The 127,230-nt window shown below is 34.4% G+C and overlaps 2 protein-coding genes across 2 annotated transcripts; both read right to left on the reverse strand.

Annotated features, from left to right (window-relative positions):
• Positions 1-1,001: 1,001 nt before the first annotated feature.
• LOC132313597 (ABC transporter C family member 12-like) lies at positions 1,002-43,035 on the reverse strand. Its single transcript, XM_059812437.1, has 28 exons — positions 42,871-43,035; positions 41,904-42,390; positions 39,572-39,747; positions 39,071-39,110; positions 38,193-38,349; positions 37,676-37,790; positions 37,514-37,594; positions 37,317-37,341; positions 36,174-36,230; positions 35,004-35,069; positions 32,661-32,735; positions 31,427-31,534; positions 30,175-30,309; positions 29,885-29,991; positions 29,695-29,788; positions 28,122-28,289; positions 22,615-22,755; positions 11,826-12,026; positions 11,574-11,672; positions 11,310-11,462; positions 10,223-10,608; positions 9,713-9,893; positions 9,013-9,336; positions 7,333-8,089; positions 4,055-4,176; positions 2,908-3,153; positions 2,015-2,441; positions 1,002-1,289 (listed from the first exon to the last, which is right to left on the reverse strand). The coding sequence occupies exons 2-28, from the start codon at positions 42,234-42,236 to the stop codon at positions 1,189-1,191; spliced, it is 4,875 nt and encodes a 1,624-aa protein (XP_059668420.1). The 5' UTR covers positions 42,237-42,390; positions 42,871-43,035; the 3' UTR covers positions 1,002-1,188.
• A 3,745-nt stretch (positions 43,036-46,780) lies between these two features.
• On the reverse strand, positions 46,781-89,921 carry LOC132313607 (ABC transporter C family member 2-like). The gene is made up of 28 exons (XM_059812447.1): positions 89,560-89,921; positions 87,991-88,455; positions 83,563-83,741; positions 81,942-81,981; positions 81,653-81,809; positions 81,063-81,177; positions 80,900-80,980; positions 80,731-80,755; positions 79,231-79,287; positions 76,618-76,683; positions 74,352-74,426; positions 72,137-72,244; positions 66,443-66,577; positions 63,154-63,260; positions 62,962-63,055; positions 62,200-62,367; positions 61,047-61,187; positions 59,306-59,506; positions 58,981-59,079; positions 58,714-58,866; positions 57,665-58,050; positions 54,386-54,566; positions 53,817-54,140; positions 51,902-52,658; positions 50,169-50,290; positions 48,480-48,725; positions 47,760-48,186; positions 46,781-47,103 (listed from the first exon to the last, which is right to left on the reverse strand). Exons 2-28 carry the CDS (start codon positions 88,321-88,323, stop codon positions 47,009-47,011), a joined length of 4,872 nt encoding a protein of 1,623 aa, XP_059668430.1. The 5' UTR covers positions 88,324-88,455; positions 89,560-89,921; the 3' UTR covers positions 46,781-47,008.
• Between the last annotated feature and the right edge of the window lie 37,309 nt (positions 89,922-127,230).

Genomic DNA, 127,230 nt, shown 5'->3' on the forward strand with positions numbered 1-127,230 from the left:
AACTTTGAGGCCAAGGGATGTGTCTTAGTGAGTTGAGCAAGTTAACGAAGTTAAACTAATATTTAAATTTTCAACCCAAGCTCCTTAACTTGGGCCTAATTCATATTTAATTTTTTAAATACATATTCAGCTTGGGTTGGATTAAATCATGTTGAAAATGAGTCTATAGTCGGGTTAAATTTAAAAATGGCAACACAATAGGTATTTAGAAAAAAGTCGGGGGTTGGTGGTGGTACAACTTGATTTTGGTCAATTCAAGTCCAACTCAATTTTTTTTTTTTATAATTAGGATTGGACTTGAATTGAAAATTTGTAATCCAAACTTAATTAGGGTTGAACTTAGATTGAGATGGCTAATAATCCAAACCCGAATTCTAATATTGTTTATATATATTTATTTTAAATACATTATATATAATATTCAAATTACTATCAAATTTTTTCTTCTCAACTTTCTTTGTTTAAATCTTAATTTATTGTATGTTAACACTTTAGAGAATTATTTTTTAAAAATTTGCAATATTTTTTTACAATTTTGTGTTTTGAAGTAATTTAATCTGAAAGATCACATTATTTTTTTTAGTGTGGGTGGAGATTGTTCATATGGGTCACCCAAATTAACCCGATTTTCTAACCCGAAAAAACAGTCCAAATTACATATCCGTGTTTAAAAAATAGTTAAATAGTTAAGAATGAAGGTCAGGTTAGGGTTAAATTAGAGTTGAACATTTCATATGTTGGACTCAAATTGTATCTTCAACCCGCCCAAGTTACAACCCTGAACCCCATCTTGACCTCGTATGGGTTTCTTTTTTTTATCCCCTCGGCTCCCCTCCCCAACTTAATTTAAGCTCTTCCAAGCCCAACATACTAGGGGCCCAAGACTCTGACTGAATCCTATATATAAAATTTATAAAAACAAAAACATACGGAGTATATGAAAATTCATAATGGAACTCTCAAGAAATTAATTCTTAAAATTAATATAAAAGAAATCAAGATTTAAAGAAAGATAAACCATATCTTCTCTTGTCTTCAGCTTAGTTGACAAGAGAAGATATGACCTTTAATTTCGTGGGACATTTTATTCATTATCAAGGTTGGTTTTTTAAAAAAATACTACATGAACTTTTGTTATCAGCAATTCCCACTGTTTAAATGCTTGTGAAATCGAAGTAATACTGCTTTCTACACTTCAACATTGTCATCCCAATCAACTAATCTATCTTCAAAATCGTTGTCTAGTTGTGGAGGCCCACTGTGAGTCAAAGTGCTCATCGCAGCAAGACCTGAAATGAAAAGGACAATTGTGGATCAGAAACAGCAGAAGATAGAAAAAAGAAAAACTACCCGTATGCCTTTTCTATACAGAAAACATATAGATATAAAATATTTATCATTCTCTCAAACCATTGTGCATTTGCGAAGATAATATGAACTAACATACCAAAGAACTAAAAGCTTAATTTGCTTATCCAAAACACACACACGCACACGACACACTAAAGCTTAAAAGACGATGCTTCTAATTTTGGGAACTTTATTTTTGATAAACAAGCAGATTGTCTTAGTTGAAAAGTGGGGAAGAAAATACCACCACATATTTGTATGAAAACTATATTGTTTTTGCACCTGCCTGGGGCCTCCATTTATTTAAAATTAGGAGTGCCTGAAGTAAGTGCAGAAACAGGTATTTGAATGACTGCAATTAATCAACTAAATTAGACAACGTTATCAAAGAAGATCATGTGAACATGAAGCAAGTTCCACAGGTTTTGTTTATTTTACATTTCAATTTATAAAAATGGGGATTATATTCTTCTACATCAGTGACTTGATTAACTTGCAATCCAGCAAATATTATGGTTCAAGAGTGCATCATCTGGGGAAGCACAATAGATTACTCTACTTAAATAAAGAAAGATATGTACCAAATCAGTCGCTACTAAAGAAAATGGATGTGTAGGATTAGGCAGATGAATGCGAGTGGATGCAAGAATATTATAGCCTGTACCTTCAATCACTTTGTGGAGAGCTGACCACCATCTCTCTGTAGAAACCTGGTACTGATCTAGTGTCTCTATTATGACTTCATCATGCTTGCCCTCCAAAACTCCCTGCAGTGTCACTACCGCATTCTTTGTTTTCTTGAGGATATTGTTCTCATCTTCAATTTCCGGAGGTTGAAGATCATTCCAAGAAGAAGTGAGGTTAACACCTAGGGCAAACTGGGCAGCAGCAGCCCAATGAGAAGTGGCCATCCATCTCCTCTGTCCATCCAGCAGTATGGTCCCTTCTCTGTTTGACTTGTTCTTTCCTTCCCCTCCTAGTGCTAAGCTGCGCAAGTACTGAGCATTTGCAGCCCCAGTGCTTTGAACCATCTTAGAGAAGTCACTTATTTCATTTAACAGTAGTTGCTCGGGGGTATCATGCTCTGTAACCTGGGAAAAAATTATGAGTTTTTTTCCAACACGTTAACAAAAACTAAATTGGAACTCATATACTGATTCATAATTAATTTTAAGTCAGCGCAAAACTGATGACAGTATATGAGTTATAGAACTTGTACATAATGTTATAGGCTTTTGGTTCACCATAATGACGACACAAAGACTCAAAGCTACATCCTCTGAGAATGCTTAAGCTTGGTGAAAATGCTAGCAAAGCAGGAAAGGTCCTAGGGTCTAATTATTGCTTACTTAACAGTTTCAATACATGCATGAGTTTGATGCACCTTGCCACACATGAAGGGTGTGTTGAAGAAATAAACACCAAGTCACACCCTCTCTTAACAGCTTAACATTTTGGGGCATGTGATTGTCTAATCCACCAAACCTAGATAACTTTCTTAAGCACCAGGTGGGAAATGAAAATGATCAGCAAGAATAACTAAAATTGAGGTCATACCCGACCAGCATCAAGCACGAGGATCCGGTCACTATCGATAATAGTATTTAGTCGGTGAGCAATGATGAGCATTGTGCATGATTTGAATTCTTCTCGAATAGTTTTCTGTATAAGAGCATCAGTTCTAATGTCAACAGATGCAGTTGCTTCATCAAGAACAAGAATTTTCGACCTCCGTAATAATGCCCGAGCAAGACTTAATAGTTGCCTCTGTCCAACACTGAAATTCTCCCCTCCCTCGCAAACCTTGACACAGCACAAACAAATTTTTAATTTCACTTAAGATAATGGAATTTCTTTCCTTTTATTGACAAACTGTATTTGATAACGAGTCAAGGACATATTATGTACATGAAGTTCCATTTAATTGATAAACATAATTAACTTTATCCTGAAAGAAGACATGTAATTCATAATATGATATGGATCAATAATTGACCTGATTTTAATTGTCAACAGTTTTGACAACTTCAATAGAAGTGATGCAAATATTACAGTAGTAGCTCTTTTAAAATCTATTGGAGTTAAGCTAATAGAATCAATGCTTGAGCAGTTGACGAAGAAGCTTCTTCAATAAAATTACAAAAGAAAAACAAATATCTAACTGGTTTTCGGTCAAAAGTAACAGTTTCTTTATGGTTATTGCAAAAAGCATATCAATAAATTATCGGGATGATCCCATGTTTCATTTACTATTCTATCTCACAATCGTATGGCCATGTATGTTTACCAAATCATGACCCAGAATGCATACTTTTCCTGTAATAATGTCACTCACATTCTTCCAAGTCTTAAGTTGACTTGATTGTAATTTAACCACATAGTGCAAATCAATCATGTCAACCAATCAAAGTTCTGTTGCGGCCACAGTTACTCAGGATGCAATCAGTGGGCCACAAACACAATTTGGATGTTCGTTACTTGAAAATAGCATCAATCAGTTCTATGAAAAAACAGTAAATTTCTTTTCCCAAGTCCTGAATGTTGAAAACATTTGCAACAATCTTGAAAGAGAAAGATAATATCATCAATTGGCAGGTGGAATCTTCACGGGATATGCAATTTATCCTGAAATTCATTTTCTTTCCAAAAATTAGCCGCAGCAACCTAGTTGCAGAAAAAATTGTGAAGAGAATTGAGTTTATACCTCAGCATCCAGACCAAGAGCACTCCTCCTGATGACTTCCTTTAGATGTGCCCGCTCTAAAGCCTCCCAAAGGTCAGCATCATTGTGTTCAGTGAAAGGATCAAGATTAAAACGGACAGTTCCTAGAGAAAACAAGAATGACCATTAGGTTAACGGGGTTTACTATTGGTAGGTTCTTTCATAACATTCTGTGCAAAAAAATAACAACCCTTTCATTTCTATTGAAAATACCGTTGCAAAGAGTTGCCAAGAACTTTTTGTATGCAGGTGCAGATGCATAGCTATATAGCTGTATCCAGGAAATAGAAACAAAAATTGAAACTCCTAGGTAGTCAATTTAATAAAGCAAACAAGCACCTCTCGTTGTCCAAAAATTTCAAGATTGGACTTCCACAAAATCTCCAGTCATTGAGGTAAACCATCTTAAACTTTGTTTGTTTCATTAGAAATATCAGACAGAGAAGAAAGCACAGTTTTCTCTGCATGTAGCATAATTTTTGTGTTATCGTTCATTAGAAAATTTGATACAGAAGGAAGAACAGTATACCCATTAACTGTTTCTTTTTGATATACCGGTGTTATATTTGAATAAAGAGGAAAATAAGCTATCACTTGTTTAAATAAAGTCTCAATTACAAGCTGAAAGACAAAGACACTGCCATTCAACAGACAGAGCAGTAGAAAAACTTGCACCTGATTTCATGAGGACTTCTACTCGTAAAATAATGATTTTAATCTAAGGGAAAATTTGGCGCACTTAATCAACATTCTGGCTCATAAAGCATATGATTAATCCAATATCCATTTAACAGAATCTGTTGGTTAATTTTAGAGGTATATATTTGAAAATACAGTTACAATGGCAGAGGAAAGGAAATATGATATCTTGTATTCTTTATTATAGTGTGTATATATAGATATACACACAATGAATATGCCCTAACTAAAAAGAAGGTAAAGACAAGACTACCCTTTACAAGTATGAAAAATACAAAGACATTAAACTCTCTAACAATATTTATCATACAGGATCCAAGAATCACTCCATCTATTCCATCTTGCTTTAATTCTGTAAGAAACATTACCTCCAATCTCTTTCTATAAGAAAATAAATAAATGAAAAAAAAAATCCTAGGTCCTTGAATTAATTCATTCATATGTTTCCAGAATTTGTTTTAATTTGTTTGCCTAATCTGAATTGGGTTGCATAAGCACTAATTATATTAGCTATACGTTCTTCTAAATCAATTTTAATTAATATTATCCTATCCCTTTGCAGTAACAGTTACAACTTTTTATTTTAAATTCTTATCAATTGGTATCCCAACTCTACTGTTATGTCTTTTTTTTCTGGTACAATATAGTTTATATCTTGTCTTGTCGATTTTCCCAACTCTTTGACCTACTACTTAGTTTCTTGTACGCATGCTTTATTAACTATATTTTGACTCGATATTCTAAGCCTACAATCTTCGACCGGATACTTTATTAGTGGTCAACGAAAATAGCACGGGACTGCCCCCCTTGTCCAATTTCCAAAGCACCAAGGAGTTGATCGAACGCGTTGTTTAAGGAGAACGCCCAAATATTTATTCGAATATTCTCAAGATTCATGTTCACAAGTCTAAAAAAGGTTTTATATGACTATTAGCTACCTAATCCAGTCCTTCTATGTTTTATAAAAATGAGATAATGGACATGCATAGGCTGAGTTTTACTGATCAAGTATATGTAAACTCATGATGCAAACAAAGTATTTGGAAACTGTAGCAAATAGATCCCAAAGGACAAAAGACGCACCCTTATCCCTTCCCCTTCCCCACACCACCACCACCACCACAAACAAACACACAAACAACGCCCGTCAAGTATGATTAGAGTGTCATAGTTGTACTGAGAAAATAAAAAATCAGATGATTTTTCAAATATCTCAATGCTCAAGCTTCTACAACTATATAATACGAACAGGCAATTGTAAAAGAAACAGAGATTTCAATATTTCTGAAACTTAAACAGGAGAGAGATTATTTTCATGGAGAAACGAAAAAGAAAAAGGGACCAAGCCATCAACTTGCCCTACCTTGAGGCCAAATACTAGATAGACAACTTTTATGTTGATATTTTTCTTTTAATAATAACAGAAAAAGGAAAGCAAATCATGTTTTAAAAAATAAAATAAAAAATAGAAGAAGAAAAAAAAAAAAGTTTACCAAGTTATGTAAAGTACACCACTAAGGCCTGTGGCCTGGTGGTATCTCCTCTCCTTTCAAAGTGAAAGATGGAAGGTTCAAGTCTCCCAAAGTGTATTATTATTATTATTATTATTATTCCTACTACTTAGTTTCTTGTACACATGCTTTATTAAATATATTTTGACTCGATATTCGAAGCCTACAATCTTCGACCAGATACTTTATTAGTGTCAACGAAAATAGCACGGAACTGCCCCCTTTGTCCAATTTCCAAAGCTCCAAGGAGTTGATCGAACGTGTTGTTTAAGGAGAACGCCCTAATATTTTATTCGAATATTCTCAAGATTCATGTTCATAAGTCTAACAAAGGTTTTATATGACTATTAGCTACCTAATCTAGTCCTTCTATGTTCTATAAAAATGAGATAATGGACATGCATAGGCTGAGTTTTATAGATCAAGTATATGTAAACTCATGATGCAAACAAAGTATTTGGAAACTGTAGCAAATAGATCCCAAAGGACAAAAGACGCACACTTATCCCTTCCCCCCAATCCTCCCCTCCCAAACAACACCCGTCAAGTATGATTAGAGTGTCATAGTTGTACTGAGAAAATAAAAAATCAGATGATTTTTCAAATATCTCAATGCTCAAGATTCTACAACTATATATTACGAACAGGCAATTGTAAAAGAAACAAAGATTTCAATATTTCTGAAACTTAAACAGGAGAGATATTATTTTCATGGAGAAACGAAAAAGAAAAAGGGACCAACTTGCCCAACCTTGAGGCCAAATACTAGATAGACAACTTTTATGTTGATGTTTTTCTTTTAATAATAACAGAAAAAGGAAAGCAAATCATGTTGTTAAATAAATAAAATAAAAAAAAAGAAGAAAAAAAAAAGTTTACCAAGTTATGTAAAGTGCACCACCAAGGCCTGTGGCCTGGTGGTATCTCCTCTCCTTTCAAAGTGAAAGATGGAGGGTTCAAGTCTCCCTAAGTGTATTATTATTATTATTATTATGTAAAGTACATTCAGCACTTCCGCTAACAAAAAAACTAGTTATGAAGGATGCATACCAGAGAAAAGAACTGGTGATTGTGGTATGATACTCAGAACTTTACGTAGATCCATCAGTCCAATCTTTGCAATGTCATAATCATCAATTAAGATTCTTCCTCTTTCAAGTTCAACAATCCTAAATAAAGCATTGAGCACGCTAGATTTCCCTGCACCGGTCCTTCCAACTATGCCTACCTTCTCACTTGGAGAGATAGTGAAAGACAATCCATGCAAGACAGGAGGAAGTCCAGGTCTGTAACGCAGGAAGACATCTTCAAATTTGATAGTTCCTGATGAAGGCCATCCAGGTGGGGGACGGTTACTTTCAATGATAGCTGGAGCCTCAGATGGCAAATTTATATATGTAGCAACACGCTCAACTGCATTTAGACTATTTTCGGCTCTACTTGCTTGTCTCAGAACATTACCCAGCAGATTTGTGATGTTCAAAGAGTAACTAAGAAGAAGACCCATTGTAGATGCAAATGCCACCTGGTTTTCTGCTGTTCCATTCTGCATGACAGCAAAGGTTGCAGTCAACCAAATCATGATGCCTCCTAATGTTTCCAGCCTTATGGTGAGCCAGCGGTTTGAACTTATGTTAACTAGTGTGAATCTGATGTTATTATCCATAGATTTCCCATTAATGCTGGCCATCCGATCATATGCTTTGTATGCACGAATGGTTGACAAACCATTTAATGCTTCGCTAAATTGCGCATAAACAGGGGATCTGGTAATGGAATCCAAGCGTTTTACTTCACGAGCTGTGGTCTGTGAAACAGATTATTTTGTCAGTAGTCAAGTGCTCAGTAATCCAGAGATGTGAAATGATTAATATGAGAATTAAGACGTGTTTGATGAATTTACCATTTGATAGTAAATGAAACAAGCTTTACTTGCTTGTGTGAAATGTTCAACATACACAAATGCACTTGAACAGCAGCTAGATGAAGACTACAGTTAAAAATATATTTTATGGTTCTTAAACCTTTTCTTTTCTCTTGCTTATTCAGTTATTCTAGATTCGCTGTGAGAATAGAACCTAAGACACAACACCATCCCCTCACAATGGTGATGGTGTTTGATCTCCTAGAAACTTGAACTCAGGTCTAGAGTTGGTTTCAATTATTAGAAGTACTAGACTTAGGAATGCATCTTCACATGCATTCCCAGGTTGCACAACTTACATCCCACAAAGGAAATTCTGAATATGGGTGAAAGGAGAAACTAAAAATAAAAGATATTTTTGGTACTGATTGTACCACTATAGTCCGAATCTAATCATCAAAGAACCAATTTTTAATCAATCACCCGAAGCAATGAATCTTAGCAGGGTATAAGACCAGGACCCTTTGGGAATTGGTTCTGTGATATGTGGGATCAGGATCATGTCATCCATACAAACACCAAAGTCAGGATTCCTTATCTTCTATATCTGCAATCCAAAATGTAATCTTGGGGGTCATCAGCAATTTCAGTTCAGTTACCTAGGGTTTTCTGCAATTGTGTGGCGCAAAGCAATTTTCTTTTTAAAGACAACAATTCAGTCTTATTATCACAGTATCACATTTGCAATTCAGGGGAAAATATGTGTAAATAAGTAATTGTGTGACAATTTATGAAATGTAAAAAAGCAACAGACACAAAAGAAAAAGAAAAAGAAGGGAAAAAAAAAAAAAAAGAAGGTAACCAACCTGATAATATAAATAGGCTGCATAAAACAAGATCAGAAGAGGCATTATGGCCCAGAGCGATATAGTGCTCACAATGCCTATCAGCACAAAAGTTGAAAGGAGCTGCCACATTTTTTCTAGAAACATATTAACAAAATTAGCAACATTGCGATCTATGTCACCCAGATCCCTTGAAAACCTGTTGATTATTCGTCCAATTGGATTGGTATGGAAGAAAGCCATTGGAGCTCTGAGAATAGAGTGTAGCGTGGCATCATGCAATCTTTTAGCAGCATAAAGACTTGATGTGATCAACCAAAAGGAGTTTGCCAATGTCACCAACACCTACATACAGCATATGTGAAGTAAGCCTCAAAACAATGTAACAACAGAAACATCCTCTTTTCGTCCTAAAGTCCTTGAACAACTGGAAAGTGTAAAAAAGGTTTTTAAACAAGTTTATTTCAACTAACATTTCTTCCAGTATAGGGGCTTAGTTGTACAATTCTTGTGGTACTTGTATAATCTCCTTTTCAACTGGATTTATCTTACCTATCAAAAATACCATATTCTCCTATATAATTTAAAAACTTCAAATTATGGAATTAAAAAAAATATCCCACTTATTTCAGTCAAAGAAAAGAAAATAAAGATTAGGGCAAGAAACTGTGTGAGGCTCAGGAATAACTCCATGAAAATTGAAAACGAAGTGGCAACATACCTGACCAGATGCCAGAAGTGCATAAATCAGGTTATAAAAACCAGGTCCATAACTCTTTGAACTGCTTTGTTTCGTCCAAATACTTAACCATGTGCTACTTAACACACGAAGAACTTCAGTTAAAGTATAGCACATAAATAATATCATGACAACCCATAGGCCTCCCAGAGCATCTTTATACCTAGAAAAGAAACAACATGAATACACCAATGAATAGTATGTCACACCAGATGTCACAGAGCACCACTAGCCATCCTATGTATGAATAGAATCATATATGATCACTGAGCTATACTTATTCTATGAACATGTTTTACAGTCAATATTCTGAAATAGAAAGCAAGACTATTTTCATGGTAACTTTGCAATAATGTCCTTCATTGCAAGGTGCCAAAAATTCATATTAATTTCTGTATAGATTTTTTTTTTTTTTTAGAATGTACCAGAGAATCAATCAATGACAGAAGAATTTAAAATAGAACCATAAAATTTTATTATATGCCATATTACCTTGAGAAGACATTCCAACTGATGACACCTGTTTCCCGTTCTTCCTGTTTGATAAGAACAGATTTACCTTCTTTTCTTTTTTTTGTGGAGATTTCATTTTTTGGCAACTCATTGAGAACTCCATTAGCAGCAGGTTTTGAGGACTTATGATCAATCTTTATGCCATCTTCTTTTTCATTTACATTTTCTTCCATTTTCCCCACATTCTCCACTAGCTTCTGGAATAGCATGCCACTTTTAGAAAGCTCCTCGAAGGTTCCCTCTTCTTTCACCATTCCTTCAGATACCAGGATAATTCTATCCACCTGATGAAGAAAATGTAGTTGGTTTGTAACAAGAACTCTGGTTTTCCCTCGCAACTCTTCCTTGATACAGTTGTTAAAGACCTGGAAAAAATTGATATTATAGATTAGATAAACACGAAAAGTGTAAAGATCAATACACCTTGGAAAATTTAACAGATCACGTCAGTGGTTATAACCTAAGAGTATGTTCAAGACATGGTAATACTCAAGAAAGAAATTAAAGAAAAGAAAGGATTATTAGAAGAGAAGCCTCTTCAGTTGTCTGAGAATGAGTTCATTCGCAATAAGGTGAGTAAATAAGAAAGAAGAAAGATACTAGGAAAAAAAATTCCCATCAAATATATGGTAGATTCTCGAAAGAAATGATAATAAGGACCATTGTACATTATAGTAAATCATATTTAGCTCAGAGCAGAAAACACCTAAAAGAAGTAATAAGAGTAATCCTGAGGTGATCTTGTAAGAGCTTTTGCATTTTCTTATTGTTGAAGGATTTATATATTTAAGTTACACCCTCTCTAACAACTTAAGCTTTTGGAGTAGATGGTTGTTAGCATGGTATTAGAGCCAAGGTCTCGAGTTCAAACCTCACTGTCACCCTAATTAAAAAATTGAAAAACACATGTTGGACCAAAAGAAGGCCACACATGAGGGGGGCATGTTGAAGGACTTATATATTTAAGTTACACCCTCTTTAGCAACTTAAGCTTTTGGATTAAATGGTTGTTAACACTTACTATTTTTGTTCAAGTGGTAGGATATTTCTCAGCATGAAATTTTACCTGTCGACCAACATGGGCATCAAGAGCACTCAGAGGGTCATCAAATATGTATACATCTGAATTAGAATATACAGCCCTAGCCATGGAAATTCTTTGCTTTTGCCCTCCGCTGATATTCACCCCTCTTTCACCAATCTCCGTAAGATCATGGCCCTACGATAGATTGAAATAAGCAATAAAAAATCAGTCCAAATGCCATTTTACAATGATGGTACATTACACGTTAAAAACCAAATTATATAACATGACATTAGGACACTTAACAGGAAGGAAGTCAAGATCATGCTGCAGTGCAGTAACATCTATGGCCTTCCAATATTTTGCTGTGTCAAACTTTGATCCAAATAATATATTTTCACGTACCTGTAAAGACAAAAATAAAAGATAAAAATGAAGGAAAGATGGTGCTTGAACGTAAGAAATGATTGAAACTCACTAAATGCCTTAAAAAAATTAATATGACATCGTCTAAGAGAACTGGTATTGATGAAGAATATATCAATCGTGAAAACTTACAGTAGCATTGAAAATCCACGAAATTTGAGGAACATAAGCAACAGTTCCTCTGATTATAACACTTGCACCTGAAACAGGAGGAAGTTCCCCAAGCATTGATGATATAAGTGATGTCTTTCCTTCTCCAGTACCCCCAACAATTGCGACCAGGCTGCCAACTGGTATGTCCAAATTGATATTTGATAATGTGGGCTTCTCTGCCTGTAAAAATCAAATAAAGCAGAATTTTAAGGACTGCTACTCAGCAATACAGAACATTTAGAGATGTACAATTTTAATGATTAACCCTAACTTTCAACTCAAACAGCCTTAATCCCAACTACTTAGGGCTCACTACATGGATCAGTCATCTCCTTTGCCTCTTCGTAAAACAATATCTTCATGAAATCCAAGTTATGTAGCATACATTATTTGAACTACATGCCAAATGTAGATTTTATAAATTATTGAAAAATTGATGATGGTTTTTACAGCTACAACATGCACTCCAACTAAATAGGGAGAGCATGGATGGTTTTGTGGCTGAACCATTATGCACTTGAAACATCAGACACAAATTGCCCAATGCCTTTGATTTGGCCAAAATAGCAATACTAAAAATCATCATCATCATTATTTCATTTTATCCAGTATAGATAGGATTAGCCACATGGATTCTCTTTTTCCACTCTTTTCCATCATAAGCCATTTCTCCTATTAGGTTCAATTTTTTAAAATCATTTTGATAATTGCTTAAAATTGCATTATTGTAATAGATTTAGTAGGCATTATTGCATCTATTTTGTATTTATTCCCGTATTTCACACATAACTATAAGAATTTCATTTTCTTCATTTTACGTATTTTCATGATTAAAATAGTGCAATAATGCGTGGAAATTTACTTTGTAGGAAGTTTAAAGTTTTGATCGAAGCATTACAGAACTTCGATCGATTGACCCGTGAACAACGTCAGTCGTTAAAAAGTCAAGTAGCCTTTTATCAATGCCTGTAACATCTTCGATCAATCAAAGGTGTGACGCGACACCCTTCAATTGACTGAAACAAAAGAAGTAAGAGATCAAGCAAGTGTTTGCATCCAAAGGTCGATATTATTTGTGGAGAATTCTAGAAGATTTTTAGAAGATCAAAGTCAATTTGGGAATTTAAATTGAAGTAAGAAAACTTCTGTACTCACGTTTGGAAACAAACTTGGAAGGAAAACTCTGCACCAGTTGCAGTGTTTTGGCCATATCTTTTGACTCGGATATCAGAATGACGTAAAATCCACGAGTTGTGGAAAGAAGACTTAAAGCCCGTCAAATTTGTATTCCACAAAGATTTTGTGAAAAACACTTTTACTAGAGCAAAACGGAGCTGCAAGTCAATGCATATTTGGAAAGTGGAATTTTGACAAATTTCCTTTTCTACAATTACATTTTTTCTTATTCCAGGGGAAACCCTACAACATCTCTATCTAAGAGAGAGGAAGCCAGAAGAGAATACTCATTCTATTCTCTCTTCTTTTTAAGTTTTAGAGTTTTTATTATTATGAGTTGCTAAACCTTTTACAAAGGCTAGGAGTGAAGCCACGACACTTTGGTGCTTGCTAAACGATTATTTATGGTTTGATATATTATTTTAGAGAAGTGTCAGTTCTGTATAATTGTTTGATTCATCATTAACTCCAGGTACGGTGAATGCTTAGCAATTCCTTACAAATTAAAATAGTAGTTTTGTCAAGTGAAGAATCAACCAATTTTATGAATAAATCTTTTGAGAAATATTTTTGATAAAATAACTTTCAATAGTATCCGGTTGGGATCATCCTTCACATGAATCTCAATCGAGTTAAAAAAATAAAATCGTTAGCAAATGCCATGGATTTGTTGTGTGTGGATCTTTGAAACCTTAGTATTTTTGAAATATTATTTTTACTCAAATCAATTCTCTATTATCAAACCACCAAATTTCAAAAACCTTTTACATAATTTTTCTTTGCTTTCACCATTAATTTTTGTTCACCCTTTTCCCTGTGGTTCGACCTCGGACTCACCGAGTATATATTACTACGCAACATCCTGCACTTGGGAGCATTTGAAGTCGCAACATATTTCTTATTACTTCATTCCACGTTAGTTTTGGTTGACCTCTTTGTCTCTTACAATCTACATTAACCAATCTTCCCTTTCTCACTGGTGCATCTTCCATTGAATATGCCCATACACTTTCTTATTTTCTCACTGACAAATGCAACTCCTAATTTATCTCGTACGTGTTGGTTATCAACCTTATATATTTTAGTTATTTCTAATATCCATCTTAGCATTCGTACTGAGAAAAAAAAAAAAAAAAAAGGAAAAACCTTAGCATTCATAACTCATGACTGCATTGTTGTTTTGTTTTTTTTCAACACACAACATTCTGCTCCATACAAGGTAACTGGTCTAATAATTGTCTCCTTGTAACTCTTTCATTATTTCATACAAGACTATAGTGAATAAATATGGTCTTAGCGTTGAGCCTTGGTGTAATCCTTCTTTTATAGTAGTAATAATTAGTCTCACCATATATAGTACGAATCCTAGTTGTTGTGTCCTTATACATATCCTAAATAACATCTGTATTTCTTATAGGAATATGTTTTCTATGTATAGCCCACCAAATTAAATCTCTTGTTACTCTATCATATGCCTTTTTTAAGTCCATGAAAACCTTGGGTAGATATTTTTGTTTACTTCTATAATCTTCCACAAACTGTCTTAATAAGTAAATGGCCTCTATAGTAGACCTCCCCAGCATAATCAAATTGATTATCGCACACTATATTCTTTCCTTAATCTTCGTTCTATAATCCGTCCCAACAGTTTCATAATATAATCCAGGGAGAGAGAGGACATGGCTGATGAGCCAACAGTGGGGCTTCCGGTCGTCTAGAGCTTTTATTGGCTAGGGCTTAGAATATCTAGGTTTGGAACAGATGGGGCTTTGATTTGGTTTAGAGTGGCTAGGTCAAATCAGTGAGGACTCCAGTCAGCGAGAGCTTTGATCAATCAGCAAGAATTTAGACCGGCGTGCAATAGAGGGAGAGAGAGGGAGGGAGGGAGGAGAGAGAGAGAAAAACGTTATGTTATGTTATTTTATTTTTTTAAAAAAATGAGTATATTTGTCAAAAAGGAGAGCAAATGCACTTCAAAATATTATAACAAAAATAAATAGAATGTAATATCAGAAGGTGCGGAACATACTGCAAATTTTTTTTTTGGGAGAGAGCAGTACTAAATATTACGGAGTATAACACAAGTAATTATAAGGGTAAAGTGCAAAAAAAACCCCTTGAACCATGTTTGAATTTGCAAACTACCCCCTGAACTATATTTTGTGCATAATACCCCCTGAACTGTCACATTTTGTTGCAAAATAGCCCAATGCATATACTATATTTCATTAATGATCATAATGCCCTTTCTTATTGAATTACACATAATCTATTTTTAATTTTTAAATAAATTATGAAAAAAGTTCATACTAATTTGATGACATATTCTCCATTAAATTTGCATAAATTTACCATAATTTTTTAAAAAATAATTGTTTAAATAAAAATCTTTAGTAGAAAGTATTTTTTTTTTAAAGTAATTTATTACTTTTTCATCAATATATATATTTTTTGATAAGTTTAAATTGTTAATACTTTACAACAATTTTAAATTGTTAATGCATAAAAATATAAAAGAATAAAAATATAAGTCTCTGTTTTATTTTTTTATTTTTACAAGAGAAAATAAAGGAAAGGAAAAAATAATAAAAAAATAAAAGTAAATATGTTTAGAAAAGGAAAAAAAGCAAACTACTATAATAATTTTTTCATCAATATATTGTATGAAAAAGAAGATATTTTTCTATGGTGAAAAAGTTTAAACTGGTTTTAATAAGTTTTATTATAAATAATAAAATTTTAATGATATTTTAATCATTTTAAAAAATGATAGTTACAAATCTATTTATCTTTTTTGTTTTTGTTTTTATGATAAATTGATACTAATAATAAAATTAAGGCAAATAGTATAATTTTTTTTTTTTTGATAAGTAAAATTTTATAAAGAAAGCGCTCAGAAGGGGAGCGAAACCCAAAGACAAACAAAAGGCCAAAAAGCGCCTCAAGCCTTCAAAGAGGCCAAAAAAACAACAATCTCCTCAATAGATCTATAATCTCTCCCTGAAACCCAACAAAAAAAAGGTAGAAATAATAGAAAACTAAAGCATAGAAGAAGGCTTCTCCTTTCTATCAAAATAGCACCGATTTCTCTCGAGCCAAAATACACCACCAAATACAAAGAGGAGCAGCCCTCCAAGCATCCTGAATGAGAGCCCCCACTGAGAAACCTCTCCAAGCCTCAATCAACCCTCTAGAGGAGCGAGACATGACCCAAGGGATCCCAAACAAACCAAGCAATAAATCCCAACAATCCCTAGCCATGCTGCATTGTAACAGAAGATGATCAACAGTCTCCTTATTGCTTCGACACAAATAACATCGATAAACCACCACCTGATTCCTTCTCCTCAAATTATCCTGAGTAAGAATCTTACCAAAGATAGAGGTCCAAGCAAAGGTCACCTTGAGAGGAGCCTTAGACCGCCAAATAGACTTCTAAGGGAAAGGACCTCCAAAGCCAAGCGAAAGACACCTGAAAAAGGACCGAACCTTGAAACGGCCCCGAGAGTTAAGATCCTAAAGCCAACAATCCGAGTCCCCAACTGTAATCACCTGGCGGTACAACAAATCCAAAAAATGAGTGACCTCCTCAATCTCCCAATCCTGAAAATGCCTCCTAAACTGAACATCTTAAGTCAGTCTCCCGCTATCAAGATGATAACAGTCAACCACCATGGCCCGTCTATGAGAAGCAACCCTAAAGAGCCGAGGGAAAGTAAGAGCAAAAGGATCCTCTCCACACCAAAGATCCTCCCAAAATTTGATCCTCCTCCCATCTCGAATCCGAAAAAGAACATGTTTGCTGAACTCATCCCACCCCTTTCGGATGAAAGACCACACCCCCACCTTTCTAGGACCATGCACCTCAAGAGAACTCCAACCTCCAATACCCTCTCCAAATTTGATCGCAATAACCCTCCTCCAAAGCCAACTCCTCTCAACCCCAAACCTCCAAAGCCATTTCCCAAGGAGAGCCTTGTTGAAAGGCTGCAATCTCCTAATACCCAAACCTCCACTCCGAATCGGACAACACACTTGATCCCAACGAACCAAATGATACTTGAACTCCTCACCTCCTCCCCCCCCCCCCCCCCCCCCCCCCAACCCCCACCCCACCCAAAAGAAAATTGCGCTGCAATCTTTCAATTCTCTCAGCCACGGAAGAAGGAATCTGAAAGAGAGATATGAAATACGTGGGGAGGCAAGATAAGGTACTCTTAATCAGAGTGACCCTGCCCCCCCCTTGGAGAGGTACTGCTTCTTCCATCCCGCCAATCTCTTCTCAAATCTTTCTACAATCGGATCCAAGCTTCCCACATACTTGAAAGGAGCTCCCAGGGGCAGCCCCAAGTAAGAAATGGGAAAAAAGCCAGTGCGACATCCAAGAATCTGAGCAAACATCTCGATATCAGGGACCTCCCCAACCGACACAAGAATGCTCTTTCCGACATTAATCTTTAGCCCAGAAACCACTTGGAACCAAATCAAAACGCATCGCAGATATCTCAACTGGGACGCATTCGCATCACAAAGCACTAAAGTATCATCGGCGAACATCAAGTGGGAGATCTCCAACTGACTAGCAGCATCCCTACCCACCCGAAAGCCTCTCAAAAAGTCCAACTCGACCGCCTTCTTAATCAATCTGCTAAGAGCCTCCATTATAAAAAGGAACAAGAAAAGATAAAGAGAATCCCCTTGTCTCAATCCCCTCGAACTAGAGAAGAAACCCGTCGAAGCCCCATTCACAAGGACAGAGAAGCAAGCACTAGAAATGCAAAAAAGGATCCATCTCCTCCACCGCGCACCGAAACCCATCCTCTCCATCAAGTAAAGAAGGAAACTCCAACTCATATGATCATACACCTTCTCAATGTCCAGCTTGCACAAAACACCCGGATCTCCACAACTCAACCTGGAATCCACACATTCACTAGCAATAAGAACTGAATCTAAAATTTGACGACCCCCCACAAAGGCATTTTGAGAATCAGAAATGATACCATCCAGAACCTTCCTCAACCTAGCAGCCAAGACTTTAGCAATCAACTTGTAAAAGCACCCCACCAAGTTGATAGGGCGAAAATCCCTAACATCCAGCGCCCCTCCTTTTTTCGGGATGAGAGCAATAAAAGTGGCATTTAGGCTCTTCTCAAAAGAACCCTGAGCATGGAAAGCATGAAAAGAACCCATCACCTCCTCACGAACCACCTCCCAACACTCCAAATTGAACCGCATGGAAAAACCATCTGGACCTGGGGCTTTGTCCCCGTTGTAGCTCTTCGACGCAGACAAAACTTCCTCTTCAGAAAAAAGATCCTCCAGAACAGAGCACTCCTCGCTCGAAATAGAGTCAAAATGAAGCCTTGCAAGCAAAGGTCTCCAACCAACAGATTCTGTAAACAACATCAAGTAAAAATCGACAATACCCTTGCAAATCTCCTCCTCCTTAGAAAACGTCACCCCATCCACCCGGATCCTCCCAATGTGATTGCCCCTTCTATGAGCATTGGCAAGTCGATGAAAAAACTTAGTGTTATTGTCGCCTTCCTTAAGCCACAAGGCTCGAGACTTTTGCATCCACGAAATCTCCTCCATGACAGCAATTTCAGCAAACTCCGCCTGACACTTCACCCTCCTAAGTTTCAGGGACTCCGCCAAACTGCCCTAGCCCTCTATCCGATCAATCTCAGCAATCTCAGGAAAAACACGATTTTTCCTCCACACCAAAATACCGAAATCCTCTTTGTTCCAGACTTTTAAATCATTCTTCAAAAAACAAAACTTACACGTAAAAGAATGACTTGGGGTGCCAACCACACCATACCCCACCCACTAGGATCGAACACACTCTAGAAAGCCTTCAGCTCGAAGCCACATATTCTCAAATCTGAAAGGGGATCTTCTGCTACACAAACCACCGCAATCCAAAACCAAAGGGAAATGATCAGAAATAAGACTAGCCAACGTGACCTGAACAACATCGGAAAACTTCTCCTCCCAATCACTTAACACAAGGAATCTGTCAAGACGAGAGAAGGTAGGAGGAGAACGCCCACTAGACCAAGTAAAGGGACCACTCACAAAAGGCAAATCAAACAACCCCGCCCCATCAATGAATTCCGAAAAAGACTCCATGACAACCATCCATCTACCCCCCGCAGACCTCTCAAAAGAAGAGCAAACAACATTGAAGTCCCCTCCAATACACCAAGGCAACGACCATCTCCTTTGAACATCTCCCAACTCCTCCCATAAAAGATGACACACACTATCCTTTGTAGGACCATAAACCCCAGAGAAAACCCAACGAAAGCCATCTTCCAATAAAGATAGGACGCATGAGGCAGAGAAAAGCCCCACCTGAGAGTACCCCAAAGAGACCCACCGATTGTCCCACATAATCAGAATACCACCCGAAGAACCAACTGCATCCAAAGCAAGCCACTCCACAAATACCACCCCCCAAAGCTACGCACCATCAAGTCCGTCATCGAAGCAATTTTGATTTCTTGAAGGCAAACCACATGACCTCCCTCTTTACGAATCACTGACTTCACAACTCTTCTCCTAGCCGAGTCATTAAGACCCCGGACATTCCATGAAAGAATTCGTAGCTTCATAAGGAAACAGATGCAGAAGAAATCCCACTCCTCCTTCCACTCTCCCTCTCCTTGGACCCCCTATTCCTCCTCTTATAAGTAACAAAATCAAAAGGGCTCCGCAACTCCCTCTCCCCCCTCCCAATCAGAGCACCGACCCTTCCTCCCGCCCTATCCAAAAGCTGAAAATCAAGAACATTATAGAACAACCTTATCGCCTCATCTAACCTACCTTCAAAAGAAACACCTAAAAGAGAACCCACCTCCCCACCCTTCTCTCTCAACCATTCCTTCTCCATACAATCCGTACCCTCACCTGCACTAGAAAACCTCCCACTCTCACCTTCCGGTCAAATAACAGCCACTAGAACAACCATATCAACCTCAGCCTCATTCCCCTCCCACTGGACCAGCCTCAGTTCCTCAACAAAGGAAGAGACTGCATCTCCCTCCCAAGCATCAGAGAAATGAGGAGAACAACAAGTCAACGGAGTCACAACCTCCTCATTAGGCCCAGACATTCTAAAATCACACTGCAAACCCTTCGAGGCCAAATGGTCCCGCAACTCCTTCAACAAAACAGAAGTTGTAGCCTCATCAAGCTTGATCCTCACATCTTTCCCCACACAAAAGAAACTCCTTCGCAACAACTATCACATTATCTAAAGGAACCCAGCACATTAGAACACTCTCCACCATGCCGCTCCACACAAGCAGGAGCAAGACCCTCCTCAAGAGCCGAAGACAGAAAATTAGAAACAGAGGACACCACACCCTTCATAACCCCCACACTCCCTTGATTCACCTCACAGGGGTGAGAAGAAAAAGAAGTAGAAGGTTGAAAAGCAGATTGTCCATGAGAAGAGATGGACTTACTCCAATCAAAAGTATTCTGCAGACACAACACCCATTTTTGCTTCTCCTTTCTTGACCATCTTCTACGGAATTGGGGAAGAGAAATTTTCTTCTTCAAACGGTGCCCATGAACCGGCCCCTTTGGAAGACGACCATCACAAGAAGCCGGCAAAGGACCGGACTGCTTTTCACCCTTGTCGATCACCACAGGAACAACCGTCGAACCCAATCCATTTTGAATCCCACGACACAAATCCAAAGACCCATTAGCAGCAACCGAATAGACCGTCACATCTTCAACTGGTCTACAAGAAGATGGGAGAGAACTGTCCACACCCATTTGCACTGGCCCAGAATCAAAAGAACCAAAAGAAGGCCCAACCAATTGTCCACGAGAAGAAACACCAGAACCCTTACTCACCTGCCCACCATTAGGCCCAGAGTCAGAATGCACCCCAGCCTTTGAAGCCCAAAAATTTGAAACCGGGTTGGTTCCAGTTGTAAACCACTTGGAACGGCGCCTCCTGAGCGCTAACCACGTGTCTGGTTGACAGCTCTCCCCCACCCATGGGCTTGATTCGCGTGAAACACACCACGATTGCGTCCTTGATCCCACCTCTGTAAAACCAGCTGACGGCCAAGCCCAGTGGAAACTCCCCCTCTTTAAGAACCCCGACCACCAGCATGACGGCGACGGTCAACCAAAGCCGGCGAACGTTCCTTTCGATTCAGAGAAGACATCCGACGAAAGCACTCCGTATTGCGAATCCAAAGCGCATCCCTCCATTCCTTCCATCTCTGAAACTCAGCTAGGCCCTTCCTCCCCATCGATTCCCACCTCAAACAATCAGATTCCTTAAGCAAGTGTGAACCATCCTCTCCTTCCAAACTATTCGTCGTCGGGACAAGATCGGGAGGCTTCTGCTCCCACAACACCACTTTAAAGCAAAGCCTATAATCGTGAATGAAAACAAAAGGAGGGCAAGCCTTACCGTCCGACACTGTGATACGGATCCTTTCAGTGTCAACAGCTTTATCCGCATCCACCCAAATAAACCCTCCGCATAAATCACCGACTGTAACAAACAAGGCATGACTCCATAAGTGAAGAGGAAGACTATACAACGTCACCACCTTCAACCCCATACCCTTTATCACTCCAGAACACCCCACCCCGAAACTCCACTTGTAAACTCGTAAAATTGCCGTCCCCCATTCACGGCGACGCACACGAGAAACCTCTGTTGGAGAGGGAAATCGAAAGAGCAACAGAGAATCCGGCAGAGGTGAAACAACCACTTCGGAGGAAACCTTCCAAACACGAGAAGCCCAAGCCGCGATCTGAGCCCTATCACCCACTTCCTTATCAAATTTCCCAACCAAAGAATCGTCATCCAAAAAGATCAAAGAAACTCTGTAAGTAAATGCAGATCTCGCAGTTCCTCCCTGAAACAAACGAGGCAACCGAGCAACATCCAAGAACGAACGCATACCAAAAGGCGAAAAGAACAACAAACACAAACAAAACAGACCCAACAGAGAAAGAAAAACACAAAAAGGAATAGTAGCAGAGGATTTCACCGGAGTTTATGACTCCGGTGACTGGTCGGAGTAGTAGACTCCGGTCGTATCTCTACCATGACAAGCTTTCTCCAAGGACGACAGTCATTTTTCCTTAATAACTAGATTGGAATTTAAATATTCTAATTCTGACCATATGTGGTAAGGATAGCCAAGCACCGCAGATAGTATAATTAATATTTAGATAAGAGAAAAATAATAAAAATAATTTAATAAGAAATAAAAATTTAAATGAGAAAGGGTATAATAGTCTTTTGTAATGAGTTTGTCCTTGATTGCAACAAATCAATAGTTCCCGGGGGAAGTGGGGGGGGGGGGGGGGCAGTTTTTAGTTTAGGGTTGCAAAAGGGCAATAGTTCAAGGGGGTTTATTGCACTTTACCTTAAATATAATGTAATAACAGAAGGTGCGGAACATATTGCAAGTTTACATTTTAAACAAGGAAACTCATTTTTTCCCCGGTGAATACTAAAAGAAACGGACTAAAAAAAATACTGCTAACATGTTGTTTTGTGTGGAGAGATGGAGAGAGAGAGAGAGAGCGAAATGCGCACCTTAGGATCCCATGAGAAGTATCCATCCTTGATTGAGATGGCAGGGAGCCCTGGTTCGAGAGGTGGATTGGGTAAAAGAATTCTTTCTTCAGCTAATAATAGTTCCTCCAGCCGTTGCAATGACACATTTACATTTACAACCTGCAAACTAGAGCATAATAAATCTCAAAGAACCAAAAAAAAAAAATTCAAGTATTGTAGCAATTTGCAAAGAAATGTATTTATTTTTTGATCGAAAATAAGAAAATTATCACTAAATTTGTTCAACTAAATTAAGGCAAAGAATTACAAATGAAATATGGTGCACGTACATTAGAAAAGAGAAAAATAATATAATCTGGTGAATTTGCAAAATAAATAGTTTCACTAAGAACTTTCAACCAGGAAGGTGGAAAATGACAAAAGAAACATGCATCATCAAACATTAGTTTTCTATTACACAAACTTCATTGTCTCTCTTTTCTTCTTCTTTTAATTCTTATTTTGTTTAGCATGTTGCAAAGATAGAATAGGCCATGACTTGTATAGGAAAAAATCCACAAAATGCTCAAGTATGATATCTCCCAAAGTAAATAAAAATGCGCATTTTACCAATTCCTAGGAATATGGAATAGCTAGGGACAAAAGAGGGGGACTTCCTTTTTTAGTATGCTATTTCCACCTTTTTATATACTGCTGCAGTTTAAGTTATATTAAAGCCTAAAAAATCCAAGGATATTGATCTCTCTTTTATCACCTGGAGACCATTTGAGGAACCAAATTCTAAGAAAATATACCTAAGGACCTCAACCATTACAACTACAAACTACAAAGATTGCCCTACATTATATTACATAGACTCGGACTGTGCGGGCATGTATCCAATCATTGGACATCTCGAATCCCCAAATTGAAGGGTACAAAGACACTGCTAAATATTCATATTATTTAAGTTTTATTTTATTTTCTAGAATAAAATAATGTCTTTATTTAACACAATGTTCAATATAAGCATTTCATTCATTTTAAAGCAATAAAATAATGATATTGAATAATTGATATACTTTTTAGGTGCATGTCCAGTCAAAAGTGTCGGACACATAACCCATATCCATGTCCAAATATTGTGACTAGTATGAGTATTTCAACTTCTTTTTTTTTTTTTTTTTTTTTTGATAAGTAAAATTGTATAAAAGCGATCAAAAGGGGAGCGGAACCCAAGAGAAATACACAAGACCACAAAGGGCCTTTAAGCCTTCAGAGAGGAAAAAATCTACAATCTCCTCTAAAGATCTATGATCTTTTCCTGAAACCTAACAAAAAAGAGTAGAAAGAATAGAGAATTTAAGCATAGAAATCGACATCTCCTTCCCATCAAAATATCTCCTATTCCTCTCAAGCCAAATACACCACCATACACAGAGAGGCGTAGCCCTCCAAGCATCCTGAATGTGGGCCCCCACAGGGCAACCTCTCCACGCCTCAATTAACCCTCTAACGGATCCAGGCATAACCCAGAGAAGCCCAAACAAACCAATCATCAAATCCCAACATTCTCTAGCCATGGTGCAATGAATGAGAAGGTGATTCACTGTTTCCTCATCACGAAGACACATATAGCAACGATTGACCACCACTTGGTTTCTCCTTCTCAAGTTATCCTCGATTAAGATCCTTCCCAGAACAGAGGTCCACGCAAAGAAAGCCACCTTAAGAGGAGCCTTTGAGCGCCAAACAGATTTCCAAGGAAAGCGAGCTCTAGGATCATCCGAGAGACACCTGAAAAAAGTCCTCACCTCAAAACGCCCTTGAGAGTTAGCAGCCCAAGTCCAACTGTCAGAATCCTCAACCACAATCCTCTGGCAATACAACAACTCCAAGAAACGAATGAACTCCTCAATATCCCAGTCCTGAAACAATCGCCTGAATCGAACATCCCAAACCAGTCTCCCACTATCAAGATGATAAGATTTAACCACCATGGCCTGCCTATCCGAAGCAATCCTGAAAAGCTGAGGAAAAGCGAGAGAGAAAGGAACATCCCCACACTAAACATCCTCCTAAAAACTAATCTTCCTCCCATCCCTGAGTCGAAACCGAACATGTTTGGAAAAGTCATCCCACCCCTTCCGAATAAAATTCCAAACCCCCACCCCCGAGGACCCCGCACTTCCAGAGAACTCCACCCTCTTCTCATCTCCCTAAATCGACTCACCACGACCCTCCTCCAAAGCCAGTGTCTCTCCACACCAAACCTCCACAACCATTTCCCAAGGAGGGCCTTATTAAAAGGCACCAGTCTTCGAAGACCCAAACCTCCATTCAACGAACTAGATGAAACTTGAACTCTTCTCCTCTACCCCCCCACAGAAAATTTCGCTGCAATCTCTCAATCCTTTTAGCAACTGAAGAGGAAATCTTAAAAAGAGAGATAAAATAAGTGGGAAGGCATGAAAAAGTGCTCTTAATCAGAGTGACCCGGCCTCCCTTGGAGAGATACTGCTTCCTCCAACCCGCCAACCTCTTCTCAAACCTATCCACCACTGGGTCCCAAACCTCCATACACCTCGAAGGAGCTCCCAGAGGCAAACCTAAGTAAGAGATGGGAAACGAGCCAGTACGACAACCAAGAATGTCAGCAAAAGTCTCAATCTCAAGGACCTCCCCCACCGGCACCAAAACACTCTTTCTAACATTCACCTTAAGGCCGGAGACAACTTGGAACTAAATCAGAACGCATCTCAGCTTTCTAAACTGGGACACATTTGCATCACAAAGAACTAAAGTGTCATCTGCAAACATCAAATGTGAGATCTCTAACTGGGAATCAGCATCCCTGCCTACCCGAAAGCCTCTCAAAAAACCCAACTCAACAACCCTTCTCATCAATCTACTAAGGGCCTCCATCACAAACAGAAACAAAAAGGGGGAGAGTGGATCCCCCTATCTCAAGTCCCTCGAGCTAGTGAAAAAACCGGTATGAGGTCCATTCACAAGAATCGAAAGGCGAGAACTGGATATACAAAAGTGAATCCATCTCCTCCACCTATCACCAAACCCCATCCTCTCCATCAGGTAAAGAAGGAAGCTCCAACTCACATGGTTATACGCCTTCTCAATGTCTAACTTACATAAAACTCCCGGGACCCCACTACGAAACCTGGAATCCACACACTCACTGGCAAAAAGGACTGAATCCAAAATTTGACGGCCTCCCATAAAAGCATTCTGAGAGTCCGAAATGATGCCATCCAAAACTTTCCTCAACCTTGAAGCAAGGACCTTGGCAATCAAGTTGTAGATACACCCCACCAAACTAATAGGGCGAAAATCCCTATCATCCAATGCCCCCCCTTTTTTGGAATGAGAGCAATGAATGTGGCATTCAAGCTCTTCTTTTGAAGAGTCCATGTAACATAACCCCTACATAACCAATGACACTGATGCCTGAAGGAGATATATACTTACTACCCTAATAATGTGTAAAATGTTGGTGGATGCATAGAAGGCTAAATATTAAGAGGAGGGGGGGGTGGGGGACATAGTGGATGCTTTATTTATTTATTTATTTTTCAGACACCTGTTGAGATGATATTCAACTTCTCCTCTAAGACAGTATATGGTTCTCCAAGTTCAATGAAAATGCCCAGAATTTTCCTTGAAATTCAATATGACCTTTTAATTTGTTCACACTCCAAAAATGTGAGAGAGATCTATTATTCTTGGGAAGTAATTAGAATTTCCTAATTGGATTTATAATTAGTTCAAAGAACAAAAATGGACATTCAAATTATAATCGACTCAACAAAACATTTTCCCAATTGCTTGGTGAAATCTATTTTTTTTTCATTCTGCTCTATTTAAGGTTATAGCTTATGTCAAACCACGTATTATTTTTACCTTTTTTTAGTAACCCTAACCATGCTAATTTTTGTTTTTTCCTTCCCCTAAAATACCTTTAATGTGGAACAGGCCACTCTTTCAAATTATGAAGGCCTATTTTTGCTTCACATGTCATTACAAATCCTTTTTTTTTTTTTTTTTTTTTTTTCCAAGTTGGTACTCACACACACTTGTCTCTTCTGAAACTTGAACCCCTGACTTCCTTTCGGGAAGTAAGAGGCTGATACCGCTAGGCCACTGGCCCGTTGGTTCATTACAAATCCTATTATTTGCTTCAACTTAATATTCCTTCTAAAATGATTCAAGATATCCGCCACACTCAATCTTAAAGTTATTTCCCCCTCACATAATTCACCGTACATCAAAATTCCCTATTAACTTAACCCTATATCAGTTTCCAAGTTCACGCAACCATCTCCCCAGCCGGATTACATTAAAGGAAAATAAGGACGTCTACCTTTGGGATTGAGCATTCCAGCATATAGTTGATCAAGAGTTTCTTCTGATTATGATTTGAACTTGCTGGAAGAAAATCCCCCAGTAGTTTTTCAAGCATTCTAGCGATGAATTGTGGAAATGCAAAAGGAAAGACATAACTGAGCCACTAGCTTTGGAAATTTATTTCTATCAAGGAGATTATACTGCCTTCACAATATATAATCCCTTTCAAGATGGCAATATCTTCTCAAGCCACATCTACACACAAACGACAGAAACTTGATTTTGAGTTTTCTGACATCTTTTTAGGCATGTTCCTTTCCTCTATGGTTAGCCACACATATATATATATTATAAGTGTTAGGTTATAGCATTGGGCATCGGTAATGCATCACACCGAAAAAATAGAGAGAAAACAAAAAAAAAAAAAAAAAAAAAAAAAGGAAGCGTGAAAAAAGAAAAGAAAAAGAAAGTAGGTGACTAACTAATTGCTAAGCATTAGCATCTTTTCTACTTTGTAAACTTTAAAAAATATTTTGGTATTTAATATTAAGCCCGTCGAGTATCTTTCTTCAAAAACGTCAGATGGGTCAGTTTCTACAAAACCTGAAAACTTATAAATATACTAAATAGATCTGTTTCTTTGTCAATGGGTAAGCAGAACCCACTGGAGCATATACTATTTTAAGCTTTTAGAGTAATCGGACGTTAGTACTGAAGCTGGAAGGTTCTATGTTAAATACAACCAACTCTCCATAATATATAATGTTCACATGGATAACCCATTCATTAGAGGCCACGTGTTAGAGGAAGTGTTGAAATATATTGTTGCACCCCACTCTAGCTCGTAACGACTTGAACTTTTAGAGTTGTTGGATCTTGATGGTATAACTTGATTCAAGTATACAAAAGGAGAAAAGCGGAATACTATTTTGCTAATCGCATTAACATATTCGCCTTTAAATTCCAAAATTAACAATTTAATATTCTATGTTTTAAAGGATCAGTTTCCAAATTTCAAAGGGGTATGCATTAAATGCATGTCCACTTAAAAAGTTCGAATACCTACAAGGGACATTTATTTTGGAATGGAGAGAGTAGTAACCTATAGCATACCAATTCTAGATTCAAAATAAAAATCATTCATGCAAGTGAAGACACTATAGCCAAGGTGACGAAGACAGAACCTGAGTAATTAAATTCGGTAACATGTTTAAAGGAAACCGTAGCACTGCGAACACAGAAAGTGATGTAAAAGCTTTTGAAGGTGTCAGTTCCCCACCAAGCAAAGTGAACATCCCAAATGATATCACCGCCACGAGAACTGGGATGCTATTTAGTATAAAACTGTTACACTGTAAAGCAAGACAACAAAACAAGAAACAATAAAGCAAAAATAGTTTAGTCCATTATCAGCATACATGTTTCACTTTCAACATTAATCACATCATAGAGTTGTAAATAACTCATGGTCAACAAATAGCATATAGCAAGCCAACTCATTGACAGATGATGAAAATGATAGACACAATCTTGTATTACATTCACTCAATTCAAATTGACTCATTAAAATTAGTTACATGTTACAAAAGGATTCCCCATCTCATTTGAGCAAGGACCACTTTAATGTCACTGCAAACCATGCGTATCAGGAAACCCCAGAGAGACTCGAAATAATTGCTTAGAAAAAAGAAGTATTGGGTCATGATTTTTATTTCTTTACATCTATAGTGGAAAAAGTCAATGTTACTTGGTCAACCAGTTAGAACAACAATGTGCACAACAGACAAACCAGATTATGTAGCATGTGTATTGTTAAAGCTTTTAGAGTAGATGGTTGTTAACATGGTAATAGAGCAGGCAGGTCCTGTGTTCAAAGTTCAAACCTCACAGTCACCCTAATAATTAAAATTGAAACACATGTTGGACCAAAAGAAGGCCACACTTGAGGGCCGTGTCAAAGGATTTAAATATTAAAGTTACACCCTCTCTAATAGCTGAAGCTTTTATAGTAGATGGTTGTTAACACATAGCACGTATTTTGCTTAAAGTTAAATCAGTTTTAGCAATATAAGATAGCATGGAACTGGATATGCAAGCGGGTTTTGTGCCAGTATAGCTGCATATGCAATCTGGAGATGCTTCATAGCACAAAAGCTTCAGAAATAACAATAGGCATACCAAAGAATTTATATGTTCATGTCAAAAATCATTTTCACTCAAACACACCATGGTTAAAAAATGAAATAAAAAAATAAAAAAAAAATTTGACCACTGCCACTTCAGAAGAGGTGACCCTAACTGTTCATTTAAAGTGAATAAAGGTTGAGACCTCATTATATTTCTAAAACAGAATTCATAACAGAAAACATGGTGGCATATCTGACAAATGTATTTGTTGAAGGATATAAATATTAAAGTTGCACCCTCTCCAACAGCTTAAGCTTTTGGAGTAGATGGTAGTTAACATGGTATCAGAGCCAAAGATCTTGAGTTCAAACCTCATCATCACCCTAATTGAAAATTGAAAAACACGTGCAGGACCAAAAACGAAGGCCACGCGTGAGAGGGCGTGCTTAAGCTTTTGGAGTAGATAGTAGTTAACAGTATTGTTCTAGTATGTGGCAGAAAATACAACAATAGAGCAATTATACTATCATATTTTATATTTTTCACAAATACCTCACATTTTCCTTTCTGGTTTTTGTGAAATCAATAGGTCTAAGAAAATGTTTTTCAGAATTATGATGTGTGTCATACCGCTGCCAGTAACTGTGCTTTTCGAAACCATGACAGTTCATCACTTCGCATGCTTTGAACTTTAGATTGAAAACTCTTCTCCCAAGCATAACATCTGACATTTATTTAGCACAAAGTCAAAACTACCACCATCAGCTGCCCTAAAATGTATCAGATCTCAACAACAGAACTTGTAAGATTGAACAAATACTTCACAGTGTCCATGGCAGCTAAAATTTCATTCACTAGACCAACTCTTTTATCAGTATGTTGTAATCCTTCCTTGGACAGTTTCCGCATTTTGCTTATGATAAATGTCTGCCACCCCAAGATAATATGAAACAAAAGATATGAAATCACTAATAAGATCAAAGGGCAAAGAAAAATATCACTGAATGCAATTATTATTATTATTTTTTGGGTAAGGTAACTGCATGCATTATATTACTAATGCAAGACCAAACATTAAAAAAAAAAAAAACCAGGAAAACCTTCATTTACCTGTAAGGGGAACATAAGAAATAGCATTAGGGAACCAAGAAGAGAAGCAATGCCTAATTGCTGGTAAAGGAGAGCCATTCCAATGATGATACGAAACGGAGCCGACCATAAATTATGAAGTTGTTGGCATATTTGCTGAAAAAAGTAGGGACAAATTTAGTTTATAATTAAAATTCAAGCAATTATGAAAAACTAGGGTATGGAGATTGGGTTGGTATTGATATCAGTTTCAAACAAAATATAGATATGTGGAAAAGAATCACTTGCCCCTGATTATCACTAATCTCTATAATTGAAGAATTATATCAGCTCATCTTCATTATACTTAGGTTTTCGTGGTGTAGCAATGTTTTGGGGAAAAAAGGTTTTCGTGGTGTAGCATTGTTTTGGGGAAAAAATATTTAGAATATTGACACAAGTTTTGATTAGATTCTCTTGCCAATTGAACTTGAATCCAAATGGAGACTGGCTAGATAAATTGATTGTTGAAACATATATGATGCCTGGATATCAAAAATATCACTGTAAGGCAACAATTTTTAAAATTTTCTAATTTGATGCTAAGGTAAGTGAATATGCGCACACACCCAAAAAAAAAAAAAAAAAAGGTGAATGTTATATCAGAGTCAGGATAGTGCTTTGGGTGTTCTAATTAACAATTTTAGTTCGGGATGCTGTGTAATTTGTGTCATTTTGTATATTGGAGCCATATCTTGGCAAACAAACCCATTCCTGGGCGTTTTTGGTATTTTGGCTCTTTTAGCATTGAATCTTATCTTTTGGGGTGGCGTTAGGGCATTAACGTGTCCTTTGCCAGTTCCCATACAAGACTTTCTATAAACTTTTCATGAAGCTTCTAAATCATAAAAGGGAGCAGCACTTTGTCTGGGAACACATTTTTAGAAGAGAATTTCATATTTCATACATGAATTTCCTAAACCATGTCGTCACTCGAGAATCTTGTTCTCTTATTCTGTTCGAACAGATACTGAAGTTTAATGGACAGTTTTGACAAAGTAAATCTTGCTTATTTATACTCTTCAACAATAATCAGATGAAATTGATGACATCATAAAATTTTGCAGCAAATAAAAGAGTTGAAATCATCCACTGACTTTCCCATCTTTCCAAAATTTCCTCATTATACTGTACTTCTATTGATCTCAAGATGTTTATAATGTAAATGCATACTAAATTTGGCATTGATTAACATCATGTTTACACATGTATGCATTGCAATAAAAAAGCATGCCTGAAGCGCATTAGCATCTGTCGAAATCATATTTGTTATCTTTCCAGATGGAAACTTCTTGCGACCCTTGTGGGTTAGTCTTAAAGATTTACGAAATATAGCAGCCACCTACACATAAAAGTAAATAGATTAACTTGGTTAATGATTTATAAGTAGCCAACACATTTAGGATACGAGAGAGGAATATAATTTTAACTATAGCAATGTCGCCACCGTCAAAACTAATTAAATTTTATATCAAAATAAAAAAGGAAAATAAGCATTGCAGTTCACAGCTGTACGTAACAAATGATATGGAAGAGTCTGAATCTCTCATAACCAAAGTTTTGAGAAAGGCTGATTTGATGTTGAAGTATAACAAGAAAGGCATGATCAATATCAATTAAACCAAGCCGAGCCGTTAGGAGAGTAAGCCCTTCCCACATTTCAACTTGAATAAATGAATGCAGCCTCAACCAGAGAGATAACCCGCACCTTTGATTTTTGGCCGCCATAACAAGATGGCCATGATCAATATCAATTCTGAATATTGAAAGGAAAAGTATGAAAGCACGTTATGTATTTATTTTACTTTGAAAAGAAGTGTTTAATCAATTTCACAAGAACATTAAAAGAGCATTAGAAAGTTATATCCCATCTACATACAATGGCAGGAGGGAAAGACTAGAGAGAGACCTAACCCTTTGGGAATTTCACAAGAACACCACTCAAATGAATAAACAGCTCTTATTCCTCAATCAGAAAAGAATATATTGCTGTTCTTTTATTCTTCTGTTCTATTCTTCTTCTTTTTTTCTTTCCTTTCTTCCACTATGGATAGTTTCAGAGTATATATTGAGCCGCCATTTTCATTCAAAATTAAAAGTTTTAACCCCAGGTGTAACACATTCTTAACAAATCTGGTCTAGTTATTTCAGAACCTGAAGAAAAACTGTCATATGGGCCTAGCAATGCAGATTATAGGGACATCGAAGAAACTGCTGCAATGAACCAGGTTCATCCAAGTTCACCACCCCTAACTGGTTATGTTAGGAAAAAGTGCATTCATGTGAATTTTATTTAGAACCTAACTTGGACAACTCCAAAAGAAGAGGAAAAATTTAGTGTGCGATGTCAATGCAACAGAAGTGATATATCAGGTAACTCCAAAATGCAACCAAAACTGACGTGTATGATATACAGGAACAATCACCAAACATATCTATAACCAATTATTGAAGAAAAATTGGTTTACCAAAGTTGATCGAAGCCTGAAACCAACACGCGTAACGTTCTGAAAGTACTGAGCTTCACACAGCACTCCAAATGACTGGACCAAGTAAAATCATCTAGTCAATTTAATGGTTAAAAACAACAAATACAGCTTGCATTATCAGTCATAATCTGAATATAAATACACTAGAAGAGAATGCTTAAAAAAAACAACAGCATATTCAATGCCTAAAGTACCAAGGGCATTTTTTATTACTTTTTCTTCTCTCTCTCTCCCCCCTCTCTCTCTTTCTGGTAATAAGCAATAGCCGTAGCACTTTGTGCTGGAAGAGGCAATGCCTGGTACAATGGTTAAATAAATTAAAATTAATAGAAATTAGGATATAATACTAATTTAAATAAGATTAATAAAGATTGAAGGCTATAGCATTCTTGTAGACAAAAAAATGTATAAGTTAATGGAGCTACCCTTTCGCATTTCATGGCATGTGTGCTGCTTCATGAATATGTCCAACTCACTTTAAGGGCGTATCTCCCAGAAATCAATACAGCTTTTGGCAACTTAACTAGTACGAGTAAACTATTGCCCTAGATTTATGGAATAAAGGCAAGGATGATGATGATAATGATCATAGGATAGTTGAATCAGCATAAGGACTCTGCATGACCAGAGGTCTTATTGTTCAACTCCTAGGACCATCAATACTCGTTGTTCTGGGGGTGATTGTGGGTATCCAAGGGATACATCTTACCCCCAAAGGAGGTGGGGACACCCTTTGTTACCCCCCAAACCACACCCCCCACCACCCCCCACCCCCCCCCCCCCCCCCCCCCCTCCCTTCTCAATTTTTATATATGATGATGATGATGATGATTTCAGAACCATTGTGAATGCTTAAAGACATGTTTCCTAAAATGATAATGATAATTACCATGGTAATATCCTCACCTGGAAAATGTCATGTTCTTCCAAGATAAAACCCAAACCTATAACAGAGCGGGGTAGGTGACAACACAAAAGGCAAGGGGAGGGGCTCCACGAAAGGGTGCAACATTAAAGATTTATTTAGTTGAGGCCACATGTGATAGAGCAAGATATAAACCTTTGAAAAGGTGAGAAAGTCGGAACCTAGTTATAGAGAGCTTCAGAATCACACTTATATTCAACTAAAGATGTGGGACTTACTTTTTAAGCTGGATTTATTTCCACAAGCTTAACTGATGTCATTATGGCAAGCGTCACTGACACATCAGAAAAGCTATAGGTTGACATTTAATAAACTTTACAAGTTTAAATTAGCAATGGACGGAAGTTCACTTATCTATTTGTGGATCATCTATTTGTGAAAAAGTTTCACTAATAGGATGGAAATTTTTGAGTCGCTTCTATCTCAGATACATGTAGCATACTGATGACTCTTGAACAATCCTGAAGACGTGCTAGCCTGCTAGGCATATCTTAAATATGTCCAGCTAAGCCTAAAGTTGCATATTTTGAGATCTCTTAAATTCTTTGGGTGCCAAAAAAAATCATTTCTTTTGGGGTTTCACGCGTAAATGGCTTCTCCAAAAAGCTTTGGGCTATAAAAGGATGGGTGGTCGTATCTAGAGCATACTTTTAAGGACAAGATGCAAAAAACTCTGCAAGCTATTAGATTTTGCCAACTATCACCCTGATTTGACAAAAACTACCCAATATTTCTTTTTTAAATTTCGAATTAGGCCATGACATCAAGTATCTATTACTTCCACTGACAAATAACTGATTTGTCCTTTTTTGGCTTATATAAAAATTAGTACAATTAAAACTCTAGATACCAATCCCCACCTCCTTTTCCCCTCCCCATGGATGGGAGGGATTTAGGGTCCACTTACATTATATATGATATGTATCTTGATAATGGTAACCCTCCCCAGAAAATAAAAATAAAAGATCAACTCCTACTTCCATACTCAAGTCGACAGAAATATTCTCATACACAAGCGCACATACAGATGTGCATATAAACATACACAGCAGACATCTATTATAAACAATTGCTGGTGATATTAAATGGAATGCACCCAAAATGAAAATGACAATTTTGTTTGGCTACTATTCAAATATTATTTCCATGTGATTTAGAACCTCAAATAAGGTTCAATGTTCCCTGATCATTCGGCACCCATAGAGAAATATGTTTCTTGTCTGTTGGTGATCACAGAGAACCTTATATCAACCAAAGGAGAAAAACAAAATAGAAAAGAAAAGAATACTGAGAGAAGGAAACTTATTGTATAACAAAAAGAAATAAAAGAAAATAATATGCTATGTAGTTTCTTTAACAGAAATAAACATTTAAAATATAAAGGACTGGAATCATACCACTCCAACAAAAATTGAGAAGGCATAAATGTAACCAATCCATACTGGATCACCTCTTTCCATGGACTGTAAGCAGTACAATGTGGCAAGAAAGACAGAAAAAAAATAATAGTTACTATATCACAAATTTTCTAATCCAAGGACATCAGCTGTGCAACTACGCTATCCAACAATTGAAGAGGGAAAAAAAATAAGAAGATATATTTGTTAACAAAAGAGTTCCTTGATGAGAGGTCTTGTAATATCTATAATCTGTACCTTTGATAAAACATCTACTAAAACAGTTAGATAACCAAGTTAATCAAGCATATCAAATGTTGCTGTCACTTTTAGTTGTTTTATTTGTTAATGAGGTGGTTTGAGCAATTTTTTTGGTGGCAAATAAATAACAGTTTTTTTTTTTTATACAGAGAGAGAGAAGCTAAATAACCGGTCCTAAAATAAAGCATTTTTTAGTTACTGCAAATTAAAACCAAAAAAAAAAAAGAAAATAATAATAATAATAAGCCCCTTTTGATTCTTCTATATTTTCTGAATTTTTATTCCATTTACACTTGATATGAGAGAACAAAACTAAGAAGAACGTCTTTTGTTGTTCTTGTTAGTAGTGTAAAAAACTATGCATTGATCTGTTGATATATGGCTATACACTGCCGACAAGGTTAGGCTGAAAATTTGCAGACTAAAAGTTATACATTTGATGCATAAATATAAGGCTATGGAATTTACTTATCAAAAAAAATGAGGCTATGGAAAAACATTTGCTAAAAAATTCTGACGAGAAGTTCTGTAAATTGGTACATTGACGTGTGGCAGCTAAATAGGTCCATCAAGAACAAGTGTCATGAGTCTTATCTGAATAATACATATTATAATTGCTTATGTCTAAATTTCTAAACTCAAGCTTTTTTTCCCTATACGTAACTGTTTATAATTGTGGACTTAGATGATAGAATAATAATAACAAAGTATGAATATTTCTGGTGTTTTTGCATAATGTTTATGAATGCCAAGTCAAGAAGAGAGATGTAACTATTTCCATTTAGCAGGAAAATGTCGGTTAGCTAAATGCAGATACAAGTCAGAGGCCCTTTACAGCATTGGATAAAAATGGAACAAAAATGGGATGCATCATCTAACAAACAAAGCAAGTGAAAGATAGGAATTAACCTGTAAGAGATGGTTTAACAAAACTGGCCCCACGAACTGGGAAAGATCGTTGAAAATCTAGAAGATAATCAAGAAGGCATTGGTAAATTCAATAGCAGTTATCAAGCATAAAAGTGATCACAATTTTAGCCATCACAACTTCAAAATCGTATTTTGTAACCAGGAATAATTTCCCATTGCATTCTAAAAATATCCTCAGAACCTATCAAATAATAATAAATAAACTATTGTACTATCTACACAATATGAAGCTGCATATCCTTGGAAAATTAGATTCTCCTTTCCAACAAGAATTCAAACGATTTGATATAAAGTATGGGGTGTTTTATTATATTTGTAAACTATGAAGATAACAAACAGCAAATTGCCTGAATTTAATTCCATGTTTGACAAAATTTTGAAGGGCATCTGCACTGAAGAAAAATAAATTGCAATCAAGCCATAATGGTTAACAAAAGAAATCAGTCCCTCTAATGCAATGCATGTGAGGCTAGTATCTCAGGAAATTCAAAGAGCAAATTGTAGTAAAAAGTTTTGAACATTAAAATACACATGAATAACCAGAAAAATGTAAATAATACACTTAGAACAAAAGATATTTACGTAAGATTAACTAAATAATGAATTCTTTGATGTTAGAAAGGATAGCACAGTGACAATTGATAATCAAACATTGAGAATAACATATAAATGCTACATGGATACAACATATGTTATCTATGATAGAAATGTCCACGAGTAGCATTCATAAAAGCATTAACAGAACAAAGAAATTGTTCACTTGGTATATATATGTGTGTGTGTGTGGATATCCATTTGCACTAAAACCTTTTGTACAAAGTAAGAACACCAACTAATTCATAATGCAGCGCTTCCACGCGTGGAAAAGTGACTCCAATTTATTTAAACAATAAAAAAGCATGTAATATGAAGGGCAAACGAAATTTTCACATGGAAATCAGCTAACACAGCTTGCATATCACAATAATGCCTGTTGTAAGGATCACAGTTTATTAAAACATAAACAACAAAACCCCAAAAGAGATCAAACAGTTCTGCATGTGGATCCTGTTTTTCTTTTTTTCTAAAGTGTTCTAAACAAACTAACATCCAAAGACGGAGTTAAGGACATGAGCTCATTACTTTGAAAATGCCTCCATACCAAAACCTGCAGAAAACATTTAGAAGAAAGGGGTGAGTTGTAACGCGCATATATAGTGGCATAACACATAATCATCATCAGAAAGTTTAATTATTTTGTTAAAATAGAAAAGACAAAGGAAATTATTGTGACCCTTTTTTTTTTTTCTTTTTTTTTTTTTTTTTTAATCAATCTATACCTTCCTCCAAGGCTACAATTTAAAGCACGTAAAATCCATGGTTTGGACCTTTGAGATTCTTCAGCCCAACATTTCTGGAACCTACACAAATCAAAACTAATTACATGATATACGGCCAAATTATCATTATTCAAAAATAAACATAGAGAAAATAAGGCGGACTTTGTATTCAATGTCTCAGTCTGATCCCACGTGTCTAACTTCCAGACATCCTTTTCAGTGATGGGTCTTTTAAAGCCTTGCTGCATGAGAGGAGTGATCCACCCAAAATAGATCCCTACCATAGGACAATCCACCAAATTATCAGCATGAAGCTCAGCACTTCAACAGTACTTTAACGGATTCATTTAAATTACCGAAAAGAAGGTAAAAATGGTGTTGGTATCATGGTAAAAAGCAGTGTATTCATGAGTGGAAACCAATCCTATACCATCTAGAACATCCATCTTCCCATTTGAAGAAAGGGCATGCTCGAATTCACTACCACCTCATCTACTGCTTTTCTCTATGTGATCAATAAAATTACAAGTGGACTAAATATGCGTAAAAGTAGGAACAAATTGATCACCCAAGGTACATGTTCTCGGTAAACAAACATGCAGAAGAGATTTTCTTTATCCTAGAACAACTCTCAAGTCGTTTAAAGATTCTGGTATTATTGAATACAATAACAACTTACTGGAAAACATATTGGCATGCCTCTCTGGACATATATTCTCTCCTCCAAGAAGTGATTCGTATTGAGTGTCGTCAAGCAAATCAGTCGTCACTGGGATGTACCCGGGATAAGGATTCAAATGAGGAAAGTAAACAAGAAGAAGTACTCCAAACAGAACCTACACCAGAAGATTCAGAAGAATAATTACATACTTGTGCCTGATGTCCTCTAAACGGACTAAAGTATAAAACCACTGGTTTAAAACCTTAGCCAACTCTTTAAGTTTGTATCATTATAATTCATCAAATGGCAGGGCATCAGCCTATTGAAGTTGGATCTTACAGTTTCTAACAGATATTGGACCATGTTGCTCATGGACCAATATCAGGAATATCATCTAAACCCATCTCTTATATCTTTTTAGCAGAGAACAGACAAATCAATTTCCGGACACTAACATCATGAAACCAAAATTCCATGTAATTATGATCATGTTTAGTCATGCTTGGGACTCGCATGTCAGTATTAACAAAGCAAGTAAAGCTATTAATTATGCCCAAATTACGAAGAGCTCTTGTACTTGTAAATTTTCCTTTGCAAATTTAACTATAGAACCAGTAGTTGTTCAATTTAATCCCGATTAAGCTGGTCTCAACCTCATGAATTCGTAGAACTGAGCCTGGCTTAGACCCATAGATTCATGCATCCGACACAGTGCGGCCAATATCTGGGCCATTCCGAAAAAAGTAAGTTTAAACCATGGAACATAGTCCACTGGAATTTATCAAAGAAAGAAAAACAAAAAACATAGTCCGCTGGAGAACATGTATAGCAACTAGCAAGTTATAATGAATCCCATGAGCCTAACCAGATTGAAAGAGATAATACAAACAACAAACCTGGCAGAAAAGCTTGCTGATGTACAAAAACAGTACAAATCTGCACAAGTAAATTCAACTATGAGTATGTCTTACCCATCACTATATATAAAAAAAGGCTCCACTCAAGTTACATGTATTTTTGTCAGTCAACATGTTCATCAGGGCAGCTCCCAAGCATATAATGAACAATTCAAAAGGAATAATCACTTCTTTATGTGGTTGATAGTCTTGAGACAAACTAAATGCAAAATCAGTTTTTTTTTTTTTTTAAATAAAAATAAGAAGAAAATTAAATGGTAAAGTGTGATATAGAGATCCAATTATGCTTCTTGCTATTGTCCTCAATTTAGCCCTACTCATTGTTCAACCCAAGCACAAGATCAATTTTAGAATAAAAAATCATCATCTTTCAAGAGAGACATGGTACACCAACACATACAAACATCAAAAAGTTGAAAGGGGTAAGAGTGCTGTATTTCAAGATAAGTACTTGACACAGTCAATATTAGAAAAACTGACCTAGTGGAGAAGTCCACTGAAAGAATAAGATTAAGAATCACACTGTTCCCCACCAGAACATATATTACTCCAAACCGGACATACCACCGGGACTCTCTGATGTAGGCTTTAGTTTCCGTACCAATCATAACCAACATGGAGCACCAAGAAAAAGACTCAACGATTAAAGAGAACATCTGCAAGCAAAAATTTTATTTACAAATAAAGTTACGTAACATTACCACATCATCTATACAGTAGTCAGACAACAATGTTTGGCTTTCAAAATTACCACTTGGATGTTACATCCAGGTTTTAGAAATCTGGTAACATTAGAACAATGAACTTACTGTTATCCTATAAGAAAATAACAACAATCAAAAAAAAAAAGGGAGGAGGCCTCAACGGCACAGCTCTCATTAAGAGAGAAAGAGAGAGGGAGAGAGAGAATTTTAAGCTTATGGCAACGAATCCAACAATTGAAATTTTTAAGTTATTGTTTGAACTTTAAGATCTTTTCTGTGGACAGTTCCCTTATTAAATTAGTGAAAACAATGATGATAAAAAGAGCTTAGTCATGATTCCCAGACATTATAGATCAATCTGTCCCTTTTCTTAATACTAGGAGATCGGAACTTAAAGCACGTCAGTGATGAAGGGAAAATGCCAATCACTACCAGCCTATTCCATGATAGGCAAAGAACGCATGAAAAAGAAATTCATGGAAAAGATCAGAAATCAGAAACCAAAGAAGGAATCAGTAAGATTCAAGGTAATCTTAGATGATTCTAAGAGTTGTAGGTCATAATGTGCATTTACTCCTCTTTCCAAGGATTTGAATTTGGCACCCTGTTCTGAAGTTGCTCTGATCACAACCATGAGGCATTCCATTTCTTTATTTGTAGTTATTAGACTACTTTACATCAGCAATTTTTCTTGCTTCTCAATTTTTACCTTGCTTAAACGGTAAAGTATTGTTATTTGGACGCCATTAGTGCCTGAAGGTTTCATATTTGCTGCATAGTTGTAATCACAATGACTGTTATTGTTACCTGCGATTGTGCATTAGCTGTTCATCAAAATTTATTGCGACTTTTATTACTATAATGCCTACAGGTTGTGCTACATGGACTCTTCTAAAAGTGTGAAAAACCCCATATCAAACACATATGACATCTGGGTATAGGTATGAGATGTGTGTCCAATATGTCTGGTTAGGCATGCACCTAAACAAGGAGTGAAATGCTTCATTATATTGCATTATTACTTCAAAACCATTGAAGTGCATGCTGAAAACTATATGTTATATCATTTAACCATAGAAAACAAACGAAAAATATTAAAAATATGAATATGTAGTTGTATCCCTATGTCCTTGGATTTCAAGATTTGTTAAATCTGACATTTAGACACATACAAGAGTGGTTAATTATGACACTTCAAAGATACGTACCCATTCATGTAAAATAACCTAGGGGCTAACTATTTGATAAATCATTTTTAACTATTAAGCCTATTTATTAGTGGTTCCACAATTGAAGATAAATCTTTAACAAATTCTACTAGCTTTCCTTGATTAATACACTTCATGGCTCTTCTATAACAGATGTTAAACTGAAGAGGAAAAACTATATTTAACGGTCCACAGCCATGAAGAATTTCCTCAGTGCTAAAGATCAATTGAATTTTAGGTTGGAGGATGTCAACTTCAACTAATTCTATTTCTGCACAAAAGTAGCACCAATGTTTACAGGGTTTCTCTCTCTTTTGCATAAAGATGAGAATATATAACATCATACTCTCTTAAATTACTGAATAAGCTACCACCAACAATCTTTGAATCAACAACTAGCACAAATTTCTATATTTTAGTAAATCTGACAAAAATAAATGAAAAACTAAAACCCTTTAAAACATTATAACAGGTCAAAATGTGTCATATGAGCAGCTCTGCTCACTTCTAAAAGTGTCATGATTTGCGCATCAAGAGAGATAGAAGTGAAACAGATAGACAATTTGATTATTCTCCAAAATCAAAATGCATGAAACAACCACAACCTAGTGGTACTTCCTCACCTTCAAAAGTGGAAGGTTGAGGGTTCAAATCTCCTTAGGATGGGTGTGTGAGTCCCAACTAGGAAAAAAGAAATGCATGAAACATTTTTGATGAAGTATGCATAAAAGTTTATACTACTACCACAGATAAGTTAAATGAATATAGTAGTAAAAAAAAAAAAAAAAAATAAATGGGTTGCCTACTCATTATGCAAGTGCATGGAAAATCAAAAGATGAGTGCAAAATTAACAAAGCAGATAAAAACTGCATAATAGAGAAAAATAATAGAAAGCGCACCTCAAAGGGAGGGAGACCAGTCTGTTGATTGAGATAAAAATTTGAAATACCCATCACTAATCTGAGCAATGGCTCCGCAGTACAATAACCAGCAAATAAGCCCAGCATATAATTATAGTAATTTGATCTCAAACAAAACCTTTTGACTTTTGAATCCTTCTTAATTAGCCAAATTCGATAAAAGCACAAGCCCATGAGAACTAAATGAGATATGCAAACCACAAGAGAGTCAATGGCACATGGTGTATAAGCACCAAAAGCACTATCTGTTGCTTTTGCCCATGCTGCATTTGCCATTGGTCGACAATACCAAACCAAAGGCTCAAAACCCATCTTTACTTTCCACCCAGTTCACCACCAAAACCAAATTATTCACTCAGTCTCTTGAAATTATTAGGTGAATGATAAACGCTCTGCCCGTCCAACCCTTCCCTCAAATTAACACTCCACTGCTGCTTAGTGTTTATATTCTCCCTCGCAACACTTCCTGCAACAACAACAAACCATATTCATCCTTATATTAATTCAGCGTGAAGAATAGATACATAACTATTTCATAAGATCTGAACATTGTCACAATCCGACCATCAGATATTGTCCGTTTTGTACAGTCTCCTTGCTCACAGTTTTCAAAAACGCATCTACACAGATAGGATTCTGGTTCATGAGAATCCTAAAGTTTGTTGGAAAACCGAGTAACGACGGAAGAGGGGAACGCTATTCATTTAACACACAGGTTTAATTTTCAACAAACAGATGAATACAACCAATAAATATTCTAAATAAATTTCATGTTGGTTTTTATTCCAAAAAAAAAAGCGCCAAATCCAACTGAACTAACACAATGGTGGTATTATGCCCATTTGGGCAATCAAAATTTAGGAAACCCATAATTTTCTCTGTAATATATTAACAAAAACAACGTGTACAAGAACAAGAATGGGAGTAATGGACTGATAGCAAGTACCTCCGAGACTGTCGAACTCACTACTAGTTTGTTTACCACAGTGACATGTATGAAAACCTGTCTCAAATGTCAAAGTACTAACATTTCGTCTTCAAATATATAGAGAAGTCAATAAAAGGATAGAAAAGTAGAACACTCGCGACACGAAGCGTCATGGCTTACGAAGAACGTGTATATATATGCAGAAAGAGTGAATTATTGGGGATGTATATACAACAGCTCTACCGACCTATATATTTGGCTGCTTCTTCATAAAGATCTGCACCTAATTGGTGGGGTGTTGACACCATGATAGCGACAGAAGCTTGTATTTAGTATTTAGTCCCTTTTCGACAGCTCGAATTATTGGGAGAGTTAGTACCCTTTACGAAAGAGTGAATTATTGGGAGAGTTTCAACTTTTCGGGCGAATATCACTGATACCCCTAAGTTTGGATTATAAAATAATTGATACTCTTTTGAGTTTGGACAAATCTCACCGGAAATTATGACCACTCACACGTTATAAATATTTGATCTGTTTTTTTCACTCGCACTAGAAAAATGGTATTAAAATGCTCTTGCAGGTAAAATGACATTACTATCCCTTTGAATCTATACTGATTTACCAAAAGAGTTGAAAAGACAAAAGTGCCATTAACAATTGATCTCTGGCAAAACACTCTCGAATGAAACTCATATAACATATACATTTTCCTTTTCTTTCTTTCTCTCACCGTTAATATAGTCTGTATACAACTTCTGAGACACACCACCACCAATACCACAAAACAGAATTTCTCTCACCATTAATGCAGTCTTGTTATTGCATTAGGATGTTGGTTGTAGTGTTGTAAATATAACAGGCTGATGATGGGCTAAAGCTTGATGTGAAGCCCGTTGTGGATTGTTCACTAGTAACTCAAGCTTTCGTAGTAGGCTTGTTTTTAATCAATGATTCATGAATGGTGGTGGAACACATATTTTATTGACTTTTGCTTTGAATATGAATCTCTGGAATTTTTTTATTCAACCGTACCAAAAGTGGTGGGTGACCCATATATAAACAGTAGTGGTCATCAAGTTGGTTTGATTTTTAAAAAATTTATGATATGAAATTATAGAAGAAAAGAAGTGTCTGTAAGTGCGTGTTTTGAATGTTACTCTCAATACATATGTATTTGTTTGTCATTTATATGAAGGAGAATGATGGTGATTTTAGTTTCTGGTGCGTGAAATTAAAAGGAAGGAGATGGTTTCTGGAAAATGTTTGGAGTATTTTGGTAACTTAAAATGGGCTATATGGGGTAATCAAGTAATTTTATACATCCAACAATACACAAAAGCATTACAAAATTGAGGGGTAAAATGGTCATTTGGCACATTTTTAATGGTGTCATTGGTGAAAAAGTGATTTGAAGTGTGAGTAATAGTAATTTTTAAAAAATGTTTTTGTATGAGATTTATTCAAACTTCAAAAAATTTCAATGAAATTAACCTTCACTTCATTGATATCACTGTGTTTCACTAACAAGTCAATGACCTGATATTAGACTCTTACTTTTTTAAAAAATGTCAGTAATTCGAACTTCAATAGAATTACGTGTAAATACTAACTAAAGGAAAAATAATAATAATAATAATAAAATAATACCACATGTATCATGAAATTAACTTTTAAGGTTAATAATTCCTGAGAATTGGACACCACATGTGTGCTTTTCTCTCTCTGTAATGAATGATATGCTTTTCTCTCTTTGTAACGAACGAATGAATTAACTTTTAAGGTTATTTCGTACGTTTTTTATGATGTTATTGATGAAAAAGTAATTTTGAAGTATAAGAGCATTTTGAGTGATATGTTAAAATATTTTTTTTTGTGTAAAATATATATTGTTATTTATAATGTGTAAAATTTTTTTATCTTCAACAGTCTATTAACCTATATTGTCACATCATAAATGTGTAAAAAGATTGTGTAAAATACACAACCTTTTTACATTGCCAAATCAATATATTTCTTTTTTCATCCCTCTTTCTCATTCTATTAAAAAATCAATCATATATTAAGTAAGTTTGTAAAAATTATGTAGACTCTGACATGACACATAATTGATTATTATTGAGAGATATATTTTTACACAAAATGTATAAAATAATCGTTGGAGCTAAAATTAAATAATTCAGAAATTTTGTGTAAATCTATCATAATACATTAGATTTATATAAAAAAAAATATATACGACCGTTGCAGATACTCTAAGTGATTGTAATTTTTAAAAGTTATTTTCGTGTAAAATTTGGAGATTTTAAAGGTTAAAATCTAGTAAAAAATTGTTCAACACGACACGTGTTTTTCTCTCTCTATCATGAATGATACGCTTTCAAAATCAGTATTTGGATAGATACTCTCACGGGAAAAAGATAGACCCACACAACTTGAGTGGATATGAATGAAATTAATTTCTAGTAGGAATTGTTGGACACCACATGTGCGCTTTTCTCTCTCTGTAATGAATGATATGCTTCCAATGTTGGTCTTTGGAACCTCTCACATGATTAACTGGAATTATAGTGAGGGAAAAAGAAAGACCCACACAACTTGTGGTCGATATTTCGAGGGAACAAATCTACTTTTTCAAATTTTAGTTATTATTTTTATTATTATTATTTTGTGTTATTTTTTGACAAAAATGGTCATTTGTCTGATACTCCGTACATCTGTCTTCTGTTGGTTCGATGTGGACATTTGACATTTCCATTGCTTCTTTGACAAAGATGGGGACCTATATTGATTGTTAGTGATATAGGCCGTAACTCGTGTTGCACCTTATGGGGAGGGTTTGTTGCTTCAGAAAAAAATTTGTTCTTCTTTTATTTTCTTTTTTTTATTATTATTAAACTAAATGTCCTAAATATTCCTTAAACTTGATTGGAAGGTTACTTTTCAAAAAAAATAAAAATAGCTTGGATTAATTTCAATAAAGCTCTTTAGAAGACTTATCGAATTTATAAATTAATTTTTGAGTTTAGTACCACCCGACAATATTTGACACGATACAAAATAAGAGGGTTTGAGTTTGGACTAATCATATTCATATCGCAATCGTGTCGACACGGATTGACCCGCTAACTAAACGTGTCGTATTCATATTTAACCCTATAAATACGATTAACCTGATTAACTAAATATGTCGTGTTTGTATAAAAAATAACTAATTTAACTAAACGTATAAAATAAACATCTCGTGTTCGTGTCAAAAATATCTTAAACGTGTCTTTTCGTGTTATGTCAAGTCTTGACCCATTTATCAAACAAGTTAAGCGTGTCGCATCTTATTACATGAGTAATAATCGTATTGTAATCGCGTTAAGGGTCTTAAACATGATTAATTTTCTTGTCGACACGAACATGACACGCCAACACGAATCATCAACCCTAAAAATTTCTCCTAATTACAAAAGCGATATAAACTTGTCAAACCATTTTTTTATCTTTATCAATCTTGATATCAAACTCAAATTTGGTCTAAAAAAAGGCTTGGATTTAGCTTTCCAGTAAGTTAATAACTAAACGAATCAAGCTTGGCCACAATGAAAAGTGTTTGACTCGAGCTCAAGCACATAAATCTATAGCAACTATGTATGAGATTCAATTCAAGTTTGCTTGATCAAGTTAACCACGAACAATCATCACTGGTCTCCATTAAAATAATATCAAAATATGATATTTGTTTCCAATCCTTCTCTCTCTCTCTCACACACACACAATCACGTTCAGATGTTTCCTCTCCATTCGACGAAGCTCTGGTTCACAAAACGTCTTTTCCGTTCACCGTCTCTCCACTCAACTTGATCTACTCGTATGCCAAAATTTACTGTGAATCGTCACATTTTTACTATATTATGTGTCTGAATAACACTTTGAAAGCTCACAAGAAAGTCTAATGATACCAATATCAAGTTACTATGCGAGGCAAAACAAGAGTCATGCAGAGCTGCTTTGAGTTAAGCAACTTGTAATTCAGAAAGCACTTCCCAAACTTATTACAGTACAAAATCCGACATTATTTACAAAATCGGCGAAGAACAGCCTATGTAAATCCATTAGAAGAGTAATTCAAGTAATTTGCATTACAATGTCTAAATTACTGTTCTCTCTACTCAATGTGATCCCAATCAATCGTTGTGCCTTCCAATCCATATTCTGATTGATGAAGCCTGTTTCGACCCAATCTGCTCATCATTGCAAGACCTGGAGAAAAAGTATAAATGGATTTGAATCAAGAAAAATTGTAAAAAAGAATCTCCGGTCATCATTTTCTTAATAAATTGCAAAACAAATATGAGAAAAAAAATCTTTTTGTACGAGTCACTAATTTTTGCCAATATTATTGGTAAACAAGCAGTTACTGGGAGCTATTTCCTATTTACCAGAAGTAGCATGACTGGCTAAAAAAAAAAAAGAATAATATTCTATAGAAAGAATAACTAAGAATAGGAATATTATTATTGAAAAGTCAGACATGTTCGGTTAGGGCCTTCTTTATTTATTTATTTTGCTTTTGTTAACCTATGTAAGAAAATGTATGTACAAATAAGTAATTACTATTTATTTTTTCAGGGGTGCACTAATTAGAAAAACTAATAACTACTGCTACAGAAGTCCAGAAAAGGCCCTCTTTGAATTCTTGGCCTCTTTTCTATAAGGAGCTAATGCAGCTCATCACAAGCACTCTTTTGACACGTTTTATGTAAGCAAGAAACTCTGCATCAAATAAATAGCAATGGCCAAAACTGCAGAATATAAAATTTGAGAAATAAAAAGATGAGAGAGAACTGAATGTCACCATCACATGCACACACGAATTAATGTACTGAAATGAAACGGGGGAGATATGCAATTTATACCTTCAACCATTCTGTAAAGGGCTGACCACCATCCATCTCCGGAGACCTGGTTCTGATCAAGAGCCTCTTCAATAACTTTGTCATGCTTCCCTTCCAAAACTCCTTGCAGAGTTATAATAGCATCCTTCGTTTTCTTGAGAATATTGTACTCATCTTCAATTTCCAACCGCACAAGGTCATTCTGTGATGAAGTGAGGCTAACAGCAAGGGCAAACTGCGCAGCAGCAGCCCAGCGGGAAGAGGCAAGCCATCTCCTCTGCCCATCTAGCCGTTTGGTCTCATCTCTCTCTGATTTGTTCTCCCCTTCCCCTCCAAATGCTAAGCTGCGCAAGTACTCAGCATTTGCAGCCCCTGTACTCTGAACCATCTTAGAGAAAGCACTCCCTTCATTTCGCAGTAGTTCCTCTGGTGTATCATATTCTAAAACCTGAAACAGAGCACAGTAACTTTAAGGACACACCAAATATATATATATATATATATATATATATATATATATATATATATATATATATATATATATATTCCCGTAAGTACAAAAATAAAATTTATACTAAACCAAAAATCAAACATCAATCATTAAGCTTGGAAGTTTTTCAGTGGAAAGTTTAAGACATTCAGACTTGTGGCATCCTTCTCTTTTGGGTGAAGGTTTCTTGTTTTCTCTTCCAATTGGATACACCTCTAAAGAACATAATTACACAAAAAACTACTCCATACCCGACCAGCATCAAGCAGAAGAATTCGGTCACAGTCAATGATGGTATTTAGTCGGTGAGCGATAATGAGCATTGTGCATGATTTGAATTCTTCCCGAATGGTCCGCTGAATAAGAGCATCGGTTCTAACATCAACAGCAGCAGTAGCTTCATCAAGAACAAGAATTTTTGATCTGCGAAGCAATGCTCGTGCAAGACTTAATAGCTGCCTCTGTCCAACACTGAAATTCTCCCCTGCCTCAGAGACCTTTACATTCCAGAAAGAAAAACACATTAGTTAATATTGAAATTTATTAAAAGAAGTTCAAAACAAAAGAAATGGATGGCATATCATTGGCCAACACTCCATTAAATTTGTGGAGATTAAATTGACATCATTACAACAAAACTGACCTTGAAATTCAGTTTAAAAGATTTGTATACAAGAATGTCATGTACATCCATCTAAATTTTATTTGAAAAGGAAAAAAAAAAAATTAAAATAAAATAAAAGAAAGGATGTTCCTTTCAAAACGAATGAGAAACTTCATTACGGAGTGAACAACCTTTTAAAAATTCTGTGTCATTGTTGATCCATGAATTGGTAGTATTGGTCTCTTAGTCAGACACATAAAAAATAATACAGCTTCACATATACCTAAATACATAATGTCAGGCATTACCAAAATTAAGATGCTCCTTGAAAATAGACTTTTGATAGAACTCTATTAGTTCATCCAGAAATGCATCTAAATCTGGGCTGTGCCTTCCTAGATGGAATAAAAGATTTAAGACCACAAATGTTTACAATGCCCAGTGTGAAGTAAGTATGAAATGTTATTTATTATAAATGACCAGCCCAAACAAAACCAGAACTAGGCAGAGGGGATTAACAAAGTTGTATATAGAACTTAGCAACACCAAAAGATGGGAAAACAGCAAAAATGGTTGCACATGATGCGATAGACATGAATCCAATAAGGTTCTTAACTACAATCATTAAGGTCTAATCAGCAAGACTTGCAAGGTTCTTAACTACAATCCTTACGACATCATTTAGGAATCTAGACATTATATATGAGAAGCTAATATAGATATTACTATCAATCATATGCTCATTCTATCTGGAAAACCAATATATACAGTAGTGAAATTGTTACATTTTATCAGAAAAACATAAAAAAGTCTCCTCACCAAAGTGTTGTATTTTATCTTTTAAAAATCCAAATGTCTTTTTATGCTTATTTGATCATTCTAGAAGTACGTAAACTCTAAAATTACTCTTCTTACATAAGATGCGGTACAGATTCAACTGCTAGAGTACGAAGTTTGATCCAAAAAAATTCTCTGTATATCATCTCTCTCTCTCTCTCTCTCTCTCTCTCTCTCTCTGCAGCTGATTGATTAAAAGACTTATCATGTCAATCATCTCTCTCTCTCTATGTCCTCACCAGCTGATTGATTAAAAGATTACTTACAATCACCACCCTGCACCCTCACTACTAAGAATATGGCTTACAAGCTCATTGCTCTAGGGGCAAACTATAGGCTACAAGTCAGTACTTGCATAAAGAAAATGTTAGCAATTCTCAACCATAACTTTCAATTAAAGAAATTATTTCTGACTTATTTGTATAATTCACAATAAGAAAACGAGATAATAAAATCTGAAAACCAGAAATTGCAAGATAAAGAAGACATGAAAATGTACCTCAGCATCCAGCCCCAAAAAATTTCTCCTGATCACTTCCTTCAAATGTGCCCTCTCTAAAGCCTCCCAGAGATCAGCATCATTGTGTTCGTTGAAAGGGTCAAGATTAAATCTCACAGATCCTAGACAAGAAAAAGAAGGAATCATTAATATAATGAGAACTTCATAATGGGAATGTTCTTCTTAAATCAAATCAACAAAGAACCAGAAACTTTCTTATCAGTCATTACATGTAGAAAGAAAAAAAAAAATGACTTCATGTTATAAAGAGAACTTATTATCCCTGGGTTGGATTTTTTGTAGCTGTATTTGTGGTTTATGTTCTCAGGAATAACCAAACACAAAGGCAAGCAACTATACTGCCATATTGTCCATTGAATGACACAAAAACAGACTGACCATTCTGTAATGAACTTCATTCCACTCCGAACCATTTTCAAATCATCAAATATATCAGCTCAGAAACCAGTCAGACTGGAATAGTCATTATCTTTTACACTAAATAACTAATCTTATACGAAATAACAAATGTTACTAATAACAAAAAGGGAAGCCAAGACTATACAGATGAAGAATGAGAAATCCTTGACAGAACAAAGCTACCAGCAGTTCTAATGTAAAGAGAGCTAAACCCCTACATATCCGTACAGACACAACCCAAATCCCTCCCATGCACAACAGTGTCATCTAAGAATGGAAATAATGAGTTTATGCTAAATTATTGAAGCTCTACTGCAATTTTTAGAGGAATTGTATTGGAGAGAAAAGCAAAGATGATTAATCTCTATATACATCCAATTAGAAGTGCTTATAGGAATTCTTCACCAATCTCTTACAACGATACTGAGAGAGGATTTTTTTAACCTCATTATTCATTCTTCCACAATCAACCAAAAACAAACCAAGGTTAAAATTTTGCATTATGATCCAAGTATGCGCCAGCAGATTAAATATTAGTCAGACCCAAAGTAGTTGATATTAAAGGCTTTTCATCTTTCATTTTAAGTAACAAAAAGTACATTTTGGTGCTTATCAGACCCAAATGTAAAGTCTTGTATGTCTGTAATATAATGGTTCAGAACATTTAAAACAAACTCCTTCAAATGGAGGTGCCCCCTCTCGGCTCTCACTAATTCCTTAAGTTGACGGAGTGAGAGCTTATTATATTTTTATCCTCACTCCCCCAAGTTGAAAGCATGATACAAGAAAACCCCTCCATACTCTTAAATGTTGACCTTACTATTTCACAAAAAGTCCGACAAAGCACTAAACTTGGATTACAACACGGCATTTTGGGTCGCCAATCACTATATCACAACTATTAATCCCATTGCGTATTGAGCATTCATCATTTAAATACAATTTTTAAGTGAGTTATACATTTAAACACACAACATAAATACAGTAACTTGTATGTGTGCATTTATAGACCCCGGAAGCTGGCAGCACTCTAGACATCAAGGTAGTTTCTAATTGTTTGCCACCTTCTATCACACCGTTAATATTACTATCAATTAGCTTACCTTGCTTAATAATAGGTAAATTAACAAGAAGCCAAGTTTATTTGGTGAGAGCCATCCCATTCCCCCATATTTGATTGACAGATATTGGTTGAGTAAATCAAATAATAAAAATCATGTAAAAATGGAAATCATTGAAAGAAACAACTGAAGGTTAAATTGAGTAAACGTAGTATCAAGTTATTCAAACCCACAACTTTAGATGGTGCGTACCTGAGAAAAGAACTGGTGCTTGTGGTATAATTCCAAGACACTTACGAAGATCTATCAATCCAAACTTTGCAATATCGCAACCATCAATCAAGATTCTTCCCCTTTCTAGTTCTACAATCCGAAATAAAGCATTAAGCATGCTAGATTTCCCTGCTCCTGTCCTTCCAACTATTCCCACCTTGTCACTTGGAGGAATTGTGAAGGATAAACCATGCAAGACAGGAGGAAGTTCAGGCCTATAACGCAGGACAACATCCTCAAACTTGATGGATCCTGCTGAAGGCCATCCAGGAGGGGGACGGTTGCTCTCAATAATAGATGGACCCTCAGAAGGCAACTCTATATATGAACCAACCCGCTCAACGGCATTTAAACTATTCTCAGCAAGACTTGCAAGTCTCAGTACACCAGTCAATAAACCAGTAATATTTAAAGCATAACTGAGAAGCAGACCCATTGTTGAGGCAAACGCCTCCTGGTTTTCTGCTCTTCCATTCTGCATAACAGCAAAGGTTGCTGTAAGCCAAATCATGAGGCCTCCCAATGTTTCCAAACGGATTGCAAGCCAGCGGTTTGCACTCATGTTTACAAGAGTGAATCTGATATTGTTGTCCATGGATTTCCCATTAATGTTGGACATCCGATCGTACGCTTTGTATGCACGAATAGTTGACAAACCATTCAATGCTTCTCCAAATTGTGCATACACAGGCGATCTGGAAATGGAATCTAATCGCTTAACTTCACGGGCTGTGCTCTGTAAAAACAAGATAACACTTAAGTAATCAATTATTCAAATATAGATAGAGTCCTAGTAATCTGACCTATTCACTGCTAGCCGACTGTGACATGAGCATATATGAAAAACTTCAAGAATATAAAACAAATTATAAAGTGTTAAAGGATATAAACATTAAAATCACATCCTCTCTAAAAGCTTAAACGTTTGGAGTAGATGGTGGTTAATATGGTCCTAGAGCCAAATGGTCTCAAGTTAAAACCTCGCTGACACCCTAATAATTAAAATTTAATCACTTGTTGGACCAAAACGGATGTCTCACATGAAGGGGCATGTTAAAAGAGTTCAATATTAAGCTACACTCTCTCTAACAGCTTAAAAGTTTAGAACATATGCTGGTCAACAGCAAGCATTTATGAAGGCTGTGCAGCTAATGAAGCAGAGTTGTAAAACGTTTTGATCCACACTTATCTACACTGTAATACATGAGTGAGGATGACCAGTGCAATTTAAAGTAAAGCATAAATGCATTCACCATTTTGATTCTCAATTCCCCACTAATTTTGAAATTGTGCTCACGTCTACTTAGCTTTTGAATAAAAAGCACTTTGCAATAAATCTATACCAAATCATGAAGGAGTTATCTACAAACTTGCACAAACTCAAATATGAGTGCACTGTAATAGGGATGATCAAATGGATAACTGATAAGACACTAAATAGTTTATAGAAATGAATGCATTCACGAGAAACTGAATGTAGCACTAACTGAGGATCAGACGATAGAAAGATGAGTTAGATGGTTTTAAGTAGCAGCAATGAAGAAGAATAATTGCACAAGGAAGAAGAGTTACTGTTTCAAACTGAAGGTGCTATAAAGGCAGGGAAAAAATGTAGAACGATGCAGGGGAAAAAACTGTTTGTTTCATGGCTACACAGTTTTAACAGCTCTACATGAATCTGAATTTCAATACTAGTTCATTCAACCAACCCCAAATTGTTAAAGGATTTTTCGAGTAGATTTGGTAGCTTTTTTCTGTTCCAAATAGAAAATTGTAGGGTCTCATCAACTTTAGTTGTGATCAAGTAAAGTTTTACCTAGTGTATATTATACATGGTTAAAACATGTTAAGATCTCAAAGAGTGAAAGACACAAATAAATAAGAACTTGTGTACCTGATAATATAGATAGGCTGCATAAAACAATAGTAGTAGTGGCATTATAGCCCACAGCGATGTAGTGCTGACTATTCCTATCAACACAAAAGTTGAAAAGAGCTGTGACACTTGACCGAGAAACATATTCACAAATGGGGCAACACTCCGGTCTATGTCACCTAAATCCTTAGCAAATCTATTGATAATCCGTCCAAGTGGATTGGTGTGGAAGAAGACCATCGGAGCTTTTAGAATGGAGTTGAGCATAGCATCATGCAACACTCTGGCTGCATAAAGACTTGATAGGATCAACCAAAACGAATTTGCCAATGTCACCAAAACCTGAATCCCAAAAGATATAACAAACTATGAGATTTTCCCCCCTTTTTTGCACTAAATTTCCAAATACAAGAATCTAAAAAAACCAAACCCAACTTTTTAGAACAGCAGAAACAAGGCATCTAAGTGATACAACAAATAGTGGAACTAGAAAAAAACTTCTGTAGAGGGATGAGATAATTGGAAATTGCAAAGATAGTTTTATTGCATTTGTAATGGAAACCAACTATATCCAGCTGAATACATACTTGACCAAAAGATAGAAGTGCATAGATCAGATTGTAGAAACCATTCCCGTATCTCTTCGAACTGCTTTGATCTGTCCAAAGACTTAACCAGGTGCTACCACTAACCCGTAGAACTTCTGTTAGGACATAGCACGTAAAGAGTATCATAACTACCCATACGCCTCCCAATGCATCTTTATACCTGCAAAAATAACATAATTATAAACCTAATCAACAGAACTTTTATCATATAGCATGAAAATTTTGGTAAAACAGGTCACCAATCAGATATTGGTTGATAAAGATATTTCCGTCAATATATTTAATTGCAAGGAGTACCTAATAGATAATTCAATATTGTCTTCTATGATACCCATCAACATATCACAAAACTAAAAGATAAAAGATAGTGATGCTACATTGCTACCAGCGTTTTGATGAATATTATACTGTGCATATCATTGATATCAACATACTGAGATGTTATTTTCAAGAACATATATATATATATATATATATATATATATATTCATATATATGATGTTAGTTGAAAGTCTTTTTAAGTGGCTTCTCACATTCAAAAAGAGTCGAAAGACCTTACACCATTAAAAGAACTCACAGAATTCCCAAGAGAAAGACTTCTTACCAATACAAGAACATCTAATAGAACAGATTTTCAATTTTTTAGTTTATAAAATTAAAAGGCCAAAAACTAACATCTGTAAAAAAAAAACCTTTATTTGTAACAAACCCTTTATTTGTCATCTGACCTAGTCCATTCCATTTTCCTTTTCCTTTTTTTTCTTTATTTCTTATTTTTACCGGTCAATAAGAAAAAATAATTTCATTGACCAAGGGAAGATTATTACGTACAAATTAGGACCAGATATCCTACATCTAAAGGACAAAGACAACAATACAACACATAAGCAAACAAAACATATACCCCTCGACACCTCAAGAAAGATAATAGCTTATTATCTTCTTTTCTTTTCTCGTGATTTCTTTTAGCTAAAAGGTCTGCCTCCCCATTTTCCGATCTATCCAAAGAGAAGTTTTCAGCAGCTCCTTCAGCAGATGCACATGAATCATCCAAATGAACCCATACCTGCTTCCAAGATAATTGTCTGTCCAAGTCAAAATCCATTCTAAGAGGCTTTCTTTCCAAACAAATCTAGCAGTCGGAGGTAAGGAGAAGTTGCAGTAGAGGTATTTGAGGCAGCTTGCTGAGATGCTCTACCACATTTTACTCACATTTTAAAAATCTTAAGAAACTCAGCAGTCTCTTGTTCAGTTGGCTGTTTGACTTGATTGTCCACTTTATCTTTTCCCTTTCCAATGACGTTACCTGCAAAGAGGAAGCCAGAACCTAGATTGTCTCACAAAATGAGAATATCCCCAAGAATCTATTTCACTATTTTTAGCAGATTCATTGACAACCTATGAAACACACTCTACTAGCTCTTTTCTCAAGCGGATGCAGGCGGCTGGCTTCCTGATGACGTTTGCAGATGCCAACTATGGTCTAACCACATCACTTTGACCCATGGACTAGGGATATGAAGGTAAGACCTTACTTTTATCGTCCTAGATGATATCACCTACACAAAGATAGCATGGATTCCCAAGGGAATATACATTAAAAAAATTCCATGTAGCTGACCAGCTGAAGTCTTCAATATGATTTCATGTAGATGATACGCCCATCCAGTCATAAAGAAGAAGTGATACAGGCATTCCTTCAAATTCCTTCTTTCTTTTTTTTCCACCTAAGAATTCCTTCAAATTCTTACGAGGCAGATTCCAACTAGTGGCAAAGAAACTAATCCCACCCACATTTCATCAATTCTACAGCTCTCCTCAGAAATCTAACATTACTCTCTTCCAGAGATCATTGCTACCCTAGCCCCAAATCGTCACCGCGACTACTGACTGCTCTCCACTGGCGACAGCTGTAGCATCCTCCACCAGCGACTCTCCATTGTGCACCACCAGGTTTTTTCCTTTCTCTCACTTCACAGCCACCCATAAGCCTCTAAATCCACCACCACCCGCCACAATGTCACCTTCTCCACTTCCTCTTACTTCACAACCACCACCCACCCAATCGCCACCCATTTTTACCAGCACTGAACTCTCACCACCACCATGGCACCATCCTTCAAGTTCAGGCATTAGACCTTCACCCCTTAAGTCATCATTGTTCACAGCCCCCACCACCTCCACTGCTCATAGCAGCTGCCACCACTACCGCTGTTCACCTCAACCACAGCACTCCCCACCTGCCACTGTTCACAGAACACCTCACCAGTCACCACTATTTATTATATCAACACAGAGACTGTTTATATATAAACATCCTGAGAACTGACAGTTTAATGTTTTTATATATTCACAGTACACACATCAAAAAATTGAATGAAGAGGATTATGGAGTTCCTTTGTTTGCTATCTTTTTGTGTGTTTTCTTATTGAACTTATTGTTTGTATGTTATGAATGATGAGCAAACAAATGTTGGAGATTTCAATTAAACAATTTATGTATCTTTCTTTATAAGATTGCTGAAATGATGAATTAAATAACTGGTGTCATGTAGTCATTTTTTTATTTTGTATTACATTTATGGTATTAAGGATAAAATGCTCAAAGATGAATTTCTAGAATATATATTAATATGTTATACATAGTTCTCCGTATTGGCCGGGTCGCTAAGACTCGGCGACTCACCCGCATCGAAGTCCAAGCCCCATCGATAAATCAGTGGGAGTTCAAAATCACATAAGACTTGGCCGAGTCCCAAGGGAATCGGCCAAGTCCCAACCAAGAACCTATGGAATCGACCGAGTCCTTAGTGACTAAATTTCACGACCGCGTAAACCGATTCCATTACGTTATCTCCAATATGGCTCCACATCCACCACGTTCTGTGTCTGCATCTTCAAACCATGATTTTGTATTATTATTTTATTGTTGTGTCTGCATTTGTCGTATCGATGTGTCCATATCGTATCGCACCCATATATGTTCTTCGTACCAGGCAACCTTACCCGTATTCTTCAAAAGCATATTAAAGGGATTTCGCATGATCAAGATTAGAACATAGAGAACTTTAATCATCATGAATATTCTTTCTGCTTGGTTGTGTGGGTCAAGCAAAAGTAACTACACTGTTCAAATGATGAGTTATGTACTATGTGCGGCAAATGCCGGTCCAAATAAAAATGAAGAAATAATAGACAAACAAGATGATATATATTAAAGGACGTGAAGTGTGAACAAGTTGCTGCATTGACTTTTACCTCTTTAAAACTTTCCAACTGATAACACCTGTTTCCCGTTCTTCCTGCTTAATAAGAACAGATTTGCCTTCTTTTCTTTTATCTGTGTGGCTTGCATCTTTTGGCAAATCACTAGTAATGCCATTAGCAACTGGTTTTGAGGTTTGCTGATCAATTTTCTCACCTTCTTCCTTTTCTTCCACATATTCTTCCATCTTTCCTGCATTTTCCATCAGTTTCTGGAACAACATGCCATTATTTGAGAGGTCCTCAAAGGTCCCTTCCTCTTTCACCATACCTTCATGGACCAGAATAATTCTATCAACTTGTGAAAGAAAATGTAGCTGGTTTGTGACTAGAACTCGGGTTTTTCCTCTTAATTCTTCCTTAATGCATTTCTCGAAAACCTGGAGGAGCAAACAAAAGCGATAACATAACATTCAAGAAAAGTTTAAAAGTTCAAAGTGCAACAACCAAAGATGATTACAATGATACAAAAAAGGTGATAATAATAGAAAATAACAGAGGTAGGATACAAATCATATTCCAAGATTAAAATGAATGATATATTTATATAATAGGTCCTTCGATGAAAAAAAAAAAAAAAAAAAAGGAAGTTCCGGGTAGCATATACTGAACATGGACAGAAACAACTTTCCGGGTAAAAAAAAAAAAGGCATGAACAGAAACAGGTAAAGTTAGCATATAGTGCTTAAAAATAAGTTTTGTTTTGTTTAGAACTACGTGTTTCTATGTATGTAATTAGCTTTCCCGCATCATAGTATCTTGTGACTCTTACACTGAGAATTTGACCTTGAAGACATCGTAAAGTGTCAAATTTAGAAACCCAAGATTACTTATCAAAAAAAAAAAAAAAAAAATTTAGAAACCCAAGAAACTGATGATATGAAGTGGTTGCCGAAGGACACAGGATAGTGTGTCCATAGACATGACCATATATTACAACAACTCATATGCAGCTCCAAACAGAACCCAGTAGCTACAATGATAAGTGGTCTTGAGGTGATTAATATTATTATCATCATCATCATCTAAAATGCAGTCGTTACCTGTCGACCAACATGGGCATCTAAAGCACTTAGAGGGTCATCAAATATGTAAACATCTGAATTGGAATATACAGCCCTTGCCATGGAAATTCTCTGCTTTTGCCCACCACTTATATTAACCCCTCTTTCACCAATCTCAGTCAGATCACCGCCCTAAAAATAAGCATGTAAGGCAGACAAGATATTCAGGTTCAGTAAAAACTAACAAAAAAATTCTGCACGTTGATGATGACTACCAACATGATAACCCATCGTACATGTACTTACAGGCAGCAAATCGAGGTCATGCTGCAATGCAGTCACACCTATTGCCTTCTCATATCTTGCGGGTTCAAATACAGATCCAAATCGTATGTTATCACGTACCTGAAATGAAAAAAATATGAATGTCATGTGACAAGAAGCAAAAAGCATATCATTTACATAGAGTGTGGCCTAATTAAATTCAACTCCATGGACTGACTTTCCACCTGAACCATGTTGGTGTAAGCAATTAACATATATAATATTTCAGTAAGGTATGCCAACAATTGTGAGACCAACTTAACCACCAGCAAGTTTTAAATAGCTAAAAGAGCAAGCTTTTACATACTGTAGCATTGAAAATCCATGAAACTTGCGGAACATAAGCAACCGTTCCTCTCATAATAAGATTTGCATCTGCAACTGGAGGAAGCTCTCCAAGCATTGCTGAAATAAGTGATGTCTTTCCTTCTCCAGTACCACCAACAATTGCTACTAAGCTACCAACCGGTACATCCAAATTAATATTTGACAAAGTGGGCTTCTCTGCCTGAATAAGAAACAAAAAGAAAAATTAAAATAAAATGAAAACAGTTTGTAGAAAATTCCGAAACAAGCACAAGAAGTACACAGAAGCCAACAGTCATCAGGTACAGAAAAGAAAAAAAATAAACTTTCCCATGGCAAACTGTTGTACAAGGCATTGACCTTGAGACTTGTCTTCAAATGTGACTAAAGGAAAAAATTTAAACCAGGGCATCAAAAAAGTTCACCAAGGCATTAATTTTGCAATCCAGTTTTGACCCACAAAATGATTTTTGACCGGTTCCTCTTGCACGTCGTGGACCTTGTTTAGGACTCTATTGTAGCCCATCACATAAGGCCATTCAGGGTTTAGAGTGGGATTCGACAGAAGACTAACAACCGCAAGAAAGATAGTGAGAGAAAAGAGCTAGGGTTTGGGAGCTGATTTTTGCATAGTAAAATCTTTTGTCAGATCTTCATCGTGGATGTAATCTTTACGCAGAATCGCATAAATCTTTGTGTTTCTGTGTGTCGTGTTTACTTTTCTACTTGATTCTTGATCTGTTCTTGGTTCACAATGCATAACGTAACAAGACCCCTAGATGAGTATGACATAAATTAGTTGTGACATCCACTAAAGGGAGGTTGCTAGCACTTGTATGTGCTGATGCCTCCTAACTGTGTAGACGCGTTTTGAAAAACTTGAGCACGGAGAGTGTGCAAATCAGATAATATCTACAAAGCGGGGTGGGTCATGACAAATGGTATCAAAGCCAATCCCCAGCCAAAAATGGGGGGACCGTGCACAAGCTCATGAATAGCCATATTTAGCTCCTTTATTTTAGGGATTTAATTATTATGATTGTTGAAAGTTAGGGATTTAATTATTATGATTGTTGTAAGTTAGGAGTAGATTGTAGGGATTTGTTTTAGACTTTCCTTGTATAGTTTTCTCTCTTTCCTATATATACTTTTACAAGATGTAAACATATTAAGAAGATGAAATATACAAAAAAAATTCTCAAAAAATCAGCATGGTATCTGGCAAGATCCTGTGTCCAACCCTCATTGTAACCTTGATAATAAAAAATTAAAAATAAATAAAAAATTGAAACACGTGTTGCACCAAAACGAAGGCCACATGTGACAGGGCATGTTGAAGGATTTAAATATTAAAATTATACCCAGTCTAACAGCTTAAGCTTTTGGAGTAGATGGTTGTTAACAAGTTGCTAGCACTTATGTGTGTGGATGCCTCTTAATTGGGTAAGATTGCATCTAATACAAAAATGTCTCAGATATGTTCTATTTTTTAGTACATATAAGTAGTAATATAGTTGGGTTAAGCATTATGAACTTAATATTACACGCATTTTTTAGTGAATTTTTTTTTAACCAACTTGAAGAGGGCAATGCCTAAATGTGATAGCAAACTTATAAAAAAACAACAAGTATTCTAAAATAAATAAATAGTTTTTGATTGATAAGCAAGATCACTCATACGTAGAGAAAATAATAATAATAATAATACGTAAGCATTAATGCAATTAGGTTCAAAAGCTGACCTTTGAATCCCAAGAAAAGTACCCATCCTTAATTGAGATGGCCGGAAGTCCTGGATCAAGAGGTGGGTTAGGCAAAAGAATTCTCTCTTCAGCTAAGAGAAGTTCCTCCAGGCGTTTCAAAGATACATTTGCATTCACAACCTGTCAAACTACAATCATTTATTAGAAGCTCAATCACATATAGAAAGCAATAAAAATTTAAGCGTTACAATTTCTAAAATACAATGAAAAAATATAAAACAGTGAGAAACTACTTTTTTTTTTCTTCTTTTAGCAATGAGAAACTATGCAAAACAAGACATTGTAAACCATCCTTTTCATGCAAACAATAGACCAGGAAAATTCTGAAAATGTTATGAGGGACGATGAAAACCAATTTCCCAATGAAAGTATGTGTGTGTGTGTGCGTGTGTAAAGAAGCTATATAGAAGAAGCTTTTTGAATTATAGTTTAAATTCAACATAATACTAATCAGAGTAAAAAAATATATATATGAAAATGGGAAGGAAAAAAAAAAAGGACAAAGAAAGTGCAGTGAATAATATTTGCTGAAGCCAAATATTGCTTATCAAGAAAATTATATTTTTCTAGTTTACAGTTTCTTTAAATATATATACAAATTCAAAAGAATAAGAAACAACTCCAGCATTATTTGCACCATAAAATAATCCGCCAAACATGATAAAATTGTCAGAAATTGATTAGCAGAATCGGTATTACATGCTTTTGCAAAGATAAATGACCTAACAATGCTGGCTCCTCATCAAAAATGAAAGATTTTGTTGTTACAACAATCGATGAACAGAACAGTTTGTGCAATTGTTATACAAAAGAAAATTAAGTACTGAAGTAGGGAAGAAAACTAGGTAAAATATTACTTTGTCCAGATTTTGTTGTTGCAACAATCGATGAACAGAACAGTAAATTAAAAATTCCTGAAGTGGGAAAGAAAACTAGATTTGTGTCGGGCATCAAAAATATTACTTTGTCCGAAGGATCGCTCATTTAATGAAACTGATCATTATGCAGTATCAGATATGAAGAAGGAGCAACATAAAAAACATAAACTAAAGAAGCCGTCCCAATGCAATAAAAAATATTACCAGTAAGTCAGATAATATCAGAAACATAATAGCCGTGAAAAGAACAGAACCTGAGTTATGATATTTGGAAGCATGAATAGTGGAAACCGTAGCACAGCAAACAAAGAAAGTGATGTAAATGCCCTTGCAGGCGTTAGATCCCCTCCGAGCAAAGAGAACAACCCAAATGAAACCACAATCACCACAACTGGAACACTGTTTAATATGAAACTGTTACACTGCAAAAGCAAGATAAAGGATGAGATTTTTCTTTTTTACAGAAAAGAGTGAATACAAACAAGGAAAACATAGGGGGAAGAGTAACCGGAAAGAAAGAGAGAGAAAGGAAACAGTTTTATGGGTTGCTGAAGTCAATATGAGTGTTGCGTAAATGTAAACATTTTTATGTGAGGAAAGTTGAACATTATTATGGTAACCAATAATCCATGATCAATGTATATTAGATGAAGCACATGCTGATCATTATGAGTATCAAATGTAAAGACTGGCACTGTGTGAGCCTAAGTACTTGCTTTGTCAATCAACCCCAAATTAATTGCCATGCACTTAATTCAATGACAATGCTGCATTTGATTCTGTCTCCAAAATGCCAATTCCGACACAAGAAAATTGTGTATGACACCAAACACTCAATGTCAGATTCCTTGACCTAGTTAAAAAAGGAAAGGAATCTGGATCCATGAGCATGCATGTTATGCATCTATGCAATAAAAACTAGATAACAAAAACAATTTAATGGCGTAACCTAAAATATCATTTTGATCCTATAAGAAACAAGAATTTTTTTTTCCCAAGAGTGTTTTATTCCATACCGCTCCCAGTAGTTGTGCTTTTCGGAACCATGCCAACTCATCAGTCCGCACACTTTGAACTTTGGATTGAAAACTACTCTCCCATGCAAAGCATCTGAACCAATTTGTCATAAAGAGTCAAAATGATAATTTCAACAACCTAAAGTCATAGCACAAAAGTCTAACAGAAAGCATTCTCAAAATGAACCATACTTTACAGTCTCCATTGCAGCCAAAATTTCATTCATGAGGCCAATTCTTTTGTCCGTCCGCTGCAGTCCTTCCTTGGACAATTTCTGCATTTTGCTTATCACGAATGTCTGTTCCACAAGAAGCATTTAAAAAATTATTCACATGTCTATTCATTATAATATAAGATACTACAAGAAGTAACAAAGAAAGAATTATAACATCCTGAAAACTCCAAATTTGTTTTCTTTTTTTAATTCTTTTTTCAGGAAATTAACTCAGGAAAATTCAAAAGAACAATAAACTGTATTAGGCACTACTTGAAAGAACACTCTGATAAAGCGGACACTTCTGCCTCTATATTCTCCATAATAGACACCCACCCAATTTATATAGGGTTGGATGACCTGCGAACAGGATTTCCAGAAATAAAAAACAGTTTATAGGTCAAGGTTGGATAAGTGTAACAAGTCTCATTTACTTTGGTTTTTAAGGACGTGTAGGCCACATGAAGTATTTTGTTTACAAAAGATACCCTAGTTTTTAAAGCACTTTGTAAAAGGGGAAAAAAATTATCTCATAAAATATGCATACTTTGAAAAGAAAAACAAGATTATGTTTACAGGCATATGTAACTGCCTAATGGAAACCAGAAGCAATCATCCTTCAAACGAACAATGCCGAGCAAGGCCTAGTACCAGGCTGCTTGAGCTCACTCAGGTAATTTGGAGATACTCAAGCTTAGCTCAATATCTGGATTAAGCCAGAAAGTTCAGGCTCAGACCAACAAATCTTGCAGGGATTGTGAGGTAGAGTTATTGTTGGAAGTTGGTCAGTATCAGCGGCTTGTTGGGAACCTCATCTACCTATCCATAACCCGATCTCACATTGTTTATGCCGCGAGCGTAGAATCAATTGATGCACTCTCCTCAGTTCTCACACCCCTCACCTTGATGCAGCTATTCGGATCCTTCGCTACCTGTAGGGGTGTCCGGGCCATGGTATTTTGATTGCCAATCACGGTCACTTACGGGTTGAGGCTGGACAGGTATTGATTATGCAGGATGAATTTCAGATAAGAGATCCATTTGTTGGCTAGCTACTGTACTACTATTGGTGGCAACTTGGTTACTTGGCGCAGTAAGAAGTAGGACGTTGCCTCTTAATCGAGTGCAAAGGCAAAGCATAAGGTTATGGGCTATGGCTCTTGGAATGTGTGAGTTGCTATGGCTGAAAACACTGACAGCAGACTTGTACCTTCCAGTGTCACTTTCATTCTCACTTTACGATTACAACAAGTCTGCCATTAGCATTGCAGCAAATCCCGTTCAACATGGCAGGACTAAGCATACAGAGGTTGACCGTCACTTCATTCGAGAGAAGATCATCTCCGGTCAAATATTCATTTCGTTTGTCACTACCTCTCAGCAGCTTACAAACATTTTTAAGATTGGTGCCAGCAAGACCGTGTTTGAGGATGCCATGTCCAAGTAGGGAATCTCAAATATCCATGCACTAACTAGAGGGAGTGTTAGCTAAGATATGTTAGTCTAGAATCATGGGATTTGACTTATATATTAGCCAAGATATGTTATCTACACATCTATTTAGGCATAGAATCTGCAATGATTTTATTTGGTTTTCTTTCTTGCAATATTTAACATGTGCTCGTTTAGTATATAAATAACAGAGCTGCAAATGGGTGATTATTCTCATCCAAGCTTTACATATTTCACTTCTATTTCTTCCATAACGCTTAAACATCAGCTTAAGATCTTGTTTTGCCTTGCTATTCTGCTCACAACTCATAGTAATATTTCTATTAAGTATACATGATATATTTCCTTGCCACTATAAGCCATTATTTTCTGCCCTTTCTCCTTGGAACACCTTAAAAAGCATCACTCTTTGTTATCACTTATTCATCTTCACATGTTCACCTCAGACATGCTTATTCAGCAGAAATTCTTTCTGACATTAAAACAGTAACTTCAGTGACAAGTCTACAAAGTAAATATGTATGTGGCAGAATGAAAAAAAAAAAGTGCCAAAAAAGGCTTGCAAAACTATTAATAAGAATAAAGAAGAAACCTGTAACCCCATGATGATTGAAAAAAAAAAAAAAAAGTCTACACTAAAACTAAAGAACATCAAGGTAGGGAAGGCGAGGGTTTGAGCCCCCATACGATTCCTTGTGTGGGGGTGTTACGTGTGTATTGTTTACCTAACCAAAAAAGGGGGAAAAAATTAAAAAAAGTGTACCCCTCATAATTAAAAGCAAGAGGTGCACCAAGAAGGCAATCAAAAATTATTTTTTTTCCCTAGTTGGTATAGGCAATCAAAATTTTCATTTGAATATAATTTCTGTCTTCTTGGAATCAAAGCAGACTGCACATTTTAATATAATATAATAAAGAACCACCTTCAGTAGAGAAGCTACCACCTTAAGTATAATATTCTTTAAACATCCAAGTAAATAAATGATTTAAAATCACTAACATCTATAGCCCCATGTTTCTTTGAAGTGAGAGCAATCGAGGTAGCCTTTGTTCTGCATTGAAATTTTCCCTCCGCGCAGAAAAACCCAATCATTACTACAATTAGGTTTCCTTTAATCGTATCCCAACCTTTTCAAAGAGAAACCAACCAACAAGGCGCTTTTGGAATCATGACTATCAGACCAGAGAAAAAAACTAAAATATATATATATATATACCAGGCACTTCATCCCCTTCAGTTACCTTTTAGTTCAATGCATCTCTTTACTAAAATTGGTCTTTTTGACCATGCCTACAATTTATAATTACCAGACACTCAGTACTACAAAACAAGGCTATATACAATTTCATGATTTAATGATTACATGCCAATCATACAACATTCCTGAAATAATCCACTTCATCCATCACTCTATCTGAAGCTCATAGATTGTCCAGACAAAATAAAAATAAAAAATTCAGTAAAACATACGTACCCCAGGACATACACATTCACTATATCTTATTGACAATCAAATTTTATCCAAAAGGTAAATCCATATATTTTCCTTAGCTTTCCTAATTTTGAGTTTTGACATATTTGAACTAAAGGATCTCTATAAAGCTCCCAGTGTCTAGCATAAATTGAACTCATGAAATACAAACAGGTCAGCTACCACAAACAAATAGATTAGCATAACAAGGATATATCAAGATCCGGACACTAAATGGGTCCAATAATTAAAAACAAAAAACAAAACAAAACATCATTACATGACACCAAAACTTTTCAAAGGAAAACATGAAAAAATAAGTGAAGTAAAAAACTCATGTACCTGTACAGGAAACAAAAGAACAAGCAGTATTGCACCAAGAAGTGAAGCAACACCCAACTGCTGGTACAGAAGAACCATTGCGACAATAATGCGGAAAGGAGCAGACCACAAAGTGTGAAGTGATTGGCATATTTGCTGTGTAAAGAGATGAAATATTTAGCAATTAAATCAACCAAGGAACTTGTGCAAAAAAGCAGACAGATTAACGCTCTACAGTTACATCACATAAGGATAAACGTTAAAATCTTAAGGACTTAAATCCTATAATCAATAGTCCAATCCCATCAATTTAGGATGCTGGGAAGGTTCACCAGGTATAAAACTAACCTTCAACTGTTTTCCAAAAACTGACTTGCAGCACTTTGAAATGAAGAGTGTACTACAAATGCTAATATTTTTTAACCATAGTTTATCAAGAAAATGGAAAATAACTTAAAGTTCATATGTTTGATGCAAACACTGCAAATCAAGAAACTGAGGCATTACTGTTTTCTGAATAGTGAACCAAAAAGAAAATATGACTCAAATTTGGAAAATTTTCAACATCTTATACTCCTATCATTATAAAGCTGTGTAATTACTATAACTAAATATTCAATTGATTTATAAGTTTAAACAAATAGAGAAGAGTGTACCTAATTGCTTATCTCATCAAGATACCCTCTCATGTGTAGATTAACTATCTCATCGAGATGCCCTCTCATGTGTAACTAGACTCTCCTCCGTCAAGAGGGCAAGTATGTGCATCTAAGCAGCACGGAAACGGATACAACGAGGACACGGCGAATAATAAATATACTTTTTATATGTATATGACGTTGTACTTTAAGAAAGTAAGAGTAATATTATCTTTTGTCAACCTAATAATGAAAAAATAAACAAAAATTTGTGTTTAGCCGAGAAAAAGAAAGAATGATAGAAAGAGGGTTAAGAAAGAGAAGAAAACAAAGAGGATTAGGGTTTTGTTAGAAAAAAGTTCATGAAAATAAGAGGAAAAGGGAAAAAGAGAAAAAGAATTTTGTTGTGAAAGGTAAAGAAAGAAGCATCTAAGGTTTGTGGAGAAGAAAGACCATCCACCGGGAGCGAAGCTTGGTTAGTGGGGAATATGAGATAGTCAAAGATCATTGTGCAAGAGTTTGAACCTTTGAACTAAAATATAAGCATAAATATAAGATTGTTTAATACAAAATTGTTTTATAAAACAACTTTTAAGTAATTATGTAATGACCATCATATTTTATTAAACTCCTCATATTTACACTTCAACCTAACTTTCTTTCTAAGAATTTCTTTAAATCCCCAAGTGCCTTAATCATTAAAAAAAAAAAAAAAAAAAAAAAAACACACACACACACACACATATGGGACACACATGTCAGACATGTATCCATGGCACGTCTCGTGCCGTGTCCGAATATTCAAAAAATAATAATAATAATAATAATCCAGACACGTTTTTTTGGTTTGTCTGACACGTGTTAGTGAGTACCGGTGTCCGACATGGATTCTTCGCCGTTTTCGGAGTGTCCATGCTTCCTAGAGGTGCATCCATACAATTACCAGGAATGTATTAGATTTGAACACGGGATCTACCTACTGCAATAACATGTAAGAATAGGATGTGACTTCAATATTTCATCAACAAAACTCAGTCAAATCCTTTAAACCTAAACATTTCATTTTTCCACCCAATACCCCAAATTACAAGTTCATATCTCCAAAGTGGCTTCACTTTAACATTAACTCAATAATTACCAACCACTTTCAACAATCTATCCCCACTCAAAATTTACTCAAATTTCCAACATGAATAGTTCCTACTCGCAAGTCACACCTACCAAGTTCCCACTCGTGTCCTCAACAATGGGAGCGAGGCTCTTTGTACTTATTAAATCATTGACAAAGCCACCCCTCCACTCCATGATCACAGTTATATATAATATCATATATATATATAATATACCCCTGTTATATGCTGCTAAATTATATATATAATCAAATAATAATTAATACATCATCATCATCCTTGCCTTTTTTCCAAATGAATGGGGTAGGCCACATGGATTCTATTTCTCCATTCTATTCTATTATACACCATGTCTCCTTTAATATTTAATGTTTTTAAAACATTTTTAATTACTTCATTCCATGTTAATTTTGGCCAGCCTCGCTTTTTTCCTTTTACCTTGCAAACTACTCTTCCCTTTCCAACGGTCTCATCAACAGGTTTACGTTCTATGTGTCCGTACCACCTAAGTCCATTTCTCTTATACTTTCACTAATAGGCCCTATTCCTAGAATCTCACTCACACTTTCACTTTGATTAGTTACTCTACCTTTCCAAGTCCTATAATCCACCTCAACATCCTCATTTCAATTACGTGAATGCGTTGTTTTCGTTTCTTTTTTAATGCCCAACACTATACCTCATATAATACAAATGGCCTAAGGACCGCCCTATAAAATTTTCCTTTTAACCTCCTTGGTATTTTTTACCACATAGGATGCCACTAGTTTGCCTCCGTTTAATCCAACCTATTCCAGTCCTACTAGTAATATGTCATCTTTTTCTCTTCAATATCTGAAGTCCTGTCCTGGACTTGGATTATTTTATTCTTCTAGCAAACAGGTTGGGCTATCCTGTTTCAGCAATGCTGGCTATGCTGTGTCCAAGCTTGACAGACGTTCTACATCTGGCTTCTGTACTTTCTATGGAGACCATCTTATATCCTGAAAAAGTAAGAAACAACCTGTAGTTTTGAGATCTTCAGCAGAGGCTGAGTATCGTGCCACGGCTCAGGGTACTTGTGAGATTACTTGTGAGATTCTCTGGCTTTGATCTTTCTTGGAGGAGCTAGGGCTAGGTAAAAAGTAAACCTCAGACTTGTTTTGTGATAATAAGTCAGCCATCATGCTTGCTTCAAATTCTATTCTTCACAAGAGGACTAAACATATAGAGGTGGACATTCATTTTATCAGAGAAAAGGTTCGTTCGGGAATTATCAAGCCATGCTTTGTTCGTTCCTCTAATCAGTCGGCCGATGTGTTCACCAAATCTGTTGGTCCATCTTTACTTTATTCCTCGATTACCAAGCTGGGCTTGATTAATATCTTCACTCCGGCTTCAGGGGGAGTGTTGAAATATCCTTATTATTATTATTATTATTATTTATTAGTTGTTTTTAGCTTTTTATTAAGTGTTTTATGTAAGATCCCTATAATCATGAGATCACATAGATAAGATCCCCGTAATCATGGGATCACATAGATTTTGGCATATTGTGTTGAAATATCTTTATTATTATTATTTTTATTTTTATTAGCTGTTTTTAGCCATTTATTAGGTGTTTTATGTAAGATCCTATAATCATGGGATCACGCAGATAAGATCCCTGGAATCATGGGATCATGTAGATTTTGGCATATTTTCTGTCTTTCTTTGATTTGGTTTCCTTTCTTTGTACCCCATTCTTGTAAATAAATATAGATCTTGGCTCTCGTTTGAGTAAGCCAAAACCCAAAACAACTTCTTTTCTTCCTTAGAATTATCCACAACACTATGTCATCCGTAAACAACATACACCGTGGGAAGTCATCTTATATGTCTTTTGTTATTTCATCAAAGACTAGTGTAAATAGGTATGGACTAAGTACTCATCCTTGATGTAAACCAACCTTTATAGAGAAATCATTAGTTTCTCCACGTACAGTACGAACCCTAGTCTTGGAATCCTCATATCTAACACCGCCTCTCTCTCTTCTCTCTCTCTCCCTCACACACCCCTTCTTGCAATCAAATCTCACTCTTTCCCTTGCCAAAAGAAGAAAGAGGTAGGAAATAAAAATTCACTCCATCCGACTGATATTTTTACAAGAATTGAGAAATCGGACATTTTTTAAAGATAGAAAAGAAAGAGAACAAAGGGTAAGAATGAGATATCCTTTATCAAAAAGAGAATTAAACATGAGGCACCTGCAGGATATGAAGAAAGAACAGGCAGACAAACTCTTCAAAGGTAAACTCTATCACAACCCCAATCCCTCTTGAGGATTGTAGAACTGCACTCTGATAGGGTTCGTCAAAGAAAGGAGATGGTAATATCAATTATAAGTAAAAATAAAGGAAAGGAGAGGATAGTGTTAACTGTTAACCTCTCCTCGTGTTTGGATGACTAAAAGAAAAGATGGAAATGATACTGATAATCGTTCATCATGCTCGGAAAAGATAGTGAAGAGAAAAGAAGGAAAAGGATTATTTCGCATTGTTTGCAATATGGGCAAAACAGGAATTCACTTAATTCAGATAAAAAGGGGCAAAATGGGTAATCACAAAATCTCCTATCCTTTCTTTCTGAATCCTACAACTTCACAAAGGATAGCCGAAACATAATTTAAAGGATTAGGCTATCCCTCCTCACCCCTAACCCTCACTTCCACCTTTTTTTTCCTTCTCTCTCCAATTACCCCAATCCAACGCAGCAGAAAGCTGATATAAGATTAACAATCTCTCTCCTTAAATGGTTATGTGACCATGAGATCACCGAACAACCTCTCACTCATTGAACATTGTCATCTCCCCCGTATCAATAAATGGTGAAATCCCATATTTGAGCTATTGTTAGGTCATGCAAAAGAGATAAATCTCCACCATAGAAATCTGTTGCCAGCTGACTTAGAAAATTAAAGAACTGAATTATCTAAGGCCTCTCCAAATGCCTCCATTCTCAATTGGACAGAACCCAAAAGAAGCTCCCATCAAAAACTAAAATTAATTCTTCCCGTAGGGGGAAGTGTCCAACTACTAAAATCGGTAACATTACTTCTTTAGCAATATGAAGAAACAACAATCCAATCACTTTCCTGATTACACTCAAGTGCCTTTTGAAGTAAAAACCCACGAGCTAGAAAATAAACCTTTTGAAAGGCCCTCCTTGAAAAAATACAATACTTCAAAAATCATGCCATTCCTCAATTCCAGGCAATCCAGATAATAGCCACCATGGTAAAACCCCAAAGAGTTTTTTTTCCTCACCAACCCCAAAGACTGCAAAGGTAGTAGGACACAATAATTCCAGCAAGAGTGGACAATCTATGCCAAAGATTCAAGGTTATGGGGCAATGAATAAAAAGATATCTAGAAGTCTCGCTACAATTCATCATAGAAATGTCTAGAACCAAGGTTCTATAAGGCTTCCAAGTTTGAGGCACTTCATCAGTATTGATCCTGTCGTGAACTACAAGCCAAACCAAAGCTTTTAACTTAAGGTAGCCTTTACATTTCAGATCAAATTTGCTTTCTTGAGATGGGTTTGTGAGTAAGAATCTTATGCTATCATTTTTGCAATACAAAGAAAGTAAGAAAAACGCGGAATGATCTAAAAAAGGCCATTTCTCCGTGTGGACCCCATTAACCAAGGGTGCTGGCAATGGCTGATCGGGTGACCTCACTTTGGCTACCCCAAAATAATTTTCATGTATTCACCACTAGATAAGCAAACTCTGATATGCTTATCCACGTAAAAAGCATGTTTATATTGAACTCACACACATATATATAAGTCAAAATCTGAATATACTGTGTTATAAAATTCATGACTTCTGAACAGCATCATTCATCACTCTAACAAAAAATAATAATTGCCTTGTTATAAAGTACATGTACAGAGACGCAAAAAAGTTATAATGCGAACATGCCTGGAGGGATTCAGAATCAGTTGTCATCAAATTGGTTATTTTTCCAGTTGCGAATTTTCTGCGACTCTCATGCGTTAACCTTAAAGACTTGCGGAATACAGCAGCGACCTAAAAAACATGAACAAAATATAGAAACTATCAATGACTTTATAGAGCTTAATTAGAATAAAGAATTAACAAATAGCTCTATCACTAGCCATAGCAAAAAAATGACTACTAGTAAATCCACCTGAAAAAAATAAGCTAGCCAAACTACTTGAACACCTTGAGGAAAAAAAATTAAAGATGAAAACATTATACATATATGTACTTGGGCACACACAAACACACATGCACAATGGAAAACCAAACTCAGTTTTTATTGGGCTTAAGTTGGCTATCATACGCTTGTCATACTCAACCAGTTAAGACCCACCACAATGCCAATCAATATCATTGCCAGTTCTGGAAATCAACAACCACACAAACTGATTGAGCTCTCATAGCCATTTCAACCCAAATAAGAACCTACTATTAAGAAAAGCATTTTGACATGAGAATTCCAGAAAAATGAGAGAATCAATTTTATTTTGTTTTTCATTTGATTAGCATGAAGTAAAAAAATATTTCCAATATTAGGTTTTGCATATCTGAACCCAGATAAATAATACAGCCTCAGTGAACTACGTAACTGTGATAGTACACGAGAACAATTAAAAGAATATTGACTTATAGTTACACACTTAATAACTATTACCACAAGCATCAGTTGTGACAAGAATCATAGAATAAGATGCAAATATGAGAATTGATAATCATATACAATAGCAGAATAATTAAATATGATATAATAAACATTGCATTTGAATTGAGCTTTTAATACTCAGAAAACTGCGTGCAACAGAGAGTTAATTGAGTCATTCACCAATATTCAAGTAAAAAAAAATTGGCATGTATAAACATCGTGATACTTAGTTGTCAATTCAAACTAACAGAAAGTATAATCACCAGACGGTCTCTATGGCTTACTGCTGGAACTGTGGAACACCATAATCTAAGCAATTTCTCCTGTGCTTGAGATTAATCGGAACAGAAAGAACTTATTCGATAATATATTGCAATACTCCTATAAAAAAAAAGTATTATTTTGTTCCAAATTAATTGGTAGCAAAATGTCTGGCGGTATCAACCTGGATCAAGATGTAACTATTAACTACCATCTACTCCAAAAGCTTAATCTGTTGGAGTGGGTGTAAATTTAATATTTAAACCCTTCAACAAGCCCCCTCACATGTGGCCTTCTTTTGGTCCAACACGTGTTTTGCAATTTTTAAATTAGGATGACGATGAGGTTTGAACTTGAGAACTTTGGCTCGATACCGTGTTAACTACCATCTACTCCAAAAGCTTAAGCTGCTGGAGAGGGTATAAATTTAATATTTAAATCCTTCCACAGTAACAATCAATGGTGGGTCAATAATCACTTGTTGCCTTTACATAAGGCCAGGTGACGCAGTTCAGGAATCAGCACAGATGCCAGAACATGCTCATGACATGATGACATCAAATAGTGTGGCCTGAGCTTTAATCGTGGTTAGATACAATAACAACCAAGCCTTCTTCCCAACTACTTGGGGTCAACTACATGAATCCTATGTTTCCGTTCTGCTCTATTACGGCCACAGCCTCAGTCAATCCACATGCTATCAAATCTTTCCTTACTAAAGTAATTATGGCTAGATATAGAATAAATTAATACTACAGACTAAAAGGAAGAAATTTTTTTTTTTTTTTTTTGGGATAAGGAAAGGAAGAATATTACTTTACAACCTGATAATTTAGCTTAATTAGGCCCACACAAAAAACTTAATGCCCAGGTCCCATCTGAAACTTAATTTGCTAGGCCAAGCCCAAAGAAAGGCAAAAATATGACCCCACAAGCTCGCATCATATTAGGACAACCAAAGGCAAGCGGCAATATCAACACCCCCACCCCCCTGGGGGCCAAAAATATTAGATACTAAATGTATACATAAAGACCCCTTTTCTTCCAAGTGACCCCAAAGACCCATCTACCTAGGAGAAAAACAGAAGGAGTCTAATAGCGGTAATGGCAATAGTGAAATAAGAAAAAGATTAATGATACTTCAAAGGAAAATAAGGCATACTAAAAGTGCCAGAAAAGAAGAGCCAAAATCATTTAACAAAAGGTTATCAAAGGGGAAAAAAATGTTACCAAAGTTGATCTTAGCCGGTAACCAACACGCATGACATTCTGAAAATATTGAGCTTCACACAGCACACCAAATACCTGAACCGGAAATTTTGAGTCTTTAATGACTGAAAAAATATTCATAAGGTTTCAATTTACATACGTATTCAGAGGAAGGAAAATAGGCACACTTAGTAAACAGTTTGTAGCTTTACTTCAAAAAGAAGCACAGAGAAATTGGTCGAAACCATATAGACTGCAAAAATATAATTAACAAATAACTGGTACTTCTTCCACTAAACGGGAGTAAAGAGATAGTACTAAAAGAATAGCATCCATGTCGCTGAAATAATAATGCTTAGAAGGGTGTTAGGAGTAACTAGAAAGCATATTACGGAAAATTTACAAGTGGCAGCTATAAGCAATACACTAAGAGAAAATAAACTTTGCTTAGGTGATTCGGAGATAAACAATGTAGACCACTAGATGCAACAATTAAAAACAAAAAAAATAAAGAAGACTAGTTCAAATGCAATATATACAAATGTAGAATTGTACATATACCAATAAGAAAGATGAATAAGAAGAATAAGACTAGTTAAACTGCAATTGAAGAGACAGAGAGACAAACCAAAATTGATATGGGGTGAAGTAATAATAAAAGGCCTCAACGAACAATTATATAACGAAATAAATACTATCCAACTTGGCTTTATAGTGGATAATAAATAATTCTACTACTAGACAATTTAAAAATTAGAAAATCATATTCAATTATTAAATATTTGAAAGAAAATATAAAAATATAGAAACAAAAACACATGCACAAAAGGAAATATTAGAACATTCTAATATATGTTGCGATTCGGTCAAATAAATTCTAAGCTAATTGAATACAAAAGGCGACTTTCATAATCCATCAACAATTTAGCGAATAATTAATTGGTTTACTACCAAGGGCTATAGCCTGGTGGTACTTCCTCGTGAGTTGTTAAAAGCTCAAGGCGCACTAAGACGCCAAAGGCGTTCTGGAGCCTAAGGGTAAGGCGCAGTATAAGGTGTGAGCCTGATCGAAGCAAGGAGCGTGTATATAATATTGCATATTTAAACATATATTATTATTATATATTCATAATCAAGCAGTAATTGCAGTTAATGTAAGTAGTGAACCATAAATTTATGAATTTTGTCAAATATTTCATATGGTTAAACAATACGATATATGATATAGAACCTTTTAATTTAGTAATCATTAAATAAAAAATTAAATGATATGACTAAATGATTAAAAAATACAAGGCGCATCTTTTTTTGAGCCTAGAGCCTACTAAAAAGCGTGAGCCCAAGAGCTTTATGTGAGCCTGATTAAAGAGGCCTGGCCTATAATAGGTTGAGGAGCTCTGCCTGAGCCTTGAAGAGCCTGGGGCTTTTTTGGAGCCTAAGCGCACCTTTAACAACTATATGACCTCGTCAAGGGTTCAAGTCCCCACATGGACAATGTGGGTGTGTGAGATTCAAATAGTGGGGGGAGGAAACTTGATTAAATTAAATATAATAGTACATTTTGTTAATCTTTTGTGCTTAAGAGCATATAAGAAGACAATACATCTTTTCTATGAAAAATTAAGAAATATTTGAAAATACATGTAAGGCCTTTTCTTGCTTTGTCTTTTGTGTAAGAAGTTAAAAGGAAATTTTGGATCATTGATAATTAGCAATTCTATTAATTAATAAATTTGGCTTTTCCCACAATAATTAATTATAACCAAGTTGACTGTAATCTGTTGCAATTTTGAAACATCCTGCACTAAGAATTTGCGAAAAAAAAAATTATTTGCATTCAAAGAAAAAACAGTATACTTTCTTCCACAAAGATGGTACAAAATAAAACACACACCAACTTCAATTTGGTCCACCAAACAAACCCTAGAGTTATGCATGTGACCAAACTCAATCATGGAAAAATTAATGCATCTAAATTTAAAATAATGATGGTGGAAAATGATGCTTCAAATCAGAAAGTGTTTAAACGACATTGATCCATCATTTAAATGCATCAATTAACTTCTATTTTGGCTACAAGTCACTCATGAACAATGCCCTACAACTGCAGGAAGCAGAAAGATAGGAAGAATTAAGCTTTCCTTGTCAACAACAAGATATGGCATCTGCAGCATGCATCAATACTATCTAGAGGAACAAAACCACAAAGCATGCATCAAAGAAAATTAAAGCAAGCTTAATTCTTGTTGTTGTTAGACAATTCAAAAAAGAAAACAAAAATTCATACCACTCCAACAAAAATTGAGAAGGCGTACAAGTAACCAGTCCAAGCTGGATCTCCTTGTTGCATAGACTGCAGGTAGTGCACAAAACGATATAAAGTTAGATGGTTATTTTTTTAATTTTAAAAAAGAACAGCGAGTATCACATTTCTTCCAGAAGGGCTCATTATTCATTTTATCACACATCATCTTTTATTTTTTTAATATTTGCAATCCATATTCTAAGATAAGCAGATATGCATTTCATTATTACTACAATATCATAGTGTTAATACTGCATTATCAAACAACTCCAATGTGACCACTTAAGAAATCGGGCCATTACTAACAACTTACTAAGGTACTTCAATTAATTAACAAATATCATTATCCGCAATATTTGAGAATATTAATAGGATTGTTCAGTGTTCACTTATGGAAACAACACAATAATTTATAAGTGGATTGGTGTAACAACCACAAAATATACATCTATATATAAAAAATACTTACAAAAATTAAATTTTAAATAGCCAAAACACTCACGTGACAGTCAGCACATTCTCAACTTCTTTGTCAACATTATACATAATTGGCCACATTATTCACTTTTCTCAGTAGAAAGAGTAATAGGGACACATTACACTCAATTGTTCTATGAAACGGAAGAGAGAGAGAGAGAGCTATAGAAAAAGTGATGAGAAGAATTTGCCCACATTATATTATATTGTTCTCTAAAAAGAGCAATAGGATGGTCCCTATGAAATCCTGTACTTGAAAGGTTTGACAGAAGGCTAATGCGTCGGAAGAAGCAGTATCACCCAGCCATTGGGCACCTCACTATTATCAAGAGTACTCTCTCAAATCTCCAAACATATTACCTATCCCTCTTTCAAATTCCTACCTTGGTAGTGACTTCAAAGGAAATTCTCGTGGGGTGTCATGGGTGACGAAGTTAAATAGCACTTGGTGAATTGGGAGAAGGTATGTAGTCCCATTCAGAGGGGAGGTCTGGGAGTTAGAACAGTTCAATTTCTTTAATCAAACTTTGATGGGGAAGTGACTTTGTAGATTTGAGGTGGAGCTTAACCGTTTGTGGTGGAGGATTACAGAAAGAAAAGTTGGGGACGGAAGAGCTGGGTGGTGCTCCAAGGAAGTTATTTCTTCGGCGGGTGTGAGCTTGGAGAAACATTCATAAGGGTTGGAATGAGTTCTCCAAACATGTCCGATTCAAGGTCAGAAGTGGAAGTTTCATTCGCTTTTGGGTGGACGCGCAGTGTGGAGATTAATCTCTTGCGTGTATGTTTTCGAGATTGTTCAGGATTGCAGCAAACAAGCAAAGCATGGTAGCCAACTGTTATCTCCTTGATAATGGAAGGGTGTCATGGGATGTGCAGTTTGGGAGATATCTCAATAATGGAAATTGGAGGACAACATAGATCTGTTCGGATTGCTTTACGATCAAAATGTGAATAGAGAGGGTATTGATTAGTGGAGTTGGTAGGTTCCAAGCATGGTAGGTTTGCGGTAAGGTCTTATTATCAGATTCTCCAGGGTGATCAGGAGGCAACATTCCCGTGAAAAGTGATTTGGAGGACTAGATCCCCCTCCATGTAGCTTTCTTTGGATGAACAACAATTTTGGGGAGGATTTTCACACTTGACGAATACACGGCAGCATGTGATTAACTAGTTATGCATGTGCAAGTGGAGTGAGGTAACAGTGAGTCATCCTCTTTTTGCTGCCTAGTGGCTAGGGATGTTTGACTATGATTTTTTCAGTCTATGGGATTCATTGGGTGTTGTCCGGTTCCGAAACGAGCATGCTCGAGTCTTTAAGGAGATGTACAGTGGAAAGACGAGCTCAAGATGCTTGGAGGGCAGCCCTTCTTTGTATTTGATGGTGTATGCGGTGCCAAAGGAATAGGTGATCCTTTGATAGTGTGAAAGTGTCGATATGGGTGCTTAAGTATTATATTTTGAGTTCTCTAAATTTTTGGGTTTCACGGAGGAACTGTAAATCTATTGAGGACTTTGTAAATTTTGTGGATAGTTTGAGGATGTAAAGATGAACTATTTTGTGTAATTGTTCTTTGGTTGCATCCCCTTTGAGTGACTTTAATGAAATTTTACTTTTCAAAAAAAAAAAAAAAAAAGGGTATATTAGGAATTCTACTTGTATTCTATCTTCTCCATGTATGTTGGATGTTCATTGATGAACCATATTTTCAATTGACATGGGAAAACCATGCTAAAGGGAAATACAAAAGAACCAAAAAATAATAATAAATAACAAGTAAACATTAACAATGATGCATCTATCATTTTACTTAATGTAAATACATATATACATATCATTTATGAAAGACGGAATAAAAGCCCAATCTCCAGAGTAGGTCTTATTTGAGAAATTATATTTTTAAAGAATATAACACCAATTCTTGAGTTAATATTAGCAAGATAGGCACAACATATTACTCATAAAAAATTAAAAAAAATAAAGATATAACTGCAACCTATGAGTAAAATTAACCAATTTCATTCATAAAGTGGATTATATAGCCAAAATACAAGAAATAAGGGAAAAAAAAAAAAAAAAAAAATCATATATCCAGTGAGGCATTGGCAAAAGCAACTGACCTGTAAGAGGCGATTCAATATAAGTGGCCCCACAAACTGGGAAAGATCATTTCCAATCTAGAAGTTGGTCAAAAAAAGAAGAAACACGTTAAGAATTTGATATATCAAACAGATGTGTGTGTGTGTGTGTGTGTGTGGGGGGGGGGGGGGGGGGGGGGGGGAGGAGGGGGTAAGGGGTTAGGTTAATGTAGTATGCAAATTCTTCCATTTAAAATCTTGAATTTGCCGAAAGGTTTCAGATAACTTAGAAGAAATAAGGAACACTTCAAAATTTCTGGAGGCCGAAACGCCTAAAATTAACTAAACAAAATTCCTCTCAAGGTAGAAATATATTTAAAGGGGCAACTAGTATCCAAATACCAAACCAAAATATCAAAAAGAATAAAATAACCAAACCAAAATATCAAAAAGAATAAAATAATGAGCAGTAAGATATTGATGCTCTTCAAAATGTAGATTTTTTTTTCATCGGAGAAAAGTGGGGAAAGATTTAAGCAACAAAATACAAAATATCAACTTAAGCTCATGAAAATCTATCCACCATGTTAACTTCCAAACAGGTAACAGCTTCAGAAAACAAAAATACATATCTCCATCACTATAATAAATAAATAAAATAAAGGGGGTAGTCACCCAGATTCAGAGCCTGAAAACCACCAAAGGGACCTGCCAGTGTGCCATTAATAAGGATGGAATAGTTCAGCATGTAGATGCAAAATTCAATCCACTTATGCCACCTCGGCATAAAACCATCCTCTCTTTTAGGTATATAAGATAGAAGAAAACTCCCATTTATGTGATCATATGCCTTCACAATATCAGCCTGCAAATAGTCCCCAGCTCATTGTTTTTCATCCTCGAATCTATGCACTTATTCACAAATTACAGAATCAACCATCCTACTAAGCCTCATGACCAACAATTAATTTAGCTACTAATACATATACCCCTCCCACCTAATATATATTAGCTTGAGAATTTGTATGAAATGACAGTATATAGTCCATCTACAAACCTTGCATACACCAAACACTCACCAACAGTGCATTGAATGCATGGCACAGACATTAAGGCTATTAGCCAACACAAAAACTTTATCAGATAATCCTCGCATCTCATTTGCCAATTCAATCTGCAATTCATATTCAATCTCTACAAACAACAACAACAACCAAGCCTTTTCCCAATTACTTGGAGTCGGCTACATGAATCCCTTGTTTTCATTCTGCTCGCAATTCACTGAAATCTGGGGTCCACAGCCACAAGTACGACACCAGAAAGCCAAGTATAAACTACTCTCAAGAGTTTACTAAACAAACGCCATTCTGATAAAGGAACTAAAGGTCTGAGCAATTTTCCATTCTGCTTAAGGAACTAAAGGTCTAAGCAATTTTCCATGAAGTACATGCAGGTGAATGCTGTGCCTCCTAACTCAATGAGATGAATGATATCTAACTAAAATTGAGTAGTAAGGTAACAAAAACTGAATTGGCTCACTACCTTCCAGAAGCCTCCCCACCAAAACCTACAAAAAAACAACAAAAAGGTGATTGTTGAGATTTTTAATGTTTTATAATATCGAAGCCCATGTCTAAATAGACAAGAATGCATATATTCAACAGAAAACAGGCTACGGAAATGATTGGTAGAAATGTATCATAATTCATACCTTGGTCCAAGACTACGATTCAATGCTCTTAAAAGCCATGGTTTAGGCCTACAAGATTCTTCAGCCCAACATCTTTGGAACCTACAATCAATAAAATAATAACAATAATTATAATTATGAAGAATTCATGTAGAAACAAATTTAAGAAGAAATATCCACATACGTGCTGTTCAATGTTTCAGTCCGATCCCAGGTATCTAGTTTCCATACATCCTTCTCCGTAAGAGGTCTTTTATAGCCTAGTTGCATGAGGGGATTCATCCATCCAAAAGCAATTTCTACAGAAGCAACAACAAAGCAAAATTTCAGTAGAATAATACAACAATACATTCCGTAGATTCTGAAGAACATTATTGATGGTCTCACACTCTGCTGCATGTCGTGTCCAACAAATAGAGACAAAGGCAGGAAAAAAATATATATGACTGACAATAAGTTCATAACCACTTAACCATATCTCAATTCAAGAATCAATGGAAGTGTGATAACAAATTAATAAGGTTCACAATAGGTAGTTACAACATTCCAACAGGGATAAGCTTATTGGTAAAGAGATTCAATCTAATCGCAGTAGTGATGAGACACCACAGCATATGATGTTTAATAATTGACAGAGAATCCACAGCATAGCTAACATGTAATTCAGACTTTTCTCTTCTTAACAGCATCCATTAATATCTCATTCAAATGGTAAAGCCATATATGATTACCAGAATAGTTGCATTGGGGAAATATAAATCAATAATTACGTACGAGAAAATATGTTGACATGCCTCTCGGGGCAAATTTGCTCTCCTCCAGGAAGTTCTTCATATTCAGTATTGTCAAAATATTCAGTCCGCATTGGCAAGTAACCCTGATAAGGATCCAAACTGGGAACATACACAAACAAGAGTACTCCAAACAAAACCTACATCAAAACAAAGGGCATAAATTTAGATTGGATGCATGTTGTGCACTGAAATTGATATTAAATCCCAAGGTTCAAAATCCCATCCAATACAAATATTAAGAGACTGGAAGAAAAAGAAGAACACCAAACCTGGGCGAAGACCTCACTGATGTACAAATACAGTACAGATCTGCATCATGAAATAACATAATGAATTTGTATTTCCCAACCATATCTATAAACAGCTATCCAACAAACTCAAGAACTCCACTTATACAAATTTGCACACAACAGTATATATGATTTAAATATATATATATATATATATTGATACTCTTAAACACTGGTTTCCCTGATGAATATATCTCGAATATCTGCTTTAAAAAACAAGAAAAAATAAAGAGAACAGAGAAAACTATAGTTATTGACGACATCAAGTAACTTCCAAAATGACAGCATTTAGGATTTTAAATCCAAAATTAGCGCATAGATTGCAAACGCCTCAATGCTGGACCTATTCTAATAAGCTTTCGTCTGGCTGCCCATCTATTTGCTCAAAAAAAAAAAAACGTCAATCTGCCCTTCACTGCTTTCAATGCAAAAATGACAACATCAAACTAATAAAAACAAGGTTGTTGAATGCCAAGAAACAATAAATAAATAACCACAGATACACACTTAACGTTACAATCTTTATTAATTACCATGGTGAATATTTATTTATTTATTTTTTCCTATGACAGCTAAAATTTCCAATGCAACAGTGTCCACAAATTAAATAGAGACATAGAAGCAACCAAAATCTTATTCAAGGACAAAGCAACAAGACAACCACCGTGGTCGTAAATTGGCTTAGGTCAGGAACATGCAAGTTATGCACCAGTTAACCCCAAAACTGAACCAAATTGGAACCCGCTCTCATATTAGAAAACGAGCACCTTTTGGTGCGCATGGAAGCATAGATATATATACATATAAACATATATTCAGGTCATATTAATAGACAACAGAAATACATGAGAGTATCGAAAAACAGAAACATAAGACAATAATTTAGCGCGGTTCACCCACCACTGGGGTTATGTCCATGGATAAAGACGATCGACAACCCGTCAGACAAACAATACTCAGGCATGGTTTGGGATATTTGTTTAACACTTTTGGTTGGACATGCACCTAAAAAACACATCCAACAATTCAATTTTCCTCAATAAATCTTACGAATTATTTGCTTGAGGGGTGATGCCGATGCACTTATTGGTATGGTAGGTAGCTGTCTTTGGTTCATGGCATTATGGTTACTTCATGAGGGAACCCTACATATCTTTATAGCTTTACAAGGATGGTTTTGCTTCAACCCATTAGCAGGTTTATTTTTTGGCAAAGAAGGGAGCTTTTTTCATAATGACCACTAGGGCCACTTTTATTCCCTTCAACTGGCTATTCTATCTTGTTCTCTTTTGTTGAGGTGCTCACTTTTCTTCTTTTTATGCTTTAAGTCTTTCTCATCCTCCTTTCTTTGTATTCTTCCTCTCTCCTAATAAACTGACCTTTTTCAAATCTAAAAATGAAAAAATAAAATAAAAAATAAAATGTAGAAGATTCAGTGAGAAAGAATCGAAGAAAACATGGTAATTGCATATTATTTGTTGTATAGAATTCTTTTCTTGTGCAACAAGAAGGATTATAAGAATAAAATTTAGCTATAAAGAGGAAAAATATATATATTGTTTCACCTCAGGAAGAATAAAGAAACTAGAGAAAAACTAACCGACTATAAAACTCCTTCACTAAAAGAATGAGATTCAGCATCACAGCATCCCCTACCAAAGCATAAATGACTCCAAATCTGACAAACCAACGAACCTCGCGGATATAAACCTTTGTTTCTACTCCAATCATGATTAAAAGAGAACACCAAGCAAGAGCCTCGATGACCAGGGAAACCATCTGCAATGAATAAATAAAATATAATGTATGAATTTGCTAGTGCAAGTTGCAATTTTTATGACTTTATCAAAAAAAAAAAAAAAAAGTTGCAATTTTTATGATAGAATATGACGGGTCACATGCAATGGATAGTGCTCATGAAAACTAATTATGGCTTCAAGCTACAAGAAACTAAATAAACAAACTCTAGATTAGTCGTTTCGAGTGTCTGTGTAAGGAGTACATAGTCCATCATTCAAGCTTTTATTAAGAAGTTCTCGCATGTGTGACAAAGGAAAAGGAAGGAAATAGAGTTATCCAGAACCCATATATATTATCTCCAGATTGCTAGAGCATAGCATTGTTTGTTCAAGGTTCGAAATTGCTTCAATGTTAAAAAAAAGAAAATGTACAAATAAAATAATTCAATTATGAATTATGATAAAAATATATAAGGTATGGAACGCCATCACAGCTCCCATAGAACTATTCATCATTCCTTGCCATAATCAATTTAAGAGAGAGGAGGGCCAAGGACCAAATGAATGGACCAACAATCGACATGTTTAGATAACACTATGCACCATTCACATTTGATGACTTGGTTCTGGAAACCTTAAATTTTGAACATTATGCATTATGCTTCTGATAATTATCTCTGCTACAGAAAAGCTTCTGAATGTGATTGTAGAAAATTTATCATTCTATTGAAAGCTTCTGCATCTGGTGAACATTGCTATGAATGTGATTCTTTAAGTTCGATTTCAAGCCAAGCATTCAAATGCTATAGTGTCAACAGACTCAACATCCATTTTCAAAAATTGATTTTCATGAAAATAGAATATTGTAAACCAATGCAACAGTGAAGCTGAAAATCAAGAATAACCAAGGCCAATTTTAACATAGTAATGACATGAGCACTATTTTTTACATTCAAAATCCAAAGTTTTCAGTACGGGTGTGGTTTTAATTTTTTAACTTAAAATATATTTTTTCCCCTTTCAACAATGGTGATGTCATTACATGCTTGTGATAAGATGCCAGGGGTAATTTCTTTTCCTTTTCTTATCGAGGAGAAACTTTTCCATGTGACATTCACATCCGTGTGAACCAGAATGAATTCTTTGCAACAGTGAAGCTGAAAATCAAGAATAACAAGTCCATATTTAACATAGAAATGACATGAGCACAAACAGTAAGTTAAGTTTCAATATCCAAAGTTTGTAAGTACGGATGTGGTTCTAAGATTTTAACTTAAAATATAATTTTTCCCCTCTCAACAATCGAGATGTCGTTACATGCTTGTGATAAGATGCCAGGGGTGATTTCTTTTCCTTCTTATCAAGGAGAAACATCTCCATTTGACACTCGCATCCGCGTAAGCCACAATGAATTCGTCTTTTGTGGGTTATGCATGAAACCCACTAATCCAACATGAACGGCGACATCATAGTGGGTGCCGTATGGTGCAATGGCCACATAAAATTTCTCCTCCTTAATAAGATGATAAGTAGCAACAAGACAAACTTGGTTACACAGTTATGGAGTTTACTCAGGAAAATTATATTTTTCCATAATCAGAATAGCATTCGACAGTATTATGCAGGAAGGAAAGTCTTCATCCGGTGACTCCACCCAAAAAAAATTCAATTAAGTCGTTCCAATGACAAGCCAACTGCTGGCAGAGTCGTGTATGTATACAAGTAAAATGCAACAGTTCCCATTCTCCAACTTGTGTTAAACCCAGTTGACTGTCTTTGGTAGATCCATCTCCATAAAACAATTGGAAAAAAAAATAATAAAATCTCCATACAACAATATATACAACTACTCCTGGACAAAATGATAACATATAAAAGTCATTTCCCAGTATTGGCCCTATAGTGAAGGTTCTTAGAGTGGTGGACTGGGTAGATATCTAACCTCCAAAGTCCAACAAAAAGCATGAATGCAATAAAAAAACATCAATAACTACTTTCAATATTCAATACACACTCCCTAAGAGGTACACGCAGGGACAAGTAAGAGAAACTTTGGGTCAATGAAAGGAACCGTGTTAAATGATTACCATAGGAACCTAAGAAAGTAAATTAGTTTTAAAGTTACCAGAAGGCACAGATTTGACTAGGAAAGTATGTCTTGAAATAGCTGGTTCGGGGGAAATTAAATTCGGAACATTTCTTGATACGGTCCACAGTTGATTAAGATAAGAGATATTTTATGCCTAACAAGAAAAGGTTTTGCATCACAGAGACAGAAGATCGTTGTGCATAACGTTGAGCACCATCTCTTTCCATATGACAAAACATCTTTACGTGGTAGAAGATGAAGGCGAAGATGATGTAGCATCTTATGATTAATAACTAACAGAACCCATACATTAAAATGTTTTAAAATTCATCAATGTTCTGCATCATTATAAGTTAATTATCCTCAACCCAGTGCGAGAAAATATGTTGCCTTTTACGAAGCAGGCTTCAAAGGAGAAAAAACTGAGTATATGGCTATGTAGCCATTTAATAATGCATACCATACGATTCTCATAAAATGAATAAACTTTTCAGTTCCAACCTCCTCAATGTCCAAAAAAAAATTCTAACAACCAAACAGCATCAACATTCTAAAGCTGAGTTCCAACGCTTCTAGGCTACATACCTAAGGCAACACAAGTAGATTTCAAATGCAGGTACCAATTATGTCAATAGGGGATCTGGGAATTCATGTGAGACGGTGGAAATCAGAACAATACATCTTTGGTGTGCTTTAACCATGATAGATGTGCTCACTGTACCACCTATGTTCCCAAACTAATATTGCAAATTTTTCATAGGAGGTCAGCTACCTATATCTCATCCAAGGGACATTATGTAACCAATGAAGAACTCACTATGATGACAAATAAAGACTATAGGTTGTACTACAGCATCGTGATTGGCTACACCAGAGTGTAAAAAGAAGGGATAACAATCCAACCAACCAAAATTGAGTTTGTTGCAAAGAGAGATTATCACAATTATCATTGAAGGGGGATCTAGTAAGAGTTTGTCGAGAGTCTTGGACTAAAGAGAGAGAACAATCAAAATACAAGTTGAATGGCATGGCTAACTGATGAATGAATTATTGAATTACAATAAATTAATTCTAGTTTTAATTAGGAAGTCCACAGTGGTAAAGGGCACAATTTACTCTATAGGTTTGACAAGATTTCAGGTGGCATGAGACTCGCCATGTGTAAGTATAGGCAGTGTCCATTGCCAAACATCATCCAATAACCAATTTTGATAAGAAAGCTTTTGGTGCAAAGTAGACATGACAGAAAAGTGTGCAATTCCTTATGCAAAATTGCATGTATTCTAGCACAGTGGTTCTTACAAAGTCGGAATGGAAGTTTTCAAATGAAAGATATTTCTCTATCGAATTCAAAGATTTAGCTATGAATGTCCCCCACTCAGGGAAACGATCACATATATAGACCTTTGCTATGAAATTCAGAGATATACCTTGTAAAGAAATTAGTCACCAGAACTCCCCCCTACTTCTTTACAAGCAGCTTGCTGGAGACCACTGTTTGAAAAGAGCATATTTTTTTATATAAAATTAAGCTTCCTCTCATCACAATTGAATTCTGACATCAACTAAAAACCGTTATGTGGACTAATTATATATCTTCATAATATTTTTAGAAAATGAAATTAAGGAATGTTCTTGCAAGAGGAATCTGTGCTTTGTGCGTGACAATCTTTAAACCATTTCTCTCTTCTATTTGTACCAAAGCAACCAAAAGAAAAAAGTTATAGCGGTGCATTCTTCTAAATTCAAAATATCTTTTAACATCCATAGTAGTTCCTTAAAGAAAAGAAAGAAAGGAATTATCCCAAATATCATTTATTGAAAATTTCAGTAAAAAGATGAAGGTAACAAATGAAAAGTGAGATTCCAAGCAAGCACAAAGACATGATTCAAAATTTATTAGCTCGTTTAATGAAGTAGTCACAACCTAATCAATTTGCAAACAACAATTAAAGCTTGGGAAGAAAAAGAAACAAATATCATAGGTTCCTCGGAAATAAATGAAGTTCATGTCCATGTCATCCACATATGTAAGCAACCCAATTTTCAAACCAGGTTAAAGTAACATATTCAAATGGCATAATTATATAATTTTTGGTTTCAAATAAATTCGTAATTGTAAACGTAAGTGAAACAGAAAATGGATGATACATATGCAGATGTGAGCCCGTCATTGAATTATAGGAATAGAGAAACCCACCTCAAATGGAGCAAGACCAGTCTGTCCATCTAGATTTAAGACTGAAATACCCATAACCAATCTGAACAAAGGTTCAGCAGTACAATAGCCGGCCAACAACCCCAGCATATAATTATAGTAATTGGACCTCAAAATGAACCTCTGAACTTTAAGATCTTTCTTAGTCCGCCATATTCTATATAAGCACAGAGCCAGTAGAGCCAAATGGGAAACTGAAACCACCAGAGAGTCAATTGCACAAGGTGTGTAAACTCCAAATGCATTGTCCACTGCTTTTGCCCACACCCCATTTGTCACCGGCCGACAATACCAAGACACTGGCTTGAAAGCCATCTTTAAGAACTCCTCTACCAGTATTATACACTAAAAGCACATCACCACTGTACTCTCACCTTTTCTTTCACTAGTAGAGTTGTACATCACTCTTAAGATAAGTACTTATCACAAGAAGTGAGGACGCAGTTCCTGCAAATACATTAGCCCAGTATCAAGAACAGAATATGCATAATACAAGACAAAAAAAAAAAAAAAAAATCTCCCAGTGTAAACTACCACTGCAAATGTGTAAACAACATTGAACCTTGCTAATTGTTTCAATGCAAGTATATCCAGCAAAAAGTTGTATCCAGGAGTAAAAATATTTAATTTTAGGTGAACAAATATATTCAATATTCAAGCAAACAGGAGATAAATGATATATCATCCAAACCAATAGTTGACTTTTGTTTGAGATAATTGGACATAAGGCTCTATTTGTTTATACAGAAAAACATTTCTACATAAAGGTTTTCTTGCAAATAAAAATGAAAGTCATGAATGATAAAAAATAAATACTAATTGTAACCCAAAGGACATTATGAATTATCTCTGCGTATCACCGAAATATGAACCCTGATAAACATGGAGCCTTCAAGAAAGTACTTTTTTTCCCTTGAAAAGTCACCCCTATAACAAAATTCCAGTAAGTTTTTTTTTTTTTTTTTTTTTTTTTTTTGAGGAACTTTTTTTCTTTGAAACAAACAGAGCGTGGAGATACGCTTCAGCAAATTGAAAACCAAAGTTAGAACACGCAGAGTAAACTGTTGCAATTATAGGAAGACACTAAAAACCAGTTAAATTTTCTGTTAAATTGATTGGAGAACCCACGAAGATTAAAGAAAATAAATATTTGAATTTCATGATTCACATTCTTTCGATCCTTTCAAAAAAAAAAAAAGGGAAAAAGAAAAAACTCACTCGAACTAAAGCCATAGCGTTGTATAACGCTCAATTGACTGAAGACGACTTCTTATCTCAGTTCTCAAACAATGATAAAAATAATTAATACATAAATAAAATCTAAAAAATTTTGCTGCCATTTCTTAGCAACCAAACAGAGAAAACTAAAGAAAATCCAATCCAAAGCCCAATAAACGCAACGTAGCTAAATTTATATGAATATAACTTATAATCACTAAATTGTCCTTAATCAACGCTAAAGAAGACTGTCGAGAAACATAACAGAAGTACAGAAAAGAGCGATATGAAAAGACCAACTTTGTTAGCACATAAAACGAAAAGGCACGGTACCCATTTTTGGGATCAAGAGGCCGAGACGGTGATGGAAAAGAGAGCAGACGTTTGGTAATGCAGAGTGAGCCAAATTTTCCGTGAAAAAGTGAGCACAGAGAACAAAAAAGTTTGAGAGACAGAAAATGGAGAGAGGAGAGAGAATTTCACAGCAAAGCTCGGGAAAAAAAGTGAATATAGAGGACGAAAAAGTTTGAGAGAGAGAGAAAGTGGGAGAGCGGAGAGAGAGAGAGAGAGAGAGAGAGCGCACGAATCAAAATCTGCTATTTTGATACTACTGTAATAACAATGTTTGGATCGAGTCTCGTAGTTGGACGAAAAATCGGTGAATATTAAAATTCCTGGGCATTATGTAATCGCAACGCCAGGTCGTCACCGCTTACGATCAAACCAAAAGGCAATACGGAGTAAGGAAATACCTACCAGAATATATTTGAAAACAAAAATACAAAAAGAAAATAAAAAATAATATTCAGACACCGGATATTATTAGATGGTCTGATCATCACAAGTTGTGGCACAAGTAAAAAGCTAAATCGCACGCACTGCAAATGTCCACGTCTTCTCTGTGATTCTGTACCATATTTGTATGCTATGCATTATATGTAGATATAATTATATATGAATTATTATAATTGAATAATAAATATATAGGTAATTATTTACACTTCAAAATTTTTTATTATGAACTTGAACCCTTGCAACACTTCGAAAAAGGAGAGGTTGTTCCAGCGGTACATTTAGTAAAAAAAATTATTATTATAACTACGTAGAATCGATTTTCTAAATGAATTAAATTTATAATTTATATAAATGGATCCAATAATTATAGCTATATTAATTTGAACACTAATTAAATAACACACGGTTCATAGAAATTAATACTTCTATCTTATTTTTTTTAATATGTTAACATTTTAATATACTATCGAGGAGGAAAAAAACAAGATTTTGAAAGCAGTCTTTTATTTAATTAAAAAAAATTCTATTTTGTTTGTAAAAGCATTGGTTAAATAATTCCATTATAATGTCATGCTCATCGGCAATTTCACATTAGTTACATAAAAGGAATACATATTTCTTTTTTCTAAAAAAAAGAAGAAAAACATGTAGGCATAAATAATAAAAAAAAGAAAAAAAAATTAGGCATTCTTTCTCATAGTGGTAGAAAATGAATCCCTTTAACAGTATAAAATGAATATTAATAAAAATTAATATTATGACGCACAATATAATTCTCAGGAAAAAATAAATAAAGTAGATAAATTTTAAGAAAAAACCAAGATTTGTATAGGTCTAATGACTGTATAGAAATACAAATATAGTATAAATATATAATATTTAATGGTACATATTATATATACCATTATATTAAAATATATATTATATATAATATTATAATGGTATATATATATATATATATATAAAAGGTGAGTAAATAAAAGAAGTTGAACAAGAAGAAGAGCACGTGATGTTACAATGGTGAATGATATGCGGTTAAGAGTCACGGTGAAGTAGATATATATGTGGGGTATATTAAAATAAGTACAGTTATTTTTGTCTCAAAAATATATGAGAAAACTCAATGTTCAAATAGTTTTCTTTTAGTTAATTTCGGTCAGTCAATCACCCCAGAATAATTGAGAGGAATTTTTTTTGAGAAAAAAATTTTTAAAAAAAATTTAATGCAAAATACAAATAAAAAAAAAAGAGGTTTGATATAGTTGACCCTATAACACATGTTCTTATGTTCTTATTAATTCAAATGACGAATTCTGACAATTGACTCTGCCCAATGTTTACAGTTCTAAGTGGGAGTAGGTGGAAGAGGAGGATGTCACGTTGATATAAAATTTGAGGTATCTTCTACTACTCCTAATATGGACTCACCATTAACCTTCATTTTAAATATTAGGTAATAGTTTGAATATTTATTACTATACTATGAACCTACGAGGGTACAAAATTAATTAATTATTTGAAACAGAGACAGAGACATCTCCAATTTAGGGTTCACATTCAATAAAAATATTTTATTTTAAGAAAGAAACTAAATCCTAAATTTGTGTTACCTAATCCATTATATATATTTTATTTTTTTGCCAGCCGACTTATATGTTTGTTGCTCAATGTGAATAATCCAATGACCAATCCCAATATTATAAATTTATAAATTACTTTTAACTCAAAAAAAAATTAATTACGTTTTGGAACACTGAGTTGGCACTTTGAATTTGAATTAGAAAAAATTTAAAACAAAATTCCGCACTCCCAAAGATAGTATAATTGTTTAACTAAAAAAAAGAATATTTTAATTCAAAATTTCAATTAAAGTGCAGTATAGTCTAAAGAATTTTATGTTCCAAAAGTTTGAACGATTTTCATTTCGAAATTAAAAATTAAATAAAAACCATTTAAAAGCATTTCATCAATCGGCAAAAAGATTAAAAAAATGCACTAATTTTATATATGAAAGGGAAGAAAATTCAACCCGGGGTTGAATAGGAATTTAATTATATTAATTGTGTTTCGTGGTCTGCAAGAACCCAAAGTATTATTGTATTACAATCACGCATTATGTCACTGATTCACTTATAGTAGTAGCAATTTGAAATTGTCATTACCAAATCATAAGTAGTTTATGTCGCGTGCACACAAATACGACACAATACGAATATATCGATTAGTTAAATTTTAAAAAAAGTAAGATGTGGGTACGATTTGGACACAATTATATATAAATATGAATTTATTTATATACATGCATTGAGTAATATTATTATAAAACTTTAATTCATTTTTAATTTTATATTAGGAGTTGTAATGATTTTTATATCATACATACAGTTATTCCATTAGTTTGTCATAATAATATTTTTATTTTAAATGAACAAATAATATTTAACGCTTCGCTTTTGATATATAATATCAAATTTTCTTAAAGAAATAAGTTTAAAGTTTTAAAATGCGTTCATATTATTTTTAAGATTATCATGTAGACTTATATTAAAAATGTTTGAAATTATCAGTCTAAGTACTATTCAAAGAAGTGTTGGCGAAGTATCCAAAAATATTTAAAATAATAATTTTTATTTTTATTTTTTATGAATGTATATGACCACGACATAGATAAGATTTCTTCTGTGTCCATGTTGTATATAAATTCATACAGTTTTTTCTACCATAAATCAAAGTCATGCCCCCGTACCTGGAACTTATTTATTTTATTTTCTACGGAGTATGAATCATGCATGAACCCAATTACCGAGAAATAAGGTGTAATTGATAATTTGATATAGAAATAATAAGGTGTAATTGATATTTTAATTGGGAGTGGATTGTTAGTTATGACTTTGCTTACGCTGACCAGTAGGATATAGTCTTTTTCAGTTGCTAGTCAAATACGGTCGGCAGTAGTAGTTTTCTTGCTTTTATGAATGAAAATCAGTGACCAAAAATATTTATACATATATTAAAAAACATGTACCAAAATCTGGAAAGGCAGAGTTCATTTAATTTTTTGTTTTTTATCTAACGGATCATTGAAATTGAACCAAGATATTTATGAATAAAAATTTTGATATAGCTACCTAGTATTTGTATGTGCGTGGGCAAATTTGGCTTCGAAGTTAAGTTTAATTTAGAATGTGCAAACAAAATGTAAGGTGAGTCTTGTTGGTTATAAGTTATTGTCCATCGACTTGCCGATTAAACTAAAGATTGGAGTGAGAACTGAAAAATTCAGATAGAAGTTACTTCGTAATATTTTGAGTCCAAGTGTCAAAAAAAACATCTTTAATGCATACTTGCGGTAGAGATGTTTTTTTTATTATAATATTACTTTTGGTGTGCGAATAAGATGGAATGTAAGTGAGAATTGAATGGTTATTCTCATTTTATTGTTTAGTTGTAAATATGTATTTTGTAGGAATGGACTAATGTAAAATTTTAAAAAGTATTAAATTCTCCAAAATATCCCTATTAGTTACAAAAAAATTTAAATTGACAAAATGACACTCTTATATAATTTTTTAAACGGAAATGGTTGCGGTGGTTGATGGTGGTAGAGATGAAAAGTGATAGTGGTATTAGAAGGTGACAGCGATGATGGCAGAAGGCAACAGGGTATTGGTAAAAGGCAGCGTTACTAGGCGTCAGTCGTGTAGGTGATAATGGTGGAAGGTAGTGGCGGTGGCAGTGGTGTGGTGGTGGTGGAAGATGGCAGTGGTGCAGGTGGTGGTGGTGAAAAGCGGCAATAGAGGTGGTAGTGGTGAGAGGCAATGACGGTGGAAGTCGGTGGCGGTAGTTTTGAAGTTGGTGGCGGTAGTTTTGAAGTTGGCGATGGAAGTCGGTAGCGGGGAGGTGGAGGTGGCGGTGGCAATGGTGGAAAATGGGGGTGGTGGTGATGGAGGTGGCATCGGTGGAAGGTGGTGGCGGCAACAGTGGTGGAAGGTGGCGGCGGCGACAATGGTGGAAGGTGGTGATGGTGATGGATCAAATCGGTGGCAATGGTGGTGGCGGCGGTGGTGGTGGAAGTCGGTTGCTGTAGCGGTGGCGGTGACAATGACTATAATACCCTATATTTCCATGTATAGGTTGACCAGGCCCACAATCGAAAGCACGGGGATATCAAAAACAAAGTGGCAATAAACGAGCACAGAATACAAAATGATAAATAAGAATTAAAAAAAAAAAAACACTAAAATAAAAATCCAATATTTAAATCCTCAGAATAAATTTTCATTAATTAATTCTTTTGATACAATTAATACTCCAGTAATACAACTAGGGAATCCATATTGTGTGGACCCCTAGAAAACCAAAACTAAAAAGTAATAGTAAGAACTGTCTACATCTGAAAACTAAAACTCCTATATAAAATCGGAAGAGTGAAATAGACTGGCCTCTGCTCAGCATGAACCATCTCGACACCTGATAAATACCTGAAAAATAATTGTGGGTCAGGCCCACGAATAAGTTTTACCCTACTACAATCCAAGCAGAGATCCGATACACGTATACATTCTAATCAACTCAACAATAACTAAGTAGTCCATATATATATAAATACACATTAAGGATGCTCACAAGGCTATAGGTCTGCCTCAACCTGAATAGTAGGCAACATGCAAATCGCACATAAAGTGGGCATGAGTACCTAGACCTAACAGGGTACACAGATGTCTACTATATCCAGTTATCCATCTTAGGCAATATACGCACCATACCATGATCATGAGACTCAAGCTCATATCATGACATATAACTGTATATATAAAATCCATCTATCCAAACATAAAAATAATCAATGACATGTCATTCAATTATTCGTTGACCTGACACGAACAGGTAAGACTTAACATTTTAGTTAATCCGTCCCTAGAAAATATGAATAGGTAGGATTTAACGTTTTTAGTTAATCCGTCCCTAATATGCCGCCATCCTGTACTGGTGCATATAATGCATACAATCCATAAATGATGCAACAGATATAATATCACATCAAATAAATTCCGAAATAAGCATAATAGAAACCAGATATATCCATTATTACATTATGCAGCTAATACATGATTAAAATCATTTAACCTCTACTTAAATTGCTAGAATAATTTTAAGCAATTAAATCATCAACTATCAACATGCAAATTCAATTAGAATTTCATATTGATTAATCCATAGCATAATAAAATCAGAAACAATGCATGATTATATTATACTGCCAATGCATGATTAAAATCATATACAACTATATAAATTGCTAAAATAATCAGTAATTAAATCCTCCTTAACTATTAACAACATGCAAATTTAATTAAAATTTCATATTGTTCCAATCATTAGCATATTAATGCGAATTATGCATTCTGGTATTTAACATGTCCATTTAAATTATTTAAATCAATTAAACAGAAAAATACCTATTACGGGTAAAATAACCCAAAAACCAGAACACAGCCAAAACTAATTTACTGGCTTCTAATACAAGCGTATTAGTCTACTGGGTTCCCAACATAGTCAACTAGCAACCAGGGGTAGTTTACTGGGCTCTCAACATAGCCAACTACTAACTAATAGTCTACTATTCTCTCAATATAGCCGACTACTAACAAATAGTCTACTATAGCCTCAACATAGTCGACTATTAATTTCCTGGGTGCGTAGTCTACTAGGTTCTCAACCTAGTCGACTACTTCTTCCTTGCGACTCCTCTGTTAATGGTCCTAAGGGTCTGGACTATTGCCCAAATCATCGCAGATAAATATATGAAGGTAATATGCATCTCAAACACGAATCAAAACAAGATTTCATACAATAAATATCAAGATCAAGTAAGAACATGTAATAACACATAAAATCTGTTTTAATTCAACCTAAGCATGTATACATAGTCGAATTAATATCTTATTTAAACCTGAAATTAACCTAAGCATGCATAGAACACGAATCTAAGGGAGAGAGTAGGAGAAGAACTTGCCTTAAGGGTTTCAGAATATAAACCCATCTCCTTCTTCTCCGGCCCAAACCTCAATGCCAGCAGTCTGGATTCTCTGTAAGTCTGGTCCTAACTCACCCGTATCCTCCTTCCTCCTTGGTTCGGCCCTAACCCTTAACCGAACTCCCTCTTCTTCTCTCTCGGTTTCTCTCTTTTCTTCTCTCTGTACAATTCTCTTTCTTTATATGTATACAATATACCACGTAATATACATATTTTAGCCTCCAGGCTTATACATACATATATATATAGGTTAATATAAAACCCTAAACCTAGTTTAACCATAAATCTGACTAAAAGGAAAAATAACAGAAAAGGGTTACTAATGATATACGTATATATAATCTTATATATATAACTTTTACTAAATAAATATATATCAGATTATTGTATAATATTATTAATACTAATATTAATAAAATAATATCCTTATATATACACACACACACACACACACATATTACTATACACGAGTAAATATTCGTACCCATTTATCTCCTATCCAAGTAGTCTATGCGACCCAATTGGTTGGTTCATTACTACTATCCATATCTATCATTTGAAACTAAAAATAAAATAAAATAAACATTTAATCTACCAAATAAAATTACAATTAATTCACATCATTAAAGCACACAATTTAGTTAAACAAATAATACAAATAACACGTGAACAAATAGACAATTAATCAAGTAACACTTAAATCAATTTAAACACATAAGCAATTAGCCAATTAATCAATTAAACAATTAAAAATGTAATTAAAGTAAATAAATATATATCGAGACTATCATTTTAAAATTAGGAGTATTACAATGACGGTGGTGGAAGGCAGTGGAGGTGGCAATGGTTGAAAGTGGTAGTGGTGGTGGTCACAGTGGAGGTGGTGATGGCTAAAGGTAGTGGAGGTGGCGGCGGTGTGGTGGTTGACGGTGGCAACAATGGTGGCGGTGGCAATGCCAGTAGTGGAAGGTAATGGAGTTGGTGGTGCAAGGTCGGCCCTGGGCCTAGGGCTTCCAATTCGGGCTCAAAATTTTGTACTATTAGGGCCTAAAAATTTTGTATTACTATGGCCTTTCAAAATTTTGAGCCTTATATTCGCCTAGGGCCTCAAAAAATTTTGGGCCTCTCATGGTCGGCCTGTGGTAGTGATGGTGAAAGTCGGCGATGGTTATAGTGGAAGGTGGTGGTGGTGGTTTTTTGATCGACTTGGAGCATGAGGGTTTTTTGGGAACTTGATTTGTTTATTAAAAAAAATTACTTAGAAATACAATAGCCATTCTATAGGCTTAGGTGTGGAATGAATTTTCATTTCAATAGAATAGTTATTTCCAATTTTAATTGCATATAAAACAAAATAGTGGTTGGAATGGGCATTTAATTCATGCACACCAAATGTAGTATTAACATTGTGGGGGTAACACCCCTCAAATATAAATTTGACATACAGTAATGTTACAAAGATGTTTTTCCTTTTTACTCTTTCAAAAACACCCAAAGGAGTGTGTATGCTAATAATCTTATAATATAGACATGTTATGTACACATTTAACCCACTTTTAAGAATTTTTTTCTAACCTTTCCAAAAATAATGAAAAAATTCATCTCTATATATTATCTCACTCTGAGTTGAGAGTTATACATTTTATATGATTTAATATCACTCATAAGTTTAAAAGTTATAATATATGTATCTAAATTAAACTTTACAATTTGCAATAAATTTTCACAAATATGTGTGTGTGTGTGTATATATATATATATAATTATTTACATAGCAAAAATGGGTGTTCGAATTAAAAAAAACATTAGTTTTTATGATAAAGTGCAAAAAATACCCCTATAGAATGTTTATAGTGCTTGTCACACCCCTCATGTGCTAAACAATGTTATTTCATTTTTTGCCCATTTTTGTCATTTTCACAAAATATGTATTTTTAAATAGGGTTAATTTCACTAACACCCCCAATAATTTGGCCAAATATCAGTCTAAAATATCTTTCGAAAATAACTATCACTTAGGTCCATTTTCGTTTTTCCGTTACTGCCTCCGTTAAAAACATGAGAAAAGACATGTTTACCCCTAATTTTTTAATCACATTTATTCCAAAAAATCAGATAACCTAATTACTATTTAATGATTGAAATGACATATTTACCCTCATTCAGATGACATATTTACCCTTCTTTGCCATTGATATCAACTAACCACCTCCCCTTCTATCTCTCTCCTTCCAACACAAAGACCACTCGATGACATCGGACGACTGGGTGACGGCGGCTCTAGCAGACGATGCGGTGGTGGCAGAGCTGTTGTTATCGATGAAGCATTCATCGGAATCTTACGCACCGCCGCCACTACAGCTTCCGCCGCTTGGGTGGGGACACCGCCGGCAGCGTTCGAAGCCGTCGGCGAAGAAAGACCGCAACTCCACGAGATGCAGCCCCACAACGCCGCTCTCTTGGAGCGGCGCCACCGCATCTCCTAGCGACGGCTGTGACGAGTCTAGCCGGCCCTCCAATCCCTCCTCCGCCGCCAGATCCAAGGTCTGTATTGGTATCTCTCCACAATCTCACCTTCCTCTAATTGTTCTCCTTATCTCCGGCGTTGGGTCAGTTTCCGGGCACCTGTTATCGTGTGTTAGACTTCCGGTTAACTGAAACACTCTCGCAAGTGAGGCTAATTATTAGATGGACAAGGGAATGAGGAAAATTAGAATTCTGCAATAGTGGGTTTGCTTGTGTATATAATATATATATATATATATATATATATATATATATATATATATATGAGGAAAATCGGAATCCTCACCGGTGTTGGTGGTGGTGTTGTGCTTGTGTGTAATATATGTGTGTGTGTGTGTGTGTGTGTGTTGTGGGGGGGTAAAAATGTCATTTGAATACTTAAAAAAATAATTTAGCTAGTCAAATTAAAGTTAAATGAGGGTAAACATGTCATTAAGTAGGTCAAACCAAAGTCAAAGGGTAAGAATGTCTTTTTACATGTAAAAAGTGGTCTGACACACCTGTCAACTAACTTTTGGGGTGTGAGTGAAAAACGGAGCAAACGTTTGTAATGTGAGTGATAGTTATTTTCGAAAGATATTTTAGACTAATATTTGGCCAAACTACTGGGGGTGTCAGTGAAATTATCCCTTTTAAATAATATGCAAAATCTGTATATAAGGTTAATTTAGGTCAACTATACCTTAAATGTGTCAGGATGGGCCTTTTTGCACAAATCGAAACTTTAGGGGTGTTTTCTGCACAGGAAAGGTGTGATACGTACTGTAAGCATACTATAACAGTGTTTTTTGCACTTGACCTTAATATTACAAAGACGCTTTCTATGAAGTTTAATCATTTTAGGAAAGAAAAAAAAAATCATAAAAAACTTTAGGTTAGTGAAGATTTAGATAATTTGAACCACCTTTAGCCTGAATTCAAGTTGCCTCCAATTGCGGATTTAGGGGTGGGCTTGAGCCCACAAAAAAAAAAATATTAGCCCACCCCATTGACAATTCGTGGATCCGCTCTTGGTTGCCTCCCACCAAAACAAAACAAAACAAAAAAGATTTAAGTCGTATGAGCATATACAAAGAAATATATAGATGCACATGTAAAGAAGAAAAAATTAATTTGTAATAAGGTGACAAAGGGACTACAGGAAAAAAAAAAAAAATAGAAAGTTAAATATTATGAGATAAATATCTTGTAACAATAAAAAAATAAAAAAAATAAAAAAGAAGGAAATATAACATGAAATATGTTTGTTTATTTTTGTTAGAGTGTTTCTCAATTTTATCATAATGTTTTATATGAGGTAAAGAAATCTTCAGTCGAGGTGGAACTATGAAGAGATCATTGTGTCCACTTTTGGCTACTGCCAAAGTGGAACCTATTCCACGTGTAAAGATGGCAATGAGGCGGGGTAGGGCGAGGATCTCATCCCCCATCCCCAAACCCTGTCAAATTTTTTACCCCCATCCCCGCCCCCATACTCGTTTAAATTTCAACCCCTTCCCCCGTCCCCGCCCCGCCCCGCCACATTAGCCCCCATCCCCGCCCCACATAACTTTTTTAAAATTCCAATTCATCTTCAACAAAATCAATACAATTATAATATTTTTCAACCTAATAATTTACTAAAGCTTCAGCACAATTATAACAATTTAAAACATATCATTTTAACCCAATCAAACTTATAGCAAAACCATATATAACATTTTTTGGAATAGTCTGAAAATTTTCAACATGATCAATCAAAACAAATAACATTCTTCCAACAACAACTATGCTGCATGGGAATAGATCTAGGATTTCAAAAGTGAATATATTATATATATAGTTATGTAATTTAGTAATATTTTATAACATGTAAGTGCAATTTTGTAAAAATGCACTATAAACGGGGTGGGGTGGGGAGGGGTGGGGTTACCCTCCCCTGACCCCGCCCCGTCCCCGCCGGGGTTTTAAATACAATCCCCATCCCCTCCCCGTCCCCGCCGGGGTTTTAAATACAATCCCCATCCCCTCCCCATTTACATAAATGGATCCCCAAACCCGCCATAATAGGGGCGGGGTGGGGCAGGGATCCGCCAGGTATGGGGATTTTGCCATCCCTATCCACGTGTGGTGTGCAATTTTTTGGCTTTGTCGGTGTTAAAAGCCAAAAGACTTGGGGAAAAAGTTGAAGATTTATGAAAGAAGTTGTAGCTACTATTTTAGAGTTGAAGACGAATATGGCAACTCCTTGTAGGCAAGTTAAGGAATACTTGTCCAACAAGGAATTAGGTGTCGAAGACTCTATAAATAGAGATGCGTATGAGAGTGAGAGATAGAAGGTGTGAGGAGTTTAAGTGTGAGTGTTGTGAAGAGATGGGAAAGTTTATTAATTCTCAAGTGTATACATGTAGCCTCAAAAGAGATGACAAGTGAGTAAGTAATTGAGGTTTTGACATGTGATTTTATATTTTTTTCATTTATTTATAGTAGTGAAATCTCTCTTCATAGACATAGCCCTGTAGTTGGGTGAACCACGTAAAATATTGTGTTATGCATGAATGTGTAGAATTGTTATCTCTATATATGCTTGTGTTAATGTGATGTGGTGGTGTTTTCATAAAATGTTCTCAATGTGGGATTTAACTCTCAACAACAGCCAGTCGTTGAGTGGATTTGAGGAAGTTAATCAATCCCCAACAATTTTTTGCCATAATGTGTGTGCATGCAGTACACATTTTTTTCCATAACAACTCTGGACTATAAATCAGTTACAGTTGTTTTATTTATTTATTTAAAAAAAAAAAAAAAAAGAAAGGAAGAAGAGAAAAAATATCTTAAACTAAAAAGATATGTTTGTTGTAGATTAGTTAATATGATTTTTTTTGGTTCTCTGCATGATGTAGTTTACTTAGTCCCCGTTTGGTATGCGTTTTGTTTCTGTTATTTTCTGTTTTTTGCTGCTACAGTGTCAATTTTGGCAATAAAAGTATTTTTTGTGCGGCCTTGTTTTATTTTACACAGTGCTAAAGGACTCCGAGAACAATGGCCCAAAACTAAAACACAAAAAGTTATTTTTTCTTGTGTTTGAAAACAGTTCATGACTCAAAAAAAAAAACTATTCATGGCCCAAAACCATAACAGTAGCGCAACACGAGCCAAAACATTTCATAATAAAACATCGTTCCCAAACGTGTTTTTAATTTTTTTTAAAAAACACTCCTACAGCAAAAACATTGTTTCTGTTTTAGCCTAAAACAAAACACATGTTAAATGGGCTCTTAGGGACCGTTTTGCAACTACAATTGCTTTGTGTTTTTGCTTTGACTCAAAGTAGAAGCAATGTCTCTGCTTTAGAGTGTGTGTAATACTTTTGAAACTTGTTTGGTAGCGTAAATTTGTTACCAGATTTTTAGAAGCAAAAACATGAAAACATGTTTGGTAAAAAGTATTGCAAGTTTTAAAATTTGAATTGCTAGTTAAAAATGTTGTTATATATATATATATATATTGAACAATGCGGAAGAAAACAAAAGCATCATTTTGATGCTTCTGATTTTGGCCTCAATTTTGGAAGTGCTTCAGTACTATTCAAATGACAGCAAACATTACCAAACATGCTTCGTGTTTTTGCTTCGCTACAGTACACTAGCAAAGGCAAAAAACACTAAGCAAAAGTATTACCCAAACGGGCCCTCAGCACTACAATATTTGCTCGTTTTGCTTGCCGGGTTTCTGGTTCTTATTTATCTTCTTTGTCCCTTTCCCTCTTAATAATATGGATTAATGACCAATTAAGCCATTAAAGGTGGGTGTCTGTGCATCATTCCAGTAGTAAATCCTAGGTGTAGTTTGCAGTGAGATGATCAATCTGACGGGTGCGGTGGTGGACGGCAATAAGACAGCGGGAGGTTTTAGTACATTAAGATCCTTCTGACACCTGTGCATACATTATGACTTACATACATTATTTCTATTATTACTAGACCTGTCAATGAAACGGATCCTGATTTAGATCCAATTCGAATCCGATAGGATTAGTCGGATCTGGATGAAGCAGAAAATTCGATAACTCGATTATGATCCAAATTCAATAATATGTTAGCTTAACAAATCAGATATGAATTATGTTGATCCGATCCGATTCAATTAAATTTTTTTATATGTATATATAATTATTTATCAATAATTTTACACATTTATATCAATACTCCCATTAGAATTGTATTAGAGGTAACTAAAAAATAAATTTTAAAAAATCATAATGTTATATATACAATAGCGTGGTATTCTCACCCAGATGCTAATAAATCTCTTAATATACATACTAATAGTGTGGTGTTCTCATCAATATTATATATATTTGTTATATATTACTAAATTTATATATATTAATAATTTATCATTATAATCATTTGGTTGCATAGTTATGTTATGTAGGATTATGTATATTAGCAATTCTCCACTTCATCTAACTCTATAATTATATATGTTAGTAAATACAATTTTAATCCGAATTCGAATTCGACTCGATTTGAGTCCGAGCTAAATAGGATATGGATTGAGATATTCAGTCCGAGAACCTGTTAGTGATCCGAATCTAATAATCCGTTTACTTAACAAATCGGATATGGATTTGATCGATCCGATGCATTGACAGACCTAATTATTACTTTAATTTATAGTAATGAAATTGTGGATTTTTTTCTACCAATTGGAGTCCTTCTTTGACGACCTTGATTTTTTTTTTTTGATAATTAAATATTTGGGACTTTGTTTCGATTAATTCATAAAACCCGTGCAAGACGCCCCCCACATGAACCACATTCATGACTTACTTTTTTATTTTATTTATTTTAAATCGGGGTATGTTGGGCTTTATCCCAACTAATTCACGGGACATAGTGTAAAACGCGTCCTTCACACGAGTTGGTAAAGCTCGGGCCTTCATTTCTGAACGTGACCTCAATGAATTATTTACACTCAAGGGAGTCGATAATTATAATAAAGTGTCATAGATGTTTAGTAATTAATTCTTTAATTTTTTTTTTTTACCAAGGACCTTGTGGCTTAGTGATATATTTTCTACCTTCCAAAGTGAAAGATAATGATTCAAATTTTCAAAAGGAGTAAAGTGAGTTTATGAATGGTGTGTGTGAGTTTCTTGCAAATGACAAATATATATATATATATATAAATTAATTCTTTAATTTTTAGTCTTTGAGTATTTTGATTGTTCCGAATTTCTGGATAGCTGGGAGGCGTTTTGTATTTACATGTTCCATGGTATTGATATGATACATGTGGCCTATCAGAATATATTCTTATGCTTTTGGGTGGGCGAAGTTCATGATTATATACATTAAACTTGATATAATAAATCATTTTTGTCGTTCAAAAATTGCTTGTTTATTGTTTAACAGTAACTGATTAAAGCTTTATTATGAGTGGGGGTAGGTATTAGACCTTCATCGATAACATTTTATATTTTATTTTGGTCCCTAAAACAAAAAAATTCAAAGAAAAAATATTATCATATTTTATTCGATCTTCTCATTAACTTCACTAGATGCCTCGTGAACACTTTTTTAAACTAGTACATTTTGGATTAAAAAAATTAGAGATTGTATTACTTAGAAAGTTTTGGACCTTCATTTATAATTTTACGAAGGTAAAGTCGTGATGTTTTGAATAAATGGATTTTGATCAAAATGTTGATATGGATTTGAAAAAATTATAAAATTTGTAACTATGATAGCAGTTTTATGTTTTTAGAGTTACAAATCAATTAAGTTCCTATTTTTTTGTCCAAATTACTCTTACTATTTTTAGGTATTACTTTTGTACATGCATATATATATATATATATATATATATATATATATATATATATATATTTGCAGACGATTTTTTATGACATAGTTTGCACAAAAAATGGTACATGCGCATACTTTTGTGTACAAAAATAATATTTACATGTGATACCCCTCGATTCTAGAGCCACAGGTGATCAAGTCCGGGCACAGATCCGAGAGATATCAACCAATTAACATTTTAAAACGAACATAGATGACAAAAAGAATTAAGAAATAAATATTAAAGCTGAAAAGAATTCCAAATGTAAAAATCCTCCAAAATAAAAGATTGATATAATTCAAATCTTTAAATCCGTACAACTCGGGAATCCATCTAGTGGTCCCCTAATAATCCCAAATGATAAATAAATTTACAGAATCAAAATCCAAAACTAAAATAAGAAAGAAAATCCTATATAGTCGGAAGAGTGAATGACTGTATCTGCATCACCACGATCAAGCTCTAAGCCTAGTACTAACGATCACCTGAAAAATAAGAGTGGGTCAGGCCCACATGCAAGTTCCATACTACTACAATCCATACATAAACCCAATACACAGATACATCCTAGATAACTCAACAATAACTAAAGTAGTCCATATAGATATAAGTACACACTATAGGACGCTCAGGGAAACATCATCAGGCCTGGTTATCAATCATAGGCGATATACGCACCCTAACCGTGATCAGGAGACTCAAACTCATATAACGGTACCATAAGTATATATATAAATTCTTCCTAATACAGAAAAATAAAACAACCATCTGTTATGTCGTTCAACTGTTTTAGTTGACAGGACATGTACCCATGTAGGATTTAACTGTTTTAGTTAAACCATTCCGTACGTATGAACAGGTAGGATTTAGCGTTTTGATCTAATCCATCCCTGATATGCCACCGTCCCATACCGGTGCATATAATGTATATAATCCAAAAATGATGCTTATTCATTTGAACATCAAATCCATCCATAAACCACATAATAGAAATCAAATATATGTAAGATTTCCTTATGCATCCAGTATATGATTACAATTCATATATCCTCCATTTAAATTGCTAAAGCATATCAAACAATTTAAATCAACTATATCCATAAAATTGACGGAACAGAAATTTTAACAGTTCATCAATTAACATCCATTGCACGATATAATGCTAAACAGAATTGAAACTGAATACATTATACTAGAATGCCAAAAATACAACCACATTAGTCCATGTACTTTGCTAAAGCAAACCTGGCAATTTAAATCCTCCTCAATCCTTGACGTCATGCAAATCAAAATTCAAATTTCATGACGTCATTTAATCCTCAAATATAAATCCCGAGCATAATATATTGATACACGGAAGTATAAATTGAACACATTATATTTGAATGCCAAAACCACCTCTATACTAGTCCATATAGTTTACTAAAGCGAGACTAACAATTTCAACTTCCACTACTCCTGACAACATACAATTTAGTATCTAAATTTCATGATCTCTATAACTACAGTAGAAACCAACATTCCTGGGACTTAATAATGTTATAAAAATCATTTTTAAACCCCTCCATTAAATTTGCTTAAACATTACGACAAGCCATTTAAATTCTTCTAAGCCGTAAACCGCCTGCGAATTTAATTTTAAATCTCATGTTGATCAAATTCCTAGCATAAATTAATCATTCTTGGGTTTTATCCTACTTAATTACAACATTTAAAACCATCCAACCAAGTTTAAAACAACACTGGAGCCCTGAAATCTCAAAAACGTCAAAGAAATACATTTACTGTGTATTTACAAAAGAGGAGCCGGCTCCATTAAAGGGTGGAGCCTCCTCAACTCTCTCAGTCTCCGTTTTTCCTTCTCCGTTTCCTCTGTTTGCCTTCTCCGCTTCCGGCAAAGCTTCAGTCCTCTGTCCCACTTTTATTAAAGATTTTTTTAAGGTTCAATTTAAGTCCTAACAATCCTAGAAACTTCTCCAATTCCAATATGAATTAATTGACAAAAACATAAACCATAATCGAAACAATTTATGCTTCCTCTGTTTGTCTTCTTCACTTCCGGCGAAGTTCAGTCATCTGTTCCAAATTTTCTTAAAGTTCTTAAGGTTCAATATAAGTCCCAACAGTCCTAGAAACTCCTCAAATTCTATTGTGAATTTATTGACAGAAGTTTAAATAAAAAACAACACAGTGTATGCAAGAAACCGATTTCAGTTATTTAAACGTAAAACAAGTTACAGTCCGATATAACATGCATCAACCATCAGTTTTAAAAGTTGAATTAATCCCTAGAGACTATATAGAATGCACAGAACACAAGGTTACAGGAATGAGATAGAATGAAACTTGCCTTTAGGTTTCGGTTTGAAACCTAAACCACCGTCTCTGAATTCCGACAACTCGAAAACTGTTCCCCTTTTCTGACCACTATTCTCTTCCTGTGTTGCTTCTTGGTTCAACCCACAATCAACACCCTTTGTAAATTTCCCTTGCCTCTCTGTTCATCTCCCAAGACCCTATCTGTTTTGCCTTTCAAACCACTACTACGTGAATAGGGTTTTCTAACCCTAACAGGCGTATATTGTTCTATATATATATAAGCGTCCCAACCTTAAGTCTGATTATAACCGTATATTTATAAGCTTTAATTAAAACCTAATTTAAATCGGCGACTACATGAAAATAAAACCCTAAACCTAAACTATAAATACAACACACATAAATTATATAAGCTACCAAAAATACGCGTCAATTAAGTCACTAATAATCAAATATTTAAATTAACCAACGATTAAATTAAAAACAATTACAATTAATTTAAACAAACACAATTAACCAATTAAGCAAATAAAACCATTAAACACATAGCCAGATAATCATATTTAAATGCACACAAATCAAATAATCAATTAATCAATTAAAATGCAAATAAAATAAATAAATAAATTTCAGTTATATCCTTTTGAGAATTAGGGGTATTAGAAGTGTTTTCCTTTCTTGTTCCTTACTTTGATGGAGAGTGGAATTAGGTTACTAAAAGGAAAACTGGTCATCTCTCTGCCTTTATAAAAGTGCACATACTCCATCAATAATGTACAATTAATAGGGGTGCACACGGTTTCGGTTCTCACGGTTCCAGTCGAAACCGGAACCGTTCCTCACGATTCCTTAAAAACGGAACCGAACCGTTAACTGTTTGGTTTTTTCCCTTTTTGCAGTGTTGTAAGTTGTAGCACTGAAATGTTCCCCGAATTTAACACTGAAATGTTGTAAGTTGTAACTCAGTAGTGTTCCATAACATAATACAATATCAAAATATAAATATAAATAAATACAAATATAGAAAATAAAACCGATACTTAACTACTTAAGTCTGATAGTCTTAATTATATAATATTACATCCCATACTGAAATCTGAATAACCTTTCAAAATAAAAAAAATAAAATACTGAATTATAGACATAAACTGAAAAAAAAGCATTATCATGAGTATGCTCACTCGAGGAGTCACTTGACAGAGACACTGTTGACATCTGCAAAAGGTAAAAATAAAGCAAAAGTTTGATTAGAAATTTAGTTTCAAATAAAGATGCACGGTAAAATTGTAAATCTGTAAATTTAGTTTCAAGTAAATTCAGTTTGATTAATACTGATACTAGCTTGTAAATTTACAGTGTATTTGTAAATTTAGTAAATTTGTAAATTTAGTTTCAAGTTTCAAGTAAATTTACACTATAAAATTGCCAACAAGAAGGATTGTGTAATACCCCTAATTTTAAAAGGATAGTCTCAGCATTTTTATTGTTATTTTATGGCATTTTTATTCTGATTAATTGCTTAAATGTTTAATTGTTTTTATTTTATTGAGTTGTTTGGTTAATTGTTTTATTTTATTTAAATTCTTTGCTTAATTGTTTTATTGAATTGTGTTTTTGTGTACTTAATGATATGCTTACGCGGTAATTTAATTGAGTTATTTTTCTTTTATTATTAAATGCTTATGTGGATTTTAATTGGTTGTGTTATTAATTGTTTAATTAGGGTTTTGTATTTGTTTTTTAAGAAATCACGTTGAGAGTTTTAGCCGACTTTTAGTTAGCTTGGAATTAGGATTAGGGTTTTCATTGATGTCTATAAGTATATGAGTTGTGTCTGCCTAGGGTTTTAAAACACACATTCAGTTTCGAGAACAGGGAGAGTTTTGTGAGACTCGGGAGAAGCAAAGAGAGGAGAACAAGGATTTAGCTTGAACTAAGGCTAAACCAAGGAAGGATTAAAAGGGGTTGTTCGTGTGTTGAACCAAGGAAGAAACAGAGAAGTTGGAACAGTAGGAATTGCCAACACTTTAGGAAGACGACGGTGTAAGTTTCAAACTGAGACTTAAATGCAAGTTTTATTCCTAACTCTCTTCCTTTGACTCATGTTCTTTACATGCATAACACAATTCTAGGATTAAATAACAGTTAAATTAAAACTGGTATGCATGTTTTATACGATTAAAACAGAATGTGTTCGTGATGTGGTATTTGTTTGATTTTAAAATTTTCTTGCATAATTCTTGTTGTAATTGATGTCGTTTAGCAAATAATGAATTTAATATTTTTCTGAAACACATTGGACCTAGTTTAGACATCTAGAAACCTTAGGAATGGAGGACAGAGGAATTATAACTCGTCGGAGACGGAAACGATAGAGAATAGCAGGAGTGGAGGAGACTCAATCTTTAATAGAGAAGGCTCAATCTTTAATGGGGGAGGCTCAATCTTTAAATGGATGCGGCTCCTTTGATATTTTTAATTTTTTTTGGCGTTCCAGCGAGTTTCTGGCTACTGTGAATGGATTTTGAGGTTTCAGACTTCACTTAGGAACTGCTATGGTAGGATTTGAATGGTTTAGAAGGACAAGTTAAAATCCAGAAGGCGTAATAAGCTTTTCATTGTTAGAAATTTAAATGATATGGAATTTCATAACAAACTTTGCATACTGATCTTGATTATGGACTTTTAAATTGCTTGTATTTATTTTAGCAGTTTTCTGGCAATGACTGATTATACAATTCTAATCATGTATCAGTAGTATAAAGCGAGCATGCTAAAATCTATATTTCTATTGTGTTTGTTAAGGATTAATTGATGATTAAATTTTAGCCTTTATTGCATCAATTGTTGGACTGGTAATTTAAGCATGATAGTTTGCCTATGTTTGTTATGCTTTCCCTAGAATTAATTGATAGGTACATTTATTTATGTTCTGTCAATTATATGGATTATGTGGATAAATCTGATATTTACATATACTGTCTGTATTGTCAAATATTGGATTCTGTGGTGTAGTATTAAATAAGCATGTTAGTTCATACATTTCTATTATGCTTACTATGGATTAGTTGATGTCTACATTTATTAAGTATATTATCAACTGATGGATGTTTGGATTGTATGCACCGGTATGGGACGGTGGCATACTAGAGACGGATTAGTTTCAAAATACTACATCCTACCTATACGGAATAAGGGAATGAATTATAAAATAAATCCTACTTATATTTAAGTCAGATCAGCTGTAACAAGTTGTTGAATGACTAACTGGATTACTTGCTATGGATATGTAAGTCTGTGCAGCTGAATAAGCTGAACGGCTTACTGGATTTCTTATGGATGGATAGGATAGGACTTTAAATATATTTTTATGGCACCGCGATATGAGCTTGAGTCTCAGAGTCGACGATTATGGAGCGTATATGTAGTATGATGCGTAGCTGGCTATGTTGATTGAGGTATACCCTGTTAGACTTAAGTACTCATGCCTACTCAGGTGCGTTTTGCATGTTGCCTTCTATTCAGGTTGAGACCTTCTTCATAATCCAGTGAGAGTCTCGTAATGTGGATATATATATATATATATATATATATATATATATATATATATATATATATATGTATGGACTACATAGCTATTGTTGAATTATTTAGAGTGTACATGCGTATCGAGTCTCTGCTTGGATTGTAGTAGGATAGAACTTCTTCGTAGGCCTGACCTACTTCTATTCTTCAGGTGTTCGTCAGTTCCAGACGTAGAGATTGTTCAGGTTGAGCAGAGACAGTCACTCATTCTTCCGTCAACTTAGGATTTCTCTTCATGATTTAGTTCTGGATTTCTTTTAGTATTTACATTTCAGTTTGGATTTTCTTATTAGGGGTCCACTAGATGGATTCCTGAGTTGTTAAAATATTGGAGGTTTTAGATTTTAAGTATTTAATTTTAAAAGATTATATTTAGAAATTCTTTCAGCCTTAATTTTTATTTCTCAATTTAATTTTGTATTCTGTGTTCGTTTTTAAATATTAATTGTTTGATATTCCCTTGGGTTTGGGCTTGGGCTTGATCAACTCGTGTCTCGGATCCGAGGGGTATCACAGATTAGAGATCAGATGACTTCTACCATGTTGTATGCCAGACGGTGGAGTCAGTGCTAGCTTTAACTAGATTTATTTCACCTTCTAATACTTTTAATTTTCTTTGCAATTAAGAAAATAAATTAATACTGATACTAGCTTGTTTCAGTTGATGATTAATTTACTCAGGAAAAGGAAAAAGAAAAAAATAAAGAAAAATTACCTTCATAGGCTTGACCGAGGAAGATGATGAAGTTGGAGAAGCCGTGTCAGTGACTGAGATGGTACGTGGGTGTACATCGGAGAAGCCGTGTGACCGTGTCGCTGTTTGAGAAGTTTGGAGGATTCATTTGACTGAGAAATTTGAGATGGGAGTGATGAAGAATGAATGATGAGAAATCTGAGATATGAGTGACAGATCGATCAAGGACTTACCGAGTAATATGAGATCGGAGATGATTAATGATGAAATCTGAGATGGCGAGGGCGATGAGGACTGAATTGACGAGGAAGCTTCAGATGAGACTTGAGAGGAGGCGAGGGTGATGAAGATTGAGGAGATGAAAGGAGGCGACTCAGGCGAGGACGATGAGAGGTCAGACTTCAGAGGAGGCGAGGGTTAACTTAGGGTTCGTCACTTCGTCTGTTTAGATGAAAGATTGAGAGGAGGCAACGACTAAGAGACTTCAGAGGAGGCGAGGGTTAGATAAGAGATTGAGATTTTGGGGAAAAAAACTAAAAAAATAGGTTTTTTTTCACGTGTGTCCAGCGACTCTGCCCAATTTATCAGTTTATCTTTACTTTTTTTTTTAGTATAAAATTATATATATATATATATATATATATATATATATATATATATACAGTTCTTACCGGTTCCCATGGGCTGGAACCGGAACCGTATGTCAGCGATTCCAAATTTAGGAACCCGGACCGGAACCGGAATCGGAACCGTAAGAACCGTGAAAAACGGTTCCGGTTCTCACGGTTCAGGTTCCGGTTCCGGTTCTTTTGTGCACCCCTAACAATTAATGATACAACACGTAAAAGTTTTATGTGTGCAAAAGGTCAAGAGAGATAAATCGGTTTTCACGCTTTGACTATTGCAGTTTAACATGTTGTTCGTTCCGCAGAAAGGATCTCGACGTTTGCCTTGATCTTTTCGAATTTTATAATTACAGATCGAGGTATTTATATTTAACTATTTATTTATGCATTATAGATATGTGAAAATCACGAAGTTCTAAGATCTAGGATTATATAAATTTGTGATTAATGATTTTCACGAATTAATTATAGTTTACATGTGGTATCAGAGCTTATAATTTAGGAACTCGTTATTTTCCACTAAAGTTTGCATAAATAATATATATATAACTTAAAATTAAATAATTAAATTTGTTTTGGAATCGTGGGTGCATAATGGATTAGTATGATGGATCAGTTGATCAATTTATTTTGGTTTGCATGATCGATTTTTGAGCCTGTAAATTGATTTCTATAAATTGATTTCTTATCCTTATTGAATTGTCTGATAGTTGAAGTATATTATGAGTTTGTTTTTTTATTCTGTGCATGACTAGAATAGCAATTGGAATTGAAATAGTTGGTTTTGCTTCTTGCATAAATCGAGGTGATGAATTTTAATACTAACTATTGGTTTTTGTACAAACTTATATATATACTTGTTATCATATATCATTAATTACATATATGATAAATTAATGGAGAATAATTATTGTAGAAAATTAAATTTCTGGAATAATGTATGAGTTTAGAAATTTAATTTAATTTTTGTTAGACATACAAATAAATTATTATTTTGTATCCAAACATACATACATATTAGAGAATCAATTTTAAATTAATTCAATTATGATCTTCAAGTTCATAAATAAAAAAATAATGTTTTATTATGTATATAAAATAAAAATATATTTTTATTGTATTTTCGGACTATTAAGTTTTTGGGATCGAATTTACCTAAAGTTGGATCGATTAGTATGAGTATGTGTGTATAATATTAAATGGATAAATTAATGATTAATTAGTTACTAAATAATTTAATATTCATATTATGTGAAGGTTGGTAGCTACCAAAGTGGCCTAATCATAATGATTGATGAATATTAATTTTTGTAGTAGACATAATTAATCATAAATTAGTTTTTATCTAATTTAATATTCATATTATGTAAAGGTTGATAACTACCAAAGTGGCCTAACCATAATGGTTGATGAATATTAATTTTAGTAGTAAACATAATTGCAATATTTCATAAATTATGATGCTTATTATTTTTTGTGATATTCATGAATATTGAGTTTATTTAATTATGAAAAATAATTCTCCAAAGGGAATTGATTTTTAAGTGATTAAATGAAAATTAATGGATTGCATGTATTTTTTAATTAGGTAGATATAGGATATCCAAAGGTAACTTATTTGCTTAATTAAATAATGCATCACCAATAAAGGTATATATATAAATACAAATAAGCATCATTATTAGTATTTTATAGTTGCCACCCACAGGGGTACTATAGTTATACATTGTATTTATATTTCTAAGTTATATAAACGTGTTGTTAACTTCAAAGCATTATTGTTGTGAGCATTTTATTTTATTATATTTGTTTTATTTATCTCTTAATGCGCATGCTACATCTGTTCTGATTCTAAATAGGACTAACATCTCATAATGGAATGAGTAAGTTGAGTTCAAAATTTAGATATGTTAAAACTTGATTTAGCATTTTAAATTGAGAAACCTACTATTATTACTGATAAAGACAGTGAGAGAGAAAAGATTCTCCATAAAGTTTAGGAGAGATCGAACAGATTAAGTATTATAGTTATGTGAATAATTGTTTCCCATAGTGATAGTGCTAAGGAATATTTTGACTAGAAGAATGTTTTCGTATTGTAGATAAATATCTAAAATGAAAATTATTAATTTATATCACTACTATGCAATTTTATTGGTATTCTTATCACGTATGGGTATGTTCTTAAGATGACTAATGTTGCTACAAAATTGAGAACCTTATGGATGATTATGGATGAAAAATTTCTCATTAAATTTATTCTCAATTTCTTGTCCACTCAATATGGGTCATTTCGAATTAAGACAGGTGGAAGTGAATGAATTGACCATATGTTAATTTAGGATGAGACAAGGCTTACGTAGCTGGTAATCATTATGGTCATCTAATTACTCAATAAGCTATAAAATGAATTTTGGGAATAAGCTTTAAAAAGCATTAAGTGAGCAACACCCAAAATTAAAATATTTAAGTTAATCTACTAAAAGAAATGAATGTAATAATGAAAAAGTGTCATTAATGTATTGAACACTTTTAGAAATAGTACATGAAATATAAAGAATGATTTGAAAAAGAATGATAAGCTTTTGGCTTTTGTATATTTCGAATTATTTATTGAAATTCTTTCTAATACATGATAGGTTGACTTAAGTACTAATGTTTATGTTTCTAATAGATGCAAGAATTTCTTATGGCCTAAATCACAAATTAAAAAAAGAATTTCTTATTTATGATAATTGGAAAAAAGTTTTGTTCAAACCATTGTGACAATATGTTTAATGTTAGACAGTGGATTTTATTTAAATTATTTTAAACTTTTTATATTTATTCAATTTCCCATAATTTGATTTTATTTCAAAACTTTATATTAATGATTTTTTATTTAAATTTGATAATGATGTTTATTCAAGAAATTCTAATTTGTGAGTTGTAGTATTATTGTTGATGATTTTTGTAAATTCAAACTTCATAGTTTATTTATTAAAAATCTTTTGATCTTGCATCATAATGTTAGAATTAAGCGTAACTTAATTAATAGAAAATTTATCTTTCTTGTGGCATAAAAGACTAGGTCAATATCTAGTGAAAGGTTAGGAAAATTAGTAAAGGATATGATTCTCCTGAATCTAAACTTTACTGATTTTGGTATGTGTGTGTAGATTGTATTAAGGGTAAACAAACCAAACACACAAAGAAATGAGCCACAATAAGTATAAGGCTTATTGAAATTATTCATACAAACATTTGTAACCCTTATGTTCCATCTTTTGGTGGAGAAAAGTATTTTATCACCTTTATAGTTGTTTTTTTCACGTTATAGATATATATCTATTTGTTGCATGAAAAATCTCAAGTAGTGGGTACTTGTGATACCCCTCGATTCTAGAGCCACGGGTGATCAAGTCCGAACACAGAATACAAGGGATATCAAACAATTAATATTTAAACAAGCATTGGAACACAAGATGAATTAAAAATAAACAGATAAGCTGAAAAGAAAACTAAATAATAAATTCTTATTTAAAAATCCTCAAATAAATAATGATTAAAACTCCATAATAAAATCCTCCAATCTTCTGATACCAGTAATTAATTAAACTACAACTCGGGAATCCATACTGTGGACCCCTAATAATATCCTAACTGACATAACTGAATCGAAAAAAATAATAAGTTACTAATGAAGAAGAGTCCTACGTAGAGTCGGAAGAATGAATGGCTGTCTCTGCTCGGCACGAACAATCTCTAAGACTGGAACTGACGAACACCTGAAAAATAATGGTGGGTCAGGCCCACATACAAGTTCTAATCTACTACATCCCAAACAGAGACCCGATACACGTACACATCCTAATTAATTCAACAATAACTAAATAGTCCATATATAGATATATACACACACTAAAGGAACCTCACTAGACTATAGAGTTGTCTCAACCTGAATAGTAGGCAACATGCAAAACGCACATATAGTGAGCATGAGTACCTAGACCTACCAGGGTACACAACTACGCTATATCTAGCTACACATCCCTGACAATATACGCACCCTAACCACTGATCCTGAGACTCAAGCTCATATCATGGTGTATAATTATATATTTAAAATCCGTTCTATCCAACCATCAAAAATAAACTATCCAATTATTATTTCAATACTATGTCATCCAACTATTCCGTTGACCTGACACGACTAAGTAGGACTTAACACTATGGTTAATCCGTTCCCTTATTAAAAATAGGTAGGACTTAACTCGTAAGTTAATCCGTCCCTAATATGCCCCCATCCCATAATGGTGCATTAATCCACAACATATCCAAATAACAGTTTCCAATCCAAGGATAATGTAAATATATATATATTTTTACATCTAATAAACCAAATAAATATGATATAAATCTTATACACGTCCTTTGCATTTATTTCAGCAAAAATATCAATTCTAATTAGCATGCATTTAATTTACATCACAAGAATTTAACATGCATCTCAATTAAATTGTACATCCCCATGTACTCATTAAATTAATTTAAATCTAAACAATTGATTAAACTAATTTAATCCAACAATATTTAATTAATTTATCCTTTCTAAAATTAATTAAATTCCATACTTAGCATGTACACTTAAAACATGCATTCCAACTCTTAATGAATCTAATTAAATTAAATAAATATTTAATTCAGATTCATCAATCAAAAATATATTAATTTAATATTATAACATTAATAAATATATATATATATATTTAAAAACTGTTTAATGCATAACTAATTATTATTATTATTTTCCATGAATACAAGATTTACCTAACCAAAAATTAAATTTCAATTAAAATTAACAAGCTAATGCATTATTAAAAGAAAACGAAATTTAAATTTACAAAGCAAACTCACGCGTCATTTAGAGGAGAACGAAATTTACACTAGAAAGCACACTGATGCATCATTATAAGAGAAGGAAATTTAAATTAGAAAAGTAAACTGCTGCATCATTATTTAAAGCCTTTGACTTCATATCCCTTCCTTCTCGTTCGGCGTGCTTAGCTTATGCAAAACGAATTCTATTTGTGGTAACAAACTGATTCATTCTTTTAAGCCATTATTCATGCAAACAAATTCATGTTTAAAAAAAAATACTAATAATGTGATACTCCCTAATTTTGGAACACGGATTGATCAAGTCCGCGCACAAAATCAAGGGATATCAAAACAATTTAAGTATTTAACAAGCACAGAATACAAAGATGAATAATAAAGAATAAATAAACCGCTGAAGAAAACTAATAAATAAATATTACTTAATGATTCTCCAACAATTACAATTCGGAAATCCCATAACTCAAGGACCCCTTAAAACATTATCCAATAATCCAATACTATTTAAAAGTACACAAGATGAATAGACGAATGACAGTCTCCCAGCTGCGGATCCTCAACCTCGAGACTGGAACCTCTAATAACCTGAAAAATAAATCGTGGGTTAAACCCTACGAGCAAGTTCACTCTACCAGGCCTCTGAAAACCAATAAGCAGATCATCTCTGATCAAAACCAAACCTAATAAAGTTTTAACTTTAATAAAGCACGATATACATGTCTATATATAATTATATATACTATACTAATCACATCCATTAATAGGTTTATTAAATTTCCATACTTATTAAATAATTATTAAAATAATATTCATACCTAGACCAATCTACCATTTCATTTTATAAAAACTCCTTTGACCTTAATCCCATCCTAGTCAGTTGTTTAATCATTTAAACAACAAATTATAATAAAAGAAATACTCTATATAATCCCAACCCGATAATGATTTTAATTGTTTAAATCACATATCCAAAATCCAAGTTTTGACAAATCATCCACGTCTTCCCCAATATTATTTTATTAATGTAAAATAATACACTAACCAGTAAGTACTAAACTATTCTCATTTAAGAATATCTAACCCTAATCCAATCCATACATACAACAACCATAGATGATATTTTAATCATCTAACACATAACAACGTAATTATGCTTTGGCAAATCAACCATGCCATTGTAAATATTTTTATTTCTATATTGGCAATTCAACCATGCCTCCATAAGTATATTTATTTATACATTGGCAATTCAACCATGCCTCCGTGTATGTATATTTATACATTGGCAATTCAACCATGCCTCCACAAGTATATTTATTCATACATTTAATTAGCAATTCATCCATGCTTTCCATATATGTATTCTATTCATACAAATATTTAGGTAATATATTTAATTATTTGACAATTCATCCATACCCACACTTTAACCATGAATTAACTTTAAAATTAACAATACGCTAAATCATACATAGCCATCACATGCATATTATACGCATATCATTAATTTAACAACCAGCCTATTAAGATATGCCAAATAAGAATGATAATATTAATCATCTTAAATGATTTATATATATATATACCTACACATATGTTATTTAATGTATATATGTGTTTAACACCTTCTTTAATAATCCTTGATTATTTAAAATCAATATACATACATACATATATATATATATATATGTATATATACACTTCCTTCCATAACAAATTATTAATTTATTATATTTACACAAATTAATGCAACTAAATATGTCAGAAATAGTTTCCTTTAAATACTCCATATTGGTTTAAATAGTTTTCCGACACTTTCTCACAAAAACATAAATATCTCCTAGTAGGATGGGAATCTGATAATGAAATTGGTACCATTGGAAAGAAGACAAAAAATCCTTGAATTTGAGCTCAAGAATGACCCAATTTCGATTTAAAATGACTAAGTTATGACCGTTTTAATTTCTAGTGTCGAATTAGGCCAACATAGTTTACCACGCGCGCCCACGTGCTTACTATGCACTTGCACGCGCTGGATTCAAGCCTCCTTGTGTGCTGGTATTGGCTAAGCTCTTTCAGCTACCGTGAGCTCACCACACTGAATCCATCACTTCCTTTATGCCGCATCCAATGGTCATAAATGAGTGCGCAAATGAACACGCTCACACTAGATTATTTTCTATTAACTATAATAGATCTAAGGTCCAGATCAACGAGTGCACCATCTTTTCATGGTCTGCAATACACCAAATAATCCATAGTTGACCAGACCACTTCTATGGTCCAGATACACCTGCGCACCAAACTTTTATGCGCCGCGATGCACCATATCAATTCACATAAGTTTAATTAATCAAATGGCCCTAATTGGCGTATACACCCTATTATCCTACACCGCGCTGCACTGGATCAATTCTTTATTGTGCCGCCGCTCCACATGCGCCAGTTACCTAGTATATATATATATATATATATATATATATATATATATATAATTATTTTCCTAACAAATAATAGGAAAATAAATCCTAATAAATTCCTAAAAATATCAGAAAAATTCCAGAAAATTACAGAACAATTCTAGAAAATAAAGAAACCATAATTAACTCTCTTGGGTCACAAATTCACCTATAGATTGATTTTAAAATATACATAACACCTATATATATCAATTAAAATCCAATAATCTAAAAATCAAATATAATAGTTTATACTTTTTAATTATTCCGATCTAACCATAATTTTAAACAAATAAATTTAATTAAAGCCTTGATACTCAAGGTGAAATCCTTATGAGTTCTAAGAGGAAAGTTAGAGAAAACTCGCCTGAAGGTTTCGAAACGAAACCGACGCTTTAAGCTTTAATTATCTCTTCCAATTCCGACGTCCTCCTTTTCAGATCCGACCTCCTCCTTGTCAGCCCTTCTTCTTCCTCTCTCTCTGTCTGTTTTATTTTTCTAACGTGTAAAACCTTTAACCCTAAAGCCTTATGTGTATTTTTATACACCTTAAATTCCAAATCCTATTCCAACTAGTAGTATGAATTAAAATAATAATCTTTAAATAATTTATATCTATAAACATATATATATATAAATATATATTCCTTCCATAATTAACTCATTAGTTAATTAAATCATATATACTTATAAATATCAATAAATATATATCTATATATATATCTTTCCATAACAATTATTAATTAATTATATTTATATATAATTATATATATATATATATATATATATAATTGATACAAAAGTGATCATTTAAATAATTAAATAACCACGGACCTTCATTAATTAACCCAATAAGGTTTCATACAAGCCTAAGACCACATCTTTTGGTCCAACTTTCCTTAAGCCCAATCCAATTAATTTAAATAAATAAGATAATTAATTAAATACAGAAATTAAAATAACTAATTACATGAAGCACATAAACAAACAAGAATTTACAACTAAGTCATATAATACCAATAAAATCAACACACCAATAATTCAATCAATAATCAACCACACAAACAATCAATCATCATACATAATCACGAAATATAACTTAATTAAAATAAGATAATTAATCTAGCACTCAATAAAATAAAATAAATCATTGAAAAATAAAATAAAATAATTAATCCTAATTAATAAATCTTTTAAAATTATCGGGGTATTACATTCTTCCCCCCTAACAAACGGAATTCCGTCCTCGGAATTCACAAATCCATGAAATAAAAACTTTGATTATTTAATTTCAAATTTCATTATTCCTTTTATCCGTGTGGAAATTAACCCATCCACACATATTCATTATTAGCAGACACATCACGTAATTAGCTAATTCCATATTTATATAATTGATAAATATAAGTACACACTAGAGACTCTCACTGAACTAAAGCAGTTTCAACCGGATAGTGGGTATCTCATGTAAAACGCACACAAAGGTGGTTACGAGTCCTCCTTCTACCAGAGCCCACACATCCTTAAACCCAGCTACCCATCTCAATCGGCAATATACGCCTCCATCCTAACCACTGATCCTGAGACTCAAGCTTATATCATGGCCCATATATGTGTGTGTGTATGTGTGTGTATATATATATATATAATCCATTATATCCACATAAAAGTAAACTATCCAACCATATTATTTCAATGGCATACCATCCAACTATTTCGTTGACCCGACACGAATAAGTAGGACTTAACGCTATGGTTAATCCGTTCCCTTATAAATATATAGGTAGGACTTAACTTCTTTGGTTAATCCGTCCCTGAAATGCCACCGTCCCATACCGGTGTATTAAACCATACCATTCATAAATAAATAGGTAGGACTTAACTATTCCGTTAATCCGTCCCTAAAATACCTCCATATTATTTTATTGGTGCATAAATCCATAAAACCCATACTTCAAAATTAGGGGAAGACTCAACGATTTAACAATACCTTCTAAATCGATGTCTTACCATTTTCCTGATAAGACTCAATGATTTACCATTAGGACACACTAACGGACCGAATATAGAATACAATGAATCCTAAACTTAAGCTCTAAGTAAAAGAGTACACAACGCGGAAGTCACACAACGAAAGACACCCTAGGGACACTTGAACCTGGAGTGCTCTGATACCAACTGTGATACCCCCTAATTTTGGAACACGGATTGATCAAGTCCGCGCACAAAATCAAGGGATATCAAAACAATTTAAGTATTTAACAAGCACAGAATACAAAGATGAATAATAAAGAATAAATAAACCGCTGAAGAAAACTAATAAATAAATATTACTTAATGATTCTCCAACAATTACAATTCGGAAATCCCATAACTCAAGGACCCCTTAAAACATTATCCAATAATCCAATACTATTTAAAAGTACACAAGATGAATAGACGAATGACAGTCTCCCAGCTGCGGATCCTCAACCTCGAGACTGGAACCTCTAATAACCTGAAAAATAAATCGTGGGTTAAACCCTACGAGCAAGTTCACTCTACCAGGCCTCTGAAAACCAATAAGCAGATCATCTCTGATCAAAACCAAACCTAATAAAGTTTTAACTTTAATAAAGCACGATATACATGTCTATATATAATTATATATACTATACTAATCACATCCATTAATAGGTTTATTAAATTTCCATACTTATTAAATAATTATTAAAATAATATTCATACCTAGACCAATCTACCATTTCATTTTATAAAAACTCCTTTGACCTTAATCCCATCCTAGTCAGTTGTTTAATCATTTAAACAACAAATTATAATAAAAGAAATACTCTATATAATCCCAACCCGATAATGATTTTAATTGTTTAAATCACATATCCAAAATCCAAGTTTTGACAAATCATCCACGTCTTCCCCAATATTATTTTATTAATGTAAAATAATACACTAACCAGTAAGTACTAAACTATTCTCATTTAAGAATATCTAACCCTAATCCAATCCATACATACAACAACCATAGATGATATTTTAATCATCTAACACATAACAACGTAATTATGCTTTGGCAAATCAACCATGCCATTGTAAATATTTTTATTTCTATATTGGCAATTCAACCATGCCTCCATAAGTATATTTATTTATACATTGGCAATTCAACCATGCCTCCGTGTATGTATATTTATACATTGGCAATTCAACCATGCCTCCACAAGTATATTTATTCATACATTTAATTAGCAATTCATCCATGCTTTCCATATATGTATTCTATTCATACAAATATTTAGGTAATATATTTAATTATTTGACAATTCATCCATACCCACACTTTAACCATGAATTAACTTTAAAATTAACAATACGCTAAATCATACATAGCCATCACATGCATATTATACGCATATCATTAATTTAACAACCAGCCTATTAAGATATGCCAAATAAGAATGATAATATTAATCATCTTAAATGATTTATATATATATATACCTACACATATGTTATTTAATGTATATATGTGTTTAACACCTTCTTTAATAATTCTTGATTATTTCAAATCAATATACATACATATATATATATATATATATATATATATATATATATATATATATATATATATACACTTCCTTCCATAACAAATTATTAATTTATTATATTTACACAAATTAATGCAACTAAATATGTCAGAAATAGTTTCCTTTAAATACTCCATATTGGTTTAAATAGTTTTCCGACACTTTCTCACAAAAACATAAATATCTCCTAGTAGGATGGGAATCTGATAATGAAATTGGTACCATTGGAAAGAAGACAAAAAATCCTTGAATTTGAGCTCAAGAATGACCCAATTTCGATTTAAAATGACTAAGTTATGACCGTTTTAATTTCTAGTGTCGAATTAGGCCAACATAGTTTACCACGCGCGCCCACGTGCTTACTATGCACTTGCACGCGCTGGATTCAAGCCTCCTTGTGTGCTGGTATTGGCTAAGCTCTTTCAGCTACCGTGAGCTCACCACACTGAATCCATCACTTCCTTTATGCCGCATCCAATGGTCATAAATGAGTGCGCAAATGAACACGCTCACACTAGATTATTTTCTATTAACTATAATAGATCTAAGGTCCAGATCAACGAGTGCACCATCTTCTCATGGTCTGCAATACACCAAATAATCCATAGTTGACCAGACCACTTCTATGGTCCAGATACACCTGCGCACCAAACTTTTATGCGCCGCGATGCACCATATCAATTCACATAAGTTTAATTAATCAAATGGCCCTAATTGGCGTATACACCCTATTATCCTACACCGCGCTGCACTGGATCAATTCTTTATTGTGCCGCCGCTCCACATGCGCCAGTTACCTAGTATATATATATATATATATATATATATATATATATATATATATATAATTATTTTCCTAACAAATAATAGGAAAATAAATCCTAATAAATTCCTAAAAATATCAGAAAAATTCCAGAAAATTACAGAACAATTCTAGAAAATAAAGAAACCATAATTAACTCTCTTGGGTCACAAATTCACCTATAGATTGATTTTAAAATATACATAACACCTATATATATCAATTAAAATCCAATAATCTAAAAATCAAATATAATAGTTTATACTTTTTAATTATTCCGATCTAACCATAATTTTAAACAAATAAATTTAATTAAAGCCTTGATACTCAAGGTGAAATCCTTATGAGTTCTAAGAGGAAAGTTAGAGAAAACTCGCCTGAAGGTTTCGAAACGAAACCGACGCTTTAAGCTTTAATTATCTCTTCCAATTCCGACGTCCTCCTTTTCAGATCCGACCTCCTCCTTGTCAGCCCTTCTTCTTCCTCTCTCTCTGTCTGTTTTATTTTTCTAACGTGTAAAACCTTTAACCCTAAAGCCTTATGTGTATTTTTATACACCTTAAATTCCAAATCCTATTCCAACTAGTAGTATGAATTAAAATAATAATCTTTAAATAATTTATATCTATAAACATATATATATATAAATATATATTCCTTCCATAATTAACTCATTAGTTAATTAAATCATATATACTTATAAATATCAATAAATATATATCTATATATATATCTTTCCATAACAATTATTAATTAATTATATTTATATATAATTATATATATATATATATATATATATATATATATAATTGATACAAAAGTGATCATTTAAATAATTAAATAACCACGGACCTTCATTAATTAACCCAATAAGGTTTCATACAAGCCTAAGACCACATCTTTTGGTCCAACTTTCCTTAAGCCCAATCCAATTAATTTAAATAAATAAGATAATTAATTAAATACAGAAATTAAAATAACTAATTACATGAAGCACATAAACAAACAAGAATTTACAACTAAGTCATATAATACCAATAAAATCAACACACCAATAATTCAATCAATAATCAACCACACAAACAATCAATCATCATACATAATCACGAAATATAACTTAATTAAAATAAGATAATTAATCTAGCACTCAATAAAATAAAATAAATCATTGAAAAATAAAATAAAATAATTAATCCTAATTAATAAATCTTTTAAAATTATCGGGGTATTACATTCTTCCCCCCTAACAAACGGAATTCCGTCCTCGGAATTCACAAATCCATGAAATAAAAACTTTGATTATTTAATTTCAAATTTCATTATTCCTTTTATCCGTGTGGAAATTAACCCATCCACACATATTCATTATTAGCAGACACATCACGTAATTAGCTAATTCCATATTTATATAATTGATAAATATAAGTACACACTAGAGACTCTCACTGAACTAAAGCAGTTTCAACCGGATAGTGGGTATCTCATGTAAAACGCACACAAAGGTGGTTACGAGTCCTCCTTCTACCAGAGCCCACACATCCTTAAACCCAGCTACCCATCTCAATCGGCAATATACGCCTCCATCCTAACCACTGATCCTGAGACTCAAGCTTATATCATGGCCCATATATGTGTGTGTGTATGTGTGTGTGTATATATATATATATATATATATATATATATATATATATATATATATAATCCATTATATCCACATAAAAGTAAACTATCCAACCATATTATTTCAATGGCATACCATCCAACTATTTCGTTGACCCGACACGAATAAGTAGGACTTAACGCTATGGTTAATCCGTTCCCTTATAAATATATAGGTAGGACTTAACTTCTTTGGTTAATCCGTCCCTGAAATGCCACCGTCCCATACCGGTGTATTAAACCATACCATTCATAAATAAATAGGTAGGACTTAACTATTCCGTTAATCCGTCCCTAAAATACCTCCATATTATTTTATTGGTGCATAAATCCATAAAACCCATACTTCAAAATTAGGGGAAGACTCAACGATTTAACAATACCTTCTAAATCGATGTCTTACCATTTTCCTGATAAGACTCAATGATTTACCATTAGGACACACTAACGGACCGAATATAGAATACAATGAATCCTAAACTTAAGCTCTAAGTAAAAGAGTACACAACGCGGAAGTCACACAACGAAAGACACCCTAGGGACACTTGAACCTGGAGTGCTCTGATACCAACTGTGATACCCCCTAATTTTGGAACACGGATTGATCAAGTCCGCGCACAAAATCAAGGGATATCAAAACAATTTAAGTATTTAACAAGCACAGAATACAAAGATGAATAATAAAGAATAAATAAACCGCTGAAGAAAACTAATAAATAAATATTACTTAATGATTCTCCAACAATTACAATTCGGAAATCCCATAACTCAAGGACCCCTTAAAACATTATCCAATAATCCAATACTATTTAAAAGTACACAAGATGAATAGACGAATGACAGTCTCCCAGCTGCGGATCCTCAACCTCGAGACTGGAACCTCTAATAACCTGAAAAATAAATCGTGGGTTAAACCCTACGAGCAAGTTCACTCTACCAGGCCTCTGAAAACCAATAAGCAGATCATCTCTGATCAAAACCAAACCTAATAAAGTTTTAACTTTAATAAAGCACGATATACATGTCTATATATAATTATATATACTATACTAATCACATCCATTAATAGGTTTATTAAATTTCCATACTTATTAAATAATTATTAAAATAATATTCATACCTAGACCAATCTACCATTTCATTTTATAAAAACTCCTTTGACCTTAATCCCATCCTAGTCAGTTGTTTAATCATTTAAACAACAAATTATAATAAAAGAAATACTCTATATAATCCCAACCCGATAATGATTTTAATTGTTTAAATCACATATCCAAAATCCAAGTTTTGACAAATCATCCACGTCTTCCCCAATATTATTTTATTAATGTAAAATAATACACTAACCAGTAAGTACTAAACTATTCTCATTTAAGAATATCTAACCCTAATCCAATCCATACATACAACAACCATAGATGATATTTTAATCATCTAACACATAACAACGTAATTATGCTTTGGCAAATCAACCATGCCATTGTAAATATTTTTATTTCTATATTGGCAATTCAACCATGCCTCCATAAGTATATTTATTTATACATTGGCAATTCAACCATGCCTCCGTGTATGTATATTTATACATTGGCAATTCAACCATGCCTCCACAAGTATATTTATTCATACATTTAATTAGCAATTCATCCATGCTTTCCATATATGTATTCTATTCATACAAATATTTAGGTAATATATTTAATTATTTGACAATTCATCCATACCCACACTTTAACCATGAATTAACTTTAAAATTAACAATACGCTAAATCATACATAGCCATCACATGCATATTATACGCATATCATTAATTTAACAACCAGCCTATTAAGATATGCCAAATAAGAATGATAATATTAATCATCTTAAATGATTTATATATATATATACCTACACATATGTTATTTAATGTATATATGTGTTTAACACCTTCTTTAATAATTCTTGATTATTTCAAATCAATATACATACATATATATATATATATATATATATATATATATATATATATATATATATATATACACTTCCTTCCATAACAAATTATTAATTTATTATATTTACACAAATTAATGCAACTAAATATGTCAGAAATAGTTTCCTTTAAATACTCCATATTGGTTTAAATAGTTTTCCGACACTTTCTCACAAAAACATAAATATCTCCTAGTAGGATGGGAATCTGATAATGAAATTGGTACCAT

This window comes from Cornus florida, unplaced genomic scaffold (genome assembly GCF_030987335.1).
Source record: "Cornus florida cultivar Cherokee Brave unplaced genomic scaffold, ASM3098733v1 CherokeeBrave_3.0.0_Hap2_Chr01, whole genome shotgun sequence".
Lineage (NCBI taxonomy): Eukaryota > Viridiplantae > Streptophyta > Magnoliopsida > Cornales > Cornaceae > Cornus > Cornus florida.

Coding starts and splice junctions, on each gene's coding strand:
- LOC132313597 (XM_059812437.1), bottom strand. CDS start 42,236: ATGGGTTTTGAGCCTTTGGTTTGGTATTGTCGACCAATGGCAAATGCA. Junction 28,290..29,694: donor AAGCACAGTTACTGGCAGCG/GTATGACACACA, acceptor CTTGCTTTACAG/TGTAACAGTTTTATACTAAA. Junction 11,673..11,825: donor CGTGGATTTTCAATGCTACT/GTAAGTTTTCAC, acceptor TTGTCTTTACAG/GTACGTGAAAATATATTATT.
- LOC132313607 (XM_059812447.1), bottom strand. CDS start 88,323: ATGGCTTTCAAGCCAGTGTCTTGGTATTGTCGGCCGGTGACAAATGGG. Junction 63,261..66,442: donor TTCTTTTGTTTCCTGTACAG/GTACATGAGTTT, acceptor CTTGTGGAACAG/ACATTCGTGATAAGCAAAAT. Junction 59,080..59,305: donor CATGGATTTTCAATGCTACA/GTATGTAAAAGC, acceptor TTTTCATTTCAG/GTACGTGATAACATACGATT.